This window comes from Haemaphysalis longicornis, unplaced genomic scaffold (genome assembly GCF_048455015.1).
Source record: "Haemaphysalis longicornis isolate Haplotype H1 unplaced genomic scaffold, Haemaphysalis longicornis Haplotype H1 scaffold_7, whole genome shotgun sequence".
In the NCBI taxonomy this organism is placed as follows: domain Eukaryota; kingdom Metazoa; phylum Arthropoda; class Arachnida; order Ixodida; family Ixodidae; genus Haemaphysalis; species Haemaphysalis longicornis.
This window is the reverse complement of record NW_027526422.1, coordinates 116,635,262-116,779,440: the sequence shown is the minus strand read 5'-3', so window position 1 is coordinate 116,779,440 and position 144,179 is coordinate 116,635,262. Positions and strand designations below refer to the sequence as shown.

The 144,179-nt window shown below is 45.7% G+C and overlaps 3 protein-coding genes and 1 pseudogene across 3 annotated transcripts; 3 read left to right on the top strand and 1 right to left on the bottom strand.

Moving 5' to 3' along the window:
- The first annotated feature begins 9,843 nt into the window (after positions 1 to 9,843).
- On the top strand, positions 9,844 to 16,199 carry LOC144144929 (uncharacterized). Its single transcript, XM_077676434.1, has 5 exons — positions 9,844 to 9,978; positions 11,818 to 11,975; positions 12,395 to 12,468; positions 13,470 to 13,553; positions 15,980 to 16,199. Exons 1-5 carry the CDS (start codon positions 9,856 to 9,858, stop codon positions 16,102 to 16,104), a joined length of 564 nt encoding a protein of 187 aa, XP_077532560.1. The 5' UTR covers positions 9,844 to 9,855; the 3' UTR covers positions 16,105 to 16,199.
- An 11,810-nt stretch (positions 16,200 to 28,009) lies between these two features.
- Positions 28,010 to 44,784, top strand: LOC144146492 (uncharacterized). The gene is made up of 4 exons (XM_077678437.1): positions 28,010 to 28,072; positions 32,320 to 32,477; positions 33,513 to 33,586; positions 44,660 to 44,784. The coding sequence occupies exons 1-4, from the start codon at positions 28,010 to 28,012 to the stop codon at positions 44,782 to 44,784; spliced, it is 420 nt and encodes a 139-aa protein (XP_077534563.1).
- A 1,165-nt stretch (positions 44,785 to 45,949) lies between these two features.
- LOC144146857 (pancreatic alpha-amylase-like) lies at positions 45,950 to 84,446 on the bottom strand. Its single transcript, XM_077678816.1, has 7 exons — positions 84,089 to 84,446; positions 81,382 to 81,539; positions 69,710 to 69,899; positions 59,427 to 59,748; positions 51,550 to 51,922; positions 49,018 to 49,336; positions 45,950 to 46,150 (listed from the first exon to the last, which is right to left on the bottom strand). The coding sequence occupies exons 1-7, from the start codon at positions 84,278 to 84,280 to the stop codon at positions 46,136 to 46,138; spliced, it is 1,569 nt and encodes a 522-aa protein (XP_077534942.1). The 5' UTR covers positions 84,281 to 84,446; the 3' UTR covers positions 45,950 to 46,135.
- Positions 84,447 to 86,462: 2,016 nt separating this feature from the next.
- Positions 86,463 to 95,795, top strand: LOC144146491 (uncharacterized; annotated as a pseudogene).
- Positions 95,796 to 144,179: the final 48,384 nt, after the last annotated feature.

Here is a 144,179-nt window from a genome sequence, read left to right as displayed (position 1 = left end):
CAGGTCAGCTGCCACTGCTCTGATTATCCCAAGACCACCTCGGAGATTGCCAACCACTGCGCAACCGATAGCTGTGGGGCCTACAAAAGGAACCACGCCACCGGAGGACCACCATTCAGCAGCTGCGGTCGTGGCTGAACAGCGCCGCACTAAACAGCAAACATTTTACGTACAGGTTCGTAAGCGCACGTCAGCTGCCACTGCTCTGATTATCCCAAGACCACCTCGGAGATTGCCAACCACTGCGCAACCGATAGCTGTGGGGCCTACAAAAGGAACCACGCCACCGGAGGACCACCATTCAGCAGCTGCGGTCGTGGCTGAACGGAGCCGCACTAAACAGCAAACATTTTACGTACAGGTTCGTAAGCGCACGTCAGCTGCCACTGCTCTGATTATCCCAAGACCATCTCGGAGATTGCCAACCACTGCGCAACCGATAGCTGTGGGGCCTACAAAAGGAACCACGCCACCGGAGGACCACCATTCAGCAGCTGCGGTCGTGGCTGAACGGAGCCGCACTAAACAGCAAACATTTTACGCACAGGTTCGTGAGCGCAGGTCAGCTGCCACTGCTCTGATTATCCCAAGACCACCTCGGAGATTGCCAACCACTGCGCAACCGATAGCTGTTGGGCCTACAAAAGGAACCACGCCACCGGAGGACCACCATTCAGCAGCTGCGGTCGTGGCTGAACGGAGCCGCACTAAACAGCAAACATTTTACGTACAGGTTCGTAAGCGCACGTCAGCTGCCACTGCTCTGATTATCCCAAGACCACCTCGGAGATTGCCAACCACTGCGCAACCGATAGCTGTGGGGCCTACAAAAGGAACCACGCCACCGGAGGACCACCATTCAGCAGCTGCGGTCGTGGCTGAACGGAGCCGCACTAAACAGCAAACATTTTACGTACAGGTTCGTGAGCGCAGGTCAGCTGCCACTGCTCTGATTATCCCAAGACCACCTCGGAGATTGCCAACCACTGCGCAACCGATAGCTGTGGGGCCTACAAAAGGAACCACGCCACCGGAGGACCACCATTCAGCAGCTGCGGTCGTGGCTGAACGGAGCCGCACTAAACAGCAAACATTTTATGCACAGGTTCGTGACCGCAGGTCAGCTGCCACTGCTCTGATTATCCCAAGACCACCTCGGAGATTGCCAACCACTGCGCAACCGATAGCTGTGGGGCCTACAAAAGGAACCACGCCACCGGAGGACCACCATTCAGCAGCTGCGGTCGTGGCTGAACGGAGCCGCACTAAACAGCAAACATTTTACGTACAGGTTCGTGAGCGCAGGTCAGCTGCCACTGCTATGATTATCCCAAGACCACCTCAGAGATTGCCAACCACTGCGCAACCGATAGCTGTGGGGCCTACAAAAGGAACCACGCCACCGGAGGACCACCATTCAGCAGCTGCGGTCGTGGCTGAACGGAGCCGCACTAAACAGCAAACATTTTATGCACAGGTTCGTGACCGCAGGTCAGCTGCCACTGCTCTGATTATCCCAAGACCACCTCGGAGATTGTCAACCACTGCGCAACCGATAGCTGTGGGGCCTACAAAAGGAACCACGCCACCGGAGGACCACCATTCAGCAGCTGCGGTCGTGGCTGAACGGAGCCGCACTAAACAGCAAACATTTTACGTACAGGTTCGTGAGCGCAGGTCAGCTGCCACTGCTCTGATTATCCCAAGACCACCTCGGAGATTGCCAACCACTGCGCAACCGATAGCTGTGGGGCCTACAAAAGGAACCACGCCACCGGAGGACCACCATTCAGCAGCTGCGGTCGTGGCTGAACGGAGCCGCACTAAACAGCAAACATTTTACGTACAGGTTCGTGAGCGCACGTCAGCTGCCACTGCTCTGATTATCCCAAGACCACCTCGGAGATTGCCAACCACTGTGCAACCGATAGCTTTGGGGCCTACTAAAGGAACCACGCCACCGGAGGACCACCATTCAGCAGCTGCGGTCGTGGCTGAACGGAGCCGCACTAAACAGCAAACATTTTACGTACAGGTTCGTGAGCGCAGGTCAGCTGCCACTGCTCTGATTATCCCAAGACCACCTCGGAGATTGCCAACCACTGCGCAACCGATAGCTGTGGGGCCTACAAAAGGAACCACGCCACCGGAGGACCACCATTCAGCAGATGCGGTCGTGGCTGAACGAAGCCGCACTAAACAGCAAACATTTTACGTACAGGTTCGTGAGCGCAGGTCAGCTGCCACTGCTCTGATTATCCCAAGACCACCTCGGAGATTGCCAACCACTGCGCAACCGATAGCTGTGGGGCCTACAAAAGGAACCACGCCACCGGAGGACCACCATTCAGCAGCTGCGGTCGTGGCTGAACGGAGCCGCACTAAACAGCAAACATTTTACGCACAGGTTCGTGAGCGCAGGTCAGCTGCCACTGCTCTGATTATCCCAAGACCATCTCGGAGAGTGCCAACCACTGCGCAACCGATAGCTGTGGGGCCTACAAAAGGAACCACGCCACCGGAGGACCACCATTCAGCAGCTGCAGTCGTGGCTGAACGGAGCCGCACTAAACAGCAAACATTTTACGCACAGGTTCGTGAGCGCAGGTCAGCTGCCACTGCTCTGATTATCCCAAGACCACCTCGGAGATTGCCAACCACTGCGCAACCGATAGCTGTGGGGCCTACAAAAGGAACCACGCCACCGGAGGACCACCATTCAGCAGCTGCGGTCGTGGCTGAACGGAGCCGCACTAAACAGCAAACATTTTACGCACAGGTTCGTGAGCGCAGGTCAGCTGCCACTGCTCTGATTATCCCAAGACCACCTCGGAGATTGCCAACCACTGCGCAACCGATAGCTGTGGGGCCTACAAAAGGAACCACGCCACCGGAGGACCACCATTCAGCAGCTGCGGTCGTGGCTGAACGGAGCCGCACTAAACAGCAAACATTTTACGTACAGGTTCGTAAGCGCACGTCACCTGCCACTGCTCTGATTATCCCAAGACCACCTCGGAGATTGCCAACCACTGCGCAACCGATAGCTGTGGGGCCTACAAAAGGAACCACGCCACCGGAGGACCACCATTCAGCAGCTGCGGTCTTGGCTGAACGGAGCCGCACTAAACAGCAAACATTTTACGTACAGGTGCCTATTCATTTTTTTAAATGCAGAGCATTTCTTTAACTCACAATGTCACCCGGCGTTGTCGGCGTTGGCGTGCCTCGGCGTCCGCAACAGCCATTCCAGGTGCGCCCTCTCCCCCACTCCTCCTCGCCTGCTCTCCGCTGCTCCTCGCGTGTTCTCTGCGTGCTCGGATCGCGTTAAGCAACAGGTGGGGCGCGCATGCACCGTAGTTTGGCGCGGGAGCAACAACAGTTGTGGCGTGATCGTGACGTAGTCGTGACGTGGTCGTGGCGCGGTTGTGCCGTGATGGGGCGGTTCTCGGCGTTCGCTCTCGCTGTCAATTGCTTTCGAACCAGATAAAAACAACCAACAGCAACAACTGCAACAACATTAACGTAACCCAACCTACTTAAAGTCATGCGCCCCCCGAAAATGCTCTGCATTTGACCATGCCCCTCGCGAGGTAGATGTTTTTTCATCTCGGCCTTGTACTACACTTCGTTTCGCTTAGCCTTGGCAGCATTTGTGACACTTTTGTTGACAAATACTTTTGTGGAGCATTCACTGTACACCATGCATACGCCCTCCTTCCCAGCCTCTCTAATATGCACATGTTTCAGAACGCAAAAACGGTATCGTGACTATCTGTCAAACGCTTTTTTGTGAGTTCCTCTTTACCGATATCTAGCATTTTGGCTTCGTTTCTGCATCATTTCCGCGAGACTAAAATTGAAACCTGCATGTAACGAAAACGTGAATGTCATAAAAAATTGCGAACTTTTGTCAATTTTTTTACATGCAGGTTTAACTATACAGCTAAACCTGGATGTAACAAGGTTGATAAAAATTCACAATTTTTTTGTTACATGCAGGTTTCCACCTAAGGCTGTTGTAAATGAGGAAGAAACTAATTAAATACAAGACATCATAAATAGTGACCTCTCCCTTTAAGGATTTATTTCACAGTGCTTTCCTACGACGTCAGTCAGTACAGGGCACCCCAAAAAACCAAGGTCGGTTACCCATGAATTCGAAAGTATTTTTACAACATACCTCTGCCTGTTCCCGCGACTGCTGCTGCTGCTGTTTGTATTGCTGTTTGTTTTTTTGCAATTAGAAAGCTGACACTATGCCTACAAAAACTGAACTCACTGAGATAATTGAACAGCTAGAACACAATTTTGAACACAAAATATCAGACATTGTGGAAAGGTCTTTGCTGGGGTTTGCCTCAAGCTCGAGACACAGCCGGGACTGACATTTGAAAACCTCAAGAAGGAAGTGCACGAGCATGGCAGGAGTCTTGCTTTCATGAATAAAACTGTCGAATAACTAGAAGCAGAAAAAACAACTACTGAAAGCGGACAACTGCGCACTGACGTCCATAAACGCCGCACTAGAGAAACCAATAACCGATATGGAACAATACTCGCGTAAAAACTTTTGAAATGAAAGGAATCCCTGTCACAAATGGGGAAGACTGTTTGGCCATCATTCAAGCCACCGGTGATAAGATTGAATGCCCCGTGTCAAGGAGTAATCTAGACATCGTGCACCGTGTTCCGTCAGCGTTCAGAACAAAATATCTGATTGCGCGCTTCTGTTCACGTGACAAAGAGGCAGAGCTTGTAAGCAAGGCGCAAAAAACCCGCCTGCAGACCAAAGATATCGGGTTTCATACTCAAGAATCCCACGCTGTTTACGTTAATTAACACCTGACAGTCGCAAACAAGACGTTGTTTGCGATGGCCCTCAACCGAAAGAAGGAAATGAAATGGCAGTATCGTTGGACGGACGATTGTCGCATCAAAGCTCGTAAAATGGGGGAAAGATTGGTGTACGTGATACGGGAGGAAAGAGATCTACGCGTCTGCTATGACACTGAGCCCTTTGTCACCGCACTGTACGCGTCCCGACATTGTGCGCGCTGACGCTGTGCGCAGGTACACAACTCCTGAAACGGCATAGACAGTACACAGTACAAGCGCCGCCATGGCTTATTTGAACACCAGCGAACAGCAGTCTTTATGCTCATAAAACAAAGATTTGGCCCTTCATTTTATTGCCAGAAGTATTAGAAAATATTTCGATAAATTTCAGTGCCTCCTAAGCGCGAGCCGAACCCCTTTGGCAATAATTTGCATCTCGGAAACGTGGCTGAGCAGTGCCAATAACAACATTTATTGTTTCCCCTCTTACTCACCAGGATATTGCCGTCGAGATACATCCAATCACCGGGGGGGGGGGGGGGGGGGGGCTGCCATTTTTGTTCATTCGGGCTTAAAATACAAATACAGACTTGATCTTGCTTTGAATGTCACTGATTGCGAATCATTTTGGGTAGAAATTGACAGATCAACATTTGGTAACCTCAACACAAACACCCTATTTGGCCGTATTTATCGCTCCCCAAGTTCCTCTATTCAAAATTTCTGCTCCTCTTTTGACAAAGTGCTGCATTCAATAACTGAAGAGAACGAAGACGTTGTACTACTAGGCGACATAAACATAAACCTCCTTGAAGACTGCTCAAGTGTAAACTAATACACAAACTGCTACGAAGGCCACGGCCTCCAAGCATCATTCGACGTTCCAACACGATGTTCCGGTCAAAGCACAAGTACCCTCATTGATCATGCGTTAACCAACAATCAACGCTGTTTTAAAACAACGTTACAAAAAATACTCGAACATCTTAACGTCCCTACTGAAAGCTACCAAAAAAACATATCTTGAAAACCAAATCTCTGATGCAAGGTAATAACATTTCTAAGCAATGGCGCATACTGAATTCTTTTCCGAATAAAACCGCAGATAAAAGTGAAATAAACGAAATTCATCAGGACAACACATATTCCAAGACCCGACAGATATCGCGAATGCTCTTAGCACGGCCTTTTCGAAACCACCAAGCACCAACACCGCTAATCTCACAGATAACCACTCTTCTATAAACGAGGCTGATAGCCTTCCACGTGTCCCGCGATCATTTATTATGTTCCCTTGTACGCATTTAGAGGTTACAGTGCTATTCTTAGTATTAGAAATACTAGCTGTGGTCTTCACGGTATTAACGGCCTTTACATGAAACCTGTCGCTGACTATATTGCAGAAGCTTTCGCTCATATTGTGAATTTTATTTTCAAAACTGCTGTTTTCCTGACCAACTAAAGCAAAATAAAGTTGTTCCAATACATAAAAAAGGTAACAAGACGCTAATAACAAACTATCGACCCATACCTAAACTCCCCTCATTTAGTAAGGTCGTTGAAAAACTAAATCAACAGCGGCTTTCTAACTATTTAGGGAAATATAATATTCTTACACCAATACAATTAGCTTTTCTCCCTGGCTATTCGACAACCCTAGCGCTCATAGCACTTACTGACAAATTCAAACATGAAATAAACGACAGTAAGCTTGTTGGATCGGTTTTTGTGGTCGTTTCGAAAGCGTTTGATTCTATCGATGAACACACCGTTTTCAGAATACTCGCTGCTTATGGCATAGTAGGACCATCTTTACAGCTTTTTCGCAATTACCTGATAAACAGAGTACTATTACTTAGTGTTTGTGGTGCACTTTATGATAAAAAAATCATAACCATTGTTGTCCCGCAAGGTTTCTTATTAAAGCCTTTACTATTTATAGCCTACATAAAGCACCTTCCTACCCGTATTTCTGCCTCCACAGAATGTCTCATGTATGCTGATGATACGACTATTTATACTTCGCATAAATCAATAGAAACAGTTACGAACAAATTATCGCGAGATCTCTCTTATGTAAATAGCAGGAGTCATAAAAACAAATTACTAATCAGTCAGTCGAAAACTAAGTACGTGCTCTTCTGTTCTCTGAAGCAAACCGGCAAACTGCAACCGTTATACATTGATATGCACCCAATCTTTCCTTGCAATCAATGCGAGTTCAGCTTGACAATCTCTTGAAATTTAATGTCCATATCACTGCACTGAGAAAAGATGGCATAGGGCATAAGAGTACTTATCAAAACCCGCTATTGCTTTCCCCTGCAGACACTGCTTACATTCTACAAAGCTTGCATTCTCAGCCGTCTGAGATATTGCATCGAAGCCTGGCGGCTGACTTACCGCGTTCATTTAGTACCAGTGCGACATATTCAAAATCAAGCACTTCGCATTATCATTCATAGCCTTTACATGCCCATGTCACTCCTCTGTATCAAGAACTTAAAATTTTCCCTCTAGATAGGCTTATACCGTTTAGTGTAAGTATTACGGCATACCGCATGTTCAACAACCAAAATCTCCTGTATATAATACGTAGACGAGATTTGGCTAACCATAATAACACCCGATTTCCGGAACAAAATACTTTTATACTCCAAAAAACAAGGACGAACTACGGAAAGCACAGTTTTGAATTTGCCGCAATTAAGGAGTGGAATAACTTGCGTACATTACCAAAACCTCCCGATCTCTCAATTAATTTAAGCACTTACTTCTTTCTTCACTTGACCCATCGTAGCACGTCTTGTTTTGTGCAACTTACCATATCATAAACCTTACGAATATGCGTATATGTGTATGTGGCCTTGTATTTAAAAAAATCTGTATTAGATGGTGAAAATACATTCAACCCTATAACTATAGATGTGTATTTCTGTATATGTGCGTGTAACCACATGTGTGTCTGCATCTGTAAGTAGATTAGATTTTCGCCCACTCTAAACATTTTTTACTCCAGCTTTTATCCGATGTGTCAACACTATTTTGAGAGTTCGTGGCTTAATAATTTGTTTTTCAATTGTATAATCCTTACGCACTCTTTGTTGTTAATCGACTGCATCTATTCTTCATTTTGTTATTAATCATCAGGGGTCCCACCTGCAGTGTTTTTCACTATGGGACCCCTGCCTGTACACTAATGCTATGTTATTTCATCTGTTTGTGTAATAAAGTGAAACTGAAATTGAACTGAAACTGCAAAGCCAGACCAAGGGAAAGCTTCGAGCACGCAGAAGTTAGTTCTCCTGGTTCTCTTCACAACATTTCTTGCAACTGAACCAGGGAAAAGATTTTCTGGTTAGCGATTCTGAAGATCCAGAAAGCGTGGCTTGAGGATGCGTTGTACATACTAGCAGTCTCACGCGCCCGCTATTCGAACCATTTTAGAAAGATAGTACCGCGAAGCTACCCATGCTTGCCTGGGCTTTCACTACGGGAACGCCGCAAAGAGTGGTAGCCGAGAGGGGGAACCTTGCGTAAGAGAGAATGGAGAGGGCCACAGTTTTGTCCCTTAAGGCCTCTATCTACCTTCCTTTATGGGCGTTGTGAGAAGTTTAAAGCTCGTGCCAGCAGGCAGGGACTCCAGAGAGGAAACAAGCCCACAAATGTCTACTCGCGAGTACAGCACTCAAGAGCAGCGATCGCGACTGCATGTACTCGTGAATACGGGTACTCCCGCGTGCTGTACTAATGAGCACTACTCGCGGGTGCATGAAATCAAGAGTACTAAGCACACATTTTCCCTCACTCGTCATAGATATCACTTTTTTCTGGGTCTGAAATAAATCACCAACGTACCTAATTCCTCTTGAAAGAAACACAAACAGCGTGCAAAACAACAGGACGAAAGACGAAATATCAGACTAGGAGAGCACGCAGGGACAATGAAAAACTGCACTTTTGCAAATCTGCCCGCACATTGTAAAAAGAGTGAAACGCGTGGATTTCACGTGAACCACTTTTCGGTGATAAAGAAGTGCTATTCGAGCACAGAAATCAGAAGGTTCGGGAAATAGTAGAGACCTTCTACATTAACCTCTATCAAGATGACTGCGTCAGGCAGACTTCCATCAAGCTCCACGAAAAGGAAGCCAAGATAGTTGGGCATATGCTTGCGTGAAATGTCAATTACTCGCCGCGTGCGTCTTTTAAGTTGGAATGTGTGCTTGTTATTTAATCTTTTAGCGTATTACAGTGTGATGTGTCGCTTTAATCGTATGTTGTTCCTCTGGGCATGTGCACACTTGCGTGTATATATTCGTTGGGTTTCTAATAAAAACTAGTTGAGAGTCAGCGCTTTTGTTGTACATCCCTCCGTCTTTCGTCCTGTTGTTTTGCGCGCTGTGTGTGTTTCTTTCAAGATGATTTACAAACTCGCCCAACTTTCGGTGGTACATAATTCCTCGCCTGCGTCGATACTCACTTATCATTGTACTCGCGCGTGAGTACAAATGAGTACAAATGGGTATAATCTTGAGGGAGTACGCCGACCAATGGTGCGACACCACCTACAGTATTTTGGTATAGTATGAACAATAACTAAGTTTTGGGAGATTTAGAAAGCCGTTTCATACTGAATGACTGCTGCCAAGAACTAGTTTTCAATTCAGCTATTTGAAATACACCCGAAAGCTCCTCCTGTGCCGTCGCATGTTTCTGACTGCCGCTGTTTCTTTTCTTCATGCATTCAAACATTCCACATTAAGCTGAAACGTTCCCTTGGACCCAGCGGATGTGCCTGAATAAAATAGTAAGAAAAGCGAATACGGCTTTTTTTGCTGTATTCTATAATTTTTTATTCAAGAATACACTAGTAGAGCCTATGTCCTCAGCTCACACGTGCCGAGGGAGAAAATAAAAAAAGTAGATGCTATTGCCGCGAGGTACCCTTCAGATACATATAAAGCCCCCTGTTTTACAGAGAAATTGAATTCGTGAGAAGGCAAGCTTCCGAAGATGTCTCTAGCAGCCTACATGGTGGCCGCCATGGCCTTTTCCGGCACTTTTGAGAAAATTTATGCTGGCCAGTCGTTTCCAGAGAACAATCCTGCTTTGGGAATTTATCAAAACGAGGCGAATGCAAGTATTTTATATTTTCTCACTATAAAATTTTTCAGGAAGCTCTATGAACGAGAGAGAACAAGCTTTAGACCATATTTATTCTCTGTTGGCCTACATTCAAGAAATTGAATGCCCACGGTACGGGTACCAGTGGAAAATATCAGTTTTTTATTGATTCTCGTTTCGGTTTTTCTCTGTTATTCTAAAAAAAGAGAGTACCGTAGTCGTTGGTAAAGCTAAGCGTTGTGTAGAGGGATAGCTGGTGAATTATAAAATGTTCGCTGAGGCATTTACCAGACAGTCCTAAGATTAATGTTCCCACTCGAACCAGGAATTTCGTTTTGAGTGTTGACGCAAGTCACGCAGTGTAACGAAGTGTTTGTTACAGATCGCCTGTGTGAACTAGAAGGTTGTAATTATGAGGTAATCTATCCTTTCCGAAATACTTCTATATATTTCGTATGGTTTCTTAAATATTCACTGCCTCCTAATCACACTATTCTCAACATTTGACGACCCATTTATGCCTCCATTTTTGTGATATGGTTGGCTGTAATTATTTTAACCATATTTTGGCAATACCTTGCGCATAGATCCGTGCAAAATTAAAAAAATAGATATATTCTCTCGAGATTTTCTGCAGCCAATTGGTGTCAGCCAAGAATGACCTAAAACAAATATGAAGTAATTCTTCCCGTTTGGCAGTGGTCTGAAAATACCAACAAATGAAATGCAAAATGTTCCCCGCAATATGTGTTTGAAAAAAGAAGTTACAAAGATTGGAATCAGGATCCAAACAAATACTAGGTCCAAATTTTCTTTCAATAAAATTTCACCCTGACGTTTTTAGTCGAAATGAACTGAATAATAACGACGCAAAGTTTGATTTTAACAATGTTAAATAAAATGAAACACAAATTTTTCCCTTCATTCTTTATGAAATTAATTTGAAGGTTAGGGGGTGTTGGAAAGTATAAATTACGATGCCCGTGAGCATAATTTCCTCAATAAAAACGAGATTTTTAAGAATTACTCTCAATTTAGTATAAATATAATGCGAGCAAGGGGTCAGATCTTTATAAAATGGAATGCTAGAAGGACGTACATTTTAGAGCAGAAAACGCTAACGATTTCTTTTTGGTTGCTGCTGCGAAAGAGTTTATTTCAAAAGCACTTGTCAAATTCCGGGTACGTGGCGCATTTACCTGTACTCAAGCGGGCGTGTGTCCGCAAACAGATCCAAGCAGCATAAAATACGAACTTATCTTTAAGTAAACAGAAGTTTTACTTTTACTCAGCTAATCTTTTCTTCATTGCGCTGTGCTGTCGACCATACTGAACATTCCAAGAAAAAGGTGGTTTAGCCAAACTGGGTGCGCCGCCCCTAACTATTTTATAGTTTGATCGTATTGGAACCCTCCGGAATGCTGCCCCTATCCCCTGAATAACGTTTCTTGTTGATTCTGAATCGTCTGCTCTTTCGATCAAATCCGCAAGGTTCTTTATTCTTCTTTAGATTGTGGTTTTGGTGTAACTTTCTTCTTAGACCTAGATGGTCTTTTTTTCTTGTCAAGCCCGTTGAATTGCCAATCCCGTTCAAACTTTCATTCAACACATTCTATATGACATGATTGTGAATTGTTATTCCATGCATGTGAGTGTCGGTTGTGTTATATACCCACCCCAATGAACTCTAATATTCGTGAAAAGGGAAATTGGTAATATTCTATTCTGTAGTGACCAGACACCTGAGTCTTCTGATAAAAGAATGTTTCTGTTTAGTCTCATTCTTTGTGTATGTCATACAATGCTGCTCTACGTGTGCTAACTGCTTCAGGACTTTTCGTCTTGTTTCAGTGTTTTCCGGTTACTGACAGGTGGTACATTATGTACAGAAGCTTCGAATATGATCCGTATTTCGGAGGCAATCCGACATGCATTTCAGTCACTCAATCTGGCGTGTATGAAAACAGTGCGGCGGACTTTAGTGTAGAACTTGGCGCCACAGATAAACTGTAAGTATACACGACATATCAGGTTTGGTTTCATTGATAAAACATTTAAATTGATTGGTTCTGGTCAATTATTCATTTACAAAGAAATGTGTTCACCTGCGAGCATGTGTTGATTTTGTATAATTTCTGACTTTAGACATCTGACAGCGAGAACCACCGGCGTATTTTTTTTTTTACTTTTGTGTCAGTGTAGTGTGATTTCGGGCCTTTTTAATTGAATATAAACGTATTCCGAAGCGTTAACTTTCCAACGGTAAAATTTGAAGTTACATTTGTAATTCGAGTTCCAGTTTCAGAGTGCGTGTACATGTGTTCTAATCTTTATGCTGTTTTGTGCTTGTGTGAATAAGCCACATTATTGCTTAAACTAAAAATAAATAGTTGTGACTGATGTGTTTACAACGGAATATGCCTTTCAGGAACGTGACAGCAACACTCATGTCTTCGCCGGGGTATGATGTGCAGAACGTCCTCAATGTAGTAGCAATTGGAGGTAAGAGCTCCAGAGCTTTGTACAAAAATGCCGGCTTTTAAATGGGCAGGCTAACATTAAACCTAACACCAGTTCCAGCAGCGATTTCAATGTTGGTAGAGCTCTTAGTATGCCTAAACACTAACTATCGTTCCGACGGCAAGCAGACCGAGTTTAGAAACGAAGGCTCATAATGACTGAGGATTGTAGAGGTACTTTGCTTTTAAACTTTTGCATTTCACAGCTCTCTTTGACTGCTCAAGTTAAAATATCTAATTGCAGTAAGCAGACCTCTGCTTTATTTTTCTCCACATGAAAGCATATTTTATCTGGAGGGTGCCTCAAGGCGTACTTATCAAGGCAACAGTTTTAACTGCCTCGTTGTTGCAATCTGATGTAACGAAGGTTTCTTTGATAAAACAGTTGAATTGATTGGCTTCAATTATTCATTTATTTAAAAACAAATATGTGTACCTGCAAGTTCGGAGTAGTACATGCATCCCAAAATGCTGCAGCCATCCTAAAAAAAGTAGACCACCGACTGCTAATAAAACCAAATACGCGCGGTGGCAGGCACAACTATGCACAGTAAAGGCCATGGCTACTATGGCTTTTTAAGTGCATTGATTATGAACAAACGTTTGCCGGGCGTGGAAAAGGCTTTAAGGCATATAAGTATTCTTTCCTTACTTTATTGCGAAAAAATATGGTTTTTGTCATAATTGGGAAGGATTCGGAGTTATTATTGTATCATTTTATCATAAATTTTGAGCCCAACAACACCAAATGCACGAAAATTGCGAAATACCTGTCTAAAAGACATACGGGTTGCTTAATTTGTGTTTCTTAGTGTAAATTCAAAACAAGTAAAATTGCGTATTCATATTACCTTTGTGCAAGTAATGTGCGCTCAAAGTCCTTAAGATCAATATACCCCTGACGGGAAATGACACTTGAAATGCTGTATAATTTTCCTCAATGTTAACCGAGATGTATGCATATTGTATTTGCCTCTCTCGTAGCACCTGAAGTAAACTTCAACCTGACCGTTGCCTACGTGAACTGCGAAAGCTGCAAAGTGATCCGTCACAGCTACGCCGATGGAGGTAATGAACAAGTGCTGCTTCTTGCATCCTTCAGTAGCAGGGCCTCAGCATCTTTGGGATTAGGAAAATCTTCAGTATAAATATAATAGATACTTTTAGTTCGAAGGCTCTCTCGGGTGCCCGTGTTTGTTTTGCGGAACCAGTCAAGCCCCTTTAATAGATCAGAAAACCCCGGCCTTATTTACTGCGTTGGAAGAACATGAGTTATGCCGGAAATAATTTGAGCGATGCATTAGCGGAAACCGAGAAATGGAAGAACATGAGAACGACCTCCCGTGTGCGTATGCAGGTTACGCCAAGCCAGCCGGTGATAGTGCCGCTGTCTCTGTGAAGCTGCTGGACACCTTCCCCAGCAAACGGCATTAGCGGTGGTCCACTACCTCTAACGGCCCGTAATTTGGCAAAGAACTGTAAAATGGGCAGTGAAGCTTGTGCACTCTGAGTAAGCTAATAAGCTGTTAAACCCTAGATGGCTCACACAAAATGCCAATACTGAGAATTAAAAAAAAGAACGACAGGCTGCCAGTGACTCTGCTAAAGACCAAAATCCTCACCACTCACACTGATCGAATGCAAGGCACGTTTGGCAGGAAGTGCGCGGGTTGGCTAGAATTGCCGTATTGCGGGCTTAATATTTCGGGAAATGCCTGCGCTTCGGCCGAGGCGCAAATGCTGGCTGAAAAATGTAAAAGCAGCATGATATATAAGGGCTCACACATAAAGTGCCCTATAAATTGTGGGCAGTGACATTGAAGCTGATACCTGCACAGATCAATATGGATTTCCTGTTTTCTGGACTGCGTCACTTAGGTGGTTTAAATACTCCGTCGTTGCAACAGCAAATGAGACGAACTCTGCAGGCTGCAAGACCACGTTCTCGGAAGAACCGGAACGTGGTCTTGGAACGTGGTCTTGAAACTCCCACTGGAAGTTGGGAGTTTCAATCCTACGCCGCAAAAGCCCCAGGCTTGGTGGTTCCACAGCAATGCGTGAAGGGTGTGGGGAATGTCTGTCTGGCACTTGCTGAGGGTAGGTGCTTGCGACTGTCAAGGGACACCCTAGAGAAGAACTCTTGAGGACAGACAATAATAACCGGGGTAATAAAAATTCCTAAGTTTATTTGCCCGAAAATTTCACTGGAAAATATTTACCTAACTTAGCACCAAGACCTGGCAGGTAAAGAAGCAAACTATAGATGCACCATGTGCATTCTATTGTCTGCAAAAATGGTGGTGCTGCGTAAGCGGTGCAGTGCTAAGGCACCGTTAATAAGTCCGCATGGGCGCACATCCGGATAGAGTGGGGAATTACGCGGTATTCTGCAAAGAATCATCCGTGGCGTGACGTAAACATTGTTCCTTGATTTCCTACATACTGTTTACTCGGTTTACGCCTGGGCTTACCGAGTAGTAAACAGACAATATTACGCAGACTTTCTGTCGTTAAAGAAGCCATGAAGACAAAATACAAGTTTTTTTTATTCCAAAGATATTTTTATAGTTTGCCCAGCGCTTGTCCGGATGCAAAAGATGTTTTATTCGCTGAGAAATAAATCAATTTACGTAAAAGTTAAATTTATGCACTCAGTCGTGTGTTTTCGTGGTCTGCAAGGGCATCACGGGAACCGACCACTATGTAGCCGAAAGGAAAGCCTTTGTTTACCGTTACTTAACCTAGAGGGCACCACCTTACCGTGCGAGCCGGTTTCTGCCTCTGGTTTGTTTTTCATGGTATTTGAACGTAGCTGGTTTTTGTTCAGGGAGAAAATAACTGTTTCGTGAAACAGAGTGCTCGCTAGACAAATGTGGTCTCGTAAGACACCGTTTCCTGCGTCAATCGGCCAGTGTCGTCTAAAACTACACCAAAGCCCCGCATTCCTGTGTATCTAAACCAAGCATAGTTCGCGCAGTACCAACAGCAGTACGCATCAGTACTTCTATGTTTATGTGTGCTTTCGTCACTTTCATTGTCGGTCCCACCATACTTACTGGTTTAACAAGAACGTGGCCTAAATTTAGGCGCAAATAACTCGTTCGGCAAGCTTATAAACTCTGCCTAATTCGCGTTTGCTTTTGCCTGCTTCCGCCAATCGCAGAGCTGGCTGGTATCACATCGTAGGTTCTGTTGTGGGAAATGAGCGAGTGGGTCACATTATACAGCTTATTTGAGCGAAGTTAAGGTTAAAACTGGTGTCAGTATGATTCTAACAAGGCAATCTTTTGAATGAACGAAAGTTGTGTTTTGTATTCATGGCTCCTTTAAACATTGTACAGAAATTGTATGCTTGATTTATTATATTTTACTGTTTGCCTAGATGTACTTATTCAAATTAGGGTGTACTACCATAAATACATTACAAAGTCACCTCTTTAAAGATTTTGTATCACACTCGTCGCTTTTACTAACTGCTTACTTTTTTCTTCCAGGCAAAGGGTGCTCATTGTGGCAACCGAAAGCAGCGCTTGGTCAGGACGTCACGTGCTGCCACTACGTGTACGACTTGGTGTGTGGTACCTCTACTAAGTACCAGTTGTACGATAATTGCGCATAAGGAAGCTAAACAGCAGTTTTCTTCAACGCGAAAGCTGGTTTTGTGGGAATAAATATCTTCGGGGGATGATTGTCCGTCCCTTGAATATGTTTATGGAGCCAACACATGCTATGGCACTTTGTGTGTGCCTATATTGCCTATGTGTGTTTGTGTGTGTGCCTGTGTGTGCCTATGTGTGCAAGTGCCTTTTCGGTCTGATTTTACTGTGCTGATACCCCGACTTCTTCCCTAATAATATACGTTTGAGTCATAAAAATATTTTAGATGCGACGCATCTCTTTAACTCTTCTTGTCCGCCGTAGTTGGCGTAGTCCGCACGTCTCTCCCCCATTTTCCTCGCCGCGCCAGCTGAGCGCTAACGCCACTCTCTCACCGCAGCGCCATCTGCGGTTAGCGCTCGCTGGCGCTCGCTCCCGTCGCCGCGCCAGCTTTGTGTCAGCGCGCGTTAGCGCTGGGTTAAACACATGCGCATGCGCTGCTCTCTCTCATTCCGCTACATATAAACGCGGTAACTCCGCCGCTCCATTCAATCGTTCCGCCGCCGTTCCACAGCGCCGCTGGCCTGCTATCGCGATGGTCGACGCAACCGTAACAAGTACCGGCGAACCCGATACCAGAAATGCTAGCACCAGCGAAGCCGTCGAATTCAGCGAAGACAAAGCTGCGAAGAGAAGAGCTCACGATGCGGAAGTAAACGCAACGCCGAGCAGCCGATCGTGAACTTAGAGAACGAGAAGCTGCTGCCATCCGTCCACACCGAACTGCCGAACCCGAACTCCGGCAACGTGAAGCGGCTGCAAAGCGTCAACGCCGAGCTGCCGAACTCCAACTCCGTCAACGTGAAGCGACTGCCATCCGTACACGCCAAGCTGCCGATCCTGAACTCCATAATAACAATGGACATGCTAACATAACGGAAACGCAACGGAAACGTACGATGCGTCGCATCTACCCATGGTTCCCCTCGCGGGAAGATGGTGTAAATTTTTCTAGATGTGTGGGAATGGCTTGTCCATGGCGGTCCCTGAACGTGCATCTCGTAAATATTTTTCCCACCAATTAAGAATTTCAGCGCTTAAACACTGCTACAGCGGAAATTCGCACTGTCCTTTGCAATGGTCAACCTGAAGAAAGAAACACTTTTTGCCGGCATAAAAACCAAAAACATACAGCCCCATACCAGCCGTATCTCGTTTAAATTATATAAACATTGCTTGGTGCCGTTTGGAGCGGTGTACTGGAGGGCTAATCTCCATCCTTCGCAATTAGCGGGGTACAGTAGAGAGACATTACACAGTATATGCTAACATAACTATCTGTTTTCATTATCATCATCATCTGGTTGTGTCCACTGCACGACGAAGGCCTCTCCCAAAGATCTCGCACTGTCTGGTTTATTACCAGTAAAATATAAGCATTCGTCACCAGAAAACGTATTGCCCATTTCTTGGTTAACATTGACCATTTGTCGCATAAAATTCCGTCTTTCATGCTGGAACGTTGCACAAAACAGTGCGATAGAGACACGGAATAAACTCTCTTCACACGTCACTTTTTGTGTCCTGTAGAGCAGACGTATGTGATGGAGTATTCATGTAGATACATGCCTAATGTGTTTGCTGTCACACTTCTAACGACTACTCAAAGTTCACCCTCTAGGACTAGGCAGAAAGGAATATTCTCTCCTACTCGTGTGGGGTTTGTGGACGGACTCGTAAGACGACAAACGAAAGTTGTAGCACAGTTTTCTGGCTTACCTTCCGTACTCTTTCAGTTGTCAACTGAAGCTCACATTGATCTTTAAGAGTGAGCTTAGTGGTTTTTCAAGCAACGTAACATTCATTGTACCTCAAGCGTAGAGATACTATTGACGACGTGAGAGCGTACAAATAGGAATTTTTATACAAGTTTTTGTTGGTATTTTTCTGCACTTTTTTAGGAAAGTACACTTTGAGAAGAAGAAAAAATTTTTTTGTAAATAGTTGTGTCTGGCCCTCTATGGTTGAAACAGGACTTCGAGCTAGCCGCATATTAACTGCTCTTTTTGAGTTTCTCTATGTTGAAAATATCTACTTTTACAACATCAGCCACTGAACGTCACTTTTATAAATCCCAAGACGAAGAGGCCCATTATTAAAATCATGATATTGTTGCGGTATGAAGATAAAGTGATGCAACTTTGGACTCTAAGTCGAGATTCAGGGAGGAACGAAACGTATTTATCTGCAGAGATGTAGCTTCTATGTACTTTGTATAGCGGATGCGCGTCTTTTTGAGTTCCTATTTTCGAAATATCTTTCGCTCAATGTTGAAAATATCTACTTTTACAACATCATCCACTGAACGTCACTTTTATAAATCCCAAGACGAAGAGGCCCATTATTAAAATCATGATATTGTTGCTGTATGAAGATAAAGTGATGCAACTTTGGACTCTAAGTCGAGATTCAGGGAGGAACGATACGTATTTATCTGCAGAGATGTAGCTTCTATGTAGTTTGTATAGCGGATGCCCGTCTTTTTTGAGTTCCTATTTTCGAAATATCTTTCGCAAACAAAAACGCAAGCTTCCATAGCCTAAATCGTTGTGGTTGAACTTGTTTTATAAATTTATAATGAAAAGAAAGTATATATCTTTGGCTATGACGGGTTATTTTTAAAACCCATATGAACAATACACGTGAAAACATGGGACTGAACGAGCGAATTTAAATTTAAATAGGTTTGCATGAATAAAAAGTATAAAAAATCGCTTTGTATATCGCTACACCCAGAACCCAGCCACACATATATATATATATATATATAATAACCCCTGATTTGTTCGCGCAAATACAGATACAATAATGGCGTGAATCGCCATCGTTATTGCATGGACCCATTTCGCACTGATGGGGAGTGGGGTCGCTTGATTTATGTGGCGTCCTTGCGATGATATGATAGTTCTATGGTCTTTACGAGAAAGCTATTCTAATCTTGGTGATTGCGACAAAAACCAACTGATTAATTAATCACTGTAATTCTTCTTATGGAACTCGCATTTATTTCCATATGGGAATCACCGGCTTTGACATCTAGCACAAACCATGTCAGTAATCCCAAATTTTTGAGCTCCTTACCGTAATTGGAAGCCGGCGATGAATGCAAAGGTGAAAAGGAGAGAATTACCCACGTGAGTGTATTAAAAAAAATTTCTTATCTTGCATTCGCCGGCCTCATATACCGAGACGAGAAGTTCGCAGAAATTGTTACAATGAAGAAGGTATTCCTATTAAAGCGTTCGGAAGTTGCATGCTTTTCCGTTAACAGCGTGATTGCGTTCACAGATTTCTAGACTTCTAGTCACCTAATTCTTTAGCCGTCTGTTCTTCAGTCGTGTTCACGCGACTCTAAGGACTCGACATGTGTGCCGAGCTTATTTGGGCCCCAATGATAGCCGTTGTACACCTTGCGCAACAGCAATGCGCTATTCGACAAGTGACAAAGAATATTAATAAAGGGATACTTAATGCAACTACGTAGTTGCGCCCACATGAAAGTTCAACTATCCCGAAGCCCTCTCAGCGTTTATTCGGCAGCGAAAGATGTAATTGTTAGTCAGAAATTACCAATGGAAAAAACGCATTTAATTCCTTGCGCTATGTAATGATGTTTCGCGTATTGTAAACAGAGACCCGAAGCGAGTGAGACAGCGATGTGATCTCGCAGGAGAACTACCGAGAGAACTACTGCGGCCGCAGAAGCCACTGTGCACAAACTCGACGTATAAGACAAGACAACTTGCCCGCCGTACACGTCCATTACCTGTCCCTATGTGGGCGCCAACCTTGGTGCCGCAAGGAATGTGAGATTGTGATTAAACATTGCAGATGTGTTGCACGGCTTTTCAGTTTACCTATAAAACGACCAGCGGACAGCGCCACCGCATATTGAACAACGGCCGGGGTGCTCTTTTTACTTACATTCTCGTAATAGATAGACGGGTTTTCATCGTTCCGGTGCACTCGGCTTGCCAGCGTGCCGCCATGTGTAAGGTTATTTGTTGCAGCGTGCAAAGGTAACTTTTGAAGGTCCACTATCGGCACCGCATCGTGCGTTTTAGAATAATGTTTCGTCCGTTTTCCTTGGAGATATTAAAACTATATTGCGCCATTTGTTGAACGTATTTCCAAGCAAGTTGGCTATTAGCCCATCTCCCAGATGTACTCCTACAGCTTTTACGAGCGGAAAACCACTACGAAGCAACGCGTTGGCACCAGTATGAAATGAAAAAACTGCATAGCATGACACCAATATCATTTTACCGAGCACGCACCGTAGTGGAAGCATAGCCGCACACAACGGCCTGAACCAGCAGACCCGGGTTGACGCACACGTTTTATTTAAATTCAAGACAATCAAGCAGTGGTTTCAAACAAACACGTCTTCAAGACATGCGATTTGAGGCCGAAGCGCGAAATTGAGGGACGATCGATTGCCTTCTGCCTATCGTAAAGGTGGCCCTCGCTTCTTGCTATTACAGGGGCGAACAAGTAACTTCAGTTCCGTGCAAGCGGAGAACGTTTTCGCGTGCACTCTACATACCCGGTGCGGGTGGCATCGTAACTAGTGATAGATAATTCTTACATAGCAAGCAAGGACAGTCAACCAGCAGGATTATGAAGTCGCATTTCATTGCGAAGCGAAGGCAACCAGAACACACACACTACTTAGGCTGGCGGCCTCGCTGACAAACTTCGTTCGGGCAGACAGGGCTACGTGGGGGAAAATGGTTCTATCAGACGCAACTTACCGTCCAGAAAAGAGCGGAACCATGGATGGCCAACGTGCTACTGGCCGCCATGATATCAACACGGAGATAAGAGGCACGTAAGGAGTAGATTTATTAAGAATAACGGAACCCCACGATTCATAAGCCGCTGCAGGAACATAATCAGTCCAGTCAAACCAACAACAAAGGCATTTTTATAGCACCATGTCTGTCGGCTAGGCCCGAATAAGCGATGTGCTGACGCATTTGAAAATAATACAAAATTTCTTCGCAAATTACAGCCCACACTACTATAGCAATTTTGTAGCAAAAGTGTTCACTTAAATAAAACAACATTTGTATATCCTTCTCACCTACGCATGCCTCTTCGATGTCAAGAGTGACTCAGACGTTTTTGTGGGAGGCAGTGGCCGAATAAACGTTTTGCGGAAACTGACGAAAACGAAAACATCGCAACTTTGCGAGCCACCTGCTTTCAAGAATACAAGGCGAATGAGCGCAACGTAGAAATAAACTTGAAATTTTTACAACATATATCTTGCCTGGCATATAATACGTCACTTGGCAAATATATTCATTCGACTATTAACTTTTGTTGGGAAATTTTAAGTTACACCATTATGCACCAGCGGCACTCTAATTCGTTGCAGTCACCCGATTATATAGCAAGTGTACTGAAACCCAATTGGGTTGGCGACATTTAAAGGTACTCTCGAATGGAACAAAGTGTATTGGTATTCACAGTATAACATATCATTAGGCGTCTGCTATCTAAGTTGCAAAACTATCAGAACACTTTTAGAGAATTTTCTACGCAAAAAAGGAGCAAAAAAGCTACAGCGTGCTGCGAAACATTCCGGAAGGCTCTATTGTATTCAAAACGATAAGTCACTGTTGGCAAGACTCAACGGTACTTGTTTTTCGGCGGTTGACATCCAGGGTTACGCAATTATTACATGTAAAGGCGCGCTTAGTGCCGGCGGGCAATGACTTTCCCAAACGAATGTTGTTTATAGTGCAACACAACCTACAGATATAATTACGTATTAGCAGTATGGCCGTACTGTGAGAAAACCTTTCAATATTTCCTATGTCTTATCAAAGACCTTCATATGCACTATGCACATGTTTTCCGTGTTCTCTTTAATTATGAGCTTCTATCTTGGATGAAAAATTCAGAGCTTTCTTTGCATTTACACCGACAACTGTGCAAGAAAACGCTGCTGCTGGTACTTTGATCAAATAAAGTATCCTCCACAAGTACATGTTCTGGCATGTGTAAAGAGAAATATTCCTTTCCGAATGTACAAAACAAAAACACAACCCTCCAAAATGACTTGTTCCAAGAAGGCAGAGATGAGTTAAATGCGTTATAGTTCATTTGGGCATATATTTCTGGCGTTGTAAACCAGGCTGTGCTCCAGAGATACACACGATCAATCTGTTCAGACATTTTGTATAATACAATTCGTCAATTATAACACTGTTAACGCAAGAAGGCAGAATAAAAATTAAAAACAAAAACACGCACAAGTATTCTTCTTGCTGTGCTCGCCCGGAGTAGTCAAAAAATTCTACGACATGATCTAATTTTGAAACATTTTCTTGTGTTTTCTTTGTTCTTGGTGGAGCTTTCTCTGTAGGCTACAAAAGAATGAAATCAAGTGGGTTGTTTTTGTTCTTCTCATGCTTTCGCAGACCGCAAAACATAAATATATCCACAATTTTGGGGGGAACGTGTTCGTAGAAAATGTTTCCAAAAGATATGAATTTTTATATATCAGGAAACAAACGCCCGCACAGATTTCAACACAAACTTGGGTTTAAGAGCTTGCCTTTACATCTCCCAGAGATTCGTCTGCTCAAAATAAAATGGACGACCAAGCAAAAAAATCTCTGAAAGGTTCCGCCCATTAAAACATGAACGTGGTTTAGAAGTGCGGACATTCCTAAGTTGCTTAGCCCCCTCTGACTTGATTGTGTCATTGCAGGACTTTCGAAGCCTACACCGAGCGCAATTGCTTCGAAGGTGTATTTTATAACAATGTCTCGGAAACGTAAGTTTGCTTCTCCGCTTTGAGGGAGAAAGACTAGCGATTATCTAGAACTCTTTACGGTTACATTGTATTTGGAAGTCTTTTTCATCTTCGCGTCTTCGTTTTTTATATGGATTTCTTGGAAGGCCGAGTGGCGGCACTCCAGCCTCCAGCTTGCCCACATTAAGAGCTCTTCTTTGTGTGCCCAAGTTCTATTCAGCAACGGGCAGAATCAGCCTTCCGTTCAGAGCCCTTTCCTTCTAGCTCCCTAAACCCGGTTTAACCAGTGCACGCGGATGGACGCGTGTTAATTTGTTTATTTTACATTTACATCCGGGGTGATTTCGGTACCAGTTGGGTTTACGACGACGACGACCACAACGTTTACCACTGCGACCTTTTTTGCAATTTCATTAAAAATTTAAGCCTTTCGAACTAACATAATTCACATTTTGGAGAGGCTGACATGCAGCTCGTAAAGAAAGACCATGAATTCATTGAGTTATCAACGGAACCAGTGAACATAATATATGGCAAGGGAACATTGGTGGAAATTTAATCTGCTAAAGGCTAACATTAATTATGTGAAGCTATCGAACGATTATTTTATGCTTACGTCTACTGCGCCTGGTGGTTAATGTTAATTTTGTTGAGTTTTTCGAAAAGCGTGTCTTGATCGAGACCTAAGGGCTTTAGATGATGTATTTCCGCCACCGTTCATCAGTCCCTTCAAAGAGTCTGTGCTAGACAGCGCCGATCTTTTTCTGGCATAGATGTTTAACGAAACGTTAAAATAATATGTATTACGATTTGCCTTTATGATCATATTTTATTCCCGAAAATGCAAACAAGTACTATAGCGTGGGCCACCAAAAGTTAGTAATTAACCTGAGAAGAGGTACTATAATAGGTAGTCTAAAATGCCAGTTTTAATACAAATAAAACAAGCTTACTTATCTTTGCCCTTTGAAGCAGAAAATTAGAAAATGAGAAAATTATGAACAGCAATTAGAAAATGAGAAACTAGGAACCGCGTAAAATCAGTGTCCGAAAAGCCACTGGGATGCTTTGTAGCGCCCGCTGTTCCTCCAACGATAAACGTTATTATTTTAAATCTTTCAAGATGCGTCGAAATCCTACGCTTACTTTGCCGACTCTACCGAATAACTTTCTTTAAAAACGTTTACATTCTATTAAAACCACGTGAGTCATTTTTTGCCCATATCCGCAGCCCCTACAGGTGAGCTAAAAAAATGACATTTTTGTCTGGAGCACTGGTCGCTATAAACCTCCTAACAGGAAGTGGCACAAACGAACGTGCCATGTATTTGCGGGACTCTCTGCTTTCAACAGCACAATAAACAGGTCGTCGAACTGAAAACATAGCTTGATAATACTCTAACATAACTTGCTATGTTCAATGAAGATTCTGAAGATAAATGTATTGCACTAAAATCCCCATTTGGTTCCGTTTGATTTTATTTACACACATATGTGGCACCCTAACTATAGGTTCTCTTTCCCAGCGATTTTTTTTTATACAAATTCACAGTAGTTTATGAAGAAAATAAAATTTCAGGTTTTCTTTTAATGAGAAAGTAAATTCCAGGATATATTATATACCACAAGAAAGCCCAATTCTGGGATCATATCATTATAAAATGCTCAGAATCATTTTAAGCATTTGTCATGTTTTTTGTAATTCATTCTCACTAGATGTGCAATGCAAAAAAAAAACAATGAAGGGGCGAAAGGATGTACAAGGACAAAGCGCTCACTTGCAACTTATTTATAACAACAAGTACTTATTTATAACAACGGCGTACATAAAAAGAGGCAACGTACGCGGCACAAACCAAACATATGGCAGCATCTTCACTCCCTGGATGATGGCAAGGGTGCGGAGTACGGGGACTTGAACTGACATCCACGTTGCGCGCGGAATAACATCCCATTTTCGCCCCCACCGTCATTCCATTTGAGCCGTGAATTTCACCTCGATTATTTCTAAATAAAGCGGCAACTCATGGCTCAAACCGAACTTCGCTTGATTTTCGCTTGATGCTGGTGTGTGCACGGATGGACGCGGACGTACATTGGGAGGTCCTAAAGTAATCCGCACCGTTACAGGCCAGGGAGTAAGCCGTTTGACCTCACGAGTTCTAACCCACATTGATAGCCCAATGGCAAGACTACCAAAACTAACTGTATCTGGTCTACCAGACACGAGATCAAATCTTGCCGGTGCCAGCGTAATTTTTTGCGATGTGAACGCTGTCTTCAAGGACGCAGCGGAGATTGTGCGGTCATAAGGTACTGCGCACCTAAAAGAAAATATAAATTTGATGTCCAACTACACATTTTTATCGGCCCATTCCCGAGCCACGGGCTTCCAAAAAAGCAATCACTTTAACGATAAAGCAATTGATGCTTGAATAGTGCATTCATCTCGGGATATAAAATTTCTAGCGTTTCCACTATTTCTCTGGTTGTTTGGTCTTGCTCTTTAGCAAAATGTCGCACTTCAAAAAAGAAGGCAATCATCCACAATCGCAACCGTGCTGTCCAATGTGACCCTGCTTGTCCTGCGCGTTATTTTTGTGTTCCCTGAGTCTGTAGTTTATGCATGCACCGGTTTGGCCTGGGTATTCCTTCCCACACTGAGCCACAAAAACGGAAGGCGTAGTGTAGTAGTTGGCGACTCGCTATGGCAACTTATACTTATCAGTGATTCCTTCTGATAGAGTCCTATGATTCCATATTTTTATCACGCTTGACTTCAATCTAGAATGACTGCGGCAAAACAAAGTCTAAATAGGCAATTTTAGTTATGCTGACGGCATGTCTTTTAATTAAACTAAAGAACACCTGCAAATTGTGCTTCAGTACCTACAGTGAAAAAGCTACCCCAAAATTTGATGTAACGTATTAGAAACGAAACTAATGTGGATGATCAAAGACCCCATCTTTGTTCTAGGTAAAGACATTCAAGAAGACAAGAATTATATGTACCTTGGACAGGTTTTTGGCGGTCATCTCATGCATGAGAAAAAATACGGGGCAGCATACGTGTGGACACAGCTGCAGACGGCAGTGCTCCCAAAGCGTAAAAACTATGCTGTCTGTATTACTAAAACGAATAGTATACAGCCTATGTGTTTGACAACTATTGACATAAAATGCAGAAATTTTAAGTACTACTCAACTTCAAAAAAATATATCGCTATGATAGGCCATGGAACGAAGATTGATAGCAATAACGCGTAGTGACAGTAGACGAGCGTTCCTAGATAAACTAACGACAAGGAGAAAATATGGTCACCTAAAGTAAGACCCGCATCGTTTTATACACGTTTCTTTGAGTCATTTCCTCTGACCTGTTTACAAGATACCATTTTTTACGGAATGGCCGCATCACCGCGTGGAAGGGACTGAGTTCTTGGAAAACAAATAAGAGAGCCCGGCCCTGTATGCGTTCTTAGAGTAGGTCCCTTCCCCAAAAATGAACACTTGATTTCTGTGCGACACATCGTCCGCTTTCTTTAAGGCTTCCAGAAATGCTAAAGCGTGTGCGAATATTGATGTTTAACCGAGAGCAGTTCGCAAATGATGTTGCTACAGGTGTAGTTTTCCAAACACCTGGTAACTCCAGGTCCCACCATTCGCCAACACTAACTCACGCATTCAATCCTGATTTCACTGACTGATTCTTTCACCAACTAGTCGTCACCAACCTTGAAGTGGTTATCTCAAGTAACCTTCCGGTGAAAGTATGGCTCAAACATTTATGACGAAGTTCATGTACTCTTTATTTGAACTGTCGGAGCATTATGCCTTCGTACGTTTTCTTGAGCGTACGGAAATACTTCTCTCGACTAATAAATGCACAATGCGCGAGTGCCAACGCCAACGGCAATTGTGGATGCAATCGGTGAAACATGTGTCTCCCGCAGTGGTTTTGTAAATTTCCCATGCTTGCACCATGTCATTGGTAGCTGCTTGAAATTGTAAACCTTTTGAAATACGATAATCAAGACTAAAACCGCAAAATGAACCTTTGTAAAACGTTTTTCCAGTTTACTCGAAAAAATACACTGCCAGCATCAAGGCCGCCAAGGCCGCTTGGCTGAACCTATGTATACTAGCAACCGGCGCAAAAGGCCTTCAATAACATATCGCAATCCTTTTTTTATAATTACTCTGGTGTGGGCCCACTGTATGCTGATGGTACAGGTTTATTCTTGAGATTCATGTTAAACAAAAAAAAATACACGAAGGTTGATAGAAAAGTGCGTTTTGGTATTTTAATAGAGCAAACATTCACAATATTGCATCAAAACGGTAATAAATGTCAGAATTTTATGTTCGAAGGAAACAGTCTGGTTAAAAACCGTGCTCTTAGAACAATAATTTCTTTGTGTAGTTCAGTTGAAGTTTACGTAGGCACTTTTGTTCCGATAATATAAATGTCAGATATTTTATAAAACTCCTTCGGTGTGTATATGAAGAGTCAATGAAATGGAAAATTTATGTCGAATAGAAAAAAAGTTTAAGAAGGAGAGCAGTCGGTTGGTAATTTTCCAGTAAGATTATAAGGGTATGCTCGAAACGTCCAGGCGTTAAATTGATGTTTCAAACAGAAGATTTTTGTTGATATCTGAAACCTTTTTTAAGGTGCTTGTACGCAGCTTCGGAGTTATGGGATGTGCCTACACAATATAATAGGGCAATGCTTTTATAGCGCTTCATTAAATTTTACAAATTCGCTGCGAACGTCACTTCATCACCCCTTGTAAAGCCTATTCCATAAGCTCTCACATGTCGAGGAGGGAAGCCACAAAGTGTGAATGTTCAAATTTTACAAATTCGATCTGAACATGAGTTTATCACTCTTTGTAGAGCCTGGTGCGTAAACTCTCACATGTCGAGGTAGGAAGCCACAAATTGTAAAGGTCATTGGCTGGCACGAGCGCGTTGGACTTATAAAACCGCCGTCCTTTCATGGGCATTTAATTCACAAGAAGAAGCGGTTCCGAAAATGGCCGTAGTTTTTCCTATGTTAGCCGCGCAGGCTTTTTTCCGTACAGTTGGAATTCTTATGGCTGGTCAGACATTTACTGAGGACAACCCTGCTCTGGGAATTTACCAAAACGAAGCCAAGGCAAGTATTTTTAAGCTGATTTTTATAAGATCGTCGGCCATGGATGTGAAAATCGCAAGAAAGCGAATCATCGAGTTCAGAAACTTTATTTATCAATAATACCACCATTCAGTTACCAGTTTTACGTACGATCCTAAAATGTGAATATTTCTCTTTATCTTCAACCTACTACTCATACATATTGCACATGAATTGTTTTATTGTGTCATTTCTCTATACCATTCCATTTAAAACCGTACCCGTTGGCATAGAAAACTAACTTTGAAGGCCCTGTTAGCCCAGGTGCTGCTTTCTTTTATTCCGAGAATAAACCATTTCTCATTACTCTTGAATTATATTGCTGTAAATGTTTTTTGTGACATTCCAGTTTACCAACTAAAATGGCTTGAATGCTTTTATTCCTGTCATCAAATGTTTCTTAACGTTCCCTATGCCATTGAAAAACTGTTATGAGTATAGTAAAAATTACTTTTGAGTGATATGCAAAGAAACGGCATTGTTTGTGTATAAGGTCTGACCAAAAGTATCCTACAATTTTTATAGGGCAATATATTTATGCCAATGGAGATTTAACACGTTTATTCCATGTTTGGTTCAAAGAAAGGTCTCCCTACATAATGCTTAACAATTCGAACTTCAAAGATTTTAGACGTACAATATCCATCTTCTCCTTACAGAACCTTCTCAAGACCATTAAGAAAAAGACAAGTGATCTTTAAGAAGTTTAAAAACAAAAACGTATTATCAAAGCAGCAGAAGCCTCCTGTATCCACTGCAGAACGGCCGCCTGTCCAATGTCCTCAACCATGCCTCTGTTGCCCTAGTTCAATCTTTGTATTCGCAGGGTTCAATCTTTTTATTAGGTAGTGCTCTGTCACTAACAATAATGCCTGTTACGAAAGCAAGGAACCGCAGTCAGCAAACAAATGTATTAAACTGCAATACTCTATATATAAAACACGTAAAGGTTTCCGTTTTGAGAAGCATTATTGCCAGTGTGGGGACAATATTTTGAGCACTACCCCTTTTTCTGTATATTTGAACCAATTTGCTTCTACTGGATTTTGAATATACGTCAATCAAAAGAAATGTTCGAACCTATTGCCCTAAAAGGCTTTTCTTTCTGTTTCCGGTGTCGCGACAACAAATGCACCCTATACATTGATTTTTTTTGTTGTTTGTAAAAAGAGCCGGCTCCATTTATTTGATTAGGCCCCAAAATGACTCATTTCTACCAGTTTTGTAATCCTGAATTCTAGGAAAGTGTTTTAGGGCAAATTCGATGCTTCAAGCACGGCAAAATTGAAAATTTTATCATTTTACTTTATACTAAAAACAGTTTTTGGCCTTATTACGTTTTGTATATTGGTAAGCGTAAAATTCGCTTGCCTGGCTTGATATCAACTCTATCAGGAACATTGTAATATGAATATAATTGCAACTACGCGAAGAACAAATTTAATGTAAATCTAAAATGCAGTTGGCCGTGTTGGTCGTTTCAAGATATCCAAAAAAGGGACACACGTTAGCTTTAAATTGCAAAAAAATTACAAAAAAACATACGTTATGCTGTTATGGAGACCTAACTTCTTAATGCGGCTGTGCCTGGTTTACAGCGCTGGAGCCGAATGCTCAACTCGGGGAATTCTGCCCAGATGTTTTAGCCAAGCACAGTAAAGTTTGAAACATAAACCAAATGTTGTTGTTTTTTTGCATTTACCGCGATTTTTATTAGATGCTCCTATGTGTTTGACCCGTAGGTAGATCACTGAATTGTCTACAGATATAGCTTATAACAGGTACTCAGTCTCCACTACTACCCTTGACTACCACGGCAGAGAACACCGTCCTTGTCCTGTTGAATGTTTGACCGCCATAGCAGGCTCATTTGAAATTTTTCCTACGTCTCAGATCTCATTTGCAACTGGTCTGCTTTGTTTTGACTCAAAACATCTTTTTGACATCCAACTAAACTTCCCAAAAACGCTGTCCCGGTATATGAGAAAAATAGGTAGTTTGACTCCTTCTCCCAGACTCAGTTATAAAATGCGAGGCGAGTTTTTGGTCTGATGTTTGCAGCTTAAAATGGCTCCTTCGTGGCAGTAAATGAAGCCTGAAAAATGTTCAACTAACAACCCAGAGAACAGGCTGGGTTTCGAAAAGGGTACTCAACCTTGGATCACATCCGTGTTGTCAATCAAGTGATAATAAAATCAGCGGAATACACTCAACCTCTTTGCATGGCATATATAGATTATGAAAAAGTGTTTAATTCCTTACTCCCTGCAGACTTGTTGGAAGCACTAAAAAAACAGAAAATAGAGGAGACTTTCATAAGGCTTCCAAATCATACATGTAGGGAATGCACGGGAACGACAATCCTCCGCAAACGGAACGCAAATTCCATATCCAAAAGGGAGTAAGACATGGAGATTCCATTTCACCAAAACTATGCATAGCATGTCTGCAGGAGGGATTTAGAATGTTTGATTGCGAAAAGGTAAGATTACGGGTAAATTTGGATTACGTGAGCAAGTTGACATTTGCAGATGACATAGTCTCGCTGTGTGAGACTGCAGAACACCTGGAAAACATTCTTGAATAGCTACAATCAGAGAGCACGGCCACGGGGATAATAAATTATGAATAAGTTTAAAATAATGACGAATAAGCATGCGAAAACGTTGTTTTCAGGTTAGGAAACAAAGCGCAAGAAGTAGTAAAAGCAGATAACTACCTTGGATAGATGTTCCCGGATTATTCCCACCACTAGAAAGAAATCGTGTGCAGAATAGGTATGAGGTTGTAGAGCACTCGGCAAGCACTCCCAAATAATAAAAAGTAAGCTACCTCTGTGACCCAACGAAAAATCTGCGACCAGTGCGTACTGCCAGTAATGGCATACGGAGCTGAAACTTGGCGCCCTACTAAAGAACTAGAAAACAATCCTAGGTCGGATCAACAGGCCATGAAACAAATATTGTTAGGACAAACACTCAGACATAGCAAACTAACCATTTAGATCAGAGAACACACTAAAGTAAAAGATATCATTGTTCAAACAAAAGGGCCCATCTCCCCGCGAGGGGCACTCAAGTAAATGCGTCGCATAGGGGGTGGGTGTATTGCGTTAACGTTTAGTGTTTGGGGAGTTGGTGGTAGTGAATGCGTTGTATCAGCAGCTTCTTGACGTAGTTTGAATGAGTCGAGGATGTAAGGCGCGTTGGTAGCCTTTCATTCTGTGTCGGTTTTGTGGCGCAGTGGGAAGAACACCATGTACCTCGCGTTCCGCCCACAGGTAGTGAATGCGTTGTATCAGCAGCTTCTTGACGTAGTTTGAATGAGTCGAGGATATAAGGCGTGTTCGTAGCCTTCCATTCTGTGTCGGCTTTGTGGCGCAGTGGGTAGAGCACCATGTACCTTGCGTTCCGCCCGCAGGGTCGTGGGATCGAAACCAGGCGCCGGTAAGTATTATTTTTTTATATAGTGTAAGGGGAGGGATGCGGACCTGTTGTTGATAGCGGGGAGGGTAGCGTGATGTGGGAGCGGAGGAGTGGGGGAGAGGGCGCACCTGGAACGACTGCTGCGGACGCCGAGGCACGCCAACGCCGGGTGACATCGTGAGTTAAAGAAATGCTGTGCATTTATTATAGAAAAAGAAATTTACTTAGGCTGCCCATGTAGTGAGGCGAAGCGACAACCTGTGGCCGGTCACGGTAAGAGAGTGGATACCAAGAGATGGGTCTAAAAGAAAGGGAAGTCCTTTAACCCAAACGACGCGAGAAATATAGGAATTCGGGGTAAACTTTGGAGTCGAGCACAGCACGTCATTAGCATTTGGAGGCCCATTGTAGACGCCTTCAGAAGGCAGAGGACCTGAATAGTCCGGTGATGATGATGATGGTAACAATGTTAAAGTAAAATTTCTGGCACACTTATATATATTTCTTAGGAACAACATGTGGTTTTCAAACAACGCATACCAGCTGGTGTGCTACGCAAGTTTTTGACTGTCTAGCTAAGTTCCCAAATTCACCAGTTCAGTAGAGAAGAAACAAATTTTATGGGGACCCTATCTGAAAGCTTTCACCCTGAAAGACCTGGATGAAAATGATTTGTTCGTAATTGTACAGAGATGCCTGGACCTTTTTAAGGAGAAATTGGGGTGTTGTGTATCGCTTTCTCGTATACGTTAAAAAGAAGTCTGGGGGATGCTGACTGAACCAGTGCGCTTTATTGCGTTTTAGTGCTTTGTTCTTGATGACACCTGGTACATTATGTACAGAAGTTCCGAATACGATCCCTTTTATGGCGGTCTTCCAACTTGCGTGCAAGTCACCTCAGCGGGTACTTCTGAGAACGGCGCTTCGGAATTCACTGTAGAAGTTGGAGGAACTGACCGAGTGTAAGTATGCATGCCACACGCTGTGATATACCCCTTTAGTGGCGTATGTTGAAATGGATATTTTAATAGTGAAGCTGTTCAGAAAATTGTTATTTTGCGTGTTCGTCTTTAAAAATAGCAAGAAAATGCAGATCGCACGTGAGCGCATGCCTCGCAGGAACCGTACGGCAGCTAAGCAACAAAAATACACAGCGCTCGCGTGTGCGTGCCTTGCGGCGAACGCCCAGCCCTACGCCGCGACCAAAGCATACCCACAACCGGGGAGTGGCGAAAATTGCTCCGACCCCCCTACCAGTTAAAATAAAATACAGGAAAATTCGAAGGGCACGTGTATGCTTTCCACGCGACGATCGCCCAGCGTCCCCGCCTCACCCTTGTCAAACCAAGCATACGTACTTCGAGGTTTTCGTCAACATTTTCACAAAAACCTCCAGCGTTCATCGTAATTGTGTCAACACTTGCACTGAACAAGAAACATTCGTGTTTGCTCCATTCGTGGAAACATTGACTTGGAACGAGAGAGACACGTCATAGCGTACGCCACTTCAAGGTGATGTCCAATGATTATATTTCCAAAAAAATGAAGGAAGCCCACTCTTATAGCAAGAGCAGAGTAAAGGTTGTTGTTGAGGTAGCGAAGAAGAAACAAATCAGCTGCATTTGTGCGATTAGACCGTGGTGATGGTCGTGAAGGTTGCGTAGAGCTTCGTTACCCTCAAGTCTCATGCGTTACTGCGAGCTTCCTTCATTTTTTTTTCTTACCAAAACATTACAATGGTAGCAATCAGTACACATATTTAATACATTTGCAGTTTCGCATCTTGATTATTGCAAGTATACCTTTTTCAAAGCGCTTTAAGAACCTTAAGGGTAAATTTTAAACTCTAGCGCTAGGTTTAAAATTATTTTTGTACTTACACATCTTCATTTATGTGAAGTATTATTCGGTTGTGTACACACCGTATTCCTGATTTCAACCATACGACCTTTTTGTTTGATGGATATATTCTGCTTGTACCCGCCCATGCCTTTCAGGAACGTTACCGCCTCAATGATGTCTTCTCCTGGGTACGAAGTCCCGAATGTGATCAACGTTGTAGTAGACGAAAGTAAGTGCACTGGAGTTTGGGAACATTGGTAGGCTGAAAAGTGTTAGAAAATGTTAAATGTTTGTTTTTCTGAGACTGTCACACCTTCCGTAGTTTGGGATTGCGTCGCGAATTACAACTGCTTTGTTGTCGCCGGAGAAGTAAATTTATGGCTTTGGAGACAAGGCTTGGCGCGATACAAGAAAACCTAATTAAACTCTAAACAATTCTAGAAGTTTGTCTTGAAAAGAAAAAAAGCACAGGGACCGAATACGGGGGATGGATCCCTCATCGGCAAAGCCGATGGGAAGCGCACTGTGACCCAGCTCAAAATGCTTCACCCAAGCATGCCGTTTTACGCCATCGGGGAACGGCCTACATAAATTCAATATTTATTAAGGGGAATTAAACATGATGATTAGCTTCAGCCAATCACTAACTCTAGATACGTGACAACAAAACAAAGCAAGCAAAAACAAATGCTCATATATCTTTCCACTCGTGGGAGAGAATACTTCACCTGTCCCACGGCCACACCCGGCATGCAGTCATTGGCCATGCGACCGCCTCGGTTCTTTTAAAGAATGGGCTGGCCACCCAAATGCGTTTCTCCAGCCAGCCGACTTCGCAGGGCATAAACACGAACAGTAAATACAGTGATTTTCGAAGGCGCATGCGCGAGCAGGTTAAATGCACGATGCCTCTCCTCTCCCTGGGTTCCCCAAGAAATTGTGGACGGCAGGTGGCTGACGACCTCAGCGAAGATTCAGCGCGCTTCCATCCACCCCGTCGATCCCTTACCCCCTCTACGCCTAAATGCTCCAAGGAGTAGAGTGAATTTTTTGAGCATCAACTGGATGAAAGATTGCGCGGTTACCCTGCCCACCTGAAAAACGGGAACGTCCTAAAGCACTTAGAAAATCACTGTCGTGGTGAGAACACAATAAATGCACAAACGCGGATGCACGTGCTACATGCATCATTGGCAAGTTATAGCTGGATGCCGACGCTGAACATCCATTTTCTTCTTGCAGCTAAACACACTGTATGCATACACTAAAATTATCCACGCTATAAGCACTATTTATGCATCGCTGGCGTCTGCAACGCTGAAGAAAAAAACAACACTCTCGTGGCGCGACCAGAGGCACCATATGGTGTGTCCAGGATTTGACCCTCGGGTCCGTGTGGTGTGACAAGTCCGCTCTTCCGCGCGCAAAATATTTACTTGCGATAGCGCGCACCTTTACCATACGGCTAAACACTGCAAGCTAGGTTGCACAGCTCCGTAACGTAGCCCACAGTGGGTGACACGATATACAGTCAACCGTGCTCCGCCTAGACCGCACGCACGTATAGTCATGAACAAATAAAATGTAAACACAAACATATGAACTAAAATACAGAAACCTGAAAAACACTGTTTATGAAGGTTTAGTAAAGGCGCAGTATTGATTTAATTGTAAAGCCATATTTCTGTGCATTTTTACCGTAATTAGGTCACCCGTCAGTTTGACTTGCATGGAAACCAATCAGTTTGATTCGTAAATTGGTGTTCGCATTTCATATGTGCATCACTGTACGGTGATATTTGGCAATCTCCTATACCCGTATCTTCTTCGGCAGCATGAGCAGTCTCTGCTGGAATACTGAGACCTCAATTTCACGGTAAGTTTACTCCTTCTTCTGTGCACCCCAACGCGACCACTGCCCTCCCGATACGAACATAGGACCAAAAAACACCTCCGACGCGTTCCCATCGACACCCCGCCTTGACGCAGCTGCACCTGGAGCTCCGTCTGACCACCGAAGAGGTAGACAGGAGCAGAATAACCGTAGGCCACCCGAAATAACCACTTATAGCCGATTAGCGTTTCACCTGTATTGCAGAAAATCCCCGTCCTCTTACATAAGTATGTTCACGACTGGACAATGCAAAAGTTCGGCGAGAAGGGTGTTACAAGTTAACAGCCACTTCACCAAACACCAAAAAGAAGGCAGCTGTCTTGCTCCAAAAACGTCTGCCCGTTACTTTCCATTCACGCAAAATTTTTGAACAGAAGAGACCGCCGATTTCAATCCGCTTGCCTACCCGCTTGCAGTGATCCCTTTGCCCCACTAGGAACTTTTCCTGGATTCAGTCTACCTGGTGCAGAACAATGTCCTCGTGGTGTGTTGGCCAAGCCACTGCATCCTGTATCTCAGAAAAAAAGTATGGCATCTAGCTTCTGGTGATGCACTGTGTCATCGCGTCCGGCTCCGGAGCTTTATGCCTCCGAAGGCCATGCCCAACTGCGCGCCCTTCTGCGAGCGGGATCGCCCTCAGTGAATTATAGGGCTCGCGGTTTACTACCTCGTTGGTCGTCCCCTGCTCCTCAGAGGGTGTTGCCTGTCTGTCAATCCATTCACATCCAGGAATTACAATTTCGTATTGGTCTGAGAACACATCCTCGGTTCGGCCTCTCGAGTTGGTCCGTGGAGTGAATTTACTGATCGCTCACCGCCAACACCAGGCGCCGACTTCTGAGCCACCTTGCGACCATAAAACAAACGTTGCGACGTTTATACTCAGCCGGCAATGCGGCTTCGCCTCAACCAGCCTTTTTATGAGCCCGTAGGATCAGCCCTCGATGTTGACCGCCCGCAAACAGCCCCCAAAGCTGGGCTCCACGACAGCAGTCCTGCTTTCGTCGGAGACTTGTTCTTTGCATTCATGCTCCCGTGTTTGGTGGCGGTCGCAGTTTTTTTATCGATGGGCCACCGCATCGGGCGGCGATTCCTGCAGCCGTGGAACGTCCGCAGTGGGATTTACGCAGGCGTGTCCTATTACCTCCGCTTTGAATGAAACGGCCGTTTCGTTAGTGATCGGCTGATACGCCTATGTTTCCTCACACAGCTTTTCTACAGCCGCTAAGTGCGGCGACGACTGCTGGGCTATTTTGCGCAGTCCTATTAGATCAAACGGACGCTCCAAATCACTACAGTACTCCCGAGCAGCTCTGCCCTAGGCTTCCGCCATTGAAAGCGAATCACCCTCACTCGCCATGATTAGCTGTACGATGTGAATTGAAGTTAACGCTAATACATGGCCTACCCTAAGGGCAGTGATCGTGCAAGGACAAAAAACTGACCCTTCTTACTAGGGGCTGTCGCCCGTAGCTTTGTCGCCGTCCTCCCGTAATTTTTTTTCATTGCTGGTCGTCACTATACCTTATCCATGCCCAATCTTTGATATCAGCAGTTGCTTTTCTGATAAGTTACAGTAAGTTACAGAAACTGAACTGACTGCGTGAGATGTACCCCTCCTCTGCGAAGCCGATCATGCAGAGCACTGTACTTGTGCTCAAAACTTCGTACCAGACCCGTGCGTGCTGTTTAAAGCTGTCGGTTTCCACCCCACAACCATCGAACACTAAGTCGCAACTCCTAATCTATATGGTTCGCCACAACCCCTCAATAGTTATCTCTACGTGACAAGAAAACCAAACATACACAAACGCTGAAATATCTTTTCACTAGAAGAAAATACAGGGCCACGACCTTCTCACTTCTCCCAACACATCATTGTTGCCACCGCGATCGTCTCGCTTTCATCGCGTTCTTCGGAAAGAGCACACCCGGACTTGCCCTTAAGCCCCCTCTCCCAGAGGGTTTCCTCGACCAGCACACACTGCAGCCCTTTCACATGAACAGGAAAGACAGGCAGATACGAGAGCGCCCCCGCGATCCAGTGCCATCCACGTCCTTTCCCCGGTCCCCTTCGCTGCAATACCGTCGCACAGGGCAGGTGGCTGGTTCCTTGGGGAATGTCCGTCGCACTTCCGCGTATCCAAGGTCCCTTATAACTGTTCAAAGGAACTTTTTCTGCGAGTACAAGATAATTTTTAACTGGATAGACTACTTAGCTTGCTGAGACAGCCACGACTACGTGAAAGAGTGTACGTTCTGTATTTTTAACTACAGAGATTTCCAAATATCCTATAATTCGCACTGGCTAATATTGTGGGCGGTCATGTAAACAGTCTTTATTTTTCCCCTAATATTGTTGTCTTTACTGACCCACACCAACCGGCCAAACAAAAAATCTCCGTATGCTGAAACCGTGATTGACTGCAGTGGTCTCGCATTGGTAACTCAACATGGCAATGCACGATATAGGACCTTTCTATGAGCAACCAATTGTAATCCAATAAAGTAATAGTTACTCTCAGTCCATCACGTGACATGTCTTGGGGCGAACGGCAATTTTACAAATATCTGGATAGACATGGGCGTCCGCCCCTGCTCTGAATATGCGCGTAGTAAGAACAAGAATGACTAACACCTGGTTAAGGAAAGGTACCTCAAAGACAACTGCCGATATTTGAAAGTCCAAACCAAGGCACGCGATTTTACAGTAAAGGCCACCAAATAAACCATCAGCGCAAATTGATTGTTGAAAAAACTTGCAGTGCAATACCATTAGTAAAAGAACAACATGGATCATTTGTGTGCAAGGAGTAATATTTAGACAATAAATAGGCAACACGGCAAACAAGAAGACACAACATAAGAAATGCAGATGAAGTAAAAACAAAATTTTAAAGCAGGAAGGAGGAACCAATTAAAGTTTTAGTTTTTTCTCCATTCGATTTATGTTTCAATTTAAAGTGCCAACGTTTCGTTATAGCTGGTTATAGTTGGTTTAGCAGAGTTGGCAATGTCTGTGCAGCACCGTATATCAATTCTTTATCTGTCCAGATAAAGAGTGGGTAAACTTTCCTTTGTTGCACCCATGTTGATAACGCTGAACAATTACACGTTTTGAAGCGACCAGCTCGGTTTCACAGCTGAAACTTTGCTCGTACGATGAGCTTGTAAAATACTCCAAATGATTTAGGCGAGTTCCAGTTTTGATCAGATGAGTTTGGATCACCTATTTCTTGCTATTTTTGGAAGCCCATAAAGTTTTTTTAATAGTAGCCTGATGTGGCTGAAAAGCACCCACGTTAGGCTGGTAGTGAAAAAATGACGATCTCCTTAAATGTGCTCCCAATTTTTCAGGAGGCAAGGGGTTACATAATTGACAATGAGCATTTATTAAGGTCCTTCCATCCTACTGGGGGTGTGTTTGATGAAGCTCAAAAACTGTATGTATAATGAAAAGGCACCTTTTAGAGGTCACATTCGAAGAGGAAATAATGGTAGTTATGGCCGGTGTGGAATTATTTTATCCTTCTAAAACAAATTATCCATGGGCTATTTTTTTGCTTTTTATGCCCTTACTAAAATTGATTACATTTTAACCCGGCAACATGCCCTAAGAAATTATAAAAAAAATACACCTGGGGCCTTTTTTAATATTAGTCACTTTATCCAGAAAGTCAAGCAAACGAATCATGATTATTGTGCTTCAATGAAACAGTAGCTTACGAATATTACAACAATAACCAGTGGGGTTATATACCACAGGTTGATCTGTTGTGCGCTACTTGCTTAGCCGAATTTCTTGTTTGTGTATTCGTGGGTTAGGTGGATGAAACTTCGGTAGTGCCTGATTTATAGAAGGAATGTTTGTTGGGCAAGTTGGCACCAGTTTATAACAGAAACAGACGAAAGACGATGGACTAAGATGGGCAATGCGTGTTCTGCCTCCCATATCTTCGTAGTCCGCCGTGTTTGCGTTCTGTGCATAAAAAGCTTGAAAAGGCTTGAGCTACGGCCTTTTATACTCACCAGAGATGTCTATTGCCAGTATGAATATGTTTTTAATTGTTACTATGTGCAAGAAAACAACTTTAGTACTCTTGTATGATTGGGGGAAATATTTTTTAGCGCACATTATTCAAGTCAAACGCCCTTCCAAGCGACAAGTAGTACCCGCAATAAGAAGGTTACGCACTGATAGGGTGGCATTAGTGTGAAGGTTAGGGAAAAAAGATTCCCAGTTGTTGCTACAGGCTTCAGCATATGGCAGCGCGCGAGCAGATTATAACAAAAAACCTCTGTCCACGCTTCTACGGTAAAATGCTTCTCTAATTGTAATCCTGAATATCTGCAGTCAAAAGAAAATTTTGCATGGTGGAAGAAAATTGGGCATTTTTTGTTTCTTGTTTTTCGGAAAAGAGGTAGTTTCGTTTTGTTAGGTATCCCCATTCTTGTAAATTAAGTGATTGCGTACTATGTTTCTTGTCACCGTTTCATTGCTGCCTTATGCTAGGATATAATTACCGTTGTTTCGGAATTGTGATCAGTTGTTTGTTGGAACTATTAAGAAGAATTGTTTTCTGTATTGCAAATGTATTACAGAGACGAATTTTGCACCGTTCGTTTTAAAATTTCTCGCTTTGTCATCGCAAGTTTCTTATCGAGGAACGAACAAATGAATATCAAAATGGCTGTTCAGTTTTATATTGTTCATAGAGAGAGATAAAGTTCTGTCTCATTCTTGTTTTTTTGTGCAGCATGGGATATCAGGTTTAACCTTACTACTATCTACCGAGAATGTAGCAGCTGCAAAATATTCCGCCACAGCTACGCCGATGGAGGTAATGTACCGTAATTTTGTGTTAAAGAAATATTTCAGTGCCTAAACTAAAGTAAATTGCATTGCTAAACTACAATGGCCTTACCGTGACCTTCCATGGGATACGCTAGCCATTTTCATGAAATTACGAAGTCTGGTGCTAAATTATATCCTTTACTTAGGTGGCAGTTAAACCAAAAGCGGTTTCACATATTCAATATTAAGAAATATTTTCTACCGGCTCCCAAAGGGAGAAAAATTTCACGAAATATAACGTTATTCTACAGGCATTAGATGGGAACGTCCTTGCTGCAACATGGAACAGCAGACTTTTTTGTTTGCGGTTTACAACATCAGTTTTTGGAACAGTATTTTATTTATTGCTCTAAAGGCAACGCCAATTTTCCGCATTTTAATGGCACGTTCCAAAAGGATAGCTGTATATTTACAGGGTGTCCCAGCTATCATGTACCAAGATTTACAAAAAAGATAATGGCGTAACTCGAAGGAAAGCTATTGCATAATGTTTGCAGTACTGTGGAGAAGCAGATAGTATTTTTCTCGTTCATGAGAAATAATAATTAATAACATAGTATTATCTAACTCGAGAAGTACTATTCACTAAATCTAATCTAATCTAATCACGAAACCTCATTGACACTCATCTAATCACTAAAGTGTCAATCAGGCACTTGTAGGTACCCACGAGGCGCATCTAACTGCGGTGTTTTCAGCGACGAACTAATTGCGCGCACATTTATTTTGACTGATAGAGAAAATCAGCCAAATATGAGCGCGGAATCGCTGTCACGTGGTATTTTTTATATTTTGATGGTTTGGTTTATCCATAAGAATAAATGAGTATTCACTTAGTTCGTCGGTGAAAATACCGCAGTTAGATGCCCCTCGAGTGTACCAACAGATGCCTTATTGACACTTCAGTGATTAGGACAGTAATTCTCGAGTTAGATAATTAATTACAAATAATTATTTACTTCTTATTAACGAAAAAATTACTGTCCTCTTCTTCACAGTACTGCAAACATTGTGCACGAGGGTTTCTTCAAGTTACGCCATTGCTCTTTTTTAAATCTTGGTGCATGATAGATGGGACACCCGTATAGCCAACACAAAGTCGGCCAATCCTTTCGATTCGCTGATTTTTAGGCTGTATATTAGGACGGTAATCTGAAAATGTGAAAGTTTTTAAAGTGAGAAATAGGTGAATGAATTATTTGTCATTGCAGAAGCAGGAACTCGGTGGGTAAACTACAACGTGCAGGGAAATAACTGAAATATGCCGGAGTGCAGAGTAGCGTAATGGTGTGATATCTCCCGGAAATTGAAATTTTCTCGTCATGGAGTGGTTCCTCTCTGCATACTGTATTATAATGGCCACCTGCAACCTCCGGTAACCCAAAACAAAGACGGCGTTTTTTTTTGGAAATATTTGTGGAACTATAGTTGTTGAACAACAATTTTTAGGGCATTTTTAAGAGAAATGGCGTCGTGAACTCTGTAAGAAATTGCACGGATGGACAATTTTGTCTTACTGTATAGTACACCGCAGTTAGTAGAAATCGCCACCATTAAATAGGTGCCTGCGAAGACATTTCACATCCACCTAAAACCAATTCATACAGAAAGAGATCCAGCACTCCCGGTAGCTTCGTAGTCGGAAACGGTATCCTTGTCAACGATTTGAACAGCGTACCACTGCCTGTGCAGTTCATTTTCTCGACCAACTTAGTTAAATGAGTGTCTGGCCGATTGTAGCGTACAGTGAGTTGATAAACAACTTAAAATGACAGACCGCTGTTAATCGACCACTTATTGCGGAAATACGCAAGGTGGAATAAGCCACCAAAACAAGTGTTTGACGCCTACCTAGAATTCATATTAGGTGAATTACGTTCCATAAGTGTTATTAGAGACTAGGTTCCTGGCAAAACTAAGACTCAGAAGCTCACTCAAATCGGCGCCTTCGTATAGAAACTGGAGAAAGACGTGCACGCACACTAAGTTTCATTTGGCCGGAGCCAGAATGTTTTGGGCTCGCTTTGTTTTTGCAAATACACCCAAAACATTTGCTGCGGTAGAATTCTGTTGACAAATTTAGAAATATTGGCGGGATTATTTTTTGAAACGTTTCCAACATACCTTTTCTGTATTTTAATTTTAACAGCTGTTTATTTGCGCCCCAGCCTACATACTCCAAGGGTAGGCACAATGGCCGTGAAGCGAAACTTGTAGTCCTTTAATCCCCAAGGGAAGTATCTGGTTTATAGCGGGGTGGCATGAACTCTCTTATCCAGACAGATTAAGCATTGCCTCATGCAAAAGTTGGCTGAACCACTGTGCGGCGGTTAATGCAAGAAACAGAAGTGGGATATATCTTTTCACAGTGTTTTAAGTTTCCAGTTAGCGTAAGTCTAAAAATTTGGTTGTAGTTTCCGCGTTCACAAATTAGTGCATCACAAATAAAATCTTCCTTTATAAAGTTTGTTCACATTTCCTACATATGTAACTGTTTTACCTCTCTCTAAACAGAAATTGGACTAGCTTATAGGCTGCTACAACTGGGGAAACTTTTGTAATTCAGAAGCCATCAGTTTAAAACAATGTCCAAGGTGATGCGACAGTGTGTTCACAGCTGCTTTTTAAATTTTGAGAAATATTTGGTCATCAATGTTCTATTTCTCTCCAGGAAAACAAATCATGAGAATTTATTCTCTTTTGTTTCCGTGCCTTCAAGCCATACTATTTTCTCCGAGAGAGAGAGAGAGTTTATATAATTTGTCATTAAATAATTTTGTTTGAGGTGCGGCAATTTTTTATGGTAGAAGCGAGTCGGCAAGTTCCAGTAAGGGCGATGCCATCATATTTTAACCATTGACGGCTAATTTGCCGTTTCACATAAAAAAGGTGATGCGCAATATGCACGACCACTTGACTTTTCGCACTGATGCTTTATTGGACACTTTTTCATGTTCTTGATTGACGCCTCCATCGCAGTCGTCTTCATTCAGCACAAATTCTTTCCTTGAAAGTCTCAAGCCAGTAGCATCATTATAAACTTAAGAAGCACATGCTGTTTGGGATACCCTTGACCTTGCAGTCCATTCAGTCACCAATCTCCTTACTGGAATCCGAGCACGCTGAAATTACTGTTTGCTCGGTTCTCCCGGTGGCTACCTTACACGACATTACCTCTTACCAGCCGAGCCTATTTCCTGCTATAACGGTCCTATTGGTAGGCCAAATAGAGTGCACAATTTCAGTAGGGGTATCACGAAGTGGAAAGAGCAGTTGTACTTAAAAGGCCAGAAGCCAGTGCTTCCTACAACATTATAGCAGGTAAGACAGGCTTACGCAAACAATCAGAACCTGAATACTCAGCGCCTGTACTGTGCTTGTGAATGTGAAGCTGCCTTTGTTGAATTCCACTAACGATTATGCTAACGAAGCGCTTTGACAGCGTACCAGTTATAAGCTAAGTAACGCAAAATAAAATATTTTCGTACAGAGACAATAGTGTGCCACGGATTACAAAATATTATCAGTAATTTATTCTAAAGTATTGCAATCTAAATCTTTAAAGAGGTTCCACGCACGCATTGAACTATTGGTGATTGCATGTTTTGGGGACGCTCTACGCGTAATACAGACCGTAGGCGCGAGGGTGGGTAACTGCCTCAGGTTAACCTTTAACAACCTTACATAAAACGTCCTCGACCGCTACCTGCCACTCGACGCGCGAGTACTGCGATGTGCCTTGGGATCTCGTCAGCTTGAACTGGGAGATTCTTTAACGGGAGGATTAAATGAGGATTTTAGGCCCAATGTCACGCTTTGAGGTCTAATATCGTCAACCAGCACTACATGACATCAGCACTCATTGTACTAACCTAGTGCTACGTGAAGGGACATGTAGAAGTAGTAACACCAATTGCCGTGATCACGTTAGGCCTAATTTCTTATGTAATGGCCCTTTCTTGACACCTATTAAATGAGCAAACTGCTTCATGTTAGTAGAGTGCACGTCCCGGATTATAGTATCGGTCATCCTGCTCTGAAAAGTACACAGACAACAAACTGCATTTCACTAGTTGCAATTGCGGAAGAATCAGTGTCAGTTTTCGCATGGCTTTTGGATATGGCCGATTAAGACTCTGCGATTTGAAATGCATCCGTATACCGCGCATGGGTGACTGTTCAGCACTTTGGCCTGTTAATTAGGGAGTTGTAAACAGTGCGGACTTCTAAAGATTGTCTGATCGCTCCTTTATTTTGTTTTCACATCAAAAATTGACTTTTTGAATTCTTTTTGCCACATGAATTTAACGCTCTTTTGTTATGTAACAAATAATATTTATGCCGGCCACGCGTGAAAAGTGGGTGTAAAATTGGTGTTTTGATTGGGAAAAAAAAGGCGAGTTGCAGGTTTTCTGAGGGATGGTAGCATGCTGTAAACTTCTTGGAATCTGCTACATGTGCCCAATTTCTGATTGCCGTTGCACGCATTTATGAAGAAAAGATCTGAAAAATAGCGCTGCGTACTTATTAACATTTACTATCTTTTTTCGCAGGCAGGGGCTGTTCTTTGCGGCAGCCAAAGCAAGCACTTGATAAAGATATAACGTGCTGCCATTTCGTGTATGATTTGGTGTGTGGTACTTCCAAGAAATACCAGTTGTATGATGAATGCAAATAAATGGCTCGAACCGGTTTGGTTCTGGACATTGAAGCTGTGATATTTTGAACTACCTAAGTAGGATAGATGCCTGTCCAAGTTCCTTCCTTATGAAGGCAGAAAAAAACGTTGCCGTTAGGTTTTCCCTCATCACTGGTCCCTAACGAGATTTTGCAAATATTTGCTTTGTTTTCACGTGCAGTCTCACCCCACACACTTTTTCTCTTCCACAAGGTTTGTTCACGTTCAAAACATGTCTTACTGAAGAGCTGAGGGGATTGTGGACCTCTACTTTGTCTATAACGTGGTCTTGGTACGGTATAACTAGCAAACAAGTATTTTGTGATTTCAACGTATTTGTCGTCTTTCCCTCCCCCAAGAAATATTTACTTCTATTGCGCCGAAACAATTGCTGAGCACAACATCCCGCAGAGAACTTCGCTTTTATGGAATGAATAGAAGACCTAACTCATGATGTTAAAGCTGTAGCTACACGGACTGTAGCACGGACTGTACACACATCCTACCAAACCCCAAATGTGGACGCAAAGCTCATTCACATATGGGAGGCGCGCCACGGCCTTACCCGCAGGTGGATGCGCCAGAGCCACAATAGAAAGCTTCCTATAAACATTTCACTGCTGTCACAACAAGCCGCTGAGTACGCTGAGGAGTTGAGCAGAGAAAACTGGCCCCAGGTGTGCGAGAGCTTGCAAGGCACTCTTACTACGCGCAAGACATGGCACCTACTAAGCCACCTTCTTGATCCCCTCACCAGCAAAGGGGAGTCGAACCGAGCCATGGCCCACACCATACACGCGTACTCTGGCACACCCGACCAACATATCCAATATCTTTAAGACAAATACCTACAAACAGATACAGCTGACCCTCCGCTACCATACACAGGCACCCCCAACGAGTCCCTCGGTCGAAATATCCAGCTCTAGGAACTCAGGGCTGCCTTCGAAGAATGAAAAAAAAAAAAACAGTGCTCCTGGACCCGAACAGGTTACTTACAAGGTCCTCGCCAAGATTGGGGACAGTAAGTCTATAGAAAAACTTTCGAATGAACTTATATGATATCCTGGTCACAATGTAACGACATCACATTTAATAGTTAAACACAATGTTTGTGTGAAAAGAACATATCTTGAAAAGCACCCCTTGAAAATGTTCTTCAAAAGCAGCCGAAAGCAATCACTTTATTGAAATCCATTTCGGTTGCCCAAACTTCATTGTTTGAAAAACAGCCATCGGCTTCACTAAAGCAATGCATCTTGAAAGGTGTTTCAAAAAGGTGTTTTTATATTTTATTTTGGACGAGGCAAACTCTTCAATTTACTTCAATCCCGGTTTCTGACGGAAAACTTTAGGACAGCTTTGCCTGAAATGAAAAGAAGAAACAGATTTATTCTAATGTGGCTATTTAGTTAGGTCGCTCTCTATTTTTATCTTTTCGAACAGCGTTTCTGTCTTGCGCAACACGGTCGCTGAGTCTAAACTAGCACATAGCAGTTTGAGAACTATAGATTCAAGTTTCAGGTATTGATGATCCTGTCAACGCGAGGTAATAAAACCTTTGAATCTGAAGGTATCCGGAATCGTGAATCTTTTATGCGCTATTCTTTGGCCTCGTACCTATAGTACTTATTCTCGATGAATCTTCTGTTAGGAGAACATATCACTAAAGATCCCGGGAACAGAAGCACCTCTACGGAGGTATGGTTTTGAAGTCAATATTCCCCAATGGAGTACTGCAAGCCCCCTAGTGCCCCATTCGGAAATCAACCCTACATAAACAGATGCACCGATCATATTTATACGAGTCTTTGTGCATGCTCATGCCGGGGCCGTGTGTGTTTATTTCCGGAGGCATGCGATATGAAACGTGTCACCGCCAATGACGGCACTCCCATATGAGTTTTTTTATGGGGGCGACACCGAATGCTACGCTGAAGTTTGCGGCCGCCATTAGTGTAATTTTGTTTTTGGGGAAGGTATATGGAGTCCAGCGTTACCATTGGGACACTGGGAGCTGCTACTGACGGTGGACGCCGGGACTCCGAATTTTTCGCTCAATGAACCATTCTTTGTTTGGTAACATCAAAAATAAACCCTCAATGTTGAGCCTACCGCGGAAATGAAGTAGCGGGAACGACACGCACTGCGAAAGGAAAGAAGAGGATCAAGTTTACAGCTACCACCGTTGCTTCTGAACTACGAAAAAAACAACAAGGTGGATCAGAAGGATAATAAACAGGCAAAGAAAGTGACGGTCTTTTGTCTCTGGCTATAGAGGGTGCCCTAGGTAAGATGAACGAAGATTTTAAAAACAGCTGTTGTGTAACGTGAAGAAAACCAACTGCATAACGTTTCCAGTACAGTGGAATAGTAGCCTGTAATTCTGTCGTTATTTATATTTGATTAGATAAATCTAAGTATTTTAACCCTCAATAAACACTGTCCCAGTCAATAAAGTGTCAATCAGGCGCTCGTACGTAACGACCAGAGGCATCTAACAGCGGTATTTTCACTGAAGAACTATACTCCTTCATTTTAGGATTTGTGATAAACGTTTCGATAAGGGTTTTCACTTTTTCCTTCACGTGTGCAAGCACTGCGAAAGTTATCGAAAGGACGCTGATCAACAGCATGTTTTTCTCGTCGCGGCAGATACGGCTTCCCTTCCTGCTTTGCTTTTCTGGCTTTCTTGTTAAAGTTGCTTTCGAATACCTTCAGTGCTGCAACTGAAAGAGAAAAGGACAATAGCCGCTGCATAGCTGTAATGGCGTAATTTAAGCGGTCGAACAGTGCCAAGACTGGTCAAGAGTAAAAAATCTTCCGAGCAAGTTTTCACGGATTTGATGTTCATAGAGCAGTAATGTTTGGCGGGATATTTGGCGACCTCCTCATTTAAGTACTGGATATGTTGGTTGACTGAGTTTAGCAAGCTTATAATTTCTAAAACAAAAACAACGAAAAACGTTTTGCAGTGTCACTTTACTAAGCTGAACCGTTAGATTTTGTAGGGTAGCGGTTCCGCTCAGAGATTGCAACGTTACGAACCTCGATTCGAATTACCTCATCGCTCCTGTTTTTAACTGTTTATTTGTTTATTGGACTCGAAGAATAGTAATCTTATATCGTGTGAAATTATTCATGACATATTTGGCACTAAAAACTGTATTTTGGGTAATTTAGTTCCTTGAGGCCCGCTTCAGCTGCGTCTTTGTGCACTTCCGCGGTTTTGTCTTGTTTATATCGCTTTCAGGATCCCATATAGGTAAGCAAAGGGCAGGCTGAGCTAGCTCGGGTAAGCATATATGCACATTATTCTTTACAACTGCGGTTGTTTGGTCCATGTTTGCTTGGTACTTGCTGTTATTTATTGCAATTGCGGGGACTTAGGGTGCTTGGGTAGGTTTATGCAGTGATTTATTGATGTAGCTGGCTCATAATACCGGTTGTGGGGCCCAACAAGAGACACTCTTACAACTTAATTATACAACATTAATTGTACACCCGTTATTAATTATACGCCCGTTAATTATACGCCCGTAATGATACGCCTTAGTTATACGCCCATTGTTTTACATATTGGCCGATTTAATACTTCCTCTTTATATGTTGGGATTGTGTTAGTAACTTCCCCCTCCCTACTCTTGCTTCTCAGCTCAACAGACAACAGGTAGTTGACAATAAGGCTTTAACATATATGTTAGCCGCACGCCACGGGTCATTGCAAAATTTAGAATCGCTGTTCGCCAGGATATCTTCTATGACTACCACTTTCCTCCTGGATTCAATTGCCATCAAAAACGGTTGAAGGCCCTTCAACTGGTTTGAATATGAGCACTAACAAGCCATTTGTCCTTCACTAGGAAGCAGCGCTACACACATTCCTAAGCCATGTGCAAAGTATGCCATACAGCATTCGACAATGCACACACATCTCACATACCAACCGACGAACAACCTGTCATAACCCAGACATGTGAGAGGCCAATAGTACTTCTCAGAATAACTGGACGTATTTTCACCCTCTTCGCTTGCTGTTACATAAGACTGGATAGACTAGATAGACAGAATTAAATTAGTTGTTATATCACCCATGGTAGTTAATTCCCTCTTGTTCATATACGCAATACGTATACACTACAAAGATAGTTATACAGCAAGACTGAAATTCTATAATCTACAGAAATTTGTAGCCACGCAAAACGACTACAGTAAAATTTTACACATACTCACTCGGGTATGTAGCGCTACCATGGGATCTTCCCAAGCATTGTCTACTTTAATCGCAACCTTTCCTACTTCGTTCACGTAAAATGATCTTCCGCTGCACCCCGTTGACGTCTTGCTCCCCGAAATGACGTCACAGTAGGTTCCAGCTGGCAGAAATGTCTGGAAGACGTGCTCCAGGATGAAGTTTTCGTTGTTGATAACAATAAAAGTTGCGTTTCCTCTACCAAAACCGATTGCCTGGTACCCATTGTCCCACCAGTTTGTCACTGGAGCATTTCCAGCGGCGTTCCGTAGCTCCACGAGGTTGTATATCTGCCGCCACCTGAACAAAAATTAAAAAAAAAACCTGTAATGAAATTCCTTTCAATTTCAAAAGCTCCTTCAGTTCCTCAAATCCCATATTTTTGTTCAATGCAATTTTTTTCTGCTCAAAAGCTTTTAAACTTTTTGTTGTTTATACACCTAACTATTTTGTTTGAGGAGCTGTTAAAATATATCAGCTAATTTTTAAAGAAGCTTTCGTATCTATGAAACAATTCAATGAGTTCAGTTAAAATAGTACAGTGGTTATACTTTGCCTGCTTCCTCCGTTCTTCGTGTATGCCCAAGCAGAAAATATGTCCTGATAATTACCATAAACACGTGCAAGAGAACTTCAATTGGTGCCTAAGCAGAAATCATTGCCTTCAAGCGACAGCCTCAATAAGCAATTTTGCCCTTGAAAACAAAATAAGAGAACGTGTAAAACTGTTTTTGAAGCAGTACATTGTATTGTAGGGGGATAGGGGATGCCTAATCGCCTCCCGGAAGCAACAATTGAAACAGCACGCAATCCTTTACTTTCAGGAAACGATTATATTTAGCCCCGAAGAAACTCGTAGAAATATTTATACATCTTGAAACAAACTGGAGTCACGCACAGTCAACGAATTTTCAGCCTCGGTATGTATAAATATCTAAGAAAACGCGTAAATCCGTGTGACGAGTTGTGAATTTAAAATATCAATGTGCAATTGACCGAACCAAGGCGTTTCGCTCTACTTGGTGCACCATAACTAGCTGGGTAGCAGTGCCCGACTGGGCGAGAGGCGGGATAAGGGCCATCCGAAAATCAGCCTTGTGACAACTGCAACCGAGTATTTGCCGCTGCCTCAACGACAAACTCAACAGTGTACACAGTAGAGGTGCCTCGGCTCACACCGTGGCGTGGCCGTTATCAATGCTTTTACGTTGTTTATTTATTCAGCCCGCGCGAAAACCATTTTCATTATATGTATTTCTGAGACTACCTCGATGGAACGCGTCTAAGGAAAGAAAAATTTAGGCCCGGTTTTTCTGCTGGAAATTTCCGTACTTTTTCGTTGCTACAGATAATACTGCAGTAGGAAAATTTTGTTCACTGAGGGATTTATTGATTTTGGATAACAATGCGCTTTGCACGCACGAAGAATACGCGCATCAAATTAAAAACGATATCCACTATGTATTCAGCACGCTATACTAGCCAAATCCTATATGCCAATTTCCGAAAGGAATACTATTCATCACGCAGGATTAGAACTACGCTATAAAAACTGGGAGTTAGTTGCACATGAAACATTTGGAGCCTCTACTTTTTGCCTTAGGGAAAATAGCCGTTATCTTGAAGAAAACGCACAGGCAGCGCCTAAGCAAGCGGAACTCAAGTTACTCCTTTCAATAGATACTCGACACTGGTGAGCTCATAGATGACATGAGTGAGTTGGTGGGTTTACGTTGACATAGAGTAGCATGCAGTTGCAAAAAGAGGGTTCTAGAATGCCAAGAATGAGTAGATTTCTATAAAATGTATCTATCAAGAACGAATACCTAAAACACACTATTTTTAATACCATCAATATATATTTACCAGTGTGACATGCACGGAGCATGTCGGTATTGCTTCTTGAAGAATTTGCGTGCCACGCAGTTTGCGTATTTCTCATTTTTGCAGTGCTTCTATGAAGCTCCACACACATGTTTATTCAAAAATCAGCATTTCCCAGGCGCGAACACCACCTCAGCTACTGTATGTGCGCCTTACTGTCACGGAATTCTTTCTTTACGGCTCACTAAAGATAGTGTTGTTTAAGTAAGGCCTGTTGCTCAGCTCCTTAAAATAAAAATTCTGGACAACTTTTTCTCGGGTTTCTGACCTCAAGGGCGGAAACGCTTTGTAATCACATGGCGCTACTCATCATCTTTCTTTTGTTTTCTTTATACCCTTCATTTTACTAACGTATTTTACCACCCCAACCCCGAGAAGTGAGTACAAATCTCTTTAACTATTACACTTGTAGAAAACCTCTCACAGAAAACCGCCTCAAAACATTATTTATATTAACTTCGGGGAAAAAATAATTTGGTTGCAATTTCTCGGTCATATTTACACACACCAGTATTTACCGAAGAAAACCGCGGAGAATTACTTTTTGTGCAATAATTTTGAAAATTACGTTCGACATATTTCACGCGTAAGCTTGAAAGTTGCGTAGGCATCCCCGCCAATCAACAAACCTGTGCTCGCAGACCCATCCATTTCCGCACGTATCATCCGGATGGCGCAACACATTCTGAATACGCCACTCGGAGTCGGTAGGGGGCCCAATCCAGTCGTTTTGGTCTTTGCCATCACGGAAGTCCCGAGGCCAGTGGTAGCTACTCATAACTCGCGGAACACCATATGGCCAGGCCAGCATGAATGCGGTCGCCATCTTGTACAGGCGTGGCTCGAAAAATGTCAGCACACTGCCGGCTCCTCCGTGACCCCGTTGGTTATCGTGGTTATCGATGAACACCAGTGCGTCGTTGCTTGGGAGGAATCCCCATGCCTCGCCAAATTGTCTGAGGTAAGCGAGCAGTTCGCCGCCAGATTTCCTCACGACAGCACCTTTGGCACAAAAGAAGAAGACAGCAGAAGTTATTTGAAAGCTGCTACTTCCTGTAATATCCATTGTGAAGACGCTAGAAACAACGGCTTTTGTTTTCTATTGCTTGTTCCATAAGCAATCAGTTCCTCCGTAACTCGTTTTTTTGGCGGCTGCTGGAACTGGTGATACTGTGTGAACTTCCTAGCCGTATTACTTTTGTAGTTCTAAGCCGTATCCTAATTAAGGAAAGAATCGATAATAAACGGTATAATGGAGTGCATAATTCACATGCCTCTATGTGTTTCTTCTTATGCACTGACACTTTTTCACCAACAAAAAGATCGGTAGTGTAGAGGTGGCCAAAAGCACATGAGCGCCGACAACCGTTCTTTACTGCTTATGTTCATAAGCAGCGGAGGTACGTCCCTAACCCTTTGGCTCTAATGAAACCGGTGTCGTGCAGGAATCATGGATATTTTCACCATAGGTGGCTGGCGACTGCTGTTCAAATATAGAAATACTTCGAAGAAACTGTAAAAAAATCATGCCATATCCACGGAATGAATGATGATAAGTGGGGCGAAGCTGGAGAGGGGGAGATCATCGGTAACCGTAACTCTCCCGTGAAAGTTCGCCCATTACATCATTAAGAAAGACGTAAGACTGTGTGCGTACATTGTACAAATCAACTTTTATTTTCGGAGTCAATGCTCCCAGGCCCAGACCTGGTGAAAGACCCCGCGCCATCGAGGACTACCCCGCACCTCACCACAATTTGTCACGTAGGATGGGACACAACGGTAAAGAAGGAACTTTTATTTAGGGCGAACTTGTGCCCGAACAAGACGAGAGGAAACGAGCAAAGGTCCTTGCGTCTCGTTCGATCTCCGAGAACGACTGCCTGCGTTCGTGGCGTGATCTGTTGCGTGATCTCCCCCTCGCAGTGCACGTGCGCTCGCGCCTCCGGTGGCGAACACAGACAAGCTCGCGCTCCCGGTGCCGAGTTTGCGCTGCCGGTTGCAGCCGGTTCTTGCGCGTGCAACGCGGCCCACTTTGCGACATCTCCGAAAGCATGCGGCGGGCGCGTACCACGAGACACAATCGATGGAAAGACCCATGACCCAAGGAGCTTCGCCCCTAAAAACTTTAAAAAACGAGTGATCCTGATTCACGCCTAAACCAGCAGTAATTTAACAACTTACGCTCCCTTTCCCCAGGGAAAACATCACAGCATTACGCAAGCAACATGTACAGTCGTCCACAGTCTTAGCTGGAGCAACGGTTCGCCCGCTTTTTGTCGCCTTCTGCTTTAGTGTAAGGAAATTTATTTGCAATGGCTGCCTTTTTTAAGTTTAAGGGGCGCTCAATTTTTATACAATTTGTCTACAGTTTTTTAACAATTTTTCGCGGTACGTCTTCAGCTATTCTACCCTAGAGCCTCATCACATGATCAGGCTAAGCCTGTGGATGCATGCACATGTACCGAAAGAGCGCACGAAGAAGCTCCCGTCGGCGTCATATTCATTGACAGTACCCTTATTTTGATGGCATCGCATTAAGACAACCATTTCATTCCTCCTGTTGATGCTAACAAATTAATATTTTTGTTCTTGAAAATAATGTCGTTTTAAGTGCAATGCACTTCTTAAGCAACCCTGAACCAGCGTCCACCGGCGATGTCCGCGCACGTGGAGATGGGCGCGCGCAGCCTGGCCGCTGACATGGCACATACCCACGTGGGGGATTGGTCAGGAATCTCCTCGTCTTCCTTGGCAACGGGGGGAGATGGGCGCGCGCTGCCTGGCCGCTGACATGGCACATACCCCCGTGGGGTATTGGCCAAGAATCGGGCGTGAGAAGGGCTAATGCACCTGCTTAAAGGAGTACTGACACGAAATTTCAAAGCTGAGATCCGCTCTAGCAATCAAGTACAACGACAACACAAATAGGTGTCTGTGAATAAATGCATCTTTCTTTCTTTGTAGTTGTGTGTGTGTGTGTGATCTCTCTTTCGCGAACATTACCGAACCGCCCAAATTCAACTTGTGCATTCGCACTTTCACATTTTTCCCCTCGGGGAACTGCGGGGAATTTTTCAAGTCCGTGCAGTGCACGTCTTTTCTTATTCCTGTCAAAGTCGGTATTTCTGCTGCATCACATCATAATCTCACTAGCCTGCCTTGTTTGACTTGCTCACTTTTCTTTAAATCCGCCTCTATATCAAGCAGTTTTCACTCCTTAGTGCACCGTTCTTCCCGTGCAGCATGACGGCGCTTTAAAGCTTTCGGCACTTCACCCCTCTTCGTCATTATAAACCATGTGAGCAGTAATTACTCGCGCCAGGGCATTTCACTTAAAATATTTCCAAAATACAAGCACAAATTCGGCCCAAAATAATGGACTTTGGGTGCATTCCCAGCCTCACCACAAGAGTGGCCCCAAGTTGCATTGCCCCAAAAAGCGCTAATTTTCGCTGGCAAGTATACTGCTCGCTAGATGTTCAGATGTGTAGGAAGTTTTTATTTGAATCATTTCCGCGCCTGATTCTCATTCCTACAGCAATAAGCTAATACGAAGAAGCAGAGAGCCAGTTGACTTTGAGCTGTTACAAGTTCCCTCATTCGGGACCCGTGGCATGTCAGTGAAAACATAATTATATTAAACATTTCTGGTTCATATTCTTGATCATAGTTCACTGTATTTCTTGATATTTTACACCCCAGGTAACATGGTATCAAAAAAGTGATGCGAATGAGAATCTCGGAAAAAAAGCGGAAAGCAGCAACACGCTATCATTCGCTGGAATTTTCTATAGACGTGCTTGTCATAAATAACGTACGTATCTCTTTACTTCTTCCGTATGAATCTTTATTTTATATGTAGAACGAAAGCAGCGGCCAAAGCCACACTAGAAGAGGTGTATTTTTGTTACCTCTGAGGCCCGCTTCTGGTGCCATCCTGCATATTCTCCTAGGTATGGTTTAGTATTTTAACATGGAATCAGCAGTCAAAATGAATTCTTCGAAGGCCATTCTTGAGAATTTAACTTACTCGATATTATCAGGCTCTCTTTGCTTCAAAGCTGGAACACTTGTTTTACTGTCATTTTTTCTGACTTTTGCCTATATCGAAATTTTTTCTTAGCATGTTAAAAATCAGTACTTGTTCTGAGGTGTAAGTAAACCACGAATAAGACGAAATATCATACATTTTCAACCGGTTTGGTAGCAGGTATGACGAAATCGACAAGACAGGCTTAAAGAGGAAGTAGTCAAAGTCGATAGCCTTCCAGGGTTCACCGTAGTGTTCCTTAGCTTAATTTAGATTGTACATTTGAAAAATCACTTGGGGACAACTGAACGATATTGCGACCCTTTCATGAATGGCTCACGCAGAAAAGGCGTTAACTCGGACGATCGTCTTGCTCCAATAAAAAGGATGACCCCTAAACGCGACTGCTGCGCCAGCTAATGCCCTAGAAAGGGACACCAAGCCTTAAGCACCAGAAGGGCGCTCGCAGCAAAATGCCAGCAACAAAGATGTAGGGAAAATGACTTTCCTAAACGGACCGATAGGCCTCTCCAGAAATTTGATATCCATCCACGTGTACATAAATACGTACACATACATACATACATACATACATACATACATACATACATACATACATACATACATACATACATACATACATACATACATACATACATACATACATACATACATACATACATACATACATACATACATACATACACACATGCATGCATGCATGCATACATACATACATACATACATACATACATACATGCATACATACATTTGTACGTACGTACATACGTACATTTTATTTAAGAAGAAAGACCGGGACACCGATCACAAGTTATTTCGAGTTTAAAACTAGTTAACGTTTCGGCTTACACACAGAAGCCTTGGTCACAAAAAAAAAGTCTTGAAGGGAAATAATCGCCTTAAGGGCGTTTCACAGCGCAGCGCAGGGAACTTCCGCAGATTGGCGGCAGATTTCCGGCGTTCCTATTCAGCGTGTTTCCGTTGTCTGTATCTGAAGTGATCCCAGTAGCAGGCGTGAGGTCGCATTCCTTTCTTTTGCTAGGACACGTGCAGCAGGCCAGTTGATTGTGTGCGATGTGGTATCGGAGTGCTCGGCAACGGCGCTTGTCGACACGTGTTTGTTGTTTACGTCATTTTGATGTTGCTGCAGGCGCTTCGCAAAGTTTTCTGATTCGCCAATATACACGTAATGGCGATCGCCACAAGGAATGACGTAGGAAACTCCTGGATACCTTTGTATGGAGTTTGTCCTTCACGATCACAAGTTCATGCCTTAGTTTGTTAGATGGCCCATGCGCAGTTTGCACGTTGTATGAGCGGAGTATGCGTGACAGAGCCTTGGTGAGGCCGGACACGTACGCAACTGCCGCTAGCTTTTGAAGTCCGACGTCGGCAGCATGCGCAGGGCGAGGGCGCTGCCGCTGAACAGAGTTAATGAAGCCCTCGGGATAACCGCAGGATGAAAGCTCGTAGCGCACTCGCGTATTGGCCACCACCCGGTTCGTCTGGCTTGCTGAAGATCCTGTCAGCTCTACGGTGAAGGGAGGCCACCTCAGATTTCTTCTGTGCTGCCAGATTCACGGAAGTGTAGGTACCGGCCAGTGTGAGCCTTCTTTCTGAACACCGTAAAGGATAGCCCCTTACAATCACGTTTCACCACGACGTCTAGGAATGCCAGACACCTATCGTCTTCCTCCTCAGTTGTGAAATGGATGGCCGGTTCTATTTCATTGAGGTGAGTAGTGAAAGACTGTAGAGAGTCTTTTGGTAGCACAGAGAAGCAGTCATCGACGTAGCGCAGCAACGTCCTCGGTTGCGGTGCAAAAGAGGCGAGGGCTCGCTCCTCGAGTGCCTCTATCGTCAGGTAGGCGGTTGTCACGGAAATTGATGCAGCCATCGCCGCTCCATTTACTTGCTTGGAGAATCTCTCATTGAATGTGAAGTACGTGTTGGACAGACGCCGAGGTCATGTGCCTTGATGGGGATTCTCTCTGGTAGCCTGGCGCCAGTACTCAGTGCGGAAGAGCATACGTTTGCAGCCAAATCAATCAGAACGCTTGTAAACTGTGATGCTACGTCAAACGACACCATTGTATCGGAGATGTCACCCTGAAGGTTTTGAACTTTTTCGATGAAGTCCTCATTGTTGCGGAGATTGGCTGGGCGCGATGTAGGAAGCAGGAGAGGGTTTGGAGCGGTGAACGGGTAAAATCTACTATTGGCCGCAAAGGAACCCCAGGCTTGTGCAGCTTGGGTAGACCATATATTGCTTGAGCTGATTCGTTGTGGCAGAGGAGCTTGAAACACAATCCCTTGTGTTGAGCTGGTACAGCGTGAAAGATATCAGCCGACAGCTTCTGCAGTTCTCGTTCAACCTTTTGAGTCCGTCCTAAGATTTGCATAGGTACCAGCGTCACCCAACAAGGCGAACATTTTGGTCCTCTACCCCTCAGCGTCCATGACGACAGTGGAGTTACCCTTTTCCACCGGCAGCACAACGATTTCCTCGTTGTCACGCAGGCGTCTTGCGGCCGCGCGTTTACTTCCTGACAACATGGATACCTCGCGTTTCGGGTGTAGCTTGGAGATGACGCTGACTGCACGCGTACGGGCCTCGTCATAGAGTGAGGGCTGTACGAGAGAAATGGCCTGTTCCCCCCCAAATACCCCTTTTTTGGGGTCAGGTGAAGGTCCCGTATTGAAGTTGATGCCACGTCCGAGCACACGTAATTCAGCCTATGTCGGCTGGTAGGACGAAAGGATATGCAGAGGATTCCTCGTAGCTTCATGAAAGGTAAGGCGCTCTCTGAGCCTTTCAAGGTAATTTTCGTGAGCGCATTCGTTTTTTGGCTCTTCAGAAACGCTTGAAAATTTGTATACAACTGGGTACGTGCAAGTTAGACCGGAAAGCACTCCTCAAGATTTCGGCGAGCAAAGAAGGCATAATTTCGTGGCTGCTTCAGCGTATCTTTGCATTAAACGATACGATATTGAGAAGAAGCTTTTCTGTCATTAGATCTGCAGGCACATGCAAACTTCGTTTGCATGGCCCTGCAGAGCCTCATTGAATGGGCAATCAAACCTTGGGACTTACATTCGCCGTGACAGTTTAGTGACAGTCACCAACCTGACGATAGAGGCACTCGAGGAGCGTGCCTTCGCCTCTTTTGCACCGTAACCGAGGACGTTACTGCGCTACATCGATGACTGCTTCTGTGTGCTTCCCAAAGACTCTCTACAGTCTTTCACTGCTCACCTCAATGGAATGAAACCGGCCATCTCATTCACGACTGAGGAAGAGGCCCATGGGCATCTGGCCTTCCTAGACGTCCTGGTGAAGCGTGATGGTGTGGGGCTGTCCTTTAGGCTGATCAAAACGAAGACTCGCACCGGGTGCTGAACACTTTATTTCGCTGCATCCGGCAGCACAGAAGCGGTATGGGGTGGCATCCCTTCTGCGCAGATGTGACAGGACCTGCAGCAAGCCAGACGAACCGGATGGCGGACAATACGCGAGTTCGCTACCAGCTTTCCTCGTGAGGTTACCCTGAGGGCTTCATCAACTCTGTTCAGCGGCAGCGCCCTCGCAGTGCGCATGCTGCCGACGTCGGACTTCAAAAGCGCGCGGCAATTGCGTACATGCCCGTCATCAGCGAGGCTCCATCACGCATACTCCGCTCGTACAGCGTGAAAACTGCGCGTGTGCCGCCTCGCTATATAAGGCATGGAATTGTAAACGTGAAGGACAAACTTCAGGCAAAGAGGTATCCAGTAGTTGTCTACATCATTCCTTGTGCAGATTGCAATTACATGTGCATTGGCCATTCAGGAAACTTTGCGAAGCGCCTGCAGCAACATCGAAACATCGACATGATGTAAACAAGAACCACCACGTGCCGACAAGCGCCCTTGCCGAGCACTGCGATACCACATCGCACACATTTCACTGGTCTACTGGACGTGTCCTCGCAGAAGAAAGGAATGCTACCTCACGCAAGCTACTGGAATCACTTCACATGCAGACGACGGAACACATGCTGAATAGGAAGGTCCGAAATCTGCGGCAAACCAATATACGCAGGCTGCGCGCGCAGCGTTGTAAAACGTACTTAAGGCGATTTTTACCCTTCAAGATTTTATAGTGACCAAGGCTTCCGTGTGGAAGCCGAAACATTCATTTCTTTAAAAATCAAAATAACTGGTGGTCTGCGTTCAGAAGGGCTTTTCTCATACCCTTGACTTCCTGTTCACTTTTATTTATTTTTTATAGCACTGTCAGGCTCGACTCAGGCCATTGAATAAAGGCAGAGGTTCGAGATCAACAGTTGAAGAAAGCCGGATTCGAGTATAAATATTTTTCACAATGTGTACAATTTACTGTGGTAATATGAGAGATGTTATTTTCTGCAAGTAAAATTAAATAACACAAATTGCAAACGATAGTTTACGTACCCAGTTTTGCGCCGTATAGAAACTCAGTGACTCTTCCCATATGTCGATACTCCCACCGAGTTATAGGCTCTCCATTGTTCATGTCAATGACTTCCTGATAAATGAAGGGCCTTGAATTCCGAGGAAAGAAATCAGTGTTCAAATAGTTCAGCTTTCCGTATATTGCCTCTAGATCGTCGGGACACATGTGCTTTGCTGCGTCAATGCGAAATCCAGCCACACCGTACTGAATGAGACGATTCATAGACTGTGTTATCTTATCTCGCACGTAATCGTTGCCTTGGTCAAGGTCCAGGAGGCCTACGAGCTTGCAGTTGCGGACCTGCGAGGGGAAAAGGAATAAAATTGTCTTAAACTTCAAAAAGACATTGGTATTTGTTTATCACAAAACGTCTTACTTATGCAACTATAGTTACATAGGCCTAGTGCCACGAAAACTACAGAAACCTTTTTTGCAGTTCTTGTACGCTTAGGATAATATTTTGTAGTAGCACCTAAAACACGTTCAGCAGCAACTGTTCATTGGAGAATAGAACAGGCTGCCGTAGGTCCAAGAAAAACATAAACAAATCTTCAAGAACTTCAATCCAAGAACCTTTGTCTTTTAGGAATGCCTGATTACGCCCCGCTGTAGAGGTTAGTACGGGTCACAACAACAGTCAAGGGCATGATCCACAAGTCAGCGCGTATTCTCTGGTTACAATTTGTAGCGGCCGCACGTAGCCTTCCGACAATTATATTTCGTCGAAGCATCCAATTTTCGCATAGGTGACAGAAACATTTTAGGCTCTGTTGATGACCAGGAGGCAGACGCCTTTAAAGGAGCATCAGGTATTGGTGACCTTCGAACGCGTGATTCTGTGCAAGAAGAAGATAGCACGAGACCCGCTGACCGTGCGGTAGTTGCTTGCTTGGTGCCAACAGAATGGCCAATGGTGCCAACAGAACAGGGATTAGCCAGGAAATTGGCGCTAACTAAGGGAAAAAGAAAAACTGTACTTTTGAATAAAAGAAATAAAGAGAAGTAATAAAGAAAAAGGTGTGTATCAACGGGAATAAAAAGATAATAAGTAGACTGCCAGAAAATGAGCTGCGGCAGCAGATAGGACACAGCAACTAAAAAATCAATACGAATGAATACGTGAAGGATAGGCATAAGGACAGTCGTGAAAAGTACGTAAAAATTAAGCAAGAAGCTACGGCAGTGAAGAAGAGGCAGTGAGCGGGAAGGCAGTGGGTACAGGCACAGACATGTTTTATAGAGTAACCCTCCATCTTGATCTAGCGGCTAGCACGGTACACGGCGAGATTCGGCGATAAATGAATGTACAGTGCGGCAAAGATCCCCGCGGCAAAAACCCAGAACTTTCGCCCCGAAAGATAATATTAGAGGAACAGAGATTGGGTGGGCCAGTTGATTAAAAGTGTTTTCCAGATATCTTTTTTGTATGGAGGTGAACCGCCGACAGAAGAGGAAATAGTTGCTGGTGCCCTCATTTCTTCTGCGTCGTCTTCCTTACAACCAGATCACATTTAGTAACACGCTCCGTGTCGGCGAAATAATACGGATCTGGTTAACTTTATTTTTGAATCTGGAATGTGCCCTTTGCGTGCAAGTGTGAAGCCTCAAGAACATGCCATACCTAAATCTGTCGACTAGAAGTGACTCCTACAGGGGTACGCGCTTCACGTAGACGAACGTTTCTATCTCTTCCCCGAACAGTTGAGTCCCTCTTCGGCGGCTATCGGTGGGCGCGTCTCTGCTTAACAAGCGCGGTATTTAGAATGTAGAAAGGAATTGAAGAGTTCTTTGGAGCCATATGGGAGGTGGGAAACTTGTGCAGGTGTGCATGCTGAAGCAATCTGTTCTATCGTCGGCTCAAATTCATGCTCTCAATGTTTCCATCGCGCAATAATGGTTTCTGCTGACGAAGCTTCAGGCGCTAAAGTTGAGCATAACCTATCGACGGAAGCAGTTGAATAAGGGGCAGAAAATGTTTTTAAATTTGGCAAGCATGGTGCTTACAGAGAAGTTTTTGAACTACAGGAGCCGTCCTACGTTCAGTATTCCTTTCTCGTCGAGGTAGGCGTCGAAACCTTCAAAGACGAAGCCGTTCTGCCTGAAACGCGTCGATTTGCGTTAGCTGGACCAATTACAATTCGCGTACTCTATGTTCCTTTCCTTTGTTGGTAACCACTTCATTCAGATGTCCGAGTCTTGCAGGTGGTAGAATTGAACGCACTTTCATGACGTGTATTGTGAATATGTTCGCTGTGTTCGAAATCACTCATGTTGTCAATGTCTTCATCATTTACGGGCTTATGACGATTCAGGCTGTTACGAAATCCAACAAGGTTATGTTCACTGCCTTTAAGCGTGGTTTCAGTGAATGCTGTTGGGTCCTTGTAATCTTCCTCGGGGTTTTTTCGCTTATCTTGGAGTCCGACGTGGTAGAGCTTCCGAAATGCTTTTGCCACTGATACGCACTCTTCTGCTGTCACGTGCACGGTTGTCCCCGCTTCTGATTAAATGGTTGGCAATGTAAAATTCGCTTCTGCTTGCACTGTCTACAAAAAAAAGCGTTTCCTGGAACGTCTATTATTCAGCCGCAGACCTGGACACAGTCGACAGTTTTTCTGTTGTTGGGCATTTCCTAGTTGGATCGCACAAGGAAGAATATGACGCCCTCCTCAATTCCGACACGAAAGCTATCTTGCATTCTTCCAATCCTTGGCGCAGTGCAAGGGCGTGGCGCAGGGACAGCAACATCCCTTTTTCCGCAATCTAGCTTTCTTTTTGTTTAATAATATTCCAGCCCGGCAATCACCTGCTGTGTGACCACTCGGCTCACAAGAAAGACATCCATGGTGGTAAATCTTGACCGTCAGTGTCGAGGTAGGACCTTGAATGTTGTCCTTGACTTCGTTGCGGGGTTGTTTTATTTTGGCAGATTTTTGTGATGCAGCCATCAATGAAGTTATCTTCCGACGTACTTCAAGGTTCAGTAGGTCAAGTAGCGTTGAGACATCGTCAGGTCGTTCCAATCGTGTTTCTCGTGGTGACATTTCCTTTACGTTAGCTTGTTGAATTCGAAGACAAGTTCTTGAGGCAAATTCCGCAATAGCGAGATCTTCAACATGACCCCGCAGGACTCAATGTGTAAACCATTATTCTCCAGCGATCTAACGTTTGTGTGTATCCGTTCATGGAGCTTCAAGAGGCCATTTAATTCGTCGCAGGAGGTCACTTTAGGGAGGTTCAGTAACTTGCTCATATGCTCGTTGATTAACAAGTTTTTTTTCTCAAACTCTGCTGCAGCACTTTGATGGCTATGGGGTAGCCCTCGTTGGTTGTTGTTAAGCCGCGGATGACTCCTTCCGCTATCCCCGTCAAATAACTGCGCAGATACTTGAGTTTACCAACGTCTGCTAGCAAGCGGTTCTTGTGTATTGTTGACTATCACAGGTTGTAAAACGAAGGCCACTGAATAAATTCTCCGTCAAAAGGCTGTATCTCCAATTTCGGTAGTCCAACTTGAACCCTTTTATCAGGAGAGGTGACGTCCTGTCTTGTACTAATCGCCGAAGGGCAGGGGGCCGCAAGTTGTTTCTCGGAGCGGTAAATCATGCGAGTGATTGAGCACTGGTAATGCTCCAATGTGGCAAATTCATCATCTAGTTCTTCATCTGGAACATGCTGCTCGATCTCGTTGTACAAATAGGTTAAAGCAGTCTTTTTTCTGTTTGAGAATATTGAGGTGTTCAGCCAGATCACCTATAGGCTGTGAGGTAAACTCCCGCATAGACCTCATCTCGTTTTTAACCGTTGTAGTTGATGCGTGGAGGGCACCTCGCTTCCGTTTCAGATGGTCCATGGTGAAGCCCGGTACGTTGATTCCGCTTTGGCGATAGCTTATTCGATACGCCGTTCGTGGCCGGGGCGTCCTGTTCAATATTCTTGACACATCGGTACTGGTCATCAACTGTGTAGTCCTTCGATTCCTGTCACGGCACCATTTTTGTTGAAGACCTGGAGGCAGACACGGTTAAAGGGGCACCAGTTTATTGGCCACCTTCGAACCGCTGATTCTTTGGCGGAGGAAGATGGCACAAGGCCCACTTCCCGTGTGACGGTTGCTGCTGGCCTCCTTTCTTCTGCGTCGTCTTCCTTAAAACAAAATCACATTTTGTAACAGGCTCATCGCCGCAAGCAACTACAAGTATCAATATTGTCCACAAGTAAAAGTATTGTATTTAATATTATAGAAAACCTATAATGTGAGCCTATAGATTTTAACTAACAGTATGTCTCTGCATTCACGAGCGCCCCGGAATTTTCCCAAACAACGAATGAAGACAAAAAGGTAAAGGAATGGTAAGAGTGTCAATGAGGCTGTGGCCTAATTTTCTATCCTACACGTGCGAAAGGGGAATAGTGGGAAAAAAGATGAAAACAGTGAAAGAAGGGGAAGGTAAAGACAGAGCGTAAAGAGGTGTATCCATGGTTACTACACTATAGGCGATATAGCTCATTTACCTCCTAAGGAGTAGTCGTTTGTGCTACAGTCTGCTGAAACAAAATGGCTGAACCAAGCGACGCGATGGCCGCTCTCCACAGTAGCGTGGACATACCGCGGTCCCCGACCAGTACTTAAAACCACAAATACGAAGTTTACAGCATGCGGAAGTTAACCACGAACACTACCCATTTTCAGGTGCTTGGATATTTTTTCCTTAAAACATTCGCTGGACAAAATGCAAATGCTAAAACTAGCATTAAACCTTTCCCATCAAGAATATTCCCCCCACAACGGTTTAAATTATTATTTTCTCAATTGCTCAAGGCCACGTTGTAAAAACGGCGTTTTTAAAAGCTTTCAGTGCTACTCTTCGAACGTCCCTTGCTAAAAGAACCCTGTTGGAGCACAAAGCATGCTATGCCATCACCAGGATCAGTTTTGAAGGCTATTGCTAGAGGTCTAATATTTCAAATGACACATTGCTGGGTAGTACAAATCTTTATTTGTTTTACTGACGGCGATTACGCCAATGTATCCAAAACTCTTGGCCAAGATTTTTTTTATATGCCACTCTCTGTGCATGGCAAAACCCACACCCGCGTCTGCAAGGAGCAAACATTTTAACTCCTCCCCCCTTTGTTATATAAGTACAGTACACGAGGCATAAAACGAACTTACTGACAGCGGAATGAAGACAAGAGAAATGTTGTGACATGCCTGGCAATCAGGAAGAAAAAAAAGCTGCAATATGTAGGCCGGGACACGGAAGGTTACCCGTTTAAGTAGCGGTAGAGTAGAGGGGTGTATATCCTAATGAAAGATACATCCTAAAGAATGGAGAAGAGTAAAGACTGTATTGGTTGTACAACAAACATGTAAGAAAGGCATAATTTCTGAAGGTCAAATGTAAGCAAAAGTGCGCAGTTTCTTTAAAAATACTCCTTTCATCACAATCACCAACAGTAAACTTATGTGCCCTTTGTGCAACCACTCAGCTATATCTTTTTGGCCCCAATGGTGCTCACTAGATTAGTCGCGGTAACTACGCCTATATGACGGCTGGCTGCCTGCCTTATCTGGGCAGTGTCACAGGCCTCCTGTGAGAAAAATGCCTGCGCCACTCACTCATCATCAAGGACTTCAAATGCTCTCCGTTCTTGCAAATCGGCCTAGGCAACTGAAGTCTCACTTGTTGATCCGAATATACAAGGAGCAAAATGTTTTATCGTTACCCTGCTCCAGCGTAGGCTCTCCATATATCACAGCATAATGAAGCTGGTGGAATGGGGCTTTAGGCTTTTTGCTAATGCAAAATGGGACGATGCTTTACGACTGCTTCTGTTTAAATAAGAGCCGGGTACGCGTTTAACGCACTTGTGCTTGCGCTGTTGTTCCTGTAACAGCCAAGATCGAAAAACCAGCAAAATGCGATGCCCGCCTGCGTGCCGAGCAAGCTTAGTTGACCTGATGTGCGTCTCTACAGCTGCTCCCCATATTGAGTGAAATTGCATGCCCAAGTAGCGTCTGCCTAATATGTCAAGAACATTACTCATGGGCGCAGCGTATCAGCCACATTGGAACAACGAGAATAAAAAATCATGCACCCCTCTGTCTAACGACAACGATGGTTGAACGTGAAGCGTTATGGTGATGGATTCTTTGTATGCGCTATTCCACAGTGCATGTGCTACTGAGGAGGTGTGCACGACTGTTCTAGAGCACCCACAGCAACTCTCGGGTGTGTACTGCGTAGGCTTAATGTTTGGGTTTGGGGTGCATGGAGGTATCAATACCTGCCTCTTGGCGATAATCGGATAGATGCCGTCTTCATATCGCGAGGGACCCAGGTTCAACTGTGCCCATGGGAAGCGTTTTTGTTTCACTTTATACAGGATCACTCATCATCACAGGTAGAGAAAATGAGTTTCTTGCAGGGCCCATTGACCTACAACAGCATCAGTAAGGGCACTAAGCCTTCGCTGTAAAATTTGGCTCAATACTTCGCGATAAAGCACCATTGAATAAGTACGAGCTTCGTAGATCAACAACTCCAGAGAAAGCCCGCGTACGCTAAAGTCGTAGCGAACAATTCACTTTCGCTGGCAGACAGAAACGTATGTGAATAGCTTAATACGACCCCTGTTCAAAGTTCGAGCGCGAAAGTACGGGTGAACTCAAATAATATGTATTGTTCTTTACATAGCGCGAAAGGCATTCTTTATCTGTTAAGTTTCGGCTAGTACACATTCACTAGAAACGGCGAATAACTAGCGAGTAGCTGCAACGCCCGTCTGATACGCACTAACAACGAGACCTATATTTGGTAAAACGGTAAATCTCATCCCGAAAAAATGTCTGCCGCCATCGGACCATGAGGGAAATTCAGATCGAAGATTGCGGAAACCAAAGTGCAGTGAGGACTGCTAAAACGTATCACCGATTCAATACAAATAAAAATCAACCTCGCGAAACAAAACTTTCTTTGACCATAACAGGCTCATCAAATGGCAGTATTATAACAGGGTCTGGCGGTCTGTATAAGGGAAAACACTTTATGTGAAATAAAATGATGTGAAATTAATGTGAAATATCAGTGAAATAAATTGATGCGCGATAACGTTTTGGCGGAATAACGTATTTGTCACCTATATTAGGCCTGACGCTTACGCTTGAGCCAATAAAGTCTACAGCAGGCCAAAACTCACGCTTTTTGCAAGCAGAGCTTTATATCGCTATACCCACTAGCAGACGCCAGTATTAGTTTTGTAACAACTGTCGAAACGACGCAAACTGATGGAGAATATCAATGTATATGTGGGTCGAGTACGGCAGCGTGAAATGCTTCTAATTTTGCTACCACTTCCCCAGAAAAATTATTCAAAGCAAATCTTTTCAGAGAGTGGGTTTACACCAGAATTATAACCTCAATCGCTCCTTATAACTCATTATTATAATAATTACTCCTTCAGTATACAATATTTAGCACCTGAGAGAGTGCATCTCCGTTTTTTCGAAGTCTTTCGGTCTTTTTTTTTCAATCTATTTACTCACCGCTAGATTAGGGTGTTTTTATCAAAATCACTACAATATTTTTTTTTTGGCGCAGGCTCGGTTAAACCTTAGCACTTTCGTGACAGCGCCTATTCCCATCGAGAGTATGCTATCGATGAATACAAACTCCGATATTCGCCCCCTCCGAGCGCTTCTACGCCCCTAATGCTTCCAGGTGGCAAAGGAGGGAGCATGTTTTCGGTTTAGCCGTCTAGTTTCGTTTTTCCGTCGCGGTAGGTATTTTTACATGCCCTTCGCGAGCGGGGAGACGAGCTCACGGGGTTTCAATTATGGCATCGCATCCCATCGCCGGTGTTTTACGCAAACGGCGAATTTCGACGGATTACGATGTATCTGAGATTGAATCTGTGCATCATGGTAGCAGCAAAGGCACGAAGACGCGTTCGATTCGTGAGGCCTCAGTTCAGACAGCCAAAGTGCGGCTCATCGCCCCGGACCATGACCAGGTATGCGAGGGGGAGTTTCGCTTTCTTCTCCGGTCACTCTATCGCGGGTGCGCATTGTTGCGAGCACACCCGGCGCCTGTTCTAAAGGCCACAGCTCTTATCTTCAGGGTGTCAACTTCGTTCTTTTCACACCATTTGGCGCCGGCCTAACAGAGTCGAGTTTTTTTCATAAATACGGCCTGGAGTTGATCTCGGCATAGCTCTACGAAGCACTCCCGTTCTTCGTGTTTATATTTATGTTTTCGCATGTAGCTTCTTTATTAACACCGCCCATATTTTTCAGTAATATTCTATAAGCGTTCAATGTTGAACGTGTGTATTTAAAATTGATTTTATGTCTAACGTGGACAAAGATGCATTGGGGTTATCATCAATGTTTTTTTCTTTTGTTACTTTTTTGCTTTCAGATTTTTTGATAAAATTTCTAATGCATTTGTTGTTTGAAATTATCACTGTTAGAAAGCCGCATTCTTCTGGTATCATTTCATAACTCACACTATAGCAATAATAATTTTGGGTGGAAAGAAAATATTTCCTGCACTACCCAAAAACAACCAGTATGCGCGAGTGTTTCTATAATGGCATGTATGTAATAACTTTTGTACTTAAAGAGCTCCGTTTTGCTGTAATATGGCGAACCCCTCATGTTCATATTGTCCATTGCAATTTTTTATGTGTATGCTGCGCAAAGTGGCACTGATATTTTCCCCATTTCTCTTCTTTTTCTTTGTTTGTTCTGGTAACATTTATTACTAAATTTAGAATAAATACTTTGCTTGAAACCATTACTCATAAAACGCCTCATTCTTTCTCTGTCATTTTGCATCCTACACTTAAATATCCTACATTTTATGGCAGGAAAAATATTTCATGGAACACAAGGAATTCTTCCGCGGTTAACAAATTGTTTGAAGGGGATGTACAGCAGAAGAAGACGAACGATAGGATGGATGCACAAGGACAAATTGCCAACTTTCAAGTAGTGGTATATTTTAGTACGCGCTTGTTTATAACCACGACTTACATAAACACAGGCAAGTCAGGCGACACAAGCAATGGCCAGGAAAAATAATGGAAAACAAATTGATATCACACGACACATTGTTATCGCCCTCTTCTTGAGCCCCGCGCATTCAAATGGGCAATCTCTTTTGGCGATAAATCAATTGGCGCTTGACTGACGCAACTGTGTACGGCTCAAAAAGATCGCTATAGTCACGTGAAGTGTGATATCGAAGTTGTTTTTTCTTGCTTTTTCCTAGCCTGCTTTTTTCTAGCCTTTGTTGTTGTCGCCTGATTGTCTTGTTTTTATGTATTCCTTGGTTATAAACAAGCGCGGCTTTTAGTAAAACAGTAGTTGAACGTAAGCTGTTTGTCCTTGTGCAGCCTTTCTGTCCACCGTATTCTTTTGCGCTGTACATCCCCTTACGTATGATCTACCAACTACCCCACCACGGTAGCTCTTAGACTGTCAAAATAAATTTTTTTACCCGTGGCCCAGAGCACCTCTCTAAAATACCTCATGCTACGTTACTTTTGCTCACTGTTCACTAAAATGCGGCACAATTTTTTCCCGTAAAAGATTTTTCTTTCTTTTTTTCAGATAACATACAAGATGACCATAGGAATACTCATAATGATCACAGCCACAAGCATTGTTATTTGATTGCCTAAAAACCAAAGACCTTATAAACGCCCCTAAGATGTTTCTTTGAAAACATTTTTTTCTTTTCAGTCTTAGTTACGGTTTTGTTTATTATATTTGCCACAATCAATTCCTAAAAAAAATGCAAAAACCAAGTCACACTATGCTTGCGGGTGTGAAAAAATATCTTTCTTGCCTCAAGACCCCAGGACAGCACAATTTATCTTGTTAAAGAAATCTCGCCTCGTTTGTATATTGCGCTGCAATGCTTCGCACTACAGAATGGCGCATTCACAGGTAGGAATTCATCTGATTGCTTAGGAAAGTACTTAGCCGTCTATATGCCGATTTCGGTGTGTATGCAGTCGAATAAATCATGTCTGATACCACACCTGCGCCCCGCCTAACCCTTTTTTTTGCGTCCGCCCCACGTGCTACGCACCTCCCGTATTTCACGCTCCTCTCATGTCCAATCCAATGGAAGATTTTTCAGTTCTATTTCACTTTCCGGCGTCGCTGTGGGTGCGCCATTTGTTGGGAACGGTTATTTGTTTTAAAGTTAAAGCAGCTAAGAGAGAAATGAGGAAATGTATCCCCCACCTCCTTTCTGTCCAAATAATTCTCGATGTTGCCGGAAGAACTGTGGCATCTTCCTTTTCCATGAAAGTGAGATGCGTTGTATGGAACTCCAGGGTAACTGCGATCGTTGTAGCTAAAGGTACTTCCCGCTGTTCCTACTTGAAGCCGGAGGGATCCAGTCATGTGGTTAGGCACGACGTCCACGTAAATTCTGGAAGTAAGCAATTATGGACCAAAATTAGTTCTTTCACATTGCACCAGATTACAATTTGCCAAATAAAGCTTTTTTTAATTTATTTTTTGGTACAAAGATAACTGTTTTTTCTCGAATGGTAAGACCGTTACCGAGCATGCGTTAATTTTGTGGGTGATCAGTGAGCCGACTAACCAGCACATGACGTGTCAATAAGCCTGTGGAAGGAGCACACAGCAGGCGCCCGTATATAAGAACATGCATTTCCGCAAAAAGCAACCCGTGATTTTTACAGTACCCTGAGTGCGGCAGAATGTGATGTTGTGTTAACAATTTTAGTGGTATCAGCCGAGTACACGATATAATGGCAGCAACAAAATATGAGGCCACCCGTCGACATTGCACGGTTCCTCTATTCACAGAAGGGGGATTTGGACGCAGTATGTGTCGCCGTACTTTTGCAAATGTTTAAAAAACTGTCGAAACTATCCCAATTGAAACCACCTTGAAACGGCAACAGTTTTGTTGTGTACAAAAACAGTGAAAGAACAGATGCTCCGCTATACTAATACCAATTTTAGTTGGATTTCTCTGTTGGTTTGTCGGCTTAATTAAAGGGTGCCCAAATACTGACCGAAATCGTCCATTTATTTTCTGCATTAACATATCATTTTATTTTTTGTGGAGAATTGATTTTTTGTAAATCTGTCGTGGCTATGCTTGCATCCACTTTTTTTGTAACGTTGTGGAGGTGGTAGTGGTGAGTGGCAGGCATCAAGGGCTTCTTAAGAGTCACTAATTGCAGATGCATCAATTGTAATATGCATCAAAACAGTGAAGTGAATGAAGGTGGCTGTGCAGGCTAGCTGGCACTTCATGGTGGAAATTTTAGTTACATGTCAAGCATGACTGAAGGAAAGTAAGGAGACAAGAGGCACACTATTAACGAAGCTTTATATTCCTGTGAGAGTGATTACAAAGCACACAAAAGCCTCATGTAACACTGGTTTAACACCACGTCTGAAAACAAAACAGCTACTGCACACTTCACACTAATTATTCAGTAATTTCTTATGCATATGTGTCCTATTTTAACACATAGGCCTCAAAGATTTCGCATTCCTGTTTTGTGCCATACAATTTCAGCACTCTGGTCATATCCAGTTGTGGCATGCAGCCGCCTGGTGTGCATTAAGCCTTGGAGTGGAGCACCAAATGGGTTTCCGTTATAGTTGTCAGCAATGAAGCAGGCCCCACCACCACCTGTTATGGCAGTGTCTTGACTGTTCTATGAGCCATCAAGATGCATTTAAATACGAACAACAAAGCACGGGATTTTCACTACATTCTTTTCATCGTGGTGATGGACTGTGTAGGCGCAGTAGGAGCAAGTTGCATTCGTGTGCTACGGTGTTATGGAAAGTGCATTTGAGAATATCAATTTGGCCTACTGCCACTTTTGGTGTGGGGTCCCGCCACGGATTTCAAACTTTGTCGCTGTGTAGGAACAAGCGGCACATTGATAAGGCTGGTAACGGAAGCACAGTCGGCCACAAATGTGCTGAGCGAAATCAGTATTTTCACAAAAGGAATGGTGCTCTCTCAACAACCACATGCGAGTTGCCCTAGTTGGGAGTACACAATGCTTTAAATGAACTGCAAGTAGCTTAACATCACTCCCGCACCACCCACCTCAACCACCTTCCATACGAGACACTCACGCCTCGGATATCGACTACCACCCCAAGAACAGCTGCAACGTGGCCCAATCCACAACCGTCAACACAATCATGCAGCTTCAATACAACTAAATACGCATTATAATAAAACAAAGCATGCCAAAAAGCAAGGCTCAATGCGGTTACGAATATCGAAGCATTAGGGAACCCTACAAAGCGTACATGGACGCCGAATGCTATACCTGCAAACCTGCCCCCGAAGTCACGGTGATCGACCACAAGGAAACCAAACTCACAACCCCCGAAATATGCACCACATATAATAAAACTGCTGAAAAAATTGCCATGGTCCTATCAGCCACACGAGACTGCGAATACGGCACGGTAATCATGGACTTGCAAGTCGCACATTGCAACTACCATTTAAGCCTCATATACTTTTTGTCATCAAAATTCATAAAGGGGCCACGAACATAAAATACAAGTTTCTCTTATTCGAAAGACTTGGTGCTGATAGTGCCCTGACTCTTGTCGGGCAGCAAACGATGGTTTATGTGCTGAGAAACCAATCAATTTGAGTTAAAATTTTGATTCTCCAGAATGGTACTGCACTGTTTACTCTGTAACGTACATGGGGAAGTCGTTTTTATTGTTACCCTCGTAGATGGCTCCAATACACTGCGCAGGGATGCTGCCTGCCTATGCTTTGTTTCTACTTGGCTTGTTTTTGTTGCGGTAGGTAGTGATTGTTTTGTGAAACATTGGGTATTTTCGACAAACAGGGTCACACAAGTCAATGTCGCGGGTGGTAATCGACCTGATATATTGGAAATCTCCAGGTGAAGTAAGTTGCTACGAAGGAAAGTTTGACATCCACCTCAATGGAGCTGTACGGCTACAAAGGAAAACTGTACAGCTTTCTCGAACCTGAAAAAAAATTCGTCCTGTTCGAGGTTTCGAAACCGGAACCAATACTTAACCGGAGTATTCGCTCTGCCAACTGAGCCATAGGGACCGCCCAATAAACGGTGGTCATCGGTGCGAATACTGGACCAGGACGAATTTTTCTTCAACTGTGAAGTTTCCAACCAACATCGACATCATCGGGTAATCAACAGTGGCCACTGGGTATACTAAAACAATTGTGGTGTTCACTTTTCGTGTTCACTCTCCCGTGCCGCCCGTGCCGCTGTTAGCGAAGCTGTTAGTGAGCTCAAACAGAAGAGTTTAACTGCAGAACGGTAGCGAGCGTGGCGTACGCACTGGCATTGCTAGGTGGCTTCACCTAAGGTGGCGCCTGTGCCTATGCTGGTTATGTATTTCCTTTATAGAAACAGTCACGTGAGGCGATAGTAGAAGTTAATAGAGAGTTTTATCACAGCGGCTAGCAACGCTACGCTAGTGCCGGTGGTTAGGGGACTCGACTGTGCATGAGCGCGCTGCACGGCCAGGAGGGACACTCCTCATCGGAACGAACGCGCAGCCTCGGCGAGGCGGGCTGGCCGCTCGTCGCGTGGAATGAACGCTAACCTGCCTAGTTGGGTGCCGGTACTCGCCCACTAATGGGTACCGGACGCTAGCCGCTGTAATATAACTCATTATGTAGAAAGAATTAGGTCTGTATGTTCAACCAAAATCGCCGTTTGTTGGTAAATACCGGCTTGATGGGCCTAAAATCATTTAGAACGTCGCAGCGCTTGCCGGGAAAGAAAAACAACTGCCCCGAAGTGTGGCTCAGAGACACCAAGACGAACCTGTAAAACATTATGGACGCGCCTTTTATGGGTCGCCTCATGGGCGTTTTTACCATTGATAAAACAGTTACCTGGAACACATCAAGCTAGCTTTCATGCCCTTTTGTGTATACAAGCTGACATCAGGGTTATTATGGCAAGCTTATTTCTCCAGGTACAAACGAAGCAAACACCTAGCAGCGTTTTCTTGACCTTCAAGTTCAGCAAAGGAGGAGCCGACGCCTCATGCGGATGGCTGAAGTGGTAGGAAACGAAGTCTTAAGGAAGGAAGGAAACGCCTACGTCGAATCCGTGCCCCGTTCTAGAGGAGCGGGACGGTGGAGTGCGGAGAGGGAAATTAGGAGAAGGAAGAAAGGAACGTGCATTCAGAAATTGTGCGCATTCATCGGGCGCTTGCCTGTCTCCTATCTCTAGAAAAACTTCAGCTTCACTAGCCACTCTGCAGGCTTTCGCCGCATTCCGCTTCAGCTTCGGGACGCCGACGACGAGCACCGGCTGTGTGCGGACCTAGCTACTATTATAGACGTGGTAGTCTCTGCTACACAATAGAACATCTGCCACCAGCTACGCCTGATCCGCGCGATCACTCGACAAATCTGGTTTCAGAGCGTTTACCCCTGACAAAATGTACGAGTGGTTTTAGGTATGTACCGTGTCCGCGACTAGGAACGTTTTCTTAGGGATGACCACTGTCAACAACGAAAATAATAAAAGTTCCGTACTCCTTATTCTGCAAATAATTTTTACCTCTTTGTCACGTTCCAAACAGCTTCACTGGCCGTCCGCTTTCCCTCAGTGAAATGCTCAATGTTGCTGAAAAGACTCAGGATTACCTCCCAACACATTATGCCATAGTATAAATATGGCCATGCGTAAAATTATTCTCAATGCCATGAACTTGCCCTTTGGTTGAGAAACTTTATTCAATACCATATATAACGTGGTAATTGGTTATCCTATAAAGAAATATGTTCGCCAAAATGGAAATATGGAAAGTAAAGCTTACTACTATAGAGCTTTTCGAAAGAGGGAAGGGAGTACTGAGAACTTTTTGTCACAGAGGTACTTCCTTCTACGTCCGAAGCATTAGGAAAATATTGTTTAATTATTCAACACAACTTTTTATTGACTAACTTCCACCGTCAGTGACGGCGTACGGCATGACACCTTGCAACAAAGCCAAATCAATCCAAGTGCGTTAATCAAGGTGATGATTATGATGCTGTTCGAGTATTTGGCACGCACCCACTAGGAAGTAATTCCCACGGATAAATTGTTAACTGTGCCCCTCTTAGAGCTTCCTCGAAGCAAGCAGACAGGAAAGATGTCTTCGCCGCGAGGCGGGCCTTCACCGGAGTTCCTGAATCAAGACTTTGGAACCTCGTGCGACGGTTCCACCTGCTGCGGTTCCACAAGCAGGTGAGGTGGGTTTCGCTCATACGATCGGAGCAGCATCGAGAGGTGGGAGGAGTCCACGATCTCTAATCACGTCTGGCCATGTTAGCTGGGCTAAAATGCCTAATTTTCTGCGCCAGTGGATGACGTTATGAAGATGATGGCGATGATGTTCAAGAACTTAATCCGCACAGAAACGGTGAGTTATTCACAGCGACTTTTATAGACCTGTGTGCTGCACGTACTCTATCAGAGCATTTGTAGCGCGTAAAGCACGTTTGAGACAAGCCCATGGTCCTAAAATGTCACTTAGCTTAATGACCATAGAAAACGGCAGTCCCAAAGACTCTGCGACGGACACACTTGAAACACTGAATCGCGCAGATTCACAGAGATGGTGCTGGAGGTTTTCTCGCACATCGTAGTGTGGGCAGAGTGGTGACGTAGGTCGTTTAACCTTAACGAGAATGTTCCGCGTGTATGGGAAATTAAACCATTGCGATGTAGAATTGCTTCTACCCGCTTGTGTAGTCCTGGTGGCATTTGAATTTTCAGTTGAGATCGATGGAACGTAGCGGCGCCTAATGACGTGATACGCCATCCCCGGCTGCACGCTGCAAGTCCCATGCCACGTTGGATGCAAGGACAGATGCGTGTTTTCTGGAGAATGGTATGGATATTTGCTATGCACGATGGTTATGCGCAACGGGTGCAGCAATGTACGCCATCGCATTGCCAGGTATTCCACAATAGGCTAGAGTCCACTGAACTGCTGTGTGATGGTGCGCTTATAGAGCTCGGTGATGCAAAGCGTTGATGTCAGACACAAGATAACAGCTTCAATATCTCGGAGGAGTATCACGGAAAACTGGACCCCGGTGCGATGTATCTGCGCGGTATGTGTAAGGATTCCTGTTACGTATATCGCTGTCGTTCCACATTGTGGTGAACGGGTTCGTAACAGGTACGTTGCCTCGGGAGGGGCCAAAATTTGATGCCGTGGCGAACAGGTTGCTTGCGCCTCCACTGCCATCATGCGCATCCGAGATTGGTGCATGATCGTGGAAGCTCAGAATGAAAGGTGACACCGTCAACATGCCCAACAACGTTCAGACGATGGTCAAGTTTTGCGTTCACCCCGGTATTCAGAGGAAAACGGATAATTATTATTTATTTATGGCTCCGAATTAATACTCCGTCATAGTACCGAGAGGTAATGTACGCAGAAATTTTTTGCCTATTGGCGCTTTCCTTTTCCCGTCTGTCAAAAACAGTCATTAGTAGCTCCCTAGAACCCATTTCTTCGCAACGACTTAGTGCCTTGGCCCCGAAGCTCCTGGTGGCTATGGAAATATTGCCTCAAACATAATAACGGCCGGGAACTCGCCTATAAACAGTAAATAAAATTAATTTGTGGTTGAAGATAAATTTCAGTTAGGTTGACAACTTTGAACCTATGAATTCGACACCCGAAGTCCACTGAGACCCTATCGCATGAAGCAGCGTTTGTGTGTACTTGTCCTACTACATAGACTCTCGCAAGAACTAGAAGCTCATTAACGTTAAAATATTGCGTTTTGTTTCGGAAACGTGAAACCGCCGCGTAGGATAATTTTTAGGCATCCAAAATTGGTAAAATAACTTTCATTATATATCCGATGCGGACTAGTAAGTACTCGATGAAATTTCCTATTAATAAAGTAACTCACCGAGGCTTTCGTGCCGCTTAACCTAATTAATCAGCCTTTAATTTGTTTTATTCGACACTAATAAAGAATTTTTGTTAGCTCTTTTGAGGAGAATTGTGCAGGACACGTCATGGCTAGAACGTCGCACTAAAATTAGAGAATATCGTAAACGCGTGATGAAGGCAAAACAAACTTTGGTTTATTGAAATCATTTTGTGTTTCATAGTTACTTTGGAATGTTTTCCAGCAGCAAGCAATGCTTTATCCGCTGAGAAATATAAAAACAAACATTAACAGTCAAATTCTCACATTTACCGCTAAATCGCTTTTTGGAACGTAAGAAATTACTTCTTCTGTGGATGTACAAGTGCCGTCATAAGTATTGGAACAGGCATTTGTAAATATCAAGAAATATTTGTCTTACTGGCTTTCTTACACGATTGCCAGTTTAGAGCAAATTTTTTAAATTAGGTAGGACTCCAACAAACGCACACAAATGCAGCCAGGATATTTCCGGAAGAAATTCCTATATATTTACGAGATCGCGTTGTAATTACGTTTGACGGCACCTGCACCTAACAAAACTGCTACCGGCTGCTGTATACTGAGAAAACCTCTTTTGTGCTGCCATGTTTATGCTTCGCCTTCATAGATGCACTTAGGATACCTATCGAGGCAGACTTCGCGGTCCACAGTTGCCCTGTTTTGGACCTGATTTCTACCCGGGTTACTTTTGATACGATTGATATTATATAGTTTTTGAATGCTTGTGTATACGCGACAAACAGGGTCACGTAATTCTTGATGTCGACTATGCCACTTGGCAAGTGTCGCGGCCGACAACCGCAATATGCACGATGTATGTGCTGCTTCGTCCGGCACACTGCGCGCCATACGCACTGGTGCGTCTGTGGTAATCCCTCTTTTCTTAACTTCCACTGCTGCTGTTACCCCACCATTGTTATCGTTATAAAAAATAATGCGCACTAAATTTAGGCGAGACCATCTCGTACACCAGGCTTACAATCCCTGTTTATTTGCGGTAAATTTTTTTCTGCTTCAAACAACTCCAGCGAGATAGTCATATACTTCATCAGTTCAGTGCCCGCGGAAACGTTGCTGGAGTGTCGCTTGCCTGCCTTTGTTTTCCTGTTCATATAGCCTATTTTAGTGACGATTGTGTCACAATTGGTATCAGTGGTATTCTAACCAGGCAATCTTTCGAATGAACCAAACGTGGGTTTTGTCTCACGGGCCTTTTAGGTGCTGGATATTTTTTGACATAAGAAAACAAACATCCCGAGAACGTATAGAATTCTAGACGCTCGAGGATAACACGCATAATTCACCACATTCTTCCCTCTGTGATAACTGGAGCCAACACAATCGCCGTCGTACACAACCAAAGCGAACGAGTGTTCGCTGTACACCAAGTTTTCGGTCGGCACCAAAACTGAAATGACTCCGTTCGTGGTGTATCAAAGGGGTGTTGCCCATTATAATACAATGACCCGTGGGTTAGTGTACATGGAAGAAATGAGTCGCAGCCTCAACGACGTTTTGCAGAAACATGCTGAGACGTTGAAAATGGGAACAAGCGTAATCTTGCCGACTATTTGTAGGATGCAATACAACAGGGACGATTGAGTGCCGCCATTAAACAGAAGCCATGTTCTCACTTCGCAAGGCAATAAACAAGAGAACTGTGCAGAGCCTACGTCTTGAATATGCCGAGCAATAAATACCTAAGCGAGTTTTCCGAGGCTGAGTGAGCTAAATTACTCAGAAGATTTTGGTCGGGACTCAAGAGCTTTTGCGCCTCTTATACGGGGTTGTGAATGATAGAGTGCACAGGCGGTTGTTGGACCTTTATAATGTGATTGAATGATTTATTATGAGTTTTAACGCGCAGACGCTCCGCAGGCAATGAACCGCGCCGTAGTGGTGGTCTCCGGATAAAAGACGAACGTGCGTCCGACTCTCGAGCACACGAACGTTTCCGCTTTTTGCCTCAGCCAGAAACGTTTCACCGCTTTGGGGCTTCGAACTGGCATACTTTGCCTCAGCAGCACAACGGCTTTGCCACTGAGCCACCACGGCGGATTGGCATGATAGTAGCTGTGAGCCCAAAATGAGATGCAGTTAATAGTGCGCTTCAATAAGGCCTTTTTTATAGAGTTATGCCGGCTGCTCAAACAATTTGCTGCCATCACGTACCAACTAGTCTGTAATAAATGCTCTCACATGATGAATAACTGCTCGTCTCTGTGAGAAGCTTGTCATACACTGCTAGATGTACAAACAGTGACACGAGCCTTACAAAATGCAACGCTATTTTTATGCCCGAAAAAATCCGAAAGGCTTTGGGGCAGATGCACCACAAAAGCTGTTGCAACGACATTGCGAAGTTGTGCCCGGGAAGATACATACGCTCACTCACACAAATGTACACAAATGATACAGGCGCACGTAAAGAACGGGTTGAGCAGAAAACAGGTCTTCCCGCGTGTGCGTGGTCGTACCGAACTACCGCCGGGCCAAAGTTGTAATAAAACGTAGCTGAAGAATTTAAGAATTATCCATTGGTGGATTGTTCAGAACGTGTGAGCATCTCGTTCTTCCCATTGTTAAGTAGCTTCGGTACACTGTCACAGTAGAACAAAGCTCGTATTCCTATGATGTCTACTCAGCCCTGAAGGAGCCGCGCACTCCATTTCACAAAGTATGTGAAGGATGGCCAACGGCGGCAACAGTGCACGCAATTTTTCTCGGTGGCGCCAGCTCCATTCTCGGCATCACCAATCTGTGGGCGCACTGGCAACTTCATTTTTATCCTGTTATCATTGCAGGCCCACTCGTGTTATACGCCAATGACGCAGTGTCGATAGGGCTAGCCGCAAACTGTGCCAACACACGCCATCTACTGCTCACGTAATAATAATACAACCGCGACCACTTTTCCCGTTCCGCGAAAAGGTGAAATGCCGCGCCTGCTTCAAAAACATTTGAAGCGAGACGTCTAAGCTTCCCATATTACTTTGCCACGCTTGGTCTCGTGGAATAACGTTTTATATCTGTGTTAGTGCGCTGCTACAAACTGGCGACAACATCCGCGGAGAAGACATGGAATGCATCCGGCTCGCCGTTGGAACGGCGAGACGTTCTTTTTAACCACTTTTCTCCTTTATAAGTTATGATTCTGTATCTCCTTCAGCCATACTGTATGTTTAATGACGTAACATAGCTACCGAAACAGTACTCTAAAGACAACCCTTAGTCCCAAAGTGCGCCAATGTGTTGCTGGGGTCCGACAGACTAAGTCGATTAGCTCATTCGATGGCCACACTTGGAGCAGGCGGTGCTTTAAATTTACAGCACAGTCAGCAGTACAGCTTTCTGCCATCTATTTGTGGGCAGAGAGTGTCCACAGGTGGTGGTGTGATGATTCTTCGTAGCGCTTTTAGCAATTTCGCTCACAATTCTGGACTTTTATATTATTGCCGCACATCATTGTGGTGACGTGAAGTTTTTTTTACCAAAATGCAGTTGAAAAAATATCGACAACATTCATTGAAAAGACACATGCTTCTTCTCTTGAGCTTTTCAATGTATTTATAGGCACCTCGGTTCTGCATGAGTTCTCTTTAAGCTGCGTTGGTGTTTGCCGCGTGTACAGAAAGCGTGCACCAAGGATTACCCGGCTCTGCAGCGCTGAAGAAACATCACTTTCGAGTTGTTTGGTGTGCCAGTATGGAGAAAACACTTAGTGCCACATGCTTTTTAAAAGGTTCGCAGAAGAACTTATTATTGAATACAACCCCTCTACACCTCACCGTTTTGGCTACTAAAAGAGCACTTTGAGATCCGTACATAGCAGCAGATATAATGTGGGCAAGCATCTTATCCAAGTTGCTATTGACGCGGATGAAGCAATTCAAAATGAACTTTACAAGAGCGCTACTCTGGAAGTTTGAGAACTCCCCTAGCATATAAGATACCGCAGAAATAGCTGAACAAGCCGAGTCCCTAACCGCGTCTTTTCCCCACCGGAGAAAACATGAGGGAGGAAGTCAAACCGACGTGCTTGTGTTGCGTTTCTACCTTTCGTGGCGGCGAATCTTCAGTTTATGAGCAGCAACTGCATGTCAAAAAGCTTGTGCATACACGCTGACTCCGCAAACGGCAACGCCGTATCCTTTAGCTATGAGGCCTTCTTTAGCCAACATTCTTCACGCCTTCCCCACACGCCACTTTGAATACCAGGGGTTAGACACGTTGCATTTGTTAACTTATTTAAAAGCGTCCAACCTTCGTTCAGTGGTGTAAATACCAGAAACAGGTAAATGATGAAAATCTGCTTGATTAAGTTTCCAACGAGATTTTTAACACCTTTAAATTGGTCAATAAAGAACGGCGCTTGCTCCTCAGTTGCGTAAGTTGCCCTTATACGTAGCATGTGCACGCATGCTGTAGTATTTAATTTTTGGTATTGCAAAGTAAAAGCATACTGTGCAGCAATAGTTTTGTTTGCTTCGAAAAGAAGCACCGGGCAGTTCCTCCAATCTTGTGTCTTCTAAGTTCGTTTATAGAAGGTCAATTTTCAAATGCGCTATCAATACTGCAACACATCATGTCAACAGCTAGTGCTCCTTGGAGAAACAAGTGACTGTTATTGCATATGTCTTAAAACTGGGAATATAACGTTGTTCCGACCATGAACGCAATGCTTCCAACCACTTCCATATTTTATTAAAATAATAAATAAAAACATTGAAGACTTGCCAGGGACAGGCGACTGTTTTGCTATTCGCTTCTTCATATATTTCGCAGTTTCCGTCCTGTTGCTTCTCACTGTGAATTATTTTCCTGGTTCTTAAAAATGCATACCTGCATATAGCTTCTAATAGTATTATTCAGAAGAATATTATACTATGCGGTGAGAGGGCACCAAAACAGCAACAGTATCAGGCATCCAAATGCTTACCGAACCCCCGCATTGTTGCAGCGTCGAACCATATCTTGAAAGGCGGTCTCGTTGCCACTTCTGGTGTTTATTTTGTAGCTGACTGGTTGGTAGCGTTCGTACCAAGGTCGCTTTACAATGTCGTCCAAGATAATGCCGTGCTCATGGACCGGGGATATCTGCTTAGGAGAAGAAAATGTTGGTGAAGCCAACGCAGAACTACGAAGTATGAAATTGGCCCCCCCAAAAAGTACCTTGCAATCGTCCCTGTTTTTGAAGATGATCCGAGAAATATGTGTCATACTTGATTCAATGAAATCTTCACCGTTCAGCACTAACCTTAGTTTGAGAAATCACAACGCAGGAAGGTTTGGGTAAAAAGTGCGAATTTGATTTTAATATTTTGTTGCTGCAGTTAATTAAGCTTTTCGCAACGTTTAACGCAAGTTCGCACGTAAGCGCATTCACTTCCCCTCTGTGCGTGGATTGCCGATGGCGTATTACTACACCTGTTTGTTTGAACACGTGATTTCATTTTTGTTTAAATATCAGAAGTCAGCAAACAGTGAGACCATTTCAGTGATTACGCGGTTTCACGCGCCGACGCAACACAGGCAATGAGGCGCGTAGTAGTGGAGGGCTCTGGATTAATTTGGCCACCTGGGTATCTTTAACGTGCTCCGAAATCTCGAACATACGGGCCTTTTTGCTTTTAGCCTCCAAAATAAAAACCGCCGCAGCGGCGGTGAAACAGAAAGGTCACTTCAAAAACTGCAGGTTTACCTCAATATATTTCTTCAGATTTTATAATAACGTTACTGAGCTGTGAAGTTTACAAAGCAGCTTACGTTTCGCTTTTTTTGTGTGACTAATATCGAGACTACATTAAACAAATTTTTACTATGTATGTTCACGATGAAAACGAAGTTTTCTATTTCTGGCAGGCCGACATCAACTGCCATCACAAAAACGCAAGTGTGAAAAATTGCATCCATTTGGTTCAATTCTATCACATTCGCCAAGTAGACATTTTGTAACAAAGGCAATCCGCTTCAGCTAAAGAGACCGCAATATTGTACAACTTTAAAGAACTTCATTACACAAACATGGACACCGATACAAGACGAGTGATTGGTACTCTCACAAAAAAGTTGGCCGCCTATCTACCCACTTCACGGCAGCTGTCATTGAAAGCTGATAGTCTTCTGCTCCCCTGCCCCATAAATCCCGTTTCTCTCCCCACCTCGCACGCTCTTGCACTGCGTTCTTGCTACTTCTACAATAATTTAAAACTGCCGTGACCCATTGCATGCACGCATATTCCAGAGCATTTTGCTAGTTTTTTTTACTTTTTTAGTATAAGTATTTAATAAAAGTATTTACTTGAATACTAAGAAAAAAATTACGTAAATACTACGCAAAAAGTGTTTAGTAAAAGTATAATACATTTATTTTAGTAAAAGTACTTACGCATGCATTTATTCGAATAACATCAACTATACTATGCCACTATAACTGGTATTACTTGCGAAGAACACTTCTCGCCCCCTTTTTTATTGCGTGTACACATGTATAACGCCTGAAGAAAATGTATTGTACCTAATTGTTTCTCTTTTTTTACTGTTTGGTGTACTGGTTTGCTGCTATTTGATTTGGGTAGTATACAGATTTGAGCAAGTGTATATATACATTGCTATTGTTTCCTTTTAAGGCGTTTCTGTATCACCACTGAATTTTTTTTTGTCGTTCGTGCTAATGAGTTGCTAACATTAGGCTATGTTTTTTACAGGCTCGCGATTTATGGTGTAGAAGCATAGGAGGTCCCGCACGCGGTTTCTTACCTTGGACCGGACCTCCCCTTGTATACTGACATTGCGCATTCATGTATTCTTGCAATTCTTGAAATAAACTTTCAAATTAACTGTAAAACTTACTGTTGGACTTTTGGGATGTCTCCGCGAGGGGTCCGGAACTGCTTTTTGTAGTTTTTAGAAAAAAAAACATTTCTTTCACAGCAATTTTAATTAATTTGCTACCGAAAAAATCAAGAACCCATGAATTTTTCATTAAAAGAACGATGAACATAGCACTGATATATTATGTGTCGCCTTACATATGCCCAATGTTTTTTTTTGCTCAACAACGTTGAAATGTATGAACATTGCCACCGGGGTTGTAGTTGAGAAATGTTTTCTTTAAGTAAACGTCTTGTTCAAGAATACTTTCAACATTTGCCGGGCGGCTGAATCGAGTGCTCGACAAGGAGACAGACAGACCAAAATTCTCGTTTGAATTTCCCAGGAAAGACTACCTTATCCATTACTTTGGCAGGACTATATACTCCTATTTTTACTTCTTAACTGATGCGAAATCACAAATTGAATTGCGTGAGGCCTTAGCGGTCTGTGAACGCATAAAGGTAACACTTATGTAGAGGCATTACTGCAACGCAGTTAGAGAGAGTTATGGTCCACGACAGGTGTAATTGTTTTAGAATTTAGAATACGGAAAACCTGCTGAAAAAAGCAGAACGAAATTGTTACATATATTGATTTGTTTGTTAACATGTATTTGTGAAAAGCAAATATTGTAGGTGTTCTCCAGGAAGCACATATATTCCTAATTGCGGGCACCCCATATAGTTCACATAGAGATAATAAAGACTTATCAGAACAGCCTGTATTAACTCTCATGTACGCATATGAATTTAAAAATACACGTAACTTGCCTGCACTGCTCCGTAGCCGCGAGGACCGAGGAATGTCTCGCACTCTTCCGCGATGTCGTCATACCGCCATTCAAACAGGTGCACAATCACACTCCGTCCTGGAAGCATGTTAGGTTCTTTCGACAGCACCGCACTGTGAATAAAACCCATAAGTAGAATGGCAGCAAAGGTACCAATCCTTGACCTTCGCATCGCTGTAAGGGTATTTGCCTAAAGTGATGTTTATAATAGGCACAATCTACAATAGCAGGGTGTTGTCCGATCCCTTATACACGTAGTAAATTTCGTATTACCGACTCCCGAATGCTCACAGAGCAGCCCTCGTCAATAAATGACCCACAAGTGAGTCTCAAGAGAAAGTGCATCGTTGCAGTCGCCTGATTCTTATCATTGTTCAAGATAAGCGGGAATCGTTCCTCTTGCACGTTGTCCACTTACCCCGCTGTTATCGAAAGGCTAAAGCGTACAGGGCGGTTCTTTTATTCTTATCGCCAACACACTTCCAGGCGTCATACGGTTGTTTTCGCTTTTTGTGCATACATAGTGTAAGGGGAAGGATATGCGGGCTGAAGGTTTGTGTTTTGGCGTTTGTCGTTTTGAAAAAAAAAACAGCAATCTATTCCCGATATGTAAAATTCCCCCTTATCAAATCTAATTTTTCTTAAAATATTTTTATGTACCCTCCATCGCAGAGAATGTTGCTAAAGCAATGGTAGTGAACGGCGTGGACTGAAATACTATTACGGGCTTCTTTTTGATAAGCTAGGAAGAACGATTGTTTTCACCAACTTACAAAGCCTCTATGACCCAAAATATTCATGTTCCTTTCTCATCTAACTCGCTGCATTTTCCCTTCCAGACAATAACAACACCCTGTAAACATACAGAAAAAATTCCCCGCATTTCCCCGAGGGGAAGAATGTGAAAGTGCGAATGCACGAGTTGAATTTGCGCGGTTCGGTAATGTTTGCGAAACGAAAGAAAGATCACACACACACACACAACTACAAAGAAAGAAAGATGCATTTATTCACAGACACCTATTTGTGTTGTCGTTGTACTTGATTGCTAGAGCGGATCTCAGCTTTGAACTTTCGTGTCAGTACTCCTTTAAGCAGGTGCATTAGCCCTTCTCACGCCCGATGTTTGGCCAATCCCCCACGTGGGTATGTGCCATGTCAGCGGCCAGGCAGCGCGCGCCCATCTCCCCCCGTTGCCAAGGAAGACGAGGAGATTCCTGGCCAATCCCCCACGTGGGTATGTGCAATGTCAGCGGCCAGGCTGCGCGCGCCCATCTCCACGTGCGCGGACATCGCCGGTGGACGCAGGTTCAGGGTCGCTTAAGAAGTGCATTGCACTTAAAAAGTTTATCAACACTCTTACCGGCCTCAATTCAGTGTTGTGCCAGAGCGCCTGGCCCAAAGGCGTTGCACGAGGCGACGCGCCGACAGCGAGGCTGAGTCACGCCTCTCCCTTTCGTCGCTGCGGCGCGGCCGACTCCTGCATCTCGAAACGCTGCGGCGCGGCCGAATCCCTCAGCGGAGGACGACCCAAACAAGGGCATGTCGCTACGCCCGGAGGCGAGGTCACGGAGACGGCGGCGGCATCGCTCTCCCTTTCCCCATTGGCGGCGCAGCTGACTCGTCGCTTCGCTACCATTCGTCGGAATTCAAACTTCAGGCAGCGAGAGCGCTGATTGGAGCTTTTCGAACTTCTTGGGGCCACAACGAACTTCCCGGGCTATAAAAGAAGCCCGGAGGCTCTCATCGTCGGATTTCCTCGGCGGCTTCTCTCCGGCACCAGTCTCTTCGGAAGCACCGAGTGAAAAGGGTGCTGTCGCCTTTGCGCGAGTTATGTAACGTTTGCTTACCCTGTAAATGTTGTATATAAATGTTATATACTGTATATAAATGTTACTTCAAGTTTTCGTCGGCTCGAGAACTTCTTCGCTCTGCTCTGCGCCGCGTCGATAGCGGACGGAGCAAGGCAACATCGCTACACCGGTGACTGCGCTCGGGTGGCCAGTCGCAACAGTTGGAGGCTGCGGTGAGAGGGCCCAGTCCCAACAGTGGATGGCAGCTGCGGGATCGACCGGCAACGCCTACTACCTGGTGTGGTAAGCGCTCGACGTTTTCTCTCAGTTCACCAGACTTCTCTAGCACAGGTTATAGTAGTTTGGAGAAGGGCTGCGTAAAGCACTGTGTATAGCTTTGATTGTTTCATGCCTAGAGAGTGTGTTGAAACCAGAGCTAGTGCCGAGAGGTAAACAAAGGAGCGTAGAGAATTACTTGCGCGTGCCTTACTAGTAGCTCGATAGTATAGGAGCGGCAAGGTAATTCTAACGCGGGTAAGCAGCAAGAGGCCAGTGCAAACGATGGAGGACCTTTAAGTGAAGGAACTCATCGAAATTTGCGAGGAGCTGAGCCTTGACTTAGGCCGTGCGAAACGGAAGCATGCGATCCTTGAGATCATGCGGAAGGAGAAAGTAACGGCTGAGGAAGTCAGTGAGGCCAGGGCTAAAATCAAAGAGCGCCGTTAGCGCGAGAAAGCCGAAAAGAAAGAGCTCCGCGAACGCGAGGAAGCCGAAAAGAAGTAGCGCCGTGAGCGCGAGGAGGCGGAAAGTCGGGAACGCAGGGAGGAAGCCGAAAGACGGGAACGCAGGGAGGAAGCCGAAAGACAGGAACGCAGGGAAGAAGCCGAAAGGCAGGAACGCAGGGAAGAAGCCGAAAGGCAGGAACGGGAAGCCGTAAGGCAGTTGGAGTTGAAGCGGTTGGAGTTCCGGCAGGGCTCGCCGGCGCCTAGCGTAGCTTCTCCAACGGCTCCTGCGAACGGTCCGAGAATTCGGGACCAACTGCCTCCGTTCGTTATTGGCGAGGACATGGCGAAGTACCTCGTTAAGTTTGAGCACGTTTGTGAGCGAAACGATATCGAACGGTCTCTGTGGGCGCAAAACGTGTTAGCCCTGCTTCCTGGAGAGGCATCGGACATGATAACGTGCCTGTCGAAGGAGGCCTTCGAGAGCTACGACGAGGTCAAAGATGCTCTTTTGAGGAAATACAGGTTGTCGCCTGAGGCTTTCTGACAGAGGTTTCGGTTCGCGAAAAGGGCAATGAGTCGCATATAGACTTCGCATTTCGTCTGAAGGCTGACCTAATTGAGTGGCTCAAAGGCGAGGAAGCCTATGACGACCGCGACAAAGTGGTTGAGTGCATAGCGCTTGAGCAATTCTACCGCTGCGTCGAAGACGACGTCAGGTTGTGGCTGCAGGATAAGCTCCAAGAAGTAAAGCTTAACAAGGCAGCAGAGTTAGCTGAGGAGTACTGCACCCGCCGAAAGTTGCATTATAAGGCGGTGCGCGTTGAAAAAGCGGACGGTAAGGACGCTTTTAGGAAGAAGCCTGAAGAAGGGAAACAGCTAGAGCGTCGCAGTTTTCGAAAAGACTCACCTCCTACGAAAGAAACTGTTGGGGAAGGCATAGATGAGTCTCGAAAATCGAACAGCGATGCTAAGCAGCGCGCGGATGCGCCCGGGCATTTGAGTCGCGGAAGCAGATAATCTGCTACAACTGCAAAAAGGGAGGGCACATCGCGGCAAACTGTAAACAGAAGGTTGCATTCGCTACGATCCGAGAAACCGAAAAGAACATGCGGTTGTTTGAGCCCTACATGCAGGAGATAAACGTGAACGGCAAGAAGTGCAGAGCACTCCGAGACTCCGCAGCAACTATGGACGTAGTTCACCCGTCACTAGTTTCTCCAAACGACTGCACAGGAGAATGCGCGTGGGTAAGGCAAGTTGCCGAGGAGCAGAGCGTTTCTTGCCGATTGCGAGGGTCGTCATTGAAGGCGGTTTTGGTAAGCTTAACACCGAGGCGGCCGTGTCCGCAGCGCTCCCCGAGCATTTCCCTTATCTCTTCTCTAATAGCTCGGAGCAACTGCTCAAAGAACAGGGAAAATCGTTCTTTACCAGTTTGGCGTGCATGGCACTCACGAGATCGCAGGCGCGGAAGCTCTCCCAGGAACTTGACACCATGGAGGAAAAAAAAGTTAGGAGACGGCATGACGTCACGCAGCTAGCCTTCGCAAGCCCAGGTCCGTTGAAGCCGCTCCCTCCGCCGTTTCCCTTTCTCAAGCCGCCGCAGTCGGCCCTCCAAGGTCGGGTGGGCCGGCGGCGGCGGCGGCGGTCTCCGACTCCGGGGCATCTCTCGTGTTTCGTTGGCGGTAGCTGTTCCCCGTCCTTCCTGCATTTGTCTGCTCGGCGATCTCATGCCCGTGTGCGGGCAGGAGTGCCGCGTACGTGCGGAAGACAAAAGCCGTGGGAAAAAAAACAACATATAGCAGGCTTCGCGACAACGGGCCGCAGAGCAGTTTCGAGCAGACGAAATTGAAGAGCGCGGCTGCCCATACAGAGGCGGTGCGGTGGGGTCACGTGGTGCAGTGACGCCTGGGCCGACTTCGATTTTACTTTTTATGTATAGGCTTCACGTTTCTCCGGCGGCGCCGTCTCCTAACTTTTTCTTCCTCCATGCTTGACACTACCCCAGCGAGCGAAACGATAAAGGCGGGAGAGAAATGTAGCCCGAGCTGCGAGCCGACCGCACACTCTCGCGATAGTTTGGTTGAACCGCCAGCGGCCGAAGCGGATTGCGTCACCCCTTTTGGTGGAGAAGCCGAAGCGGCGCCGCCGTGTGCGGCGAACGATACGTTGTCCCCAGTCTCCGACAGCTGGCATGAGCTAATCAAGGTGGATCGAGCAACGTTCATTCGAGAACAGCAAAATGATAGCTCGATAAAAGCCTTGCTGGAGAATGTGAAACGGGGCGCAAAGAAGAAGAACGTTTCATTTCATGAGAAGTCCGGCTTGTGGTGCCGCAGTTACACGGATGAAAAGGGTCAGAAGCACGAGCAGCTTTTGATCCCGGAAAAGTATCGCCGTCAGCTACTGGAACTCGCGCACGAAAACGCGTGGGCAGGACACCTCGGTCTGAAAAAGACAAAAGCTCGACTTGCGCTAGAGTACTACTGGCCTAGATGCTGGAAAGACATCGAAGGCTTTGTGCGCTCTTGCGACACATGCCAAAGGTTCGGCAAGAGTACGGATAAGTGGAAGGCGCCTATGCAGTTGGTACCAGTCATAACTGAACCATTCCGTCGGCTGGTGATCGACATTGTTGGGCCTCTGCCCGAGTCCGAGAACGGCTGTAGGTACAATCTAACTGCCCTTTTTGTCACGACAAAGTTCCCGAAAGCAGTGCCACTCAGAGAGCTCAATTCTCTTCAAGTGGTTGACGCGCTCCTTTCAATATTCGCTCGTGTCGGATTTCCTGCTGAAATTCAGTGCGATAACGGTAGCGTCTTCACTAGCTGCCTAACCTCGACTTTTTTTGAAAGGTGCGGGATCAAAGTGGTGCACGGCTCTATCTATCACCCGCAATCCAATCCAGTGGAGCGAATGCACTCAGTGTTAAAGCGAATACTGCGAGCCCTCTGCTTTGAGCGAAAACGCGATTGGGAAGCCTGCGCACCTGCCGCTATGTTCGCTTTGAGGTCTGTTCCCACGAAAGTACGGGGTTTAGCCCTGCGGAGTTGGTGTACGGCCGGAGTCTCAGAACCCCGCTGCGAATGCTGCGCGAGTCTTGGGAAGGTTACAGTGAGGATCCAAACGTGGTGGAGTACGTTCTTAACCTACTGCAGAGGCTCGGGAAAAGTAAAGACCTTGTTGAGAGCCACATGAAGGCGGCAAAAGCATTGTCGAAGGCGTACTACGACAAGTCGGCTAGGAAGCGTACGTTCGAAGTGGGTAACCTTGTGATGCTGCTGCGCCCTTCGAAGAAAAATAAGGTAGAAGTTCATTGGGAGGGGCCAGCAAAAGTAGTGTCGAAGCTATCTGACACAAACTACGAAGTAAAACTAGGCAAACGGCAGAACAAAATCTACCACAGCAATTTGAAGAAACCCTACATTCAGCGTCATGCTGTGGTGAACATAGCTATGAATGCCGAGGATGAGGAAGGCGCAGATATTCTGACCTCTGCGGACCTGAAGGAATGCACTTCGGATCTCCTGCGGGAGCAAGTGAGGTTAGAACCCTCTCAAAGCGAAGCGCAAAAGAAGGACTTGGAGAAGATAATTTTCGAGTTTGAGGATGTTTTCTCTGATCGGCCCGGAAAGACTACGATAATCGAGCATGACATTGAGTTAACGCGGGACGAGCCGGTTCGTAGGAAGCCGTACCGATGTTCTCCCGTACAGAAACAGATTATGGCGGACGAGATCAAGCGCATGTGTGACCTTGGGGTCATTGTCCTGAGTGAGAGCGATTGCACCTCCCCTCTAATACTAGTTCAAGTACCTGGAAAGGACCCCAGGCCGTGCGTCGATTACCGGCGCCTCAACGCGACAACCCGAGACCAGACGTATCCGATTCCGAACCTCGAGGAGCGGGTGGAGACCGTATCCAAGGCGAATTACATTTCCACACTAGACCTCGTACGAGGCTATTGGCAAGTGCCCCTCTCTGAGCGTGCCAGCAGATACGCTGCGTTCGTTTCCCCGTTCGGAACATTCCGTCCCGTCATGTTGAGCTTCGGTCTCAAGAACGCGCCGTATTGCTTTTCGAAACTAATGGATCATGTACTTCGCGGGCTGTCAGAGTACGCGCTCCCTTACCTCGACGATGTCGCCATCTTTTCGAACACATGGGAGGAGCATGTAAAGCACTTACGAGTCGTGCTGAGCAGGCTCAAAGAAGACGGCCTAACAGTCAAACCGTCGAAATGTCACCTAGGTTGCGCCGAAGTGACGTACCTAGGACATGTAGTGGGGCGCGGCCGACGCAGACCGTCGGAAATCAAGGTAGCCGCGGTTCTAAACTATCGCCGACCAACGGCTAAGTCCGAGATAAGGGCTTTTTTGGGTTTGGCTGGATATTACCAGCATTATGTGAGAGATTACTCCACACTGGCTAGTCCTTTAACTGACGCTCTCAAGAAAGACTGAGCCAGTAAAGGTAGCATGGGACAGCAAGAAGGAGGACGCGTTTCAAACGCTCAAACGAGCACTGAGCGAGGAGCCAGTCCTAAAGGCCCCCGACTTTTCGAAGGGTTTCGTGATTCATTGCGATGCGAGCGATCGTGGCATGGGAGCTGTACTATGCCAAGAGGATGCGAATGGCCGGGAACGACCAGTTTTGTACTTAAGCCACAAGCTAACTTGCAGGGAAGAGGCGTACAGTACATCCGAAAAGGAATGTGGCTGCATCGTGTGGGCAGAAGCTGGCGTGCTATGTAGCCAGTTCCCAGTTTGTTGTGGAAACTGATCATTGCCCGCTAACCTGGCTAAATAACATGTCATCTAAAAGCGGTCGTTTGCTCGTTCGCTACAAGAAAGGAAAGTTGAACGCTAACGCAGACGCACTAAGCCGTGCGTTTTAAGTAAGGCTGCATTCATCCTCCCCGTGTCTTTCATTTCGCTTCTTCGTGAGCAGCTATTATCTTAGCAGGTAGATTGGAGCAAAATTATTGCCCTCATTTGCTGCCTCAGTTGATTATTTCCGCACTGCGTGATTTCAAGTAATCAACCTTGGTTATCATTTAATGTCGTGTGTTACGTTGACACTTATTCTGAGTTCTTCTTTTAAGAGTTTTACGTCCCGCATGGGCCTCTTGGTGTAGAGGGTCCAAATTGGGGATAGACACTTAGCTAGGAGAGTTTGTCACGTTTTAGAGTCTGGTGTTCTGACAGAGGACAGAGGGTGCTTGCTTGCGCTGGGTGTTGCCTGTTGTCGGTCGGTTCTTTGCAAGCTCGAGAACGATGAGCAACCGGTGCTGAGGACAGACCGGAAGAGCCGGACGAAGCTGGTCGAGACAACTGGGCAGCACGGCGAGGTACCTGCGATCCGGACCTGGCAGGCGGTACCCGTTCATGGAGAGGGACCTGGTGGAGTCGCCCTTTTCCTAAGGCACTGGAGGTGTACCTGGATGAGCCTGGCGAACGAGCGCGCCCAGCATCCGAGCCACGTGGAGGCAGCTCGTCTTCAGGGCGCATTATCTGGCGGCGGGGGTGCTGTTGTGCCAGAGCGCCGGGTCCAAAGGCGTTGCACGAGGCGACGCGCCGACGGCGAGGCTGAGTCACGCCTCTCCCTTTCGTCGCTGCGGCGCGGCCGACTCCTGCATCTCGAAACGCTGCGGCGCGGCCGAATCCCTCAGCGGAGAACGACCCAAACAAGGGCATGTCGCTACGCCCGGAGACGAGGTCACGGAGACAGCGGCGGCATCGCTCTCCCTTTCCCCATTGGCGGCGCAGCTGACTCACCGCTTCGCTACCATTCGTCGGAATTCAAACTTCAGGCAGCGAGAGCCCTGATTGGAGCTTTTCGAACTTCTTGGGGCCACAACGAACTTCCCGGGCTATAAAAGAAGCCCGGAGGCTCTCATCGTCGGCTTTCCTCGGCGGCTTCTCTCCGGCACCAGTCTCTTCGGAAGCACCGAGTGAAAAGGGTGCTGTCGCCTTTGTGCGAGTTATGTAACGTTTGCTTACCCTGTAAATACTGTATATAAATGTTACTTCAAGTTTTCGTCGGCTCGAGAACTTCTTCGCTCTGCTCTGCGCCGCGTCGATAGTGGACGGAGCAAGGCAACATCGCTACACCGGTGACTGCGCTCGGGTGGCCAGTCGCAACAGCTGGAGGCTGCGGTGAGAGGGCCCCATCCCAACATCAGGTAAATTGAGCGCAATAACAATTCGGCAAACGGAAGAAATTAGCAGAAGCTGGACATTTGTTCAGTAAGGTGTTAGACAAGGCGCACTTGTTTGTTATTTCTGCGCTATAAATTTAAAATGACGAAAACCGAGTTTACAGGCTGTTTTTCACATTATGTAAACTCTTAAAACGAAGGCCATTCATCAGTCAACATTGTCTATATTTAAAAGGTGCAGCAGTTAATTAGGTTGTATTTTAAAGTCAGTGCACAGTTCCCTAATATTTTCACAACGTTGGTACCACTAATAGCGATAGAAAGCGAGTTTAATGAACATTTGGATAGTTTTTAAACTCGTCCCGCAATATTTCACGCAAAACCATTGAGCAGAAAGTTGGCTATGTACTACCACGTGAAAAAGTGCTTGCCTAGATTTCAGCCGTACAACATATACGTAAGTAAATTTGTGGCAATAAAAATACCCGTACGGCAAAGTTACGAAGAATTGAAGCAAAATAGGGGGACGAGCTATTTGGTGAACATCCATGAGTGAAATTTAAGCGCGAAAAGACACAGGGACGAGAGCGCCGGTGTCGTTTTCCTTTCTCGTCCCTGTGTCTGTTCGCGCTTAAGTTTCACTCATGGTCATTATGAAAGCTGTGAATCGGGGCGCGTAGATCCTGAACCCTTTACTGCTGTGTTTTTACATAGTAAAATATCCCGCTATCCCGAGCTCAAACCATGTTCCTTATCATCTATAGTAACATGCCCTACAAAGACATTAAAACCGCCCGGTTTCCTGAATCCTTCATGTTAAGGCTTATCGAAAGTGACTTGCCACCAAATTCTTGGCCTGGATGTTTCGTCCTGCGACTGAGCTGCGCCACTGCTCGGAGAACACCACCGGTACGCCCTTCAACTTTAAATATAGGACACCCTCATTGCACACAACCACATCAACAGGCGTTCACGCACTTGGCACAATCTACACAGACACAAAGTTATATCGTACTCGATGTATAGCACGTGTTGGGGAGGAAATGTATCTCCTTTTAGGACAACGTGATTGACCCCTGCTCGCAGATTTACTACGCAGCTTTTCCATTTTGATTGTTTTTAGGGTTTAACGCACCGATGCAACGACGGCGGTAAGGCGCGCCGTAGTGGAGGGCTACAGATTAATTTTGACCGCCTGGGGATCATTAATGTGAGCCGAGATCTCTTACACACGGGCGTTTTTGCTTTTCGACTCCGAACGTTTAAATTTCGTGTGCTTCAGTTCTTTGTCGCGTAGTTTACCTTCCGTTCCTTCGTATCAGCTCTTATATGTAAAACTGAGGTATCTGCGCTCAACATTTGCAATGCCAGGCGAAAAACCCATCATTATTTTTTAAATCGTGGTTGTCATACTCTGTTAAACGAAAATTAAGGCATCTGCCAGTTTCACCGACGTACACTGGCCACAATTTTTCAGGGGAATGCGATAAACAACATGCCCCACACATAAGACGATGCTTTAAGTGGCACCCAAGGTTCTTCGCTCCTGTCTTTCTAGTGTCATTGCCAAATTTTAAGAGATTGTAAGGAGCGCTAAGAGCTACCTTCACGTGTACAGGGTTGGTAACCTTTTTTAAACTGTGAGACAAGCCGTGGATGTACGGCACAAACGCAAACGCTTTCCTCTCAATCTAAAACCTAAATTTGACATATGCGAGGAAATATAAAGGATCGGACGCTAAACTACGCGAAAAATATTGAACAGCACAATATTGGAAGCTTGGGAAGTAAATGTGGCAGAAAAGCGTAAATCGCGTTGTCCTAGAAAAAGGGATTGATTTCCTTTGCAACTTGTGCTGTACATCGGGTAAGACATACCTTGGTCTCTGTGTAGACTGCGCAAAGCGCGCGAACGCGTGTTGGTCGCGGGTCGATTCCCGGCCGCGGCGGCCGCTTTTTCTGATGGAGGACAAAAGCAAAAACGCCCGTGTGTACGAGATTTCGGCGCACGTTAAAGAACCTCAGGTGGTCAAAAGTAATCCGGAGCCCTCCACTACGGCGCGCCTTATCGCCTGCGCTGCGTCGGCGAATTAAACCCCACAATCAAAATCAACGCGTGTTGACATGGTGGTGTGCCTTTCATCGGTTCTAATGTTTTTGTTATGTTTTTTATCGGTGTTTTTTAATGTCGTTACATGAAGAGTGCGTACGAAAGGTGCAAGATTCCTCATAATAAATTCAGTTGGAAGTGAACACCCTGTCCCTTCATCTTCGTGTGTCATTGTCTTACCTCGTGCTGTTGCTGTCTGGACAATGAACTACCAACTCGCCCAACAGTTCACACTGTAAAGCCGTTCAACTGTTCCATCTAAAAACCGGATTTCCCCAAAAACCGGAAGAGCTCGCATGAAGATAGCTCGGCTTCTCTTCCGCCAGGCTGTTTTCTCTTCCGCCAGGCAGCCACGTCTCTTCCGCCACGCTGTTTTATACATAACAAGGGCGGTGTATCCTCGCCAACAGACCATGAATAGGGACGCGATGAGGACCATTACCTGCTTTCCCCGCTTAACAACCATCTCCACACTAGAGGATCAAACTGGCCTTGCCACGACAGATGAATGTATCCACCGGTGATGGCAAGCGGGCTTTCTTAAAGCGACGGTTTACTTGTCTATGGTAGCCCTAAGATGGTATATGGGCCTCTAATAAACCCCCAGCTCTCTGTAAGGACGATAATTTTAGAACCACAATATTTAGTACTTACTGCAGGCGTCTGGGTAGGTATGGATGTGTTATGCCGCGACTTCCGCCTGTGGAGCCAAATTTTATGTCAATGCCACTGTTTCCGGCAGCTTCGTCACCACAGCCATCCTGAAATCTGACAGGGTCTTTTGTCAGATCGGCCGCTACTACTCCCCTCCAAAGGCCCCGGTCAACATCGCTGAGCTCAATCCTATTTCTGACGCCCTGACGACTGGAACGACGCAGAGCTGCCGTCGAAGAAAACGATAGCCCAGGGTGGGAGACACGACTCAACGGTTCCACAGTCAGAGAACTGTTTATGCCTCGTTGAAAGAGCATTCGGGGGGCGAGAACATCGCGCGTCTGCGTGCCTGGCGTCGGGTGTGGGAGTGTCGGCGTGAGAACGAGAAGAAACAGCCACATCCGCGCATACACTGCACAGAAAGGCACGTACACTACATAAATTTGCTGCACCATGCCACATTCTAGGCTTTTGAAAAATGGCATCCCGAAAATTATGCTTAACATTACCACCCTGTGGACTGTTTTCACAAACCCCTCCCCTGGATAATTGCGTCCACTAGCAAAAACCAATGAAGAAGGGCGCGAGGCATCAGTTATTTAAATTTCAGCAGGGTGACCGGCCCGTGAGTTTTCACGTGTGCCGAGATTTCTGGGGTGAATGGAATCACAACAGAGATGCTCGACTACGTTTTTAACTATATAGGTTTACTGCACAAACAAAAGATTACAAGGCAACGCCCGACACATGAAAAGATAGGAACCTTCACACCGATATCGGCCTTGTGCGCGCATGCACTAAGCTGCCGTACACTAAGCGCACGCGCGCGCTGGGAGGCTAGCGCACGGCGCCAACTAGATAGTAACACAACAAAAGAAAACCAAATACACAGGGTGGCCACTACGGTGACACTCGATCCGCCGTGGCCTACGCCTTAACCTTCTACCTCTTAAACACAACTCAGACAGCTGTACGCGACACTCGAAACACTCTATAGGCAAACACTTGTTAAAACCTCAACAATGCAACTACAAAAAAATACTAACAAGTACGCAACCCGCAGAACACCCAAGGGCACAAACATCGTTAACCTCCCACAACAGCAAGGATAACCCGCCAGTTCACCGGCAGAAAGTCACGATGAGGTGGACTTGGCCTCGCCCGGCAGCCGCTTACGTGTTTCGGGGCTCCGGGGCGCAGACGTTGGTCCGCCATGGGACTCGTGACGACGGGCGAACTCGAGCGCTAAGCCGAGGCGTTGGTCGATACGTCGCGAGCCTCCCGAGGTACTTCCTCTAAAGCGCGTCACCGCCGGACCGAACCACCAGCCGACTGCCCCAAGCGACCGCTTGCGCTCCTTTAAATAAACTTTCTCCGGCCGGGGAAGTCCTGCTCTGACGTCTTTCCCATCGTTCCTCTTTTCCCCCCCTCCTGGGGCCCCCGGCCACTCGCATTCGTCACACGTATGCGTCCGCGTCTGCGATCGTGACGTCACCCCCTGCACCTGCATGCTGGAATGTGGGAGCTCGCATTGTCCTCGGAGCTGGCAGGGCGAAACAGAGGACGTGAGCACCAAGCCGGAGGGGGACCCCGGCTTCCACAGCGCGTCGCAAAATGGCCCACCCCCGTCCGGAAGGCCGCAATGTCGGCCGCCCGAATCTAAAAAATGGAGGGCCTGGCCTGCAGTTTGTGAAAACTGTACATGAGAAGCACTTAGTATTATGAGTCACAACACAGGGTCTAAAACTGCCATGGGCGGGATTTATGACTAACTTTTTTTATGTGAACTATTTCGCGCCTCCGACCTTCCGTAAGTTCAATCTCAGTGTTCACTTGAGGAAAGCGATACACATCCTGATGAGGTCCTGTTAACTTCCACTGAACTTTGCTGGCGACGGGAGGTATCATTAGGAACGCCTGCTTTTTTTCAAAGGTAACATCCTTGGGCATGTTGCCGATGTACGTCTGCTGCCGTCTTTTGCAAATTTGATGTTTTATGCCATTATCCGAGTTTGCTTCAGTCGGTCACGCACTAGCGCGGCGTAATCTGATGATTCGCAGGGTTTGCGATTGAAGGTGAAGTCGAGAGGCAACACTGGATTTCTGCCATACTAAAGAAGAAATAATGTCTCTCGAACGGTGCTTATTAGGCAGACTTGTCAGAAAACTCGAGGTATGACAATATATAAGCCCATTTATCGTCTTTGGCGGTCAGCATGCTGATATCATTCCCTTTAGTGTGTGACAAGCCAATTGCGGGCTAGGTCACTTTAGCGGGCTGGGTAACGCAGCGCTGAGAGGAAAAGAAACACAGGAATGAACGGATATGAACAGACAACAGTTACGTTTGAATAATAAGGGTTTAAACGGTACCGGCTCCCTCACCGGTCTCGTGGACAGGGTAGCGTCGGCGCTCGTCCGGCTCCTGGTACGGTAGAAGCGTGTCATGTAGGTGGCAGGATCAGGGCCGTCGCTCTCGCGCCGAGGTGCATTGAAAGTGAACGGGGGCTCCAGATCTTATCCGGGGTAACCCGTACTCCGCGGGGTTGTGGAGGTCATCTTGGAGTACAGCTGTGGGCCCGCCGGTCCGTATTTCCTGGAGGTGTAGGGCGCAGCTTTTTTCCGTGTTTCGTTCTCGGGCCGGGATTCGGGTGGGCGCTATCGGATCTCTCTTGCGTAATCACTTGGCGTTGGGTGGAGAAGGGGACTACGGAAGTTTGTTTCGACGCCTTCTTATACCTTCCGCGGTTTTCTTAGAAAGAAGGGATGGCACGTTAGAAAACAAAGAAGGGTCGGCCTGTCATTGTTCGCTCCCCGCGCGTGCGTGACGCCTCCCCCAGCGTGGCGGGTGCTTTAATGTAGGCTTGGACTTGTCTCCGTGAAGGACGGCATTGTATGCACGTGGAGTTATACGAACAGCGACCCCGGTGGCAACGTTCGAATGTCACACCCGCATATCCCATGAGAAGACTTCATTCCCAAATGTTAAGGCACATTGTGTGGTTGGTCAGGCGAGAACACGGCGCGACACACCGTCGGCACATATAGTCTGTTCACAGGCACAGTAGTGTTCATCGGTGACACTTTGTGGAAAACCGAGATGCGTGGTTCAAAACTGCTGACCAAACGCCATTGACGTTTTGTACCTCAGATTCTTGACCAAGCAAATTTCGACATACATCTTTAGGGGAACAAGATATAAACACAGAAATTCAGACATTTCCACTCAGATCCGCAGGACACACGCTGATTCACGTTTGCAATCTTTTCGTCTTCCATTCGAATCCCCCCAATTGGCACGTAACATTAGCCAGCTTTTGGAATATTCAAAACGGGCCTTTTTATTTTGGCACTAGCGTCTTCCCAGATCGTGGGCCTGGCCTTGTACTTTGATGTAGGAGCTGTCGCCTGTCTGAAATCTGGTATGTCGGCCTATTTTTCAATGCGCGACTTTCTTTTCGCCGCCGCTTTGTTCAGTGTCTCAGAAGCGAGCTTGTGCGAGATCGAAAGGCGTTGAGCCAGCTCCGCACTGTATTCCTCCATAGTGTTATAGTGCATTCTAGGAGTGTCGCCAACAATTATCGCCACCATCTCGCCACGGCCGTGAAGCAGGAAAAACGGGGTTTCGTTTCTGCTATCGTGGACTGTCATGCTCTATGCGTGCATCGCGAAAGAAAGCCATCTGTCCTGATCTTGTTGATCGTGTGCTACGTAATGAGACAACATGGTCACAAGAGTCTATTCAGCATTTCTTCTACGCCGTTACACTCCGGGTGATATGCGATGGCCTGCAATTTCTATACACTCAAAAGGTCGTACACCTCCTTCATCAACAATGAGACAAAGTTTGTGCCCTGATTGGTTAGAAGCTGCTCGGGCCCGCCGTGCCTCAGCATCACTCCTTCGACGAAAGCGAGCGCAATTGTTTCCGCCTTCTGGCCTACCGGTGGGAAGGCTTCTGAGTAATGGCTCAGGTGCTCTACAAAAACAGGTATGTAGTTGCTTCCGGCAGCGGCAATCGATAGGGCCCGACTATATCCATCGCAGTGCACCGGAATGGTGCGCGAAGTTTTCCGAACAGCTAAAAAGAAGCACGCTTCTGATTCCTTAGGGTTTTGTAGAGAGAGCCAGAGTGGCACATCCAAAAATAATTAAGCACGGCTACACGCATTTGCAGACAGAAAGTACCCCATGCCTATCTTCTGGCAGGGTTTATGCGTCCCTGAGTGGCCGGCGTACGGAGTTGCGCCATATACACGCAGGAGCTCGCCTGACAGTGATTCAGGCACTAGTATACGTCCAGTACTTCCCGTCGCCTTGTCCCTGTGCCGCAGTAGACTGTCGTAGTCAATGTAATATTATCCCTCACTGTCGCTTGCTTTGAGTGTTTTGACAATTTTCTGGAAGTCGGGATCGTCGAGAAGCTCCCAATTCATACGGGACTCCTAGACCGATGGCAAAATTATTGCCGCCAACCATGTATGCGTTTGTTTGTTTATATATTGTTTGTTTTTACTGCCCGGCTATGCCCGGCTCAGTTATCTGTGTCAAGCAAAGCACGTGTTGCATTCCTTATTTTTATGCAGCAAGGGCTATCTCATTCAGTCCAGCAGACTGTTTCGTGTTAACGCCACTAGCCCAGAATAATCTTATCTGATCTACAATGTTCTGGATGTACATCAACTGTTCCAGAAACACTCGTGCCGAAAGATAAAAGCCTCCAGAGCAGACGCCACAGCATTCCGATCGTCGACGCTCGCCCGCACACACTGTGAATATGCGGTTCCTGACGTCGACGCTATCGTAGAGAGTGACCAAAGGTTGCTCCTCGACCGCGGTGTCTCTGTCACAAGAGGCATTGCGCGCTTTAAGCAACGCAAATCCCAAGTTTTGGCCACTAATTTCAGCGGCGAATACCAGCATTTACACATGGGTACTGCGATTACGTACCTCGAAGAAACGCAAGAATCAAGTGACGTGATCGCGGTTGCCGACTTTGAACGCGAACCCGAAAATACCTTCAAGCTTCCGAATCACTTCGAAGTGAATCCGGCGTTACAGCAAGAAGAACGGAAGAAATTATTGGATGTGCTGCGTCGCAACACGAGTGTTTTTCGTCGAACTCAAAACTGCGTCCTACACCTCTAGCGAAGCACCGAATAATAACCGAAGATGGAGCCCAACCTACCCGACAGTCACCGTACCGCGTCTCTTCACACGAGCGGGAAGCCATCCGGACCCAAGTCGACGACGTGCTCAGCGACGACATTATACAGCCATCCAAAAGCCCCTGGGTGGCGCCGGTCGTACTGGTGAAAAAAAAAGACGGCACATTAAGGTTTTGCATTGACTACCGGCGACTGAAGAAAATCACCAAAAAGGACGTGTACCCCCTGTGACGAATCGACGACGCCCTCAACCACCTCTGCCATGCGAAGTACTTTTAGATGCCGAGCATCTGAATCACTCGCCTTGTCCCTTCGGCGTCGTCGTCGTTGACGTCGTCGTCGTCGTCGTCGGCGTTGTCCTACCCTCCCCCTTTCCCCTCGCCGCACCAGCTGCGCTCTCCGCCGCTCACCCCCTCTCCTCTCCTATAGCGAACACTCTCTCGCGAGAGGCATTGAATTGGATTCGATTGGATTGCATTGGCTTGGCTTGGCTTGGCTTGGCTTGGATTGGATTGGATTAAAGTGGATTGTGTTGTATTGTTTTGCGTCATAGCCGCGGCGCGTTGCGTCATAGCTGCGGCAGACGCGCTGGGTCCGGCGCATGCGCAGTACTCTCTCTTCCGCGGTTTCCTCTCCTTCGGGCGCGCTGAGCATATAACCGGTGTGCCGTTCTCCGGCGAAGCAACATCCACGCTTGGCTCAAAAACCTAGAGTCCACGCCGCTTTACAAGTACGCCAACGTCGTCATCGACTGGGACCGGCTTACGCAGTCCCCTCAACGTTATGCGCGCTATAAAATGCGGTCCCTTCGGCGCTCCGCCTATGCGTCGCATCTACACAGGGGTTCCCGCGAGGGGAGGTGGGAGTTTTTCATCGATGGATTTGAAGACCGGCTACTGACAAATTGCGGTGGACGAGAGAGACCGAGAGAAGACCGCATTTATAACCCAGGACGGCCTATACAAGTTCAAGGTTGTGCCGATTGGGCTGTGCACGGCGCCAGCAATGTTTCAAATAGTCATGGACACTCTGCTAGCTGGCCTGAAGTGGCACACCTGCCTCGTATACCTCGACGACGTTGTGGTATTCGCTCGGACGTTCGACGAACACCTGGCAAGGTTGGAGTCTGTACTCGACGCCATTCGCACGTCGGGGTTAACGCTGAAGTCTGAAAAGTGCCGTTTCGCGTACGACGAGCTCAAGTTTCTTGGCCACGTCGTCAACGCCGCGGGAGTCCTACCTGACCCGGCAAAACCTTCAGCGGTTGCTAACTTCCCAAGGCTGAAAGACAAGAAGGGCGTGCGAAGATTTCTGGGACTGTGAATACTACCGGGGTTTCGTCACAAACTTCGCACGCATTGGACACTCACAAGCTTGAACAAAGATAGCACTCCTTTTAGCTGGGAAAACGACCAAGAAAAATCATTCTGCGAGCTGCAAAAACGCCTGCAAAGCCCGCCCAAGCTCGCTCATTTCGACGAAAATGCCGAAACGGAAATGCACGCGGAAGCCAGTGATATAGGCTTGGGTGTCGTCCTCGTCCAAAAACAAAGCGGTTGCGAAAAGGATATCACCTATGCCAGCCGTAGTCTCTCGAAGGAGTAGAAAAACTACTCTGTCTCTGAGAAATAGTGCCTGGCAATTATATGGGCGATTTCAAAATTTCGCCCATACGTGTATAGAAGACCATTCAAGGTTGTCCCAGACCACCACGCGCTGTGTTGGCTCGCCAATTTGAAGGACCCATCTGGCTGTCTTGGGCAGTGCAGCTTGCGCCTGCAGGTTTTCGACGTTACAGTCGTCTATAAATCCGACAGGAAACACTCCTACGGCGACTGCCTGTCGCGCGCCCCCGTTGACCCACTACCACAAGGCCCTGATGAAGACAGCGCGTTCTTTGGAATCGCGACGGATAGAGACCTACCACCAAGCAGCGTGCCGACCCCGACTTACGCGTCATAATCGACTACCTCGAGGGGTGCAACGCCGCCGTTCCCAGGACCTTCAAACTCAGCGTACCAGCATTCAGCCTGAGAACCTCTGTCCTCGTGAAGAACTTAAGCCCCGGAACCAGAACGAATTACCTTCTTGTCATCCCCGGAGACCTTCATGACGAAATTTTAGAGCGTGCCACTACGACCCGTCTTCCGGACATCTCGGCGCTTCCCGCACAATTGGAAAAATCAAGGCGAAGTACTACTGGCCCCGCCTTACATCCCACGTCACCTGCTGCCGTGACTGCCATAGACCAAAAACGCCACCGACAAGACCCGCCAAATTTCTACAGCCGATCGCCGTCCCATCGAGGCCGTTCCAACAGATTGGAATTGACCTAAAGGGCCCGTTCCCTATGTCACGATCCGAGAACAAGTGGATTGTCGTAGCAACAGGCTACATGACGCGCTACGCAGAGACCACCGCTCTTCCGAGGGGGACTGCACCGGAAGACGCAAAGTTCTTCATAAGCCAAATTGTGCTGTGACATGGAGCCCCGGAAGTCCTAATCACGGACCGCGGAACGTCCTTTACTGCGGAACTGAGGCAAGGAATATTACGCTACACCAACAGGGATCACAGAAGAACGACGGTGTACCACTCCCAAACGAACGGGCCAACGGAAGGTCTGAACAAGACAATCGCAGATATGCTGTCAATGTACTTTGACGTTTGAACATAAGACTTGGGACGAAGTGCTCCCGTATGTCATGTTTGCGTACAACATGGCTATCCAAGATACTTGATTGATTGATTGTGGGGTTTAACGCGCCGACGCAACGCAGGCGATGAGGCGCGCCGTAGTGGAGGGCTCCGGATTAATTTTCACCACCTGGGGATCTTTATCGTGCGCCGAAATCTCGTACACACTGGCGTTTTTGCTTTTCGCCTCCATCAGAAAAGTGGCCGCCGCTGCAGGGAATCGAACCCGCGACCTCGTGCTCCTATCCAGGAGACTACGCAGATGACGCCGTTCGAGCTTGCCTATGGAAGACAGCCGACCACGATGCTTGACGCCATGCTTCCGCATGTAGAAGACGACGCCTTTAACCCCGATGTCCAGGGATACCTTCAGCGTGTGGAAGAGGCCCGCCAGCTCGCTCGAATTTGTATAACGGACCAGCAGCTCGTGGATGCCGGGTGCTACAACCTCCGACGCCGAGACGCCGAGTACCAACCAGGGGATCGTGTTTGGGTTTGGACTCCCATTCGTCGACGCGGCCTCAGTGAGAAGCTTCTGCGACGGTATTTCGGACCCTACAAGATTCTACGACGTGTCGGCCAAATTACCTACGAGGTAAGCGAACCCTGTGGACACTTACCCGAAGTGTCCACATGGTTGGCTTGAAACCTTACTATGCAAGATGACGAACTTTTTGTTCTTTGTTCGGACTGTCCTTTGTTTTAGCATCAGGTCGATGCACTCTTAGAGAGGGGTAATGCCGCGAACCATGTAAGTCTTTGTTTCTTTATTTATTGTTTGTTTGTTTTTACTGCCCGGCTTCGCCCGGCTCTGTTATCTGTGCCAAGCGAAGCGCGTCTTGCATTTTTCATTTTTATGCCGCACGGGCAATCTCATTCAGATAAGCGCACTATTTCGCATTAACGCCACTAGCCAGAATAATCTTCTCTGATATACGATGTTCTGGATGTAAATCGACGGTTCCAGCACCACTGGCGCCGAAAGATAACAGCCTGCAGAGCAGACGCCACAGCATTCTGATCGTCGATGCTCGCCCGCACGTGTCACTTTGTTGACTGCTGCTTCGCCACTTGTGTATTCTTTGAGTTGTTAGGGGAGCACACGTTCGCTCCTATAAACGTGTTTTCATTCAAGACAACTGCGTCGTCTCTGGCTTTCTGACAATATATTTAGTGCCCGCACATGCGCCCCGCGCAGGGTGTCAGCGTTATGATTTATTTTGGCGCCCTGTGAACGGCTTCAAAGGCGTAATTCTGCAAAAGGAGGTTCTATCTTGCTAGCCTATAGCTGAAGTCACGACCATTCATCAGTGTTTTGAGTGGCTGGCAGTCTAAAGTGCCGCCTGTATAGGAAACACCGAAAGTGGCTCGCTGGCCAAAGTACGGAGAGGCACTTTTGTTCAGGAGCTCCGGATTTGTGTGCCCCGGTGTTCTTCTTTGATCTACAATGTTCTGGATGTAAATCGACGGTTCGAAAACAACTCGTGACGGAAGATATAAGCCTGCAGAACAGCCACCGCCGTATTCCACTCGCCGACGCTTGCATGTGCACGTCAATTCGTTGAATCCTGCTTCACCGCACGTGTATTCTTTGAGTTGTTAAGGGAGCCAAAACAGACGACTGGGCGAGTTGGTACATTGTCTTGCTTGGTAACAGCGCAAATAAAACAGGACACAAAAGAAAGAAGAAAAGGACACAGCGCTGTGTCTGTTTCTTTTTGCTTTTGTGTCCTGTTTTATTTGCGCTGTTACCAAGCAAGACAATGTTAAGGGAGCACCAGTTTGCTCCAATAAAGTTCTTTTTCTTGAAGACAACTGCATCGTCTTTGGCTCGGTCACAATATCCGTGCTGCTGGGGAAAAAACCGGAGAGAACTCCGTGATTAACTCTCGAAGCCGAGCTTTATCTGGTTCGGCCACGTGCGAGAGCTCAAACTGGCTGCTCAGGTCGGCTCCATCTCCACGCCGGCAAAGTGTCTCTGCCACTGACCTCTCGGCTACCTCCACGGGTATGAGGGCACCGATGAAATGGTTGCAGGGTAACTTAATCTCTGCAAGTGCGGTGTTACTGCGCGCACGCGGACCTTGCCAGTATCGGTAGCTGTCACTAAACCGTGAGCGCCGGCGATACCCGACACGTCGAAGAGATTCCTTTCCGCGACCCTCCACTGTCTCCTATAGCACACGGAAGTTACCTCACCCGTCAACACGGAGTCCCTCAATAAGGGTAGATGGCGCGCCCATACACCTCTGCGAGGCGTATGGGCGCGCCATCTAAAGAATGCCAGTCGCTGCGTCTGCTGGTCTGCTCGTCTTCACCCGCCCAGTTTCGAATCGGGATCTCAACGCCCATTATGGTAATAGCGCCTCTGCTTAGTATCAAATGTACCTTTCTTTGTAAAGAATGTTTTGCCCGATTAGATCAGCTACCGGCGACCTGACCCTTTTTGGGCAGACGAAGAACGTTGCCGTAACAACGCGTTCTCCTGCTTTCAAAGGCACTTCACGAGACGAGACCAAGGGGTCGTCCGTGATGACAACGTCCGTGATGTTCGTCTCAACCACACGGAGCGTCGTTCCCCAGTCGGGCAAAACGTCTTCTAGGGCGCTTTCTCTGATGAGGCGTACTTTTGATTCTGTGTCAATCAGGTATTTAATAGCTGCTCCCCGTATTTCGCACCCAATTATCGGACTAGTCTTCGCGCTTTTGATAACTGTGACCTCAAGAGTGCCCCCTTTACTTCCCCCCTGCACGAGAGTGCCGTCTGACTAGTTTCCACGCTCGACTAGTTTCCCTGGTTCCACCGGGAGGCGGAATTAGCTACCGCATTATCTACTACTCCATTATGATTTCCTCCTGGTCGGCAAGGAGGGGGATCGTGCTGCCAGAAGTTCTTAGAAATGTGTCCTAGCTCGCCGCACGCATGGCATTTCAGGTGCCGTTTTGTTGCATTTTTTTATGTTGCAGCGCGAGGCTGGATTTCAACAGGCGTTCTACCTTTTCGAGGTGCTCACGCAGCTGGTAAGTTTTCTTCTCCCCCTCTCGCACCTTTCGGAACGGCATGTGGCCATTGTGTACTGCTTGGTCGTTTTTTTGTTCTCTCAGAGCCGCTCTAACCACCTCTCGCAGTTTCTTGGAGTTGCGGGAAAGCGTGAATCTGCGAACCGGGTCTCGCAGTCCGTTCAGGAACAAGGTACAAAGCTGGTCAACCATAAGCTCTTCGCGCAGCTTGCGCTTATCCTCCATCTAGGTGTAGACCTGCTTCCGAACAGCTGCATTATCCAGCGCAGAGAGCCTGGTGGCGAACGGATCTACGTCTTCCCCATGGTTTTCATTGGCGGAAAAAAACCTGTGTAATGTTACACACTCTGGCTTCGTGTCATACCTCTTCGTCGCTAAAGTTTTGAACTCGGTGTAAGTCTTTGCCCCAGCAACAGCCCCCTCATGCCATGCACAGTCGTAGGCCGCACCGACCATTTTGCAGCTTGCGATTCCCGTACTCTGTGCCTCTGTTCAGCCACGGAGACCCCCCACTAGCAATTCCGCGACGTACCGCCACAAATAAGGATAAACATTGACGTTGCACTTATACCCCCTAAAATGGACCCTACTCACCACGCAGGGAGGAGAGAATCAAGAGGGCGCACTCCCGACAAACGACACAGGGACCGAGACCGCACGGTTTACACCGACGCCGCCGACTACGCCAGAAAGGGAGCCATGATCGTCGCGGTTACTTCAACGGTGAACCACCTCACCAGCATCACCTTGCCCTTCACAACCAGTACACAGGCAGAGGAAGCGGCCATTGCTCTGGCCATCTCCAGACAAATGCGGATACCGTTATTACGGACTCGCAACAGGCTTGCCCAAACTGCCTCCGTGATAGAATTTCCAAGAAGACTCTGGACATCCTGCTGCAGCAGCCACCCAAAAGAAATGCGAAGATTGTTTGGACACCAGCCCACTCAACCTCCTAGGGCAACACGACCGACCACGACATCGCCAGAGATCTATCCCGTCAGGCGACACCAGGGTGCAGGTTAGAGACTGCGTGTCCTTTGGTTACATATCAAGACATAACGGGTACTGTAAGTGCCAAAGAATGATCTATTCCGCGGTCATGAATCTCTAAGCAAAGGGAAGGCGCACTGCCTCCGGCTCCTCCAAACAAATACGTTTCCTCATCCGTAAAACCTTCACTTGCTCCATCCCACGCAGTACTTCCTGCTTTTCAAATATTGCACTGCCCCGGGCACCCTGTACCATATACCATGGAGTGTTCCGCAAACCCCGAAATTCAAAAATTAGCGCACCCTTCCCGTGAGCAATGAGAGAAGGAGCTGTCCAGCTTCGGTTTCGATTGCCAGCTTAGGCTCGTAGAAAGGGCCGTGGCAGCAGGGGTCTCAATGGAGTCCTGGACTGAGGGCCCCACACCACATTACGATGTAGTCAATAAAGTTCATCCTCCTGGGCGTCCCCCACTTGCTCGAGTACACGTAGGAAGTCCTGAATGGTTATCCCGTTTCCGTCCCTCCGACATGCCGGAACCATTCCCCCTCTCGCTATGACGCACGCGCCTAGCACGATTGTTTGGGTTATGGTAAGCTCGGTCATCTCTCCAGTCACTGCGAAGCATCTGTCCACGGTGGCGGTAAGATCTGTGACGCCGCAGAGGGTGCTAGGAATTCCTGGAATCGGACAGGTCACCATTGGAATCTTAACCTGTCAGCTTAACACGAGAACTTTATAAAGCGAAGCGAGTCTATATGCGTTCGAGGAATTAAAGGGCTTAGTGAGTTTAGGATGACAGGTGAAGCCTCTACGATGCAGAAAAATGGGCACATCCTATGTTGCCGTGGTCTAGTGGCCGGAAGCGAACTGGGAGTGGGATTTCTAGTCAATGAAAGCATAGCTGGCAACGTAGATGAATACTACAACAAATACGAAAGGGTGGCCGGTTTCGTAATTCGGCTTAATAAGAGGTACAAACTCAAGGTGGTACAGGGCTACGCACCTACATCTAGCCCCGATGGGCTTAACGTTTTATTGAATATGTGGATTCGGCAGTGGCTAAGTAAAACCACACTATACCGTATTTATGGTAAACTTCAATGCTAAATTAAGCAAGAATCAGGCTTTATACAAGGCAGTTGGGAAGTACGTTTTGGGCTGTAGAAATAGCAAGGGGGACCTACTAGTCGAGTTCGCAGAACGGAATAAAATACGCATCATGAATACCTTCTGCGAACGGGAGAAATGAAAGTGGACGTGGAGAAGCCCGAATGGGGTTCATAAACATGAAATCGACTTCATAGTATCCGATAACAATGGCGTTGTGCAGGATGTAGTAGTGCTCCGAAGGATAAGCTGTAGTGACCACTGTATGAAAGATCTCGTTTTCGCTTAGTTTTGAGGAGAAACCGTAACAAGCTAGTACGAAAAAAGGCAAATAATCAGCTAACCACAACACGTAAGCTAGAAGAATTCAGGATCGCACTGGAGAACCGATATTCAGCTCTTATCGTGGAATCCAAGCTTATGCCAAACTCAGACAGCGACAACTTACACGCATTATCAGGCCTCTGCAGTAAAAGCCGCGGGCACCATGGCTAGACAGGATACTGCGAAGCTTTCCCAGGAGACAAAAGATCTAATTAGGAAACAGCAAACCATGACAATGTCTTCCCCACCTAATAAAAAAGAACTAGCGGAGCTTTCGAAGTTAATAAGTGTAATACAGGTGCCATACGGAGGAATATTATGGAGAGTATCGAACATACTGTAAAGATTGGAGGCAGCCTGAAAGCAGGGAAAGGGCGTCGGGGTGTGGGAAAAAATCAGATGTATGCACTTAGAGACAAGAAAAGAAATGTCATCCCCAACAGGGATAACATAGTCGCAGTAGCCAAGGAGTTCAATAGATATCTGTACAGTGGCTCGTACATCCAGGATAATGCCGAAAAAAAAGTAATTCAGAGGAGATAAACATCCCACCTGTAATGACACAAGAAGGCTTTGAAAGAAATGAAAGGACAGCAAACCTCTTGAAGGATGGTAAGCAAATTGTACTAGTAAAACTGGCAAACCTGTACCGCAATGCCTACTGACTGCTAGTAAGCCGGAATCATGGAAGAACGGGATGATTATCCTAATCCACAAGAATGGTGTCATGAAGGACTTGACAATTTACAGGCCGATCAGCTTACGATCAGTCGTCTACAAGGTACTAACCAAGGTAATCTCTGCCACCTTCGATTTCAGTCAACCTAAAGATGATGATGATGATGGATTGATTTTATTGGCGCAAGGCCGACATGGGCAAAGAGCGCCAAACAAAGTGATTTGATAGGAGAGAACACGAAATAAAATCAGTTAAAAACAATGAGCACGGCTGGTGTAAAGGGCCAGGGTGAAGAACAAGAGTGGTTAAAAATTAAATAAGGTGGCTGGTGTATAGGACCAGGGGTAAAACTATGGGTGATAAGAGATGAGTTGTAAGAAATGAACTTCAGATAGGAACCTTAAGGTTCGCTGAACAGAGAACATGGTTTCATCTCCTAAGAAGTATGACGGGTGTGGTGGAATATGTCGTGTGTGTAGTTGTGGGAAGTGTTTTCGTCGTGAAATGTCGAGTGCCTTACATTGTATGAGGATGTGGATCACGGATAGGGCCTCTCCGCACCTGCTGCACAGAGGTCTTGGAGACCCCGTGAGAAGGTGCGAGTGCGTTGCATGAGTGTGCCCTATCCGTAATCTAGCCAAGGCGACTTCAGTGTATCTATTACGTGTGTCGGTGGTGTATGGTCCCAAGTGTGGTTTTATTACGTGTAACTTGTTGTCTGTTTGTTCACTCTAGTGCGTTTGCCATGTTTTGCGAAGTTGTTGCCTGATGTGTGGTTTCACGTCGGTGTAGGGTAATGTGGTTATGTCTACTGTATTCGAGAGTGTAGCAGCAGCAGCCATTCGTTCCGCTGCTTCGTTCCCGGCTATACCACTGTGGCCAGGGACCCAGAAAAGAACCAGTTCAAACTTGCGTACATACACCGACAAAATACCCTTGACTGTTAGATTTACAACGCGATTTTTCGAAGACTTTGTTGACGACAACGCCCGCACGACACTGAGGGAGTCTGTATATATAATGGATTGTGGGATGTGACTTTGAAGTATATGATTGACAACAAGAAGTACACCGTAAGCCTCTGCCGTAAATATACTAGTATGACTATTCAGAGTTTTGGTGACACTAAGGCCGGGCCTATGCGCCGCGCAGGACACAGAGGTGGAAGTCTTAGAGGCATCTGTATAAAATTCAGAGCACTCATACTTCTGCTGCAAATACAAGAAATGCTGCAGAATTGCACATGTGGGAGCTCGGTTTTTATCTACATGTGTGAATGATGTGTCGCATGAGACAGGGCGGAGATGCCATGGTGCTATGAGATCTGTTACAGAACTTTGGATGGTATCTAAAAAGGAGACAGCAAGCTCTGACGCTTCCTCTCTAACTCTGTAAGAGAAAGGCGCAGAGAAAGATGGTCGATTTAAAAGGAGTTCAGTCATGGAGGTATCATGAAAAACTGATTTAAAAGGGTGGTGAGGCATGGATGAAATTTTAAACGCATAAAGAAGGTCTGTGTATGCTCGCTGACATTGTAGGTTCCATTTGTTGCACTCTACATACAGGCTTTCGACTGGACTAGTCCGCAAGGCACCACAGGACAAGCGGAGCCCTAGATGAAGCACAGGGTCCAGCATTCTGAGGGATGTTTTAGTGGCTGACCCATAGACAACGCTGCCATAGTCCAATCGTGAGCCTATCAAGCTGGTAAAAACACACAACAGAAGCTGTTTGTCAGCACCAAAAGAGATGTGCGAGAGAATCTTCAGGATATTCATTGTTTTTAAGCATTTATGTTTTAGTTGTTTTATGTGTGGGATGAATGTGAGCTTTTCGTCAAAGATTATACCTAAAAACTTGTGTTCCTTTTTGACAGGAATCGAGACACCGTGGAGTTGAATGTCTGGATCCGGCCGGATGCCACGCCTCTTGGAAAACAAGACACAAGTGCACTTCCCTGGATTAAATTTAAAACCGTTGCTGTCTGCCCAACCAGCTAGCTTGTTAACACCAAGCTGGACTTGGCGCTCGCAGACAGACAGGTTACAAGACTTAAAAGATAATTGTACGTCGTCTACATAAATTGAGCAGGAAATCGACGGTGGCAATGCCTTCCTCAGGGAATTCATTTTCACAATAAAAAGGGTGCAACTTAAAACTCCACCTTGTGGCACTCCATTTTCCTGCACATGCACCCTAGAGAGTGCAGTTCCAAGTCGCACGCGAAACGTCCTTTCGGACATGTAACTGGAAAGCGTGTTTATCATGTTACCCGACATGCCAAAGGACTTCAAGTCGCTAAGGATGCCGTACCGCCAAGCAGTATCGTACGCCTTTTCAAGATCAAAGAAGACTGTCATACAGTACTGCTTGTGGAGGAAAGCATCTTTGATATAAGACTCTAATGCAACGAGTTGATCGTTGGTAGATCGCCCCGCCCTGAAGCCCGCCTGGCAGCTCTCGAGAAGGCCATTGTACTCTAAGAAGTAAACAAGTCTCCTGTTTATCATCTTCTCGAAGAGCTTACACAGGCAGCTTGTCAGGGCAATGGGACGATAACTGGCGGGAGAGGAAGGGTCCTTCCCTTCCTTTAGGAAAGCCACTACTATGGCCTCCCTCCAAGAGCGTGGAATGTGCCCCGAAAGCCATATTTTATTGTATAGGTGTAAGAGTGTTTCAAGAGTGTCTGGGTGTAGGTGCTGTATCATGGTGTATGTAATCTTATCTGCGCCTGGAGCTGAAGGTTTGCACGAGCTCAGGGCAGCCCTTAACTCATAGAGAGTGAATTCAGAGTTGTAAGAAGTTTTTGATCTGTCTTTGTCGTGTAAGGGCTTTTTTTCTGCAGATGTTTTGTGTTTCATGAAAGTGTTCGTGTAGTGTGGTGAACTGGACACGTGTTCGAAGTGTTGTGCAAGCGTGTTAGCCTGGTCTTCACGTGTGTCCCCTGTTGTGCTAACCAGGGGCAGGCTGTGTGTCTGTTGTCCTTTGAGCTTGCGTATACGTGTCCAGACTTTGTGTGTGTCTGTGTATGAATTAATGGATGTCAAGAAGCTGTGCCAACTCTCTCGTTTCGCCTCACGGCGCACACGTTTTCCTAACGCCTTGGCCCGTTTGAACAAAGTGAGGTTACCCGACGTGGGGTACCGACGAAGGATACCCCACGCCTTGTTCTGGGCCTCTCGCGCCCGCCTGCAGTCCTCATTCCACCACGGCCTCCGCTGGTTACGCGGGGCACCAGAGGCGTGGGGAATGGACTTTTCGGCGGCGTCGAGGATGTGCGCCGTGAGGAGTTGGGTGGCTTCTTCAACGTGTAGGTGTCCTATGGATGTGTGGTGTAGTTTCGATGTCTCTGTAAATGTGTTCCAGTTAGCTCATGCTTCATTGAACCTATTATGGGAAGAAGAACTGCTTGGGCCGTTACCTATATATGTTAGTGAAGTGGGGAAGTGGTCACTGCCATATGGGTCAGTGCCAACTCCCCACTCAAGACATGGAAAGAGAATTGCCGAACCAATAGCCAAGTCAAGATTTGAGTATGTATTGTGTCCTATGTTATGGTATGTAGGCTGTTTATTGTTGAAAAGGCATGCTCCAGAAGATGTAAGGAATTTCTCTATCAGGCGACCTCGGGCATCCGTTCTGGAAGAGCCCCAAAGAGATTTGTGAGCATTAAGGTCGCCTGTAAGTATGTATGGTTCGGGCAGCTGGTCAACCAGCGCCTCGAAGTCGGTGCTCGTAAGTGCAACATCAGGAGGAATGTATATGGAGCATACCGTTATCAATCTATTAAATATTATTGTGCGGACGGCTACAGCCTCGAGGACGGTGTTCAAGGTGACAGGGTGGCATGCTAAAGATTTGCGGGTGATTATGGCAACACCGCCAGAAGAGTGTGTGCAGCCATCCCTGTCTTTCCTGTATACCATGTAACTATTCAAGAAATTTGTGTGTTTGGAATTCAGATGTGTTTCCTGGACACACATTATACTTGGCTGATTGGCATGCAGAATCTCATAAACGTCGTCAAGATTATTCAGAAGGCCTCTGCAGTTCCATTGAACTATGTTTTCTCTTCCCATTATTATGTGTTCAGAGCTACTGGAGTGTGACTGTTTATGTAGGGTCTTTCGGGGCTTGGACTCTTGGGAGGGGTTTCCTGACCTTCTCTACTGACCTGGACGTCGCAGCCCGTTCTTTCCGCTGCGATGAAAGCCGGAAGGGCTCGACGTCCATGTCGTCATCTGAAGGCAAGGGGGTGCCCAGCGGACTGGGCCCCCTTGGCGTGGTACCCTTGCAGGTGTTCTTTGCCTGCGCTGCCAGTGCCGAAGGCGTGGGGAGCACGACAGACGGCAAAGGCAGTGAGGCGGAAGAGGGGGTCGCTGCGACTGCCTCCGTCTCCATCTCCATGCCTTTGCATGTGCTTTGGGCCGGTGGAGAGGAAGCAGTGGATGCAGCGGCATCCCCAACAGATGTTGTTGCCACCACAGCCGCTGCTGCAGAGGCTGGATGGGCTGCCTGGGGCAACCCAGGGGGGGGGGGCGGAGGCGGGACCAAGTCCGACTCGCGGTACTGGGTCCCCGCCGAAACCAGACGCCGCTCCGCCCCCCGGCGAGCCGCGTCGGCGTACCTCCCCAGGGGGAAAGAGGCGAACCTCTTTCGCGCCTCTGGGAAGGTGATGTTCTCAGTTACCTTCACATTAATAATCGCCTTCTCCTGCTTAAACTTCTCGCACGTTCGAGAGTAGGCGGCATGGGGTCCCTGGCAGTTGGCGCAGGTGAGGGTTGACGATGGACAATTATCAGATGGATGATCATGCTGAGCGCATTTTGCGCAGGTCAGACGACCACGGCAGGAGTTGGTTCCGTGCCCGAACCACTGGCACTTAAAGCAGCGGCGCGGGTTTGGAATGTAGGGCCGGACATTACAATGTACAAAACCTGCATTGACGTACTCTGGGAGTGTGGACCGGTCAAAAGTAAGGATAATGTGCTTGGTCGAAACTACTTTGTCATCCCTCCTCATAGTTATGCGCCTCACAGCTGTCACGCCCTGATTTCTCAGGCCCTCCAGCAGGTCAGCATTTGTCTCATTCATCAGGTCTACTTCAGAGATGACACCTTGAGTACTGTTCAGGCTCCGGTGGGGTGTCACCCTGATTTCAAGATTGGCTATGTGAGTTTGTTCAAGGAGGATCTTTGCATGCTGTTGGTTGTGTACTTCAACCAGGATTTCTCCAGTTCTTTGTTTTTTGGCCTTATATTTGTCACCAAGGATGCCCTCCAGAAATTTCGATATTAGGAACACGGACTGTGATGCAAGAGGCTTTTCTTGGTCACTGGATTCCAACACCAAAAAACGGGGGTAGTTATCGGGCTTTGGAAGACTGTGGGTTGGGAGTGGCGGAAATAAACCTTCGGTGCGGCCCCTTTTCAGGGGCCGATCATGTTTGGGGGGGGATTTACGATTTACCATATGGCATGTAAAAGAAGCAGGGCACGGGGGTACTTTCTTCTCAAACCTTACCCTGATAGCCTGAGAGGTCCCGGAGCTCCCTGTCTGGTAAACAGACAGGGAGCCCATCCGCCGGAGCTTGACCTGGGCTCCGACGGCCACCGTTTGAGGCTTCTACCCTTCACCTTTAAACACATCACCACGGTAGGTTACAGTTTATGTTGGGGGCTCGGGGTCCGCGGTATCGCCAGTACCGTCACCAAGATTACTCAAGGTGCCCCGTGCGGGGCAGTCAACCTAAAGAACAAGCAGGGTTCCGTAAAGGCTATTCGACAATGGGCCATATTCACACAATCAATCACGTGATAGAGAAGTGCGCAGAATAAACTGAACACTCATATATAGCCTTCATGGAATATGAGAAAGCATTTGACCCTGTAGAAACCTCAGCCGCCAATCAGGCACGACGGAACCAGTCTGTAGATGAGCATTATGTCAGACTCCTAGAGAATATTTACAATCGGTTCACTGCTACCATCATCCTCCGCAAGGAGAGCAGTAAACTCCCCATAAAGAAGGGCGTAAGACAAGGCGACGCAATCTGGCCAATGTTATTCACAGCACGTTTACAAGAAGTATTCGGAATATTGGATTGAGAACAGGTGGAAGTAAGGGTTAATGGAGAATACTTAGGCAACCTCAGATTTGCTGATGACGTTGCCTTGCTATGTGACTCGGGGACGAATTGCAAAACGTGATTATCGCTCTGGACAAACAGGGTTGAACCGAGGGCCTGAAAATAAAATGCTGAAAAATAAAGTAATGATAAATAACACCGGAAGAGCACAGCGGTTTCAGATAGGTGGCAAGGCAGTGGAAGTGGTAAGCGAATATATCTACAATGACCAAGGTGTGGCCCCGGATCCAAAGCATGAGGCAGAGTTAATTAAAAGGATAAGAATGGGGTGGAGTGCATTAGGCAGGCATTCTCAGATAATGAATGGCAGCCTACCATTGTCCCTGAAGAAGAAAGTGTGTGACAGTTTTATCTTACCGATACTCACCTACAGAGCAGAAATTGGGAGGCTCACAAAGATGGTTCAACCTAAATTTAGGACGACGCAGTCAGAAATAGAACGGAAGATGATACGTGTAACATTAAGGGACAATAAAAGTGTGGAGTGGGTCAGAGAACAAACGCGTGTTAAGAACATATTAGTGGAAATTAGGAAGAAGGAATAGACGTGGGCCGGGCATGTAATGCGAAACGTAACCGTTGGTCATTAGGGTAAAACAGTGGATACCTAGAGAAGGCAAGCTTAGCAGGGGGCGGCAGAAACTTAGATGGGCAGATGGGATCAAGAAGTTTGCGGGGATAAATTGCTCAAAGTTAGCGCAGGATCGGCATAATACGAGATTACACGAAGAGGCCTTGGCACTACATTGGGCGTAGATAGAACGATGATGATGAAGCTCTATCATGGTGCCTCGTTTCCTCTAAGGTGGGGGGGGGGGGGTGGGTCAAGTACCAGGCCTAAACTCAGCGATATTGGTTAGGTTGATCCCGCCGCTGCAACCACTTGTGACGAGCCCCTAGCAGGTTAGGTCAATGTTTTCTATTTTTGCGGGTGCAGCATTGTTGAGAGAAAAAGAGACACAAACACGAAAGAATATTACAGATAACAGGCAATTTATTATTAAGGGTTTAAATGGTGCCGGCTCCCTCACCGGTCTCCCTCACTCCCTCGTGCGGCTCCTGGTCAGGTAGAAACGTGTCAGACGAGTGGCAGGTTCCAGCCGTGGAGGCGACATCCTCCACCTCTCGAGCCAGGGAACACGTACTCCGCTGAGCTGTGGAGGTGATCTCGCAGTGCAGCTCCGGGCCCGCCGGTCCGTGTTTGCGGAAGGTGCAGGGAGTGGCCTTTTGCCAAGTCTCGTTCTCGCGCCGGAATTAAGGAGCGCGCTATCGGATTTCTCCTACAGCGGCTTCTTGCGGCGGAATTGATGGGCGTCGGCTAGAGGAAGGAAACCCGGGAGCTTGTTTCGGCGGCTACTTTTAGGCTTCCCGGGTTCCGTGGAGAAATGGGATTGCGCGTTATGGAACAAAAGAGGGCCGGTCGGTCAGTGTTCTCTCCCCTTGTGTACGTGACGCCTCTACCAGCGTTGCGGTTGATTAAAGGTCAATTTTGATTTGTTTCAAGGATGGTGTTTCAAGGATGTAGTTGTACGGGCGTGGACCTTTGTGAACGGTGGCACGGGTGGCAATGTCTGAACGTCACAAGTGTCTTGTTAGCTGTATCGCGCAGTTTATTCACGCTGAGGGATATGGTTTATTTGGAGACTGACAAATTCTGCGGTGCTTTAGTTATGCTGGTGTAGAATGTTGGGCCACGATCGCTAATAATTACCGCTAGACAGGCATTATTGAGGATGATGCAACGTTCAATGAAATTTTGATGTCAGAAATTTTATGTATAGGTAAGGTTTGTTCTCCAAGAACTTTGTTACGGAATCGACTGCAACAAAGTTGTACTTGTCGCTCCGTGATGACTGGAAAGGACCAGCAATGTCGAGTCGAAACCAACAGTACTGAATTGTGAGCACTTCAATCGTCTGCAAAAGGCCAACGGTGCAACTTTTGAAGTCTTCATTCGCTACCGAAGGTTATAGCGCTTGACATCACGTTTGACTTCCTGGTACATCTTCGGCCACAGTTACTTCAAGCGGTTTTTTAACGTGCGTAGGACACCGATGTGAGTTCCGTACTTACCTCTGCGAAATTCTTTAAGAACTTCAGCCATTTTGCTTGCAGGAAGGCACGTCAGAAAGCGTTACAGGGTCGGCTCCTGATTTTTCTCGCAGAGAAGACTATTGTGTATGACGAATTTTTATCGTGTTCGTTTCTGCTATTCGCTGCTGCAGGGTTCTCCCACTGGCAAGCTGAAGATGCCTTTGCAGAAACTTCAGCTCATCAGTGTGGCAACTCTGGTGTACTCCTTCAAAAGAAATTTCAAGAACTTGGTGGGAGTTTTTTTTTTGAGGTTGATGCATACTCGACAAGCAATAAGAGGACCATGCAGTTTGCCTGCTTCGTGTATTGCTTCAAAATCGAAGTCTTACAGGGCCTGAGGCCAGCGGAGAAGTCTTTATTTACCAACTTTGTACCACATTAGCCAACACATCGCGTGATGGTTATCACAACTTGAAACTTCGGTCTCATTATAAAGTTGCGGCCTTGTTCCAAAGACCACTATACACCTAATTCTTCGAGCTCTGCTAAGGAGTTGTCATAGTGTTAGCCCCATGGGTGTAGTTGTTCTCGGCTCCTTTGAAGGAACGGTTAAGGTAAAAGATAGCGAAAAGCTTGGCAGTTTCATCCTCTGGGACAAGGACAGCTTCTAGTCCCAGCCGGAATACAGCCATGTGTAGTTGACCCTTTAACAGCCGGTCATCTGAAAGCAGTTTGAGCAGTGTTGGATCACAAAGGCAAGCCTTTATTCTTCGAAAGCATTTTTCGGGGAATATTCCCATTACAACGGAGTGTCCTTCAACAGCGTGCGCAAAAGTGCGGCAGAAACCCTGTAGTTCACTTCTTGGCATAGGATAGACTCGGTCTTACGTGACTGCATTAATACATCTGTAATCGACATCAATGCATATCGAACCATTTCTTCTTGAGAAAAGTATGAACGGTGATGCCCATACAATTCAGCATGGCGCAATTATTCCGCCATCAATTACGTCCGTGATCATTGCTTTCACGATGCCGCATTGAACAGGAGACAGTCGGCGTTCCCTTTGTGTGAATGGTCTTGCGTCTCCAGTCATTATTTTGTGTTCCCCAACGCAGCAGTTACCAACATATGTGCTGCTTGTGAAGAAATATGCGAGGTTGTCGCCAAGGAGCTCTTTTATTTGCTCGAACTGGCTTTGTGTAAGCGAAAAACCAACATTGACAAAATGCATTCAAATTTAAGGTTTGAGGTTGACCTTTACTGCAAGACGTTCTTACACTTCCTTATGAGGCGGCAAACTAGTGTAGCGGTTTATACTCAGCGCTTCTTAAGCACTCATACTGAACTTTGCGATGTCGGACATGACTTCAGCCAGTCTCACTGTTATAACAGTAAACAAAAAAACAGGTCTCGGTGAGCAGCTTATTAAGAGAACCTAGAACACTTATTTTGTTGAGATTAGTACCGCTGGCTCGAGAAGAATGCAGTGTGGCTCATTGAGTAGGCGCATTCTCCTAACTTCTATCTTGTACTCGTTTTCCAATTGGGGTGAGCTGAAAACCACGACTTATAAACGCTTTGGCAACGTTGCCGGCAAATGGTTCTGCTTCCCACGGCTACTCTACCAAAGTCGCCGAGGCTTAGGAACCTGAAATGTGCCTAAGCCCTAGGTGACTGCAGGTTCCTAAGGCTCTCGGGATGAGGGAAAACTACGAAGGTATGGCTATATGCTTGGCCGTCAGCACCAATCGAAGAACTCATTTCTAAAATAATCAGTGGCTGGCAATTTGCTGCTTTTATATAGAGGGAAAATGGCTTAATATCTAGTGCGAGCTGATAGGCCAAGAAAACGTTCATTTGGCTAATCTTTTCTCCTGAGTCCAGGCGTACAGTGTCTGGTCTTCCCTCAATGAAAATATCGATGATTTTTCGCCCTTTTTGGTGTCACATGCAACATGCTTTATTACTGAAGACCTCTCATGGGCGAAGAAGCATGGCATCTTTTTTCACTGGGTGTCACTGGTGAAATGCTATTGCCATTCCGAAAACTGATTTGTCAACGGCTGCCTACAGCACTCGAGGAAATGTCCAGATTTCTTGCAGTTGAGGACAAGACGACGTACCTGTGTCTGCTTGGGAGTTAAACGCCGAGCGTTGTGCGTAGGTGACGCTGCTGCCAACATCCTGGCAGCTTTTGTTGACGTTTGCGAAGAGAGAGGCGGAGGTGTGCTGCTTCAGTATATGAACGGCGGTTGTTTCTTGGAGAGAGAAACTACTGAGTTTCTGTTTTCACTGGTGCAGTTTTCAAGTGTACCGGGCGATTGGAGAGTTACAGTCACTGCTGATACTTTACCTGTAGCAGACATTTGGTCGAAGCACAGTAGCGAATCAAACACCAGCTCCAGAGAATTGAAACTCTTGTTGAAGAAATGCTTCTGGGCTTTCTTTTACCCAATGGCCAAAATCAACTTGTGTTTCTCGGCTCCTGCCTTGGGGTAGCTGCACTGCTCAATCAGCCCCATCTTGCGGAGAATGAATTCAGTGAACGATTGTTTAAAAGGCTGGCTTGCACCGTAAACCTTCGGCGTTGTCTCAACCTCATAATTAGGGTTTGAGCACTAGCTAAAAGTTGTCATGCTGATTGGAAGTTGTTACATCCACTGTCACAACATCCGAAGTTGTAACATACGTTGGCGGTGCGAGAGATCGCGCCACGAACGCTGGGCAGAGTGTTCCCAAAGGTCGAGCTGGCCCACGCCGGGTGGTCCGCAGGAGACGCTCGCTCGCGTAAGCTCTATCTTGTTTTCTTGCATTTTTTCTGCAAACCTTAAACGGTGGAAATACAAGCCCAAACAGCTCTGGGAAAGCTCCTCGAGCATATAATCCTAAACAGACTCAACAAACATATGGAGTCAAACGGCCTCAACCCAGACACGATGATTGGCTTTAGAGCAAACCTATCGACGCAGGACATACTCCTACAATTAAAACAAGCAATCATAGACGGAGAAGGGGCATCTATCTTGGACACGAGTGCCCTTTTAGGACTAGACATCACCAAAGCATTCGACAGGGTCAGCCACGATGCGATACTAAATTCCATCGACGAACTCGGACTCGGAGAAAAGGCCTTCAACTACGTAGAAAATTTTCTCAAGAACAGAACTGCCAAGATAAAGATTGGAGAAATCGAATCGAAGGAATTTGACATGACCAAGCTAAACAGCCTGATTAAAAGAGCGTACAAAAGGGCCATAGGAATACCGATCAGCACCTCAAATGAGAAGCTGGAGGCCCTTGGACTACACAATACGCTGGATGAAATAATCGAAGCCCAACAACTAGCACAGCACGAGAGACTCTCAAGAAGCAAAACAGGCAGATACATCCTAGACAAACTAAATATCAGAACCAGAACACAGCAGGAGGGACCCAAACAAGAAATGGACACAAGAATCAGAGAAACGTTCATCATAACCAGCATCCCAAGGAACATGCATCCAAATTACAACCAAGAAAGAAGACAGGAGAGAGCGAAGGCTCTCCACAAGAAATATGGTGAACTAGAAGGTACCCTATACACAGATACGGCCTTACAACAAGGACCTAAAAGAAAATCTATGCTATGTGTAGTCGTGGACAATGCGGGATCTATTGTGACAGCCTGCACGGTTATGACCCGCAGATCGGAGAGGACGCGGCAATAGCCCTCGCCATGGCTACCGGAAAGGCAAAAAGAACAATTAGTGATTCGAAGACAGCAATCCTAAACTTCTCACGAGGCTACATCTCGACAACAGCATACAGTATTATTAAAGACGTAAAACGAGACCCTGAAGCCAAAACCGCACTAATATGGACTCCAGCGCACTCCGGAATGCCTGGCAATGAAGTCGCACATGAGGCTGCTCGAGATCTAGTCTACCGAGCCCCCCAACCCCCTGCGGAAACACTGCCAGATGAAACAGCGGATGACAGAGACCCACTCACAACATATAGAGAAATCTTGTACCACTACAGATGCAACAGGAAAAAGTACCCAGAGGCACACGGCAATCTGAATAGATCCCAGGCCATCGCCTGGCGACAAATACAGACAGGAACTTTCCCCAACCGACTTCTGTATAGCTACTACTACCCCGGTACAGTCAGCGACCTTTGCAAAGCATGCGGCCAAAGGGCATACCTCAAACACATAATATGGGCATGCAGAGAAAAGCAAAAACACACACAAAGAATAAACATCTTTAATGAGGAGCAATGGGAGACGGCGCTGCTCAGCTCCGAAGAACTACTACAGCAACTACTGATCCAAGAAGCTGAAGAAGCGGCCAGGGGTCAAGGACTCCTGGCCGACGACTGAAAAGAAGGGCAGGGAAATCCCCCTCCTTCCCCTTCTGGCTTTCTGGAAAAAAATAAAGTTGTTTCTCTCTCTCTCTCTCTCTGAAGTAAAAACTCAGTCTGAAATACCTATGGCAGTTTCCCACCATCTCGTTCACGCCAGCATAGGATGATTTCTGCGCGCACTTTGCAAATCTTGGAGGCAGTCGCGGGACGTTTTTAACCTACAAGTGGTATGCGTGTGCGTTTACATTACCCCGCGTTGAGCCAACGGGCGTAAAAGTGATTTCCAGACGATTTAATGTTCTTTATGTTTCATTTTCAGAGTTGTGGTTGGGACGACAATATAATTGACCTCCGAATAAAGTCTGGTCTGCTCACTATAGCAACGCTTCACACGGGTGCAGTTGCAAGCGTTATCCAAGCAGCGACAAAGGTTGTATGCTGATGAGACATGTCGTAAGTTGCCAAAGATAACTGCAAGTGATAAAACAACTAGGGGTATTTTCGAAAATTTCCTCCAAGCCAGGCTGCCTATAGTGCGTATAGGGGCAGCTCATCTTTCACTGTGGCACACAAGTTGTTCAAGAATACTGCCGGGAATGGCCCCTAGAAAATCACGTGTACTTGGACAAGTGAGCCGCGGACTCCTAGCTGAAGTAAAATCAGCACGTTTATCTTGCTACAGTTTATTTACCAGTGTAGTTACGACAACAAACAGCGAAGAATTAATACTTGTGAGTGAAATTTTGGCAACAAAAAAGGCATGCCAAACCGATCCCGACCAGCCAACGCAGTACAGGTAAAATTCCCTAACACCAACCGCTAATGAATGAATGAATTTATTTAGAAAGGAGAGGTCGAACGCCTCGTGCGGGGGAAGGAGAAGAAGAGGAGGGGAAATAAACCAGCGGGGGATGGGGTTCACTTACAACACGTGTCCACCACGCACACGTACCACTCGATTTAGGTCATTTTCACCAGACCTGTACGTCCAGCAAATGTCCACAGGGTCATTACAGTTTCTTTCACGTCGCTCGAAGGCCTTATCCATTCTTGAAGGGACGTGACGTTAGGAGGTAGGCACTTACGGCGTTCCTCGGCGAGTCCGGCACAGTCCCAGAAAAGGTGGTATATGGTAGGTGGGTTGGCATTGCACACGGGGCAGGGAAGTGTAGGAAGGGGAACAGGTGTGGAGCCATCTGGTTTCTTTCTGCCGAAACGCCGGTACCAGGTCCATCGGTCGCGGACGTGAGGAGTGACCGCTGTGCCGGAGCGGGCCTTGTGTAGAAGGACCTGGAGGCTTCGCGGGATGTCCTCGGGCACTGGTGGATCTGGCCTTTGGGTCGTTTTCTTGAGGTGACGGCGTCGCCACATTTTTCGGATACGGCGCTCAACGACTGGGTTGTTCAGGGCAGGTTCGTGAAGCGGGGCGGGCGTCGAATGAGAGTTCTGGGAGGTGCGAAGTGACACAGATGCCATGCGATGGGCCATCTCGTTCCCTTGGTTGGGCTGGTGGCTGGGGGGTCCATTCTATAAGAAATGTGGTGTCATTTATTTCGGTGAGGTTGTCCATGGCTCGTTTAATTGTATTGGAAATATAGGCATGAGGATCTGGAGAGTGCATTGTGCTGATTGCCTCGGCATTGTCAGTATATATCACGACTTTAGAAGGATTGTGTTTTTTTCTGGATGGACAGGAGGTACCTCCATAGGAGGCAATGGCCAGTAGAAGGGCTTTAAGTTCTGCTGTGAGAGGATCTATTTCTGATTTTGTAGAGAACATCACGTATTATGTCAAGCTCGGGTCGATGGCGAGGTGTATGCCGCACGTAAATTGGTCAGATCCTAATGCGGCGTCAGTGAATATGGCATATGTGCCTGGTTTTAATAGGTGTTGGAAGCGAGATAGGGTGTTTCGTAGATGGTTGTGCCTTTTGCGCCCTTTTGCTGACCATGGTTTGTGATTTACCGATTGTGTCCATTGCCAAGGCGGGTTTCCGATTGAAGAAGGGTCTGATAACGGGCCCAGTCTAAAGTTTCGTGTCTCATCGTAGGCGATAAGATGACGGCCCTGAACGGTAAGTTCGCGACGGTCAGAATGCTTGTCGCGCGTTGCTTCTAGTGTACCTTCAATCGGTGGTAGCGATGCAAAAGTACACAAGTCATTTAGCTTGGTGTGCCGAGGGAGTCCAGTGATAACTCCAAGGAGTTTGTGATGTAAAATTCTAATTTTATTTAGTTGGGTTTGCGTCGGGTTGAAGCAGGTCCCGCCATATGTTAGCCGGGAAGTTAGAATGGCTCTACCGATGTTCCGGATGAGGGCGGTGCCTGCGCCACCGAATTTTGTGCCGATTCTGTGGATAAGGTGGGCCCTGTCGGACCTCCTTTAGCCATTCTGTGGCGTTGCCTTTGTGGCTGATAGGAACGCCGAGAAGGCGGATCCAACCTTGATAGCATAGTGGAATCTCTTGACTTTCAATGCAAAGATGGATCTTTTGCCTTTCGTGTTCTTTGCCACCCAAAAGCAGTAGAGTTGATTTTTCCGGTGAGGGATGCATTCCTGCTGCCTGGACGGCGTTTTCTAGCGCAAAAAGGGCTGCTTGATGGTCGATGCACGCCTCCTCGGTGGTAGGATAATCGTCTCGCTCCGTCATCAGCGTGATATCATCTGCATAGACGGTGAGGCGCGCGCCGCTAGTTTTGTGCACGTCTATTGCCACCTTTCTCATCACAAAATTGAAGAGGAGGGGTGATATTATAGAGCCTTCTGTTACACCGCGGTCATTGTAGTACGTCTTCGGATGGTCGTTGCCCGTTCGGTTCTCGAGCGTTCTATTTTCAAGAAAACTGGCAACGTAATTCTACATCCGCTTGCCCGGATAATTGTTCTCGATTTCGGCTAGTATGGCTTCATGCGAAACCGTGTCGAAGCACTTCTGCAGATCAACTGCCATCAGAATATGTGGTTGTTCTGGTGGCGGGCCTGGTCCAGCTGAGTTGATGAGCCGTCTGAGAAGCCATAGACTGTCATGAGTCGCCATGTTGGGGCGGGAACCAGTCTGGCCAGGGTGAAAGTGGTTGGTCATTTGTTCAAAGTGATCAGTGAGGTGATTAGCGGCCATCCTTTTGAGAAGTTTACCTATCATAGATGTTAGAGCGACTGGCGGGACGTTACGAACGTGGTTCGTTGGTTTCCCTTGTTTGGAGATCGGTTGTATAACCGAATGTTTCATTGAGGCAGGGATGGAGCCAGATTTCCAAACATCGTTGATGATTTGGTGGAGGATTTGTTTATTTTGTTCGTTTAAATTTTGAAGCATAGTCCACGTGATACCATCTTTACAAGGAGGGCTGCGCTTGCTGACCTGGTGTAGGGCAGTCTCTATTTTCGCCATAGTGAACAAGGATTCTTCATTGTCTTCTTCCGTAACTGTCACACGACGGTTGGGAGGTGGAGGCGTTAGGCTGGCGGTGGGGAAGAAGTTGCAAGCCGCCTCTTGTTCAATTGCTTCTTTAGAACATCCAATGCTTAGAGAAATCTTGTGAATACAGTTACCAGTCTTTTTCTTGCCGTTAAGAGATCGAAATATGTGCCACAGCATTGTAGTAGAGGCGTCTGTTGAAGCTATCGCAGTATTCCGTCCAACGCAAGAAAGAGAGTTGTTTTTCGTATAGCTTAATTTTTGTGTGTTTGACCCGGGCTCGCTTCAGGTCTCGCAATCGTCTCACATTACATGTGTAGCGGTTCACAAGTGCGTGGTAAGTATCACATAGGTTTGGCAAGCAGCGGTCAGGGCAAGGGCAGTGTTCCTCTACTGGGAAACACTGAGAGCTTGCTTGAGAAGCGCGCTGTATTTCGTCAACGAGGCTAGTTATGTCGAGCTCTTGAGTAGGGCAGATGGAGCAGGATCAATAGGCTTCCCAGTTGGTGGTCGTAATTCGCCCTGCGCCCTGCCGCAGTTGAGCCCGTTCTAGTCCAAACCATATGGGGTAGTGATCACTACCCCAAGGATCTGTTGCAACGTGCCAGTCATGGACATTGCAATCTGCCCCTTGGCCATCTGCCCAAGTTAAATCTGGTTTAGTGTCCCTTTGTTTCACGTGCAAATCGATTCTGGTTGGGGTAGCAATATTATTCTGTAGGTAGAAACCATATGCTTCCCTGGTAGCCTGCAGTTCGTTTCCTCGCGGGGAGTTTGTGGTTTAGTTCCAGTTGGTGCCCTTGGCGTAAACATTTCCACCCATGATGATGTTGTCGGTTGGGTAGAGCATTCGCAACTATTCGACCCACTCGAGGGACCCCTTTGTGCTCTTGCTGGTTTCTGGGCGGAGTATGCCGATACCAAGGGGTACGTCTTAAATTTTCTTGAGCCGGTGGCCAGGTGTATGCGTGCTGCGATGATGTCCTGCACGCAGGTGCAGTACTTGGTGGGGTCGATGAGGGTGTATACTTGGTCAGAGCAAATGAACATCCCATTCTGTCCCGCGGGCTTTCCTGTTGCCCTATGTGTAAACGTGGGAAGAAAGTGGCTGGTGTACCCAGGGATGTTAAATTGGCTGTTCGAGTCTCCTGCAGAAGAATGGCGATGGGGCGTTTCGCATAAGACAATTGTTTAGTGAGCCGAGTTTACAAGTCTGGGCCGTTTGATGTGAGGCTGCGGAAATTTCATTGCAAAATCGTTGGATAATTACGTCCCATTCACGGGTGGGTATGGAGCGGATCAATTTGGAGCGCGATGAGTGGAAAGGGCCTTTCCTTGACTCGGGGTTTGATGCAAAGGTATTAGCGATTCCATTCTCTCCTGTAGGGCCGTGATCATGGTGTTGAGGTTGCTGATTGCTCCAGCGATGTCATTAACTTTCGTTTCGATGCTGTTTATTCTCGTTTGGTAGGCTTCCGTTTCGGTGCGGTGGATCTGTGTACTGCTGTCGAGTTTCGCGTTCAGGATTTGCATTTCTTTGTGAGTTTCTTTCGAAGTTTCGTGGAGAACTTGCACTTTAATTTGGAGATCTGATTTTGTAGCTAACGTATACCGTTTAGTTGGCGCTGCCGGGTGTGTGCGGGAACGCTGTTTGGAGTTTTCACTCCGATATCCTGGTGGGGAGGCTATTCGCACCTGGCGGTTACGTTCAAGGTTAATGTCCGTTGTGAGTGGTGTCATTTCCTGCCTCGCAGTTTCTAATGTCTTTTGCAGATCGTCAATCATACGGGTTAGCTCCTGAAGGCGTTTTTCTTGTCGCGCAGTAGCGACGCAACTGGCTGCTGGTCAGAGACGACGTCGGACCATTTTTTGGAGGCATTCAGGTCCATGCCTGACGAGATCTTGGCACTGTTTGCCGTACGACGTTTAACGCACCGACGCTATATTGACAATGAGGTGCACCGTAGCGGAGGGCTCTGGAATAATTTTCACCACCGGGGGATCTGTAATATTTGCCGTAATCTCGCACACACGGGAGTCTTTCTTTTCGCCTCCCTTAGAAAAGCCGCGTCCGCGGCCGGGAATCGAACCAGCGTCTTTGGGCTCAGAAGCAAAGCGCAAAAAAACACGGGTTTTTACACCAAAACTGCAACACAAAGGTCGAAGTGAAAGCGGATAATAAAGTCATGAAATGTAACGAACGTGGTATTATTCAGAGGTAAAGAGTGTCACATTGTTACTATAAGTGATTGGATTATATATGTTCTTTGAGGTTCCAGACAAACTCAAACTGCCACAGAAACTAACACCAGGGCAGGTCTGACACTTCGCATGGATGCCTTCTAGATCATGATGTACATTGAACGAAATTACGTCCTACCACAGGGGCTGCTAATAATAGTTCGTCGTATTGAAGCAAGTGGACAAGGACGCATTTTTTATCGTTCCTCAATCAAACACTGGCTTTTATTTACTATTCTTCAGTTTCCACACCGTATTTTGGTTTTATCTTGTTTGGAACGCAGCTGTCGTCGTAAATTTGGTATGTTGGCGTGAAACCGCACAGCAGCTCGAAAATAAAGTCACAGAAAGGGTAATAAATGTGCAGCTCTTTGTGTGTGCACCAGATACTACAGCCGGTGCCTGTAATGTAAGCGGAAAGGCGGATTTCGAAAGACATGATGGTTATCTGAAAATATATCCTACCCTTATGACTGGATTTGTCCGTGCTCTTGGTAACAGTGTACGCGGGTACGATAATAGTCATCGCCATTTCCAGAACGACGTAAAATGCAAAACGTTCCCACTGAGCACTGTCCAGAACGAAGACGAGCGCAAACCCACAAAGTGTACTCGTTTGTGTTTCTATAAATATCAAAACATAGAACCCTTGACCTTCCAGTTGCTATATATATATTCGCCTTTCATCTACTTCAGATTCAAAACTCTAGCTGGCACAAACTGACATGATTACGACTGTGTGCTTGGTAACTGCACAAAATTGTTTTTAAGGTTCAGGTGTGTTTTATGTACGGAGTATTTATTCCAGCCTGTATCGAAGCAGACATTCAATGCATGCATTAGGTAATTAGAGAGTGTACCATTTTTTTTTTGTTAAAATCATAATGATTTAGCCTGAGCTTTGCCCTTCCCCGCCACAACCTCTATACAAACATGCCAAATTTCATTGTAAGCACTCGGCAGTGCGGAATAGCTTGCCTGACGTAAACAGTGGCTTCGTGGGCCGCTTACATGAAACCAGAACACCGAAGAAGAATCCGTCGGATAGCCGCAGCGGCATATCTCCGGTAACCACCTGTCGCCGCGCCAGTGTCATGTGTGTCTTGCAGCAGAATTTCAAGAGGCTCGGTATCCTCATCACGTAACCCTGCGTTTACCTGAACAGCAATGTCGTGTAGGCCACAATAGTTCCACTGCAGCAGCAGTGCAGTTCGCGTCATATCATTGGCTATACCATTGGCGGCCACCGGGGTGCTTTCAGGCCTAGCGCTCTTATGAAACGGCTTTCCACGGTTTATACCCGGTAGGTTGAGAAAAACTAGGAAGTTGGGGTTCAGTTTAGTGACAACATTTTGCGCTTCTTCCTGAGTCAGATCTCCAGGACCCTGGTGACTACTCGGGTGGTGCGGATTAAAAACAAAAGCTGGGTTCATTTTAAAAATTGCCTGGTTAGAATTTTACTGACCACACTTTTAACCCAAACTTCGCTCAAATAAGCTATATAATTAGAAAAAAGGGAATGACCATGCGACCAACTAGCTCATTCCTCGTAACAGAAACTATGATATCATACGTAACAGTTCTGCGATTGGCTCAGGGCGGCAAAAGCAAATGCAAAATAGCAGCGCGTATAGGCTTTTCGAACTAGCTCTGTGCGCTTACAATTACGGCCCATTCTTTTTACAGCAGTAAGAATGGTGGACTTAACAGTGGAAGTTAGGACAGTGCATGTGAAGATAAAAGTACCGATGCGCACTGCTGTTGGTACTGGGCGCACTGCTTGTTTCAGCTGCACACCAGTGGCGCTGCGCCGCTTTCGAGTTCTCTCAGACGACACTGGTCACTTGGAGTGAGCGACGGTGTCTTACCTGACCATATTTGTTGAGCGAGCACCTGTTTCACGAAACGACCATTTTCTACGTTGACAAAAACAAGACACGTTCAAATATGGTGAAAAACGAAGACAGAAAACGACCAGCCGTGGATTGGTGGTCCAATCTATATTGACTAGCGGTAAACAAGGCCCCCCCACCACACATGACATCATTTAAGAAGGCACGAAAACACACAATTTAGGGGGAGAATCAAAATTTCAACCTAAATTGATTAATTTGTCAGTGAATAAAGTATTATTTGCTTCCGGACAACCACTGGGGCACTACAAAATCTTTCGAATAAAACAAACTTGTATGTTTTCTGCATAGCCCTTTTAGGTTAGCACGAATTTTCTGTGGGAGCTCCTCTATTAGGATGAGGTGCTCCGATGTTCATATCTCTCAACAGCAGTACTTCCCCCACCGTGGACTCGAGAACCCATCGCCCATCACGACGGTGCTTGTTCTCCTGCTACAAGAAAATAATATACCCTACAACTCAATGGTCCCCTACCAGCCTTATTTACTTATTTTTTAGATATTTTTACTTACTCATATTTTGCTTATTTCGATTACTTATTTACCAACTTTATTTACTCATAAGCGACGCTTTATGTACACATTAAGTTTTGTTGACATTGCGTTTTCTGTCAGTTTTAGAAGCTGTATTTGGCTTAATAAATGTATGTTTGTGTGGTTGTGTGAAAGCGTAGCGCCGGGCTTTTGACTGCGTGTTGCAAGCACTATTGACGCCAGTAATGCTTATTTTGCCCTCAAACACGCAAGCTAAAACATCTACAAAAGCTGGCTTTTTGAGTGTACAAAAGCAACAAAAAATATTTCTGACTATTCATCATAGCACCCGAGGTATGCTTTGTAGACAAAATCTGATGCTTATCCTATAACACAATCAACCACTCAAATAGGCTGAATTCGCAGTATCTTTTTGGGCTGAACTAAGTTTGAATGCAAGTTCTTGGGTAATGCGCTAAGGTGGTTTTCCATATTTCTTTACTGGTAGAATCAGTTGGGTAAATACTTTTCGTTTAAGGGTTAGAGGTAGCTCGCTTTTTATTATTTGTGACGGCATGCTATTTGTGCGAGATGCAAAACGCGCGGCCATCGAGTGGCGTGAATGCTGGTAAATTTCATTAGAGCTACTTCCGCCGGATATTTAAGGAGAGCAGAAAATCCGTTTTTAAAACATTATTTGGAATGCTTCAACTTCTCTGGGAGGACTCTTAAAACAAGCTGTTTGTTCAGTAGTTGTTTCGCTCGCCATGCTCACCCTTGTCCTGGACGTCCCCGCTCAAGAATTTCACGTTAGATGGGTAGCTGTAATATACGTAACGATTTGTTAGGGCATAGCTTTTTCCAGGCAATCTGCTCAGCCCATGACTATCGTCACCTCTCGAGGCAACTTCCTGGCACCGTCTGTCCTGATCTTTCTACAGCTACATTTTCCTGATAATAACGCGGCATATAAGCAAGCGCCGAGCCCTGCAGTAGGTTCGGTATAGTGGTTTTCTTTATTAAAATTGTGCGCTTCTCTAATTATTCTCAGGATTTGTGTGCAAAGACAATCAGATAATTCATAAAATTATCTCCCATACTAAGGCCTCTTCGTCAATCTGGGAGCTCATAGACAAAAGCCTATGGGCACTTATCGCGCCTCGGCTCTCACATTACGCAGTGAGGAATAAAGACTTGAAGATGCCACCTCGAAGTGAATTAAATTGAACTTTTTATTCTCGAGTTAACATGCCGTAAATCCTTAGGATTACATAGTATCTGGGTTCTGAAACGTCCCCGGTAAATTACGCAAGACGTTCTCTTGCGTAATGGGGGCTATTTAAATAATTTCTGGTAACAATTCTTCTCCGCAATCTAGACACTCAACTTGCAGGACATATGAGTAAAAGAAGATAACGAAATTCTTATTAACTTACAGCACTTCATAAGGTGAAAACTCAAAAACTACAATAGCCGCGCCATCCTCGTAGTCTCCGGTTTCGGTACCTGTGACACATTTTGCCTTCCCACCGAAGTACGGGTCTTCTTCAGAGCCTCTGTACATTTGGTGCCATGTTTCAACCACAGGAAAACACTGAAAACAATGAGCAACTCACCGTAAGCATCCAGCAAAACCCGAAACGTTTGCAGACTAACATTTCTCCGGGGTTTGCCTTCAAATATTAGACATGTTTCAATTCATTACCCTGACAGAAAATCGCATGACGCTAGCCATAATAGGGCAATGATTCAAGCAACCGTTGCCAATGAGTTTTTACTCCTGGCTTTGTAAGCAAAATAAACTTTATTTATAACCACCCTGGTCCGTGAACGCAATGTAAGGGGCTGGCAATGACAATGATTTATTGTGCTAATTATTTTGGTTGTAGCCAGAATGTCGGTAAGGATACTACTGCTACTTGTTGCGTCATACCAAACGTTTCTCAATCGCGCTTAAATAGCTTGATACTCGCTATTCAACTAACTCTGCGGGAACTTCTTTTATAAATGTGTTTATTTTGATGGCCTGCGAAAGCATCTCGTCAAAAGCTGTATTGAAAAAAAAACCTTTGAAATTCACTGTCTGCGCCAACGTTTTTAGAATAACGTATTTTTTAATAGTTCTACCACAATATCTAAGCTGTTCTACACCGCTTTGTCAACGTTTGTGCTCAAAATAAGCTCGTAATCGGTTCTGGAGGCATTAAGAAGTGGTGAGAAAACTATGCCTATCATCACACATACCAAGGTTTGTTCTACCAGCGTTAATCCGTTCTACAGCAAACGCAACTGCCAACCTTGTCTTCGTTGCATCCTTAAGCCTTTGGAACACGACACGTCCTTATCTGCTTTAATTGAAAAATCCGTGGCAATACGGGCCATCCATTTTATGTACACCTACCCATATTTAACTCGGGGTAACGAGGAATGGCGAGCACAAATTTAGTTTTTCTGCAGCGTAAACTTTACGCGTTTCGCGCACGGGGCACCTTGAGTAATCTTGGTCATGGTTAGGGGCGACACCGCGTACCCCGAGCCCCCCATACTTAAGCTGTCACCTACCGTGGCTAGAAGTTGAAAGGTGAAGGTTTAGAAGCCGTGAACGGTGGCGTCGGAGCCTTGGTCAAGCTCCGGTCGATGGCCTCCCTGCCTGTCTACCAGGCAGGGAGCTACGGGACCTCTTTGACTACCAGGGTAAGGTCAAAGAAGAAAGTACCCCCGTCTCCCTGCTTTCCAATGTATCATATGGCATTTTCCAAGCCCCCCCCCCCCCCCAAACGCGATCGGCACCCGAAAAGGGGCCGCACCGAAGTTACTTTTCCTCTTTTGCAATCGATGTCTCTCCCAAAACCTGATAATTTCTCGTGGTTTTTGATCATGGAATCTGTTGACAAGACAAAGCCTATCACTTCTCAGTCTGTGTTTCTAATCTCCGAGTTTCTTGAAAGCCTTATCGGAAAGTCGTACAAGGCTAAGAAACTTACGATGGGAGAAGTTTTGACAGAAGTAGAAAACAAACAACAATCCTCTAACCTCCTCAAGCAAACGCGCATGGTAGATGTTGACATCAAGATCATGCCCCATCGTAGCCTCAATAGCTGCCAGGGCGTGATCTCTGATCGGGACCTAATGAATGAGACTGAAGCACATCTGCTCGAGGGCCTCCGAGATCAGGGCGTGACAGCAGTGAGGCGAATCACCATACGCCGAAATGATGAAATACTTCCTACCAAGCACATAACTTGACACTTGACCATTCAAACCTTCCTGATTCGGTCAACGCAGGTTTCTTGAGATGTCCAATCCGACCCTACCTGCCGAACCCACGCCGCTGTTTAGAGTGTCAGCGGTTTGGGCACGGCACAACGTCTTGTCGTGGTAAATTGACTTGCGCAAAATGTGCAGCACATGATCATCAAACTGACAATTGTAAATTTGAGAACTTCACCTGTGCGAACTGCCAGGGACCACACGCTGCCTATTCTAGGAGCTGTGAAAAGTTCAAACAAGGAAAGCAGATCATTGCCTTGAAAGTCAACGAAAACATCACCTTCCCAGAGGCGCAGAAGAGGTTCGCCTCCTTCCCTCTGGGCAGGTACGCCGACACAGCTCGCCGGGGGGCGGAGCGGCGTCTGGTTTCGGCGTGGACCCAGTACCGCGAGTCAGACTTGGTTCCGCCATCGCCCCTCCGCCTCCCCCCCCCCCCCCTGGGTTGCCTATGGCAGCCTAACCCGCCTCCGCACCGCTTGCTCACCCAGCAGCGGCTGTGGTGGCAACAACGTCTGTTGGGGATGCCGCTGCATCCACTGCTTCCTCTCCACCGGCCCAAAGCACACGCAAGGGCACGGAGATGGAGACGGAGGCAGTCGCAGCGACCCCTCCCTGGCCTCACTGCATGTGCCATCTGTCGTGCTCCCCACGCCTTCGGCACTGGCAGCGCAGGCAAAGAACGCCCGAAAGGGTACCACGCCAAGGGGGCCCAGTCCGCTGGGCACCCCCTTGCCATCAGATGACGACATGGACGTCGAGCCCTTCCGGCCTTCATCGCAGCGGAAGGAACGGGCTGCGACGTCCATGTCAGTAGAGAAGGCCAGAAAACCCCTTCCAAAAGTCAGGCCCCTAAAGACCCCACATAAATAGTCACACTCCAGTAGCTCCGAACACATCATAATGGGAAGAGAAAACATAATACACTGGAACTGCAGCGGCCTTCTGAATAATCTTGACGATGTATACAAAATACTGCATGCTTATCAGCCAAGTGTAATGTGTGTTCAGGAAACACATTTGAATTCTAAACACACAAATTTCTTGAACAGTTACTTGATATACAGAAAGGACAGGAATGGCTGCACACACTCTTCTGGCGGTGCGGCCATAATTGCCTGAAATCCTTACCCTGCCACACCGTCACTCTGAACACTGTCCTTGAGGCTGTCGCAATTCGAACAATAATATTTAATAGGTTGATAACGGTATGGTGTATATACATTCCTCCTGATGTTTCACTTTCGAGCTCTGACTTCGAGGCGCTGGTTGACCTGCTGCCCGAACCGTACATCCTTACAGGCAACCCTAATGCTCACAACTCTCTTTGGGGCTCTTCTCGCACGGATGCCCGAGGTCGCCTGATAGAGATATTCGTTACATCTTCAGGAGCATGCCTTTTCAACAATAAACAGCCTACATACCATAACATAGGACACAACACATACTCATATCTTGACTTGGCGATTGGCTCCGCAGTTCTCTTTCCTCTTCTCGAGTGGGGTGTGGGCACTGACCCATATGGTAGTGACCACTTCCCCACCTCACTAACGTACATAGGTAAAGGCCCATGCAGTCCATCTTCCAAAAACAGGTTCAATGAAGCAAGAGCTAACTGGAATACATTTACATAGACATCCAAACTACACCACACATCCATAGGACACCTACAGGTTGAACAAGCTACCAAACTGCTCACGGCGCACATCCTCGACGCCGCCGAAAGGTCCATTCCCCACGCCTCTGGTGCCCCGCGCAACCATCGGAGGCCGTGGTGGAATGAGGACTGTAGGCGGATGCGAGAGTCCCAGAACAAGGCCTGGGGTATCCTTCGTCGGTACCCCACGTCGGGAAACCTCCTCTTGTTCAAACGGGCCAAGGCGTTAGGAAAACGTGACCCGCCGTGACGCAAAACGGGAGAGTTTGCGTACATTCATAACATCAATAAACTCCTACACAGACACACGGAAAGTATGGACACGAATACGCAAACTCAAGGGACAACAAACACGCAGCCTGCCTCTGGTCAGCACTACAGGGGACACACTCGAAGACCAGGCTGACACACTCGCACAACACTTCCAACACGTATCTAGTTCAGCACACTACACAAACACTTTCATGAAACACAAACAAAATGACCGTAAAGAAGCCTATACTAGATAACAACAGGTCAACATCTTCTTATAACTCAGAATTTTCACTGCATGAGCTGAGGGCTGCTTTGAGCGCGTGTAAACCCTCAGCTCTAGGCCCAGACAACATCACATACACAATGATACAACACCTGCAAGGAGACACTCTTCTAATAATCTTACACCTATATAACAAGATTTGGCTTTCGGGGCACATTCCAAACTCTTGGAAGGAGGCTATAGTTGTAGCTTTCCTGAAGGAGGGAAAGGACCCGTTGTCCCCCTCAAGCTACCGTCCAATAGCCCTGACGAGCTGCCTGTGCAAGCTCTTTTTTTATTTTTTATTTTATTTCAAAAAAACCCTAAAGGCCCTCTTGGGAGGGTATTACATAGGGTAGGGGGGGGGGGGGTTACAAAGGTGTCACATAAACTAGAACAAGAACAAAATAAACACAAGAACTAAATAATTGCAGAAATAATTAACATTGCTAGAGTGAAAACAAATACAAAAATTCGGTAGAACAATACGAACAGCTATTGGTACAGTAATTAGAACAAACTACACCGATAATAACCACATGGTATATTACAACATGTCATCTGACAATTCAAGAACTGAATGAAATGAAATGAGGCGGTGAAATGATACATATTATACATTGATATTTTTGTTCAAAGCATTAGTAAGTTTCGTGGTATTCGGTTCAGTAACAATGTTTGATGGTAGATTATTCCAGTCTATTGTGGTACGAGGAGCAAATGATTCGGCAAAAGCAACGGTATGACATGTGATGCGTTTGATTTTGCATGAATGATCTCGACGCGGAAAAATGGCGGCGGGTTCACACATAAATTCGTTATGAAGGCATGCATGGTAGTACAGTTTATTAATAATGTTAAGCGAGATATGTTGCGACAATGCGATAAGGTTTCAAGTTCCGCACGATTTTTAATTCGGTTACGCTGGTATAGGGTGAGTAATCAGAAAAGATGAAGCAGACAGCACGGTTTTGTAAAGCTTCTAAGTCATTCATTAGATATGCCTGATGAGGGTCCCAAGTGGCTGCCGCATACTCTAGTTTAGGGCGTATTAGTGTAATATATGCTAACTTTCGTAAACGCGCGGGTGCATGTCTGAGGTTACGTTTAAGGAAACCAAGCAAATGGTTAGCAGACGCGAGGATATGGTTAATGTGATTATTCCATGTCAAGTTACTGGTTAGATGTACGCCAAGGTATTTATAGGTGAACGTTCTGTCCACGAGGCTGTCGTTTAATATGTAGGATGCTGAATTTTGGGAGGCGTGATTAGTAAAGGATACTAGTTATGTTTTAGCAAGGTTTAGAAGCATCACCAGGTTGAGCACCATGTGTTTATAGCATTAAGGTCAGATTGTAGAATATCGTGGTCATGGTTAGATTGAATTTTACAGTATAATACACAGTCATCCGCCAATAACCTTATGTTAGATTTAACGCAGTCTGGTAGATCATTTTTATAAACTAGAAAAAGCAAGGGCCCGAGTACACTTCCCTGAGGAACACCAGATGTTACGGGGACTAGAGAGGAGTTGTGATTGTTAACTGATATAAATTGCATCCTGTTAGAAAGAAAGTATTTTATCCATGTTATAACAGCAGAGTCGATGTTCAGTAGCGTAAGCTTGTGAATAAGTCGATGGTGAGGAACACGATCAAATTCTTTTGAAAAGTCTAGGAAAATTGCGTCGACTTTAATTCCAGCGTCTACGGATGAATGTATTTCGTGAATGAAGCCAGCTAGTTGGTTGTCACATGAATAGCCTTTACGGAAACCGTGCTGATGCCGAAAAATAAGGTTATGTTTTTCGAGGTAGTTAATGATCTGGGAGTGAATAATATGCTCCATGAGTTTGCATATAGTACTGGTTAGTGAAATAGGGCGATAGTTCAGGGGTGAGGTACGATCACCAGATTTGAAAAACGGAACAACCTTCGCCACCTTCCAATCATGAGGTAAACGCCGGTGGATAGAGACTGTTGGAATAGAGCGGATAATATTGGGAATATGCTTTGTGCTATATTTTTTAGAATAGTTTTATTTAAACCAGTGTATGTCAGCTGACGAAGAAGTCTTGAGATTAGTCAGAAGAGAAAATATGCCAGCATCGGTTATGGTTATTTCAGGCATAAATGCATCAGTGCTACTGCGTATGCTTGCCTGTGGGAGGGAAGATTCGACTGTAAATACCAAGGAAAATGTTTTGTTCAGTAGTTCTGAACAGTCACTGCCAGTTATTATTACGCCGTTCTGATCAGTAAAGACGATGTCGGGTTCATGCTTGGGATTGATGACACGCCAGAAACGCCGAGTAATATTTGTTAGCATGAATGATAAATAACGTTGAAAAAACTGTGCGCGTGGTTTTGAGCAATTTTTGATATTCTCTATCACATTCCTTATACCGTTGCCAGGAAACAGCTAATTTACTGTTGTCAGCTTGTATGAATAATCTTTTCTTCTTGTTGTTTAGACGGCGAAGTTTCTGTGAAAACCAAGGGGCAGTATTATTGGATTTAATAGAGATGACCGGGATGTACTTATCTATCAGATTAGTGAGGGCGTTTTTCAGTAGTAACCAGTTTTCTTCGACGGTCCACGACAAGTTATTTGTTAGAAAGTTAATGGCAAAAAGTGATAGTTTGTGGTTAATACGATCGAAATTAGCTTTCTTGTAACATCGAATGAGCTTGCTAAATGTTTGCCGCTTGATAATAGCAGGAACTATGCGACCGTTAAGCACGTCATGATCGGATAAACCATTAAGATGTGTTAAATCAGAGCATATATCTGCGTTGTTAGTCAGTACCAAGTCAAAAATATTCGAACAGTGGGTTGAACGCCATGTTGGGCTTGTAACTAATTGGTTGAGGTTGAAATCAACACAACATTGTAGAAACGCAAGACTCGGATGGTGTGCTAGAAGTTATTTGAGTAGACCACGCTATGTCAGGGAAGTTGAAATCCCCAAAAATTATTATGTTTGACTGCGGAAACCGACGAGCAAGTTCGGCGAGAATACGATGGAATTCTGCAGTGAAACCGTGTGAACAATCTGGAGGGCGATAAAAAACGCTAACAATTACACTACTGGATTTGAATTTTAAAGAAATTACTGCACATTCCAGAAAAGTATGATAATCACTGCCACAACCAAGTACTGTCTGCTTACCGCAAGAAGGACACCGCCACCCCGGCGGTATTGCCGATCACAACGAAAAATGTTAAAGACTGATTCACAAATGAATATGCTATTGCTAGGAACCGAATCATTTAACCAAGTTTCAGTTAAAGCTATAATGGTTGCAGATCTTGAGTCTATTATTGAAGATAATGCGACATTTTTACTAGTAACACTCCTAATGTTAGTGTATAGAAAGTTACAACTATCATCGGTACTAATATTGCTATTTGATGTTGCTCGTGGCAGCTTAGCTGAGGATGAAGGGCTTACATCACGTCAATTTGCAGAAACCACAGGGGAAACACGTTTCGCACAATTGAGTTCGGTATCCTTTATGTAAACATCCTTGTTAATTTTTAACTTAATAAAGACAAGGTTGACGCGGTCTTTTTCTTTCTTTATAGTCTTTGAGAACTGCCATAATTTTCTTCTCTTTTCACGAACTGCGTCAGAGTAATCTCGCGAAATCCCGAATTGTGTATCTTTCAACAAGTGGCCATTGCCTAATATTGTGTCAATTTCTTTTTCATTGAAAAACTTCACAATTATGGGTCGCGTGCGTTCGCTCGAAAATCGACCAAGGCGATGAGCACGTGCAATTGATGCTGCTGTTACTTTCTGCTGGTCTTCGCAGAATTGTTTTACTATTTCCTCGGACGTTTCCCACCCTTCTGATTCCCACCCTTCTTGAATACCATAAAAAAGAAGATTAGAACGCCTGGAGCGGTTTTCCAAATCGTCTATCTTGTCGTGCATTAAAGCAATGTCATGCTGGCTGCTGCTGGAAGGGTGAGTCGAAGCTCCTGATGCACACTTTGATTCTAAGTCTTTGATTTGGTTTTGCATTTTTGTAAGACTAGCATCCGGACTCGATAGTGATGCCTGGGCGGTCAGTGATTCTAATTTACCTTCTATTTCGTGTACGCGTTTGGTAAGCGATTCAATGTTGTTTTTATGTTCAGTGTGAGCGCATAGCACTTTGTTAACCGATTCCAGTAGGTTAACATTGCTTGCTTTCAAACGTTGCATAGCAGTGAACGCCAAATCAAGTTTTTCCTCTTGCGCTTTGGTCATGGGACCCGGATTGGTTTCGATGTCACCCCCAAGCAACAAAAGGCGCCAAAGGTACACTGCTCTACGTGCCAACCCCGTGAAGCGGTTGGACAGGTCATGGGGCCACGACACCGCAATAAGGCAAACATTGTTGCTACGGTAACATGAAGTTTCAAGGTAACAAACCTGTGCAAGCGCAAGCGGTGAGTGCAACATCCCAACTGCGGTGGCGTGGCCCGAAGTGCCGAAGAAGGTTGCGCGATTAAATGCAGCCGGGTCAGCTCACATGGCTCCGGGTTGCCAACCGACTGGTCGAAAATCCATCACGCTTGCTGGCACACCATCTGGTGGATCTCGTCCGCTTGTTATGGTCCATGGCTCGGCGCTTGTATCCTTGAAGTCGCACCATCCGCCCAGGCGACAACCAAGCACTGGTGCCGGTGATGATGCATACTGATGACCGAGTATCCACACAAACCGGACCTGTGCAAGCGCAAGCGGTGAGCGCAACATCCCAACTGCGGTGGCGTGGCCCGCTTGGCGGCACGGCACCGCTTGGCGGTACGGGATCCTCTTCGAGAAGATGATCAATCGCAGGCTCGTGTACGTCCTCGAGTACAACGGTCTTCTCAAGAGCTGCAAGGCAGGTTTCAGGGCGGGGCGATCCACGAACGATCAACTCGTAGCTCTTGAACCGTATATAAACAATGCCTTCGTGCATAAACAGTATTGTGTAACTGTGTTTTTCGACCTCGAAAAGGTCTACGACACCGCTTGGCGGTACGGGATCCTCAGTGACCTCAAGTCATTCGGTGTCTTGGGTAACATATTACACATTCTTGTCAGTTACTTGTCAGAAAGGACGTTTCGAGTGAGAGTCGGTGGTGCACTCTCAAGGGTTCACGTGCAAGAAAATGGCGTGCCACAAGGTGGTGTGTTAAGCTGCACTCTCTTCATAGTTAAGATGAACTCCCTTGGGAAGGCATTGCCACCTACAATCTCCTATTCAATCTATGTAGATGACGTCCAGATATCCTATAAATCCTGTAATATGTCAATCTGCGACGAACGTCAAGTCCACCTTGGTGTCAAGAAACTTGCCGGCTGGGCAGACAAGAATGGTTTTAAATTGAATCCTCCAAAAAGTTCCTGCGTTGTGTTCTCAGGAAGCGTGGGTGCCATCCGGACCCAGACATTCATCTTAATGGCGTGTCGCTTCCTGTGAACAAGGAGCACAAGTTCTTAGGTGTGGTGTTTGACCACAAACTCACATTCCTTCCCCACATCAAGGAACTTAAAAATAAATGTCTCAAAACAATGAATATTCTTAAGGTTTTCTCCCATTAATCCTATGGTTACGACAAAGAACTCTTGCTTCACCTGTATACTGCTTTGGTTGGGTCTCGTTTGGACTATGGGAGTGTGGTGTATGGGTCGGCGACTAAGACAGCCTTGCGAATTCGTGACCCAGTGCTACACTTGGGCCTTCGTCTTGCGTCGGGTGCTTTTCGCACTACCCTGCTGAGAGTCTTTATGTCGAGTGTAACAAGTGGAGCCTTGAGAACCAACGAACGTACATGGACTTGCTTTATGCTTTTAAAATTTCATCGCTGAATATTCATCCTTTTTATCCTGTCTTTAACAATACATCAACATCTCTGCTCTTTGTAAATCGCCCATCCGTTCCTCTGCCCTTTTTCACTTAGAGAGAAAGAGCGAGTCTCGGATCTCAATGCTTCGTTTTTAGATGTGTACAGGTCATCCTTTTTAAACAGTTTACCGCCTTGGCAAGTTCGCCCTGTGTCGTGCGAGCTTTCTTTTATTACACTTGACAAAAATCGGGTACCACGAGCTGCAATACTGCAGCACTTTCTGTCTTTGCAGTTTAACTACACATGTGCAGAATTTTATTGTGACGCTTTTAAAACCTCCACTATGGTGTCGTGCGCTGCTCATGGTCCAAATTTCAAAGCAGCCAGAACCATGAGCGTGCACACAACAATTTTTTCAGCAGAAGCGTATGGAATTTTACTGATTGTACGACACATTCTTGAAAATCAAATTCCCAATTCCATCATCTATACAGATTCTTCGAGTGTTGTTCGCGCACTGTCATCGCACAAGCCCACCCAAAACCACATAGTTAATCTTGTATTTAACACTATAATGTCCGTGTATGCACAAAAGCATGAGCTGGTCCTCTGCTGGGTCCCAGGACACGCAGGGATCGCTGGGAACGAGTTGGCAGATGAGAGGGCAGCTGCTGCTGCACTTAGGAACCCTGTAGACATTACAACGATACACAGACCTCACTACACAGACCTACACTACACAGACCTCAAGCCACACATAAGACAACACATGCGCAGAATATGGCAAACACACTAGGATGAAAAGACAGATAACAAACTACGTATAATAAAGCCACACTTAGGCCGGTACACAGCTGACTCACAGAACAGACACACGGAAGTCGCCTTGGGTAGGCTGCGGATGCGGCACACCCATGCGACGCACACGTATCTGCTGACGGGGTCTTCTAGACCCCAGTGCAGCAGGTGCGGAGAGGTCCTATCCGTAGTGCACATACTAATCACATGCAAGGCACTTCACACTACACGACACAAACACTTCAGAGAACTCTACAGACAACATATTCCCCTACATCCATTGTTGTTTCTAGGCGACGATGCCATGGTTTCCGTGAAACGTGTGTTTGAGTATTTGTCAGACGTCAAGTTTTTAAACCTCATTTCTTATGACGCATAATGAAATCTGGCCCTATACACCAGCCATCAGCATTTTCTTCAATTGATTTTACAATGTTCGGTTTACACGTTGATATACCTACCCTTGAGTGGTAATCACTTCTCCAATAAATAACCTCTTCTCTGGTGCTCTTTGCCCTCGTTGGCCTTGCGCCATTAAACATAACCATCATCAACTTTACGCGTTTCTGGCGTACTTACGGAGCAGAAAAAAAAAGGTTGGGCAGTAAGGGTGTTTTATGAAATCTTTTGAACCATCATGGCTTGTGTGGAACTGTTCCTGGCAACGCGCGCATGAATCTTGCTTTAAACGCATCACGCAAAATGCGTTCAGGGAATAAACAAGAATGCCATGCAACACCCAAAATTGTTTTGTGCCCTATCGTCTCTTCTTTCCTTGGATTTTGTAATTGAAATTCAAAATGTTTACGAACCTGCCCAAAAGAATTTTTCCTGTCCTGGTTCGAAATACCGTAAGGCCAAGCCTCAAGTAGAGTCAAACATATTCAACATTTTTGCTACACTCCAGAGCGCCACATAGGCAAGATTATGTGAGCGCATCTCACTTCGTTTTTTTTTAAGCTGAAATTGCCGTGTTGCCCTCACCTGCTCCGCCTGAATGTGAGCGTCCCAAAAATAAAATTCTAGCTTACAACTAAGATTAAGCAATACCGAATCAGCGGCAGATTTCATCGTAGTTACGGCAGGACGTAACTGGAGAACGTCCAACGATGTTATTTTAGAAACCACGCTTGGGGCATTCAATAAAATCAATTTTTATCGATGCAGCGTGTGCGGAACACCGTTCTTTATAAACAATTTGCGATGATCCTACATCCAGCTGCTGCAATCAAAAGTGTATTTTATGTTTGTATGGGGGTTAATTTACTCTCTTCATCCTGTCGGTTTACACACGGGTTTCAAAGGATCTAATACGTAGATGTCTGTAAAATTCACTAAAAATAATATTCGCTTGTGTTTTTGGAACATGCCTGAGAAGGTCTTTAAAACTTCAAGAACACAACGTCCGTTTGTTTATTTTGAAATCTGTTACAAACCAACCGTTGGTGTTAATACTTTGTCTTCACTACTGCGCTCCGAATATGCAGAGCCAAGCTGCTTCGCAGCAAATACTGCAGTTCAGTTTTTCAACTTTATAGTAAAGGAAGCGTTTTCTTAAGTGTCCACAGATGGAGTGGCATTAATGTTTTCAATTTTTGCGATGCACTAACAATTTTTTTAATATAGCTACCTATAATGCGGATAATAAAAAAATAACAAGTGACGCCAACTTTTATGGAAATACGTATTACCAATATCTTTAGGAGCTGAAGTGCAATGATTCACACGGGTGTAGAGATTATAAAAAAAATAAATCAAGTAAAAGTCGTGAAACTGCGGAATTAGATTGTAACGTGTTTACCGTGTCGTTTTAAAATACATTTTACAAGCCTCATGGTTTTCTGCTTTGGAACGGGTAATTCCGCTTTTCGAGATTGCTATTTACCGCGCGTTCCGCGGAACCCTGCAGGCTGTTTCCTACATTTTTAGTCGGCCACCTTCAGAATACGTTGAGTAACACATTTCAGCTGACTATCAAACGCGGATCGGCTGCG

Excerpts from the sequence above, each read along its gene's own strand:
- LOC144144929 (XM_077676434.1), top strand. The coding sequence starts at position 9,856 with ATGTCTCTAGCAGCCTACATGGTGGCCGCCATGGCCTTTTCCGGCACT. Across the intron at positions 12,469-13,469 it reads CAATGTAGTAGCAATTGGAG|CACCTGAAGTAAACTTCAAC; the intron begins GTAAGAGCTCCA and ends CCTCTCTCGTAG. Across the intron at positions 13,554-15,979 it reads TCACAGCTACGCCGATGGAG|GCAAAGGGTGCTCATTGTGG; the intron begins GTAATGAACAAG and ends TTTTTCTTCCAG.
- LOC144146857 (XM_077678816.1), bottom strand. The coding sequence starts at position 84,280 with ATGCGAAGGTCAAGGATTGGTACCTTTGCTGCCATTCTACTTATGGGT. Across the intron at positions 81,540-84,088 it reads GCGGCTACGGAGCAGTGCAG|ATATCCCCGGTCCATGAGCA; the intron begins GCAAGTTACGTG and ends TCTCCTAAGCAG. Across the intron at positions 59,749-69,709 it reads ATTATTTGGACAGAAAGGAG|GTCCGCAACTGCAAGCTCGT; the intron begins GTGGGGGATACA and ends TTCCCCTCGCAG.
- LOC144146492 (XM_077678437.1), top strand. The coding sequence starts at position 28,010 with ATGGCTGGTCAGACATTTACTGAGGACAACCCTGCTCTGGGAATTTAC. Across the intron at positions 32,478-33,512 it reads GTTGGAGGAACTGACCGAGT|GAACGTTACCGCCTCAATGA; the intron begins GTAAGTATGCAT and ends CATGCCTTTCAG. Across the intron at positions 33,587-44,659 it reads CAACGTTGTAGTAGACGAAA|GCAGGGGCTGTTCTTTGCGG; the intron begins GTAAGTGCACTG and ends CTTTTTTCGCAG.